The 138,838-nt window shown below is 37.8% G+C and overlaps 3 protein-coding genes across 3 annotated transcripts in view; 1 reads left to right on the top strand and 2 right to left on the bottom strand.

Annotated features, from left to right (window-relative positions):
- Positions 1 to 10,911: 10,911 nt before the first annotated feature.
- Il13 (interleukin 13) lies at positions 10,912 to 12,890 on the bottom strand. The gene is made up of 4 exons (XM_076857609.2): positions 12,744 to 12,890; positions 11,695 to 11,748; positions 11,343 to 11,447; positions 10,912 to 11,019 (listed from the first exon to the last, which is right to left on the bottom strand). Exons 1-4 carry the CDS (start codon positions 12,876 to 12,878, stop codon positions 10,912 to 10,914), a joined length of 402 nt encoding a protein of 133 aa, XP_076713724.1. The 5' UTR covers positions 12,879 to 12,890.
- Positions 12,891 to 24,253: 11,363 nt separating this feature from the next.
- On the bottom strand, positions 24,254 to 127,547 carry Rad50 (RAD50 double strand break repair protein). Its single transcript, XM_076856448.2, has 25 exons — positions 127,128 to 127,547; positions 125,709 to 125,792; positions 115,056 to 115,207; positions 111,244 to 111,429; positions 109,890 to 110,094; positions 106,790 to 106,918; positions 106,197 to 106,362; positions 105,363 to 105,556; positions 104,739 to 104,945; positions 102,875 to 103,057; positions 102,131 to 102,288; positions 100,076 to 100,251; positions 99,393 to 99,630; positions 87,228 to 87,417; positions 86,581 to 86,707; positions 85,946 to 86,139; positions 83,987 to 84,097; positions 83,412 to 83,504; positions 83,225 to 83,338; positions 74,499 to 74,626; positions 72,727 to 72,951; positions 31,396 to 31,481; positions 30,723 to 30,865; positions 28,055 to 28,188; positions 24,254 to 26,793 (listed from the first exon to the last, which is right to left on the bottom strand). The coding sequence occupies exons 1-25, from the start codon at positions 127,254 to 127,256 to the stop codon at positions 26,607 to 26,609; spliced, it is 3,939 nt and encodes a 1,312-aa protein (XP_076712563.2). The 5' UTR covers positions 127,257 to 127,547; the 3' UTR covers positions 24,254 to 26,606.
- A 10,512-nt stretch (positions 127,548 to 138,059) lies between these two features.
- Il5 (interleukin 5) overlaps positions 138,060 to 138,838 on the top strand; it is a 3,233-nt gene continuing 2,454 nt past the window's right edge. The window contains exons 1-2 of the mRNA XM_076856447.2: positions 138,060 to 138,203; positions 138,399 to 138,431. Coding sequence (XP_076712562.2) covers positions 138,060 to 138,203; positions 138,399 to 138,431 — 177 coding nt within the window. The remainder of the gene's footprint in view (positions 138,204 to 138,398; positions 138,432 to 138,838) is intronic.

Here is a 138,838-nt window from a genome sequence, read left to right as displayed (position 1 = left end):
GTCAAGATGGCGCCTGGCACTTTGCCAAGAGGAGTGGTAACGCCAGCAAGCCATTAAGATGATAGAGATTCCTTAATGACTGACTGCTGTGTCTAGATTATGTCAATTAAGTTAAGCTGTGTGTAATCATTAAGATGATGATTCCTTATTGGTTGACTGCTGTATCTAGTTTATGTTAATTAAGATAAGCTGTGTGTAATTAGTTAAGTATATATACCTCTGCTGTCCTGCAATAAAGCGGCTCCCGCTGTATCAACCTTCACAAGTTCCTTGTCACCCCCCCCCCTGCCATTTCTCCCAGCCAGACTGCGGCAGCATTGTTATTAAGTATATGTTTGTCTGTCAGTTTAACTTTTTAGATTCCACAAGTAAAGGAGATCATGTGGTATTTGCCTGGGCCTGGTTTATTTCCCTAAGCATGACATCCTCCCAGGTCATCCACTTTGTCACAGGTGTCCCAGTAGCCTTCTTTATTAAGGCTGAATAGTGTTCTGTTGTACACATGCAGCTTTGGAATTTATTGCAGTGTCTCAGGCTCTGTGAAGTTGAGACTCTGGAAAATGTGTCAGGAGGATCCTTAGACCTTGTTCAGGATCCTTCTCTTGGGACCATGCAATGACGTTGCTAAACTCCGTGCTATGACTTCTGACGTCAGCTTCCTGCAGTTGTGCCACAATTCACAGTTAAAGGCACAGCCTTCCACAAGACCACCCTCCTGCAGATACTGGTTGCATATTGGGAGACCTCATCCCACCCTTACTTATGATCATCTGGCTACAAATCTGGGGGTTCCCACTACGCTCAAAGGTTCAGTAATTTGCTAGAATGACTCAGGGAATCATGAAAGTGCTACATAAAGTCATAATGAATTTCTTTCTTTCTTTCTTTCTTTCTTTCTTTCTTTCTTTCTTTCTTTCTTTCTTTCTTTCTTTCTTTCTTTCTTTTCTTTCTTTCTTTCTTTCCTGGAGATTGAACTCAGGAGTGCTCAATCACTGAGCCACATCCCCAGCCCTTTGTTGTATTTTTTTTAGAGACAGGGTCTCACTGAGTTGTTTAGGTCCTAAGTTGCTGAGGCTGGCTTTGAACTTGCAATCCTCCTGCCTCACCCTCCAAGCTGCTGGGATTACAGGCATGGGCCACTGCACCTGGCACAATTTTTTTTTCTTTAGAACAAAAATGTAAATGAGAACAAGACCAAAGAGGAGAAGTGGAGAGTGAAGTCTAGGAGGGACCCAAACTCAGCTTCCATTATCTTCTCCCCCATGAAGTCCCAGAGCCTCACTTTCTCAGCTCCTCAGTGTGTGACAGAATTCAGAGTATTTCCGAATCAGGGAGACTCCCCTGAGTGTTGGTGTCCAGAGTTTTTCCTGGGGTTGTGCTGTGCAGGCATGGTTGATTGGACCACTGGACACTCAGTTGAACCCATTCTCTGGGCCCCCTCCACTGGCAGAGGCCAGGCCGAGACCATAGTCTCTCAGTGGTGTGGCCAACCTCATCCTGATTCGTCTCATAGGCAAAAAATATCTCGGGGTCCATCAGGAGTCTCTTGACTGGCGCAAATGATCAGGTCCCACCATGAATAACAAAGATAGGCCTATTGCTCAGGAAATCCCATGGATTTAGGATTTTTCAGGCACTAGTGACAAAGAACAACTGCATTCTTTATTCCAAGGGGTGTAGCCATTGGACCAAGAGCCAGACCTCTCTGGGTGAAGTCAGGGGAGAGTTTGTGAGAAGAACATGAGGTTTCTTGCAGGACAGGTGGGGACATCAGCTCAGATTAACCCTTGTGTGGAGTGAGGCAGGGTAGCGGCTCAGAGTGAGCAGAGGAAGTCTGTTCAGAGCACTGCCACGCTGGAGGAGTCCTGCTAAATAACTCTGACTCTCAAGGAAAGGCCAGGTGGCAGAGCCAGAGCTGGAGGCAGTCTGGGTTCTGGAGCATCTCAGAAGCAGTGGGAGGTGAGTCAGAAAAGGAATATAATATGGGAGCCTTTAGCTCAGAAGCAGAATACTGACTGTTCTGTTTGTTGAATGAGGCAAGAGAAAAAAGGATGAACTTTGGAAAGTGACCAGAAGTTTCCCGTCTCAAAGGGAAGAAAGTGGCTGTCCTGCCCTGCACTGACAGCACCATGGCACCTGTGAGTGTGGCCGGCCAGGCAGAGGTTGGGAAGATGGATGTCTGCACCATCACAGACAGAGAGGACAGCAGCGGCCATCACCACGAAGGAACCACCAAGCCCGCAGGAGTTGTGGGCAGTGACTGGTGGGCAGGTGGGCACCAAAGCTTAGGAGAGAAGCAGAAAGACGCTCCTGGGCTCTGGCAGTATCCATCTCAGACCCTTGTCCTTGCCCTTGCCCTTCAGGCAAGCTGAGAACCAGCACTAGCCCCTCCCTGGCCAAAGAACTTTCCACCCAGACCCTGAAACAGCAGTCACAAGCACTGGGTGGTGGAGTCCAGAAAACATGTCACTTATTGACTCTGTGACATGGGCGGATCACTAACCTTGGGCCTCAGTTTCCTCAGGAATGGTGTAGCTCTTCCTTTTGGATTCCTTTGAGGAGTAAAGGAGAGATTTAGCAGTTGGCACATGTCCCTCTTTAAAGGGTGGCTGTTCCCAGAGGCTGCCCGAGCTCACATGGCTAAGAGAGGGGGGGACTCAGCTCCACAGCCCATCAGGCCTGGTTGCACTGTGTCCTCCCAAGATGACCTTGAGCATGCCCTCAGCATCTTCTGTACAGTGTGGGGGAGAGGCAGCTGTACTTGGCTCTTGAGGTTGTTATGAGGAATAAATAAGTTAAAACTTAAAGTACTTAGAAAAGTGCCCACATATGTGAGCCCTCTGGGAGTGGCAAGATTGTGATCATTAGTCCTCTCTTGGTTGGCCAGATGTTAGCAAATCCAAGGCCAGACTGGGCAACGGAGCCTCATGGATGCTACCCACACTTGTCCCTCCCAGATGTCTCCTTGTTAGCCTGTGGATCCCTGTCCTTGTTTCTGGTGAGTTATGATTGTTACTCTGCAGCCCTCAGACTCTTGTTGCTGGATTCCAGACAGGAAATAGACACTGCCATGGATGCTTTAGTCAGAACAGGACTTAAGCAGGTGCTATAACTGTGTTGGGAGGGAGAGGAGCAGTCTCCAGCCTGGGCTCTGGATTCTAAAGAGCTGACCCACAGGGGGGCCCCTGCCTCTGAGGCTATGGTCATTGGCACCCCACCCTACAGGACTCCAATGTGGGGATGCTGCCCCAACAGCCTCCCATCACCTACAAAACTGCTCCAGGAGAAAATCTTATCTCCCCACAGCCCAAAGGAAAAGGAGGATGGTGATGACCTCTCCTCTCCCATCCACAGCTCGTTGGAGAAGCCAGTTTGCATCCAGACCCTCGCTTCAGGGAGTCTGAGAAATGTCACTGTGCTCATTCAAGTCTGCAGTATTGGAAGGCACCCTAGAAGGGGAGAAGAACTGAGGTTCAGCAAGGCACCTGGGCGGCTCAGGCTTGCCTAGGCAGCCATCCCCACAGCCTCTGCCCAACCTGTGCCCTGTGGCTCTCACCTTCCTTCCTCTTCCCTTACTTGGGTGGCAAGAACCTGTTCAGCTCCTAACAGGCTTACTGAAGAAATGATGATTCTGTGCATGAAATGATGTTTAAGTGGAGATTGGAATAATGTATTTCTGCTAGGAGTAGAGGACTGGCAGGGTGGGGACTGGAGCCATGGCAGGGAGTCATCCCTGGACAGAGAAGCTGGCATGGCCGGACTGGAAAAAGTGCTTTGGGAAAGAATACTGTGGATTGGTCAATCAGCAGTTGTACAGTGTCTAGAATTGAGGGCACCCAGCTAGTTCTGTCCTTGGAAAAGCTACCCTGTCCAAGCATCTCTATAAAACTGGGCTATAATCCCAGTGGTTCAGGAGGCTAAGGCAGGAGGATCACAAGTTCAGAACCAGCCCCAGCAATTTATCGAGGCCCGAAGCAACTCAGTGAGACCCTATCTCTAAGAAAAATACAAAATAGGGCTGGGGGTGTGGGTCAGTAGTTAAACACCCCTGGGTACCTAATCTCTGGTATTATTAAATAAATAAATAAATAACCTGGCCTAATTATTGGGGTATGGGGCGATTGTGTGAGGTCATACATAGAAACTATTTGCATGGTGCCTGGCAAATCAAAAAAGCCAGCTGTTGATATAAGCAGCAGTATTTGGAATCTGCTGAATCCAGATTCACCCAGGGTGAGGGAGAGTGGGGAATCATGGGGCCCCAGGTTCCTGGCTCAGGGAGCTGCCCTTCAAAAAGATGGTGGTTTAGGAGGGCAGGTGGTGGTTTGGAATGGTAAATTGAGGGGTGACCACAGCTCTGAGCATGGAGGAAATTCTTAGTCTATAGACTAAGCTACAGGGGGAAAATGTATCGTCAGGGGTCAAGGAAAGAGCAGGACAAGAAATGACGTAAGATACACCAGAATACTGGGAGGTAACGAGGCAGAAGAGGGGGCAGGTGGCCTGACAAGAGGCCCTGGGCAGGGCAGGCTAAGAACCCAGATATGAGAGTCTCAGAAAGGAGAAGCAAGTGGTCAGCACATCAGATGGTCCTCATAGGTGAGGCAAGATAAGGCACAAGACTGTCAGCTGGATTCAGCGATGAACTGATAAGTGGTGACATCTGTGAGATGGTTTCCGAGTGCAGTGGAACAGATGCAGGCTGGAAGGAGCCCATGGTGTGTGAAAGGCAGACTTTTCTGGGGTTCAGGCTGCAAGGGGGATGGAGGCCTGGTTGATAGTTGCATTTCGAGGGAATCTTCTGGAGCACAAGCCTCCCCAGCTCAGCAAATGGCAACTCCATCCTTCAAGTTGCTCCTAAAAATCTCACACACCCACATCCAACCTCCTCACAGCCTCTGCACTGTGTTCAGACTTAATGATATAATATTGTTGGAGGGATATGAAGGGTGTAGGGATTAGACGAAATTGGCCTTCAGTCACTGACTGATGAGGTAGGACAATGGACGCCAGGAAGTTACTTTTGTAAATGTTTTAACTTTTCTTTTTTTCTTTCTTTTTTTGGCACCAGGACTCAAACCCAGAGGAGCTTAACCACTAAGCCACATCCCCAACCCTTTTTAATTTTTGAGGCAGGGTCTCGCTAAGTCGCTGAGGCTGGCTTCACACTTGTGATCCTCCCGCCTCAGGCTCCCAAGTTCCTGGGATTATAGGCGTGCACCACCACGCCTGGCTTAAATCATTCAGCTTTTCTATAATAAGAGACTTTAAAGCCTTAATGGGGCTGGGAGCGTAGCTCAGTGATAGTGTGCTTGCTGAGCATGGGCCGGGCCCTGGGTTTAATCCTCAGCACACCAAAAAGCAAAACAACAATAACAACAAAAACTTCTATGGATAGCAAACTTAAATGTATTTAATATTTCTTTTCTTTTTAATTAATTTTTATTGTTGGTTGTTCAAAACATTACATAGTTCTTGATATATCATATTTCACACTTTGATTATTTAATATTTCTTAACGTCATGTACACCTCTGTATGTATTTATGTCCATAATCTCTTACATATTTATGTAAATATGTGTGTTGATATTTACATTGATCCATACACACTCTCACACACACATCTTCCACAATATTCCTACCTCTCACTCCCCCACCGCCATGTCTCCTCTCATTTCCTGCCTGGATTTCTTTGGGAGCCTCATGACCCACCTTCCTTACTTCTCACAGCAGCCAGAATGGTTCTGTCAAAACCTGAGTCAGAGGGATTCCTAGCAGGGGAGGCCTGGCGGGTCTCCTGGCCCTTGCCGGCCACCTTCCTGGGCTGCAGCCACGTGGAGGAAATGGGTGCCATTTGCAGAGCCCTCTCTGCTGGATGCTTTTCCTCCCATATGCAAATGGCTCTCTCCCAGCCTCCCTCCCTCTCCCTGGGCCTCTGTTCTCATCCTTCTCATGGGGGAGGATCTCCTGGACCGTCCTGGCCGCCTCTGGAGCACACTTGGGCCACCTGACACGCCCTGTGCTGCTGCTTCATGTATTCTGTCCCCCACTAGAAGTAACCTTGCTTTGTTCATCGTGGATCCCAGCACCTGGAACAGTGTCTTCCATCTAGCAAGGTCTCAGTCAGTTCTTGTTGAATGAGTGAGTGAATGGAGCTCCGATTCACAGAGGGGCAACTGAGATGTGGCCCAAGAGACAACAGCAGAAGTCAGGGTCACAGTGGGACTTCAAGTCAGGGCTGGTTTTACTGGGGAGTCCCTGCTGCAAGCCCCGGGCTGCATGTTCTGCCCACATCCCTAAGAAGGCAGGGGAAGGAACCCTGAGCACAGATGCAGGGAGGACCCTGCTCAGGGGCACAGGAGCTAAGGTGGGTACGGCTGGCCTCTGGCTTCGGTGAGCAGGGGGACACATAGCTGCGCAGGCTGCCGTCCTCTGTTCTTTGAGAAGCAGGTGGAAGTCTTTCTCCTGAGAGGGGACTCTGCTGAAGAGTCAGCAGAAATCTTCTATCTGTCCCAAGATCACTCTCAGAGCTGGACTGGCCACCGGCCCTTTCCCATCTCCCTTCCATTGGCTCCTCTGACCCAGCCTGGCAGGCCAGGGCCAGGAGAAGATCCCCAGGAATAGAGTACCCTCCTCTCTCTAGGTCATTGAAGGATATGACTGGCCCAAGAGGCCCAGCCCAGGTAGAAGCGGTGGGCCCCTGGCCAGGCTGTAGGTGCTGCCTCTCAGGCCCCTGCAGGTCCCCAGCCCCTCTCCTGGGAGAGCTAAGGGTCAGGAGAATCCTGCTGGGCCCTTCACCTGCCCCAGTCTTAATCAGCTTCTCCAGGGATCAGATGCCAATCTCAGGTTCTTGTCACTTTTTAAAATTTAAATTTCTTTGTTCCCCATTGGGAAATAAATGTATGCTTATTATAGAACTTGTGGGCAACAAAGAGTAGAAGAAAGAAGAGAAAATCAACGAGAAATTGCTTTTCCTGGTGTGATGTTCACTTTGGGTCCTCTGGTGTAGGCCTGGGGCTGGGCAAGGGCTCATAGATCTTCTGGTCTGGGCAGCCAATAGGTCATAGGGGCCACCATGGCTGACTTGGGTCTTCCTCCCCACGTGGGTTTCAGGAAAAGCCGAGCGGCCCCCGCAGTCTTGTCCATAGTGATGTAGAGGACGAGCTGACGAGAGTTGCTATATTTAATTTGGGTGTCTGCGTCACCTCTGACCACACAGCAGCCAAGGCAGTGCACTGGGCTGGAGGCGTTTCTGAGCGACACTGAGAGAGAACCACTTTCCACAAGAGAAGGCCCCGGGGCAGGGAAGGGAGAGAGCGCAACAGAAAGTGAGGTCGTAAGTAGAAAATTGCTTCTGGGATTTCAAATGGCTTCGTCATGGGGCCCTCCCTGGCTGCTGAGAAATCAGTTGATCTGGGAAAGTTCGTTGCAAACCATGTACCCTGTCGCTTTTGGGTGGAGCTGAGAAATGAATGAAGATAATGATGCCTCATGACTTTTATTTTTCAGGGTAGAGAGGGCATTGTGTGGGAGGCCGACTGTGGACATATGCCTTGTCCTGGCCAGCCTGGATCTCTGGGAGCTTGGCATGGCCATAGTGTCCAGGCTGGGCACACCTCCTGGAGCACCATCAGCCTCCACCGATGGCCATCCCAGAAGGGGGCCAGGCTGAGGGAGGAGCAGGGTTTGGGTTTCTTAGAACTGACCAGTTCACTGACAGAGAGACTGAGCCGAAGACACCTCCCCGTTGACCATAATGAAAACGTGATAAGCTGATAGACTGATAACCCCAGCCTTCAGGCTGCTCCTCTGCCACAGGACACAGATGCTGGCCTAGTCCCCTGGTCCTGCTCCTCCTCATCCTGAGCCTGCAGGGGCCGGCCTCAGAGAAACCCCTGAGGTGACTTGCAGTGTTTTCTGACACCTCATCTGAGCAGCAAACAGAGGTGTGTTTCACAGGAAACTCACGCTTGTGTCTCGCTTCTCACTTGAGCCCTGGCCCCTCTTCCAGTGAAACCTCCCCGGCCTAGGGTTCCAGGTGGCACCAAGGGGCTCCCCACCCTGGGCCCCCGGCTGCCATTTGCCTCCCACTCATAACTACTCTTATCTCTTCTCAACCCTTCTCTCCTGGTCCTATTAAGGATTTGCCTTGTCTATGGAGGAGGCCAGGCCTTATCCTGAAAACTCAGCAAATACCCAGAGGTCGGTCCCCAGGCCACGATGCTCCCAGCCACTGTGGCTGACACCTGCCTTTTCTTCTGTTTCTTTTCTTTCTCATTCCTGACCGGGCCACCTCACTATTGTCACCAGCAGCAGCTTGGTTCTGTGCCTCTGAAAGGCATCCCTCTTCCCTGGAAGGCCCTGTACCTACTCCAGCCCACTGCACACCACTGGGAACCCACAGGTTCCCCTGTTTGGGGGACAAGTCTCCTGAGACTGGCAGGAGCTTTGGCAGGGCTGAGGATGTGGCAAGCTGTGGACCCCTAGTGGCAGGGCCTGGCACAGCCCATCTGCTCTGTGCACCAGCCCCCAATACCGCCTGAATGGGTGGGTGGCTTGGAATGCATCCTGGGGAAAAAAATCCTCAGGGACCCAAATGCCAGGCTTAGTTCTTGAGGGATTCCCATGAAATTTCACTGGATGAGTCTCCATCTTTTTGAACAGACAGGCCAAATAATTGGTCATGGAGAGGGGCGGAAAAGATAAGTTTGAAATTCATGCTACTGGAGAATGGATCACTAAGTTCAGTTTAAGAGAGAAAAAACATTACTTTTTCATAAATATTCTTGGTCTGAAAGTCCCGGACTGTGGATGGAGAGGGACGCTAAGAGCCTGGCTTACCCACTCCACTGTGTGGTGCTTTCCAGCCTCCTCCACCTCCCAGGAAGCAGTGAAGCCTCACCTCCAGAGGGCCGGGGGGGGGGGGCCTCCCAAGGGAGAGCAGCCTCCCCATTTTTAAGTTCTTTGTGATGCCAAGCCTCGGGCCATGTGATGCCTTGTCCTCAGCAGCCCAGGTGGCTTATACCTGTGGAGCCACAGGTGGTCCTCAGCCAATGTAATGGGACTTAGGTCCTGTGACCTCCTTGGCACTCCAGAGAGCCAGTCCCAGCCCTGTCCACACAGTCGTGTGTTCCCTCCCCAGGCCTTCTCCCCCTGGCTGAGCATCCCCACACTCCCAGCCCAGTTCCACTCCTTCTTCCCTCTCCTTTCCCCGCAGCAGTGAGGTAAGGAATGGAAGGGCTGGTTCCTGAGTACTCAGCTGCAGCCATCCTTTTGCTGGGAGACACACCATCCTAGGGTGCCTGCCTGCCAGTGTGAGACTGCCCTGGTAACCCTCCACCCATGCTGCAAAGCATCTCATCCTCTGGAGCCACCCTCTGCTCTGGGCACCTCCCAGAGGGGCTGAGAGGCAAGGCTTCAGCTGTGGGCTGTTGCTTCCAGACTCCAGGGACGCTGGGCCCACAGGAGAGTAAAACAGGCCTGCTCTGCGGAGTGGGGCAGCTGGGGCCCTTGCACCCATTCTGGTCCATCCTGGTCCAGAGGCTGTGAGCGGATGCCTCTTTGTTCACAAAGGGGGTGGAGAGCACTTCCTCCTGAGTGGTGTCCAGACATGGAAGGGGCTGACCCAGGAAGCAGACAGTACACTCCCTGTCAATGGGGGTGCCCAGCAGGCTGATGACAGGGAAATACTGCCCTCAGACCGATGGCACTCAGCCAGGCGGAGCCATTGAGAGCATGGGCTTTGGACTTGGAGTGAACTTGGGTTCAAACTCTGGCTTTGATCCCTAGTGACCTTGGGTGAGCCACTTACTCTCCTGAGCCTCAGAGTCTTCCTCTGCCCTTTAGGGTGACGTGAGAGTGTGTGGGCCATGCCGGACACAGCTGGACACAGCTGGAGTCCTGGCAATGATTCATCTTGGAGGTCTTCCACCCATTCCACACCCTCCTTGAACCTTGACCTGCCAGCTCCAGCTTCCTCTCTGCACTGTGGGTAGCCCCCAACCCCAAGGCCATGTGCCTCCAATCCCAAGGGTTTGCTTACTCTTTCCAGCTCAGGTCTCGCACCTCACTCCCCTTCCTCCCACCAGCCTGCCTCTCACAGAGCTCCTCGAAGTTCTGTAACCAGACAGGTGTCCCCAGAGGCCAAAAAAAGGCAAACATCATCAGGCTTATCTGTCACCATCTTTATTTCTGGCTTCCAGTTTGGCACAATGAAAGAGCTTGTTCAGTGACCCCCCTCCCCCAGTCCACACACATGCGGCCTTCATTGTCGTAGGCCTCCTTTCCATATATTATTAACTCTTTGCTAACATATTTAATACTTAACTTTAAATATGAGGACAAAATAATAAATTACTCCTTGGCCCCAGAGCCCCAGTGAGGTAGCAGGATTGTGTGCACAGTACTTGTTACTAGGGACCCCACCAATGCCCACTGCTTTCCGCTAGAGACCCAAGTCATAGGCACTCAGGCAGCGAAAGCCTCCCCCACCCCAACACTAACAGACACTCACTTAAATAACACACAGTAATAAATAAGACTAAGAAGAAATGGGCCTGAGCTGTCTCTGCTTCAGTCAGTCACCCTATGTGAAGCAGGTCCCTGTCTGGCAAGAACAGCACCCACTGGAATGCTACAGTTTGCCCTAGGGAGGGGTTCAGGTGCAGGGAAGTGTCTTCACTCTGGGTCCCTTGAGCTCAGAGCCCTGGACAAAGGAGGCCACTAGGCTGAGCCCCAGGCACCCAGGCAAGTGTTGGTACAGCTGAAGGCAAGTGACACAGGCTGAGGTCTAAGCTAAGGCAATCTTTCCCTTCCCCCCTCCTCCCCATGTCCCCCACAGTTTCTGACATTGGTAAGAAAATGAATCTGCAACTTCAATAATCAGGGCCCATTTCTGCATATCTCATGCTTCAGGGGAGCTTTCCATGGCGAAGAAGACACCGTAAATGACTGAGCAGTTTCTTCACAAACTGGCCCACTTCAATTTTGGTGTCCGGGATGGGCATGGTGGAAGCCTGCTGCAGGACAGAGAAGCCAGCGCATTAGTGGATGCCATGGGCAAGGACAACCAGGGGCTTTCCAGGGATTGTCTTGTTTAATCCTCACAAAAGTCCCCCGAGGTAGTACTGCCATTATCTGTACTTTACAGAAGTGGAAACTGAGGCTCAAGCAGGAGACCTTGAGTCCAAGGCCTGTCAATCCCAAAGGCCATGTTCCTATTGCCACCGTGGACCCACTCCTGGGTGGACACACACTTCAGGTACTCAGCCTTGTTCCCTGGGAGCTCCCTGGGACCCAGGAGTGGGTGTGGGAGGGGCCTGGGGTGTGGGGGGAGCCTTACCCTAGCAGTGTTCTTTTGTGTGCAGAGGCCACTCAGCATTCTCTGGGTCTTCTGGATGGCACTGCAGTTGGAGACCTTGATCAGGGAGTCCAGGGCTGCACAGTACTGTGGGAGAAGACCACAGGTGTCAGGCCTGATGTGTTTATAGGAAGGCTGATGTGTTTACAGGAAGAGGGCCTGAGAGCCTGGCAGAGGTGGGTTTGGGTTGGGGGGAAGAGCCCCAGTGGTAAGGGAGAGAGGGTAGCTCTTGAAGCTCATTGGGAAAGCCCCAGAGTGTGAGTGAGGCTCAGAGAAGACGATCCCAAGGCCTACAGCTGCTGCCACTTCCCCACCAGTCGCCAAAGGACCTTACCTCGCCAGCTGTCAGGTTGACGCTCCACACCATGCTGCCATTGCAGAGGGGAGCCTGAGGGAGCAAAGTGACCGTGAGCAGATGGCCGGTAGGGCCCCAGCCAGCCCGGGGCCAGGTCCCCACCAGGATAGTCCCCACTAGTACCCCTGGTATGGCTCCATCAGGCCTGGCAACCCCTCAGCTCTCCTGAGCTTCATTTTCTGCTCTACATAAGGGGCTGGGGACTCATTATAGAGGGCCCTGGAGCTGAGGGAGAAAAACTGATAAGTGATAAGCTTTATTTAAAGCTCGCCACACCTAGGGTAGGGGACCTGCAGAGAAGGGCCCTGAGCCGGGTTGGGTGAGGGAGGTGGTGGCTCAGTCTGTGGTTGATCAGGACAATTCAGATGGGGGTCAGTGGCGTCTGAGGAATTAGGTACCTGTGCTCTGCAGTAGGGGTACTACAGTTAGGAACCTTCTGGGGTCCACCAGGCCTGGTTTGAACCTGGCCTCCTTCAATTAACCTCACTGAATTTTAGCAAAATGGGGTCATGGCGCCTTCCTCTGGAGGTGTGGGCAGCAATACAATGACATGTTAAGCAGCCAGCAGTGGGCCTGGTGTGAGCCAATGCCAGTGAGGAGAGGGGCCAACTCTGTGAGGACTCCTCCCACAGAGCGGGCTTCACCAACAGCTAACAATGATGCTTCAGGGGAGCTTTCCATGGCGAAGAAGACACCGTAAATGACTGAGCAGTTTCAAAACCCAGCTGGCAAATTCCAAATGGTTCTAGGAGGACTTTGACCCTTCTCTGCTCACAACTGGCTGAAAAGGAGCTGTCAGTGGTAAGGCCAGACCAGGGAGCAGCTGGTCCCTAGGAGCTCTGCTGGACTCCTTCAGAGGTCCATATTGCTGCACCCCCACACCACCCCTTATGGCCTGGCCTGGCCCTTTGTCCATGGGGCTTTTCTTCACCCACAGGTATATAGGTCCAGGCCCAATCTGCTCATGACCTCTTCCTAATAGTGCCCACCTGGCCCCTCAGTGCCTTGCCTGGCCAGTTCATACTCACCTTCTGGTCCTGCGTGATGTTGACCAGCTCCTCAATGAGTTCCCTGAAGGCTGGGGATGGAGGAGGCACTGGGCCTGGGGCAGCGAGGCCACCGAGGCAGGCAAGGGTGAGGACCACAGTCAACCAGAGCGCCATGAGACCCAAAGCCAGCACAGAACAGAGGAACAGACGTGTCATGTGCTGGACAAAGCTGAGTGGCTTGTGGCCTTTGCTTCTTGTGGCAGCTTTTTATAGGCCCAAATGGTGACGCTTCATACCCTGGCCTCCGCTTTGTCGGGCACTATCTAGAAACCACATCTTTACTCATCTTGATTTTACTTTGTGGAAAATCCAGCATCGTATAAAGGAAAGAGATTGATTTCTAGTGGATTTATCAAGAAGGATCTGGTACAGAGTTTCCAAGGTTGGAATGGCTGAATCCCAGGTGTTGGTGAGAGGGCCCTGAGGGTGGCCGGCATCAGCAGTGCAGCAGTTCCTCCTGGTGACCATCCTGAGCTCCTGGACAGCCAACCCAATTCTGAACTCCTGTCCTCAGACCCCTCTGGGTCACCAGAAGTGATGGGCAGTCCAAGTGGCACTGGGTCTGTGACAGGTCTATGAGCTATGGGAATTTGGGACTTGTAGTTTTTCTTAAATTACCAAAGTAATGCTTGATTTTCAACACAAAATTCAACCAGGACAAAAGGAGAGACTGAAGTTGGGTTTTTGTGTCCCACATGATTCCTCCTTGGCCCCACCACAGGAAGGATTCAAAAAGGTCAGACTCCCAGGTCTTCACTGAAAGAGCCAACCAGGTTCCTCTTGGGACTTTTAATTTTTTAAAGATGCTTTGGTGGTAACTCTGGGTATGAGCAGCCTGAACTCTGGGGCTCACCATGGCCTTCAGTCCCTTAGTGGCCTAGCCCCAGTCCAGGTCCCCGTGTGTAACTGTTCCCAGAGCCAAATGAGACTGGGTGGGGGCACCACCTCTGCCCACCAGTCTCTGTAGGAGCAGCCCCTGCCGTGGAGGGCCTCCCGTTTCCCTTTTGCAGAATAAGTGCTGTGGAGGGAGCTCTGGGCCTGTCCTCTGTAAGCAGCACCCCTGCAGGGACGCTGGCCTGTAGCCTTTTTCCTGCTCTTCCCTCATTTCCCTAGAATTCCTCCAGAAACCCCCACAGCACAGGCTTCAGTATCTGCTTATTGAGTGCTAATGTGGAGAGCACTCACTCCCTTACCCACTTCCTCTCCTAGGCCAGCACCTGCCACTCCAGGTCCCCTCTTGGTCTGCTCAGGCTCCCTTTGTCCCCTCCTCGGTGGGGCTCAACTTCACAAATGTCTTCCCGGGAATGCCAGACCCTTCACTCTTTTCGATGCCTCCCAGCCTTGCTTTGCTTCTCTTCCCGCTGGGAACACAATTCCCAGTCTTTGGCCTACACTCAAAGCTTTGCAGCCCAACTACAGGCCCTGACCTGGGAGCCCGCCCCTGCCCAGAGAGGCCTTGCAGTGCCTGGCGTCATTTTCCGCATCTGTAGCAAAGGGTCAATGTCATCTCCTTTGGGGTCTCCGTGGTGGGGGAATGATCGGGAAAACACCTTGGGCTGTGCAAGTCCCCAGAGCACCGCGCATGCATGAGTCAACGTGCCCCTACCCCTCCTGGCCAGCAGAAGGCATGCGGACGGCGGTGGGCAGGCGCCCCGGCGCGTGGGAGCAGGCGCGCTGGCGCGGCGATGGCCCGCGGAGATAGGGGAGCGGCCTTATGTAACGCGAGATGGGGCAGATAAGCGGGATCCGAGTGGCACCGCCCTCCCCCGCGGCCTCCGGAGGTGGCCGGTGCGGGAAGGAGGGCTGAGGCCGCAGAGCGGCCGGGAAGCGAGGGGGAGGCAAAGGTGGAAGTGAGCGGTGCAGCGCCTGTCGGACGCCCAGAGCGCGGTGCGCACAGGCCAGGGAGCGCTCCGGCTGCAGCTCCTGACTGTGCTGGGCCGGGGGCCGGGACCCGCCCTTCTCCCGCCCTTCTCCCGCCCTGGCCCCGGGGGCGTCGTGCGGAGGTGGCCTTCGGAGCCTAAGCCACGCTGAGAGGAGCACCCAGGCTCGGGGCGTCGAGTGGTCTTGTGTTGCATGTTTCTTAACTGTCAGCTGTGGTCCATTCACCTGTCACAGGGAAAAAACCCCATCTCTGAGTACTTGACAAACGTGGCGTGCTGAGAGCCGCAGCGTGGGCCGCCCACTTCTGCTTTTTTGCCTGGTTCTTGTTCTGGGTGCTGGGAGTGGGACAGTCTTTCCCTGGGATCAGATCGCCCTGCACAATCGGAAAAGCTGGGAGTGTCTTTATCAATTTTCCTGCTCTTTGGGGTCTCCATTGTAAAGAGAAAGATTCGCAGTTGGGAGAAGGGCTGGGCGAATTGTTTTAGTAAGTGAAACTACTGGTTAGACTTTTAGGACAGTTACACTTGCTAGTAATTTATACATTGAAATAATTCATAAAGGTTGATCATGAAAACCGCCAAGTTTGGGTAACAGTTCTCCATGGGTCTCTTGCATTTCTGCTTGTTTAGTGGAGTGAGGCACTGACTGCCCTACTTGGTCTTCTTCTTCTTCTTCTTCTTCTTTTTTCTCTATCTCTTCTTTTTGCGGTCCTGAGTACTGGGAATTGAATCCTGGGCCTCCATGCTAGGCAAGTGCTTTCCCACTGAGCTACATCCCCAGCCCTTTTGCTTCCTCCAGAACAAATGGCAGGCACACCTTCTGCTCATTATAGAAGGTTTAGGTTTCCTAAGCTAGGACTTCCTCTCCTGCCATGCAACCCACTGGGTGCACAGGTGCCCTCTGGTCCTCTCTGCACCACCCTGTGAGCATTGGGATTCTGGGAACAAAAGTGTTGATATTCTACTGCTTCTATGCGTAATAAATGTCTTTGTCTTTGAGCCAAGAACCCTGTGTCTACTGCCAGCATCTATGAAACTGTGACATGTTGACTTGAAAGCTTGTAAATAGGGAAAAATCTGAAATCCTTCCGATTTTGACAAGTTGTTTTGGTTTTTACATCCCTCCTGTTTCTAAGTTAAACATGCTGCTATTTCTTGATGTTCAGGTGTAGGCATTGTTGTCTAGGATAGATGTTTCTTCTTCCCTCCTTCCAAGATTTCTTTTCCTCTTGCTACCAATGTAGGATCATAATTTGGGTCAGTCAAAAACCTTGTTTCTGTTTAAACAATTATTCTAATATATTCACAGCACACAGGTGGGTAAGGGAGTGAGTGCTCTCCTGAAACCATTTCCCCACTGGAGTTGTCTTGTTTTCCCATTTGTTCAGTTTTCTATGTTCTCAGTGACTTAACCCTAAATTCTTGGTCACTTATATAAATTTCCTCTCAAGAGATTTGATTAAATCAGTTGTTCTTAAGAGTTTTATCTTCCAGAGACAATTTTGTTTCAACCCCACCACCACCCCTACTAGGGATTGAACCCAGAGTTTCCCACATGTTAGGCAAGCGATCTGAGCTATACCCCCCCAGTATCTTTTTTTTTTTTTTTCATTTTTAGTGAGATCCTATCCTATTAAGTTGCCCCTTGTCATTTGATCCTCCTGCTTTAGCCCTGGTAGAAGCTGGAATTACAGATGTGCTCCACAGCACCCAACTCATTCTGAATCTAAATCTTTTCTCACCTTTTCTCTGGAAATGTGTAGGAATGTTCTTGGTCCTTGTGCTCCAAATGTCACAGTGATGTACTTTGGAATGGTTCTGTCTTCATCTTGTGTGCCAGACACATGGAGGGCCTTTTCAAACAGAAAGCATGTCATTAAGTTTAGGTAACTTTTCTTTCTTACAAAACAAAAGCTTGGTTATTTTATGTTAGTTCTTATTTGTTGTATTCCATTCACATGATACAAAAAATCAAAACTATGTATATTTGAATGGAGCATCTCTACTTCCCCCCCTGCAAATGACTAATTTTACTGTGCTTTTGTGTAACTTATTGGGGCTTCTGGAAATATAAGCAACTTATTTTGTCTGCATATGTGAGATGACATTTTTGCACTTAGCTTTTTCTTACTTGTCTTTGTAAGAAATTATTTTTGTATCCACAGTGATAGAACTTGGGACAGTTTATAACTTTTTTCTTCTCTCTTATTAGAACCACCAGTTAAAATATTGTTATTATAATTCTAGTTTACATATTTCCTAGTTTTTATATTCTATATTCTAGTTTTTTTTCTTTTCTCTATTTTCCATTTAAAAATTCCTCTCCTCTTCTATATTTTCATAGCTTTATCTTTCATCCCAGGGGTATTTTATTCTTATCGGAACATTTGTATGTCCTCATAGCACCACATTCTTGTTTAACGGGGTATCTTCTCTTAGCAATATAAGAATTTTACTGGTAGTGTTTTTTTATTTAGTCTTTATTTTCTCCAAATTCTCCCTCCTGCCCCATGCTGGCCAAGTCACTAGCCCCTTTCTGCCTGTTTTTTTTTTTTTTTTTCTCTTTCATGTATGGACTTTCCTTGGATGTCAGGTGACCCTGCACTGTCTGTCCCCATGAGGGTGTGGATGTGGTTGAGTGTTCACTCTAGGGCCACAGGGGACCTGCCCTACCAGGATCTTAAGTCCTTTTTTCCTGCAGAGAAAGTAGCTTCCCCAGAAAAGATTCTCCCTGACTCTGCCTGCTGCCAGCAATCTGGAAGCCACAGGTGGGCAGAGGGTACGGCTGGGCTGAGGGTCTCCACGTCTATTAACTGTTGATTTGGTGCCCCAGTCTAAGCAGAGTCAGGCTGCCCGCAGGTGTGCATCGTGTTTCTTGGTCCAGGTACCAGGAAGGGCTTCTGTCTGCTGGAGGGGGCTCAGCTGACTTTGAGGAGTAGGAATGATCTGACTGCTGCTTAGAGTTTCAACTCCCTTTCCGTAGTCGCAGCCCTCCCCTTTCAGAGATACTTGGTTTTCTGCCCGTTCCTGAGCACTGGGGATTTTGCACAGCAGAGTAGGTCTCAGGTTCCCTGAGACTGGTTCACAGTTCTGTTGTCCTGGGTCAGTAAGTGCCTGCCCACTGGCCCTCTGCTCTCCACCTTATAAATTGCTAGTGTGGTTGTTCCCTCTCCCAGTCCGGTGTTACTAAAAACTGAAAAATTCAGTATTGTCATTTTCCTGGGTTATCCAGGCAGTAGTGTGTATTCATTCCATTGTTTCCACTTGGAATTTATGTTTTTAATGTAGAAAGCTTTAAAAAGAGACAAGCAGTAAGAAGCCAACACGAATCTTGCACCCTTTTAACTTGGACTCCATAGTTATTACCAGTCCTTCTGCTGCACACATTTGTATTTTGTTGCAAAATTGGAATAATTTATTGAATAACTTTTTTTGTCTCTTTTCTCTAATGTCAGTGTTCTGTATTTAAAAAAGATATTGCAAAATATGTTCTTGTGTAAAATGCAGAGACACAAGTGAATAAAAAGCCCCCATAATCCCAGTACCCACTGTAATATTTTAGTAGCAGTCACTCTAGTATTCTAGTAGATAGATGTGTGAAGAGAAAACGGAAACCTTTGCCTTTGTGAATATCTAGTTAGGGTGGAGCACACCTGTAATCCCAGCAATTTTGGAGGCTGAGGCAAGAAGATAGTAAATCCAAGACCAGTCTGGGCAATTTAGTAAGATCTTGTGTACCCCCTGTGGGGTGAAGATGGGGGATGCAGCTCAGTGGAACAATTCAGTCTGGTATGGAAGACATATTTGAAACAAATAATTACAAGAAATTCTTACAACAATTATAAGTTCATTTATTTTTTAAGTAAATGTTTATTGTATACTTCCTGTATGCTGGGCATCCAATAAAACAGCATAGTTCTTGCCCTCTTGGAGATGTATTGTAGTGGGTGGAGACAGAATAACTGTATGGCATGGCAGATGGTGAGAAGTGCAATGGTGGAAGTTGAGAAGTCCAAGACAAGACACCAGAAGATTTAATGTCTGGTGAGCACTTTCTGCTTCCAGGATGGTGTCTTCTTGCTTCTTTGGCCCATGGCAGAAGGGTAGTGGGAAGACGGGACAGGTAGGCTACAGAAAGTGTGCCTTTGTGTAGGGATGGTGAGGAAAAATCTTACTGGGAAGCTGCTGATTGAGTAGAGGGTCCTTAAGGATGAGAGGAAGCAACTATGCAGATATTTGGGGGAAGAAGTTTCCAAGTAGAATGTATGGGCAAGGACAAAGGCCCTGTGTTAATCCTTTTTTGCTGCTACAACACACTATCTGAGATTAGTGATTTATAAAAAGACATAAACTTAATTCTCACAGTTCTGGAAGTTGAGAAGTCCAAGGCAAGATACCAGAAGATCTAGTGTCTGGTGAGCAGTTTCTGCTTCCAAGATGGTGTCTTCTTGCTTCTTTTGCCCATGGCAGAAGGGTAAAGGGGTGAATTCTCTCCTTCAAGCCCATTTATAAGGGCACTAATCCCATCTGCACAGTAGAATCCTTATGGCCTGATCACCTTCCAAGGGCTCCACCTCTTAACATCATCACCCTGGGGGGTAACATTTTCACAGAGGAGTTCTGGAGGGACACCTACATTCAGACTATAGCAGGCCTGAGCAGGAGGATGTATACCATGTTGAGGATTTAGCAAGGAAGTTGGTGTAGGCAGAAGGAGTTAGTGGGGTGGTCAACGTGCCCAGAGCAGTCTTTTAAGCCACTGTTTGAACTGGGGCTTCTGTGACCAGTGATATGGGGATTCACAGGTTTTGAGGAGTGTAGTAGCATGATTCAATTTACTTTTTTTTTCTTTTATAATAAAGACCCTTGGGGCTGGAGTTGTGGCTCAGTGGCAGAGCGCTTGCCTACCATGTTCAAGGCCCTGGGTTCAATCCTCAGCACCACATAAAATAAATACATAAATAAAATAAAGGTATTATGTCCAACTACAACTAAAAAATAAATGTTAAAAAAATAAAAAATAAAAAAGACCCATATTCTGAATTAACTATAGGTTTATAGAAAAGTTGCAAAAAAAATTAGGGTTTCCGCATTTCCCCTTCCCCAGCTTCTCCTAATGGTGACACCTTCCAAATGCAGAAAGTGCTCACCAGACACTGAATCTTAGTGCAATAATCAAAAACAAAAAACACCCATTTACTGAATAAACTACACTCCTTATTTGAATCTCGCCAGTGTTTCCACTAATGTCCTTTATTGGTTTCAAGATCCAATCCAGAAGGAGCTGGGAATGTAGCTCAGTGGTAGAGTGCTTGCTTGGCATGCGTGGGGCCCTAGTTCAATCCCCACCCCCCCATCCAACCCAGATCTCACAATATTGTTAATTCTCCCTGGTTCCTGAAGTCTGGAATGGTCCCTCAGTGTTGTCATTCATAATTCTTGTATTTTCTAATAATATTGACCAGTTATGCTCTTCAGTTTGGATGTGTCTTATGAGAAAATTATGGCATTTTTTTGTAATTGGATTGAGGTTACACATTTTTGGCAAGAATATCACAGAAATGAAGTTGTGTCCTTCTCAGTGCATCATGTCATAGGAGTCATGTCATGCTTCACTGGGTGTTGACCTTGACTTGGTTAGGATGGTTTCTGCCAGATTTTTCCACTATAAAGTTAACACCTTTCTCTTGTTCTAGTTAATAAATATATTGAGGGAGATAGTTTGAGACTATATAAAATCATTTCTCCTTAAATATTAGCACCAATCAATGACTCTTTTACTGTAGTTATTTGCCTGATGGTGGTTTTTCAGTTTCCTTCTCCCCATTTTGGTTAAGTACTTGTTATATCAGTATGTGCTCACAGGTTTTTGTTTCTCTATGGGTTATACTGTCATACTGTCTTTGTTTCTCAAAGACATTACTTCAGGTGAGGTCCTGTGCTCTCTGAACAAACCCTTTTCTTTGGAAAACACACACACACACACACACACACACACACACACACACACACACACAATGGTATCACAAGGTGTTCCAGGCTCTTTTTGTATTTTTCCTTGCTACAGCCCTAGAATCAACCATTTCTCCAAGGAGCCTGATTTCCTTATATAAAAGTTAAATCAAGATCATAATTAGGGCAGTAGGTGTTCTCATTATTACTGAGGCACCCTCAGTGGACAGAAGAAGAATATGTGTGCAGACCAGCTTGTGCTGGTTATGTACTTAGTTCTGTCTCCTTTAAAGCTTTAAGTTGCGGTAGAACACCCATAGAACTTACCAATTAAACTATTTTCAAGTATATAGTTCAGGATTTTTAAGTACACTCACAGTGTCGTGTAACCAATCTCCCAGAACTTTCCATCTTACAAAACAGAAACTGTGCCCATTAAACAAACCCTCATCTTCCCCTCTCTCAGCCCCTGGTGAACACCCCTTTTATTTTGATCTCTATGAATTTACCTACTCTAGGTACCTCATATATGTGAAATAAAATGGCATTTTTCCTTGGCTGACTGGCTTATTTCACTTAGCATAATGTCCTCAAAGTTCATCAACATTGCAGCATACATTAGAATTTCCTTCCTTTTTAAGGCCAATATTCCATTACATGAATACCCAATATTCATCTGTCCATGAATATGTGAGCTGTTTCTATGCTGCTATCAACAAAAGTGTGCATATATCTTTTGAGACCCCCTACTTTTGATTCTTTGGGCTATATATTCAGGAGTGGAATTGATGGCTCCTATGGTGATTTTAACTTTTTATTCTAAAGGATTGATGGTATTCTTTAAATATGATAGAAACCATTAGTTTATCCATGAAGCCTGGGTTTTGATTATTTAAATTAGTTGATTACTAACTGAATATATGTTATACATGTATTCAGAACACTGGATTCTTATTATCTACAAAATATATATGTATTGTTTTAGCACATACAGATCCTGACTTAGGATGGTTTGACTTATGATTGTCTGATTTTATGGTGTGAAAGCAGTATGCATTTGATAGAAACCACACTTCACATTTTGAATTTTAAACTGAACTTTTCTGGGGCTAGCAATATGCTGTATGGTACTCTGTCACAGTGCTAGGCAGTGGCAATCAGCCCAATCAGCCTAGTGATCTCAAGGGGAAAAAACTAATACTATGCAACTACACTGGGTTGCTAAGCTAGGACGTTGGTAGGTTAGGGGTGATAAATGCATTTTTTTGGTACTGATAATTGAACCCAGGGGTGCTTAACCATTGAGCCACATCTCCAGTCCCTTTTTAATATTTTATTTAGAGATAGGATCTCGCTGAGTTGCTAAATGCCTTGACAAGTTGCTGAGGCTGGCTTTGAACTTGCAATCCTCCTGCCTCAGCCTCCTGAGCCACTGGGATTTTAAGTGTGTGCCGCGGTGCCCAGCAGATAAGTGCATTTTGGACTTACATTTTCAGCATACGATGGATTTAGAGGGATGTAACTCCATTGTACATGAAGAAGCATCTGAACATAATAGTTTCAGAATTGCTCCCCCATGGCCCTGTGAGAAACACATTTACTTGATTTACCATCTTAAAAGATCACTGGCTGCTGTGTTAAGCACAGACAGTGCAGAGAAGAAATAAGTTAGGGCAGTTAGATGGTTACTCAGACCACTTAGGTTAGAGATGGTATTGGCTTGGACTGGGGCAGTGGTGGCGAGGCACACTCTAATTCTGGATGCATTTTCAAAGTTGAATCCATAGTATTAAACTGATGCACTGGATGTGAAATGTGAGATAAACAGAAGAATCAAGGATGTTAATGGAGAGATTTTTGCTTGAGCAACTGTTAGAATGGAATTGCTATTAACTGAAAGCCTGTAGGGGGTGTGGGTTCTGGGGCAAGAATGGTTTGAGTCATTTTAAGTTTCAGATGTCTGTTAAATATTTAAGTGCATCTAGATGTCCAGTTGTCCACAGGCAGCTGGATAGGAGTTGGGTGTTTTAGGATTGGAGACAAACATTTATGAGTCATCAGCATATAGGTGGTTGCTACAAGGGCTGTTATGCCTTGCTCCAATCCTAGGACTACCAGTGTGTTCCGCCCCTGGCCAGTTGCTACTGTTGTCTGAAAATTTCTTCATCTGTGGAAAGTAGCTTTGCTGCTACCTAATATGTGCTAGAATAGTCCAATATAAATATGGGATATGTATATTGTAACTGGGAAGTGCAATATAAATATCCCATATTCTTGCCCCACAGGCAGATTAATGCCATGTCACATGTTTTTGCCAAATTGTCCAGAGTTCCCCTGTAGGATTAAACTCCTGTTGTTCGCTTGGTAGCAGGCGTGTCAATGGCTGCCTTCTCTTCTCTCTATATATAATTTTCCCAATCTCTTGCTGATTACTTTCACTTGAAAGCCTTGTTTCAGGTTCTGCTTCTGGGAGAAAATTGTTTGAAAGTTATGAGAATAGATGATATCACAAAATAAGTGGGTGTAGAGAAAAGAGGTGCAGATTCAGTCTCAGCACTGAAGTGTTGCAGCAGCAAGATATCAGGGAAACTGCAAAGAAAGCGGCATGTGCAGGGAAGGGGAGAGGGGGACCTACCCAGGGCTGGAGTGGTCAGGAAGGCCCAGGATGGAAGAGCAGGGTCATAATGATGAACAACAGCATTTAAATTGGGTAAGTGAAGGCATGAAGGAAATGAACTGTCAATAGGTGATAGGAATTCAACCTTGGTGGGATCAAAGAATTGCTGGGTTGACAACTCCAGAAATGACTTGTAGACATAGAAGGGTTATTGGAGAGTGAGGAGTTTAAACCCCAATGTGAAATTCTTCACTCTCCAATAGAGGGTTGCAGTTCTTGTTATTAAAAGAATCAGGCTCCAAAGTAAGACCATGGGGGTATCTTCTCAAGGGAGAGGAAAGAACAGGAGCTCTCGAGTCATTATTGCTATGTGAAATCATTATTTGGATATTGAAATCATCAGTGATTATGAAAGTAGTCTGAAAAGAGTGACACTGAAAAGGCAGCTAAAATCTTTACGGTTATGGATGACTAGCCCAGGTGCTAGGATACTGCAACAAGAACGAATAAACTGAAGATGTGAAGTTTTTCTTGAACACACTAAAATAGTGCTTACTATGTGTCAAGCAGGTCTAAGCAGTTTATAAATACTAAGTCATTTAATCTTTATAACAACCCTACAAGACAAGGTACCATTTACCCACTTTATAGGTATGGAAGAAGAGGCAAAAAGAGAATAACTAATTTGCTCAAAGTCCCTCAGTTGATTAGTGGTGGTGTTGGAATTTAAAGTCCAGGCAATCTAGATGGTTAACTTCCAAACTGCAATGCCCCTTCATTTGGGGGTGGGGGCATTTAATGGAGCATGATTTCCAAGCAGCAATGAGAAGGAAGAAGGTACCTATCTCATTTCCAAGCCCACTGAAAGGAGTGTTATAGGGTGAAAGGGCCACTCAAAAGGTCTGTGAGAGTGTGGCCTAGATTTTAGATGGAAAGTCTGTTTTAATTTGTAAAACATAATTCTGGTTTCACTATGTTTAACTTGTATTGCATTTTGCTCATTCTTTATTGCAAAGACCAGAGCTTTCAGAACACACTGATAGGAGGTAATTGGTTTTAATATTTAAGTGACAAATATTTCATCATTTGTTATTGTTTTTGACTTGACAAGTAATATTCAGAAAATATTTACAGAATTACAAATATGCTAATCCTGGGAGACGAATTTTATCAAATATTAGGCATGTGTAAGAATTATTCCCCTTTGGGTTTATTATCCTTGATATTTTGTAATTGGATTTATCATTTTCTCAAGATTTGTTATTATTTATTATTGTGTTTTGGGATAAACACACCTTGGTTACTATAGATGTTTGCTTTTATATATGAATGGAGTTGATTTGCTTTTATTGCATTCAGGAGTCACTGGGCCTGTGCTCAATGTGACAGTGATCTGCTCTTCTTTTTAGTGATTCTTTTGTCAGGATTATGTGAGTTTGGTTAAGAGGCAATTTTTAGTTTGTCAAAACTAAGTAGGATGGGGGCTGGGGTTGTGGCTCAGTGGTAGAATGCTTGCCTTGCATGCATGAGCCACTGTGTTCAATACCCGGCACCACAATAAAATGAAAACAAACAAAAATAAAGTGTTGTGTCATTAAAAAAAAAAAAAAAACTAAGTATGATGACTGAACCTTATCATAAGACGGGCCTTGGAATAGGCAGGAGCTGAATGGTTGGAGTGGCATACCCTGTTACCTGGCCCTCCCCAGCTTGGGTGAGATTCTGGACCTTCTTTTCTCAACCAGGCTTCTTATGTGAACCTCATAACATGATTTAAGCAATTCCTTTCTCAATTCTTTCAAGGATAGTACATAACTAGTATCATTTTAGATGCAGTGAAACTGATTTCTATATTAATTTCCTAGTGCTGAGTAGTAAATTACCCAAAATATACCATCTTGAAACAGCACAGATTTATTCTTTTAACAGTTCTGAAGGCTAGAACTCAAAATCAATTTCAATGAACTAAAGTCAAGGGCTGACTCCTCCTGTGGGCTCTGAGGGGAGAATGCTTCTTTACTTTTTCCAGCTTCTAGTGGTTGCCTCTATCTCTTTGATTACGGCCCTTCCTCCATCTTTAAAGTGCCATCTCTCTGGTCGGTTTCCACCAACACATCACCTTCTCCTGTAATTTGACTTCCTTCTGCCGCCCTCTTATTAGGTTACTTACAATTACATTTAGCACCACCCCAGGGATAATATATTTCCGAGATCCTTAGCTTCCATCACTTCAGCAAAGTCACCTTTGCCATATAAGGTAATATTCAAAGGTTCAGGGAATGAGGACCTGGATGTCTTTGGGGGCCACTATCTAGCCTGAGCACAGATAATATAGGACCTTAGGGCTCAATCTGCTTCTGGACCCTGGATGAGAAAGGCAGTCTACATAATATGCTTACCAGTTCTGCCCAAAGCTTGACTGAATCAAGATCTAACACAGTTCTGAATGACTCTGACAAAACTCCACAAAGTGGAATTCTAAAGTGTGACTGGGAAGTATTAGAATAACTGCAAATGGCTTCAAGATGTTAGCTGACAATTCCATGGAAAACTGTATTGGGCTTTATCAGAATTGTCATCAAGAGTGGAAATGAGAGGCTTGATCTTCCAGGTCTGGTTGGAGGCAGGACCTGAGTATGAGTGAGCCTGGCTTGCCTTCCACACTGGGACCTGCCCTTGAAGAGTAGTTGGGATTGACGGTAAGGCTGAGCTGATACACAGGAGATGCAGAGGAGAATGACTGCCTTCTGCATGGTGGACAGATCTGGCTTCAAGTGGGCAATTTCCTCTCTAGAGAGCCCTGAGTCTTGATGACTATCTGGCAGGTGTGTGGAGAGAGAAGATGGTGGGTACTCAATGAGATAACTACTTAAGGTTTCTGTTAAAACTTAAGACCCCATTCAACTACTTCAGATTTAGGAGAAACCAAGGCCCAGGCAGAGAGGTCACCTGCACAGATTTATAGTTAAGGGAGCCCATCCTTCTTAACAGCAAAGGGAGGGGGACATTTATTTATCCTATGGAGGGAAGCAGAGTGACTGAGTCCAACTGTAAAGCTGCTGAGCCCTGTAGGCTGTTAGAGGCTGCTGCAGGGGGACACAGTTTAGGAAATCAGTCCAAATTTCATGTGAAACAACTTTATGATCTCAGAACCTCTTAAACATTCAACATTCTAGACACAAGTTTTTTTTTTTTTAAAGAATGTTTCTTCATCTGGTTCAGTTGATATCAGAAGTGAGCAGCTGGTGGGGATTGTAGCTCAGTTGGTAGAGTACTTGGCTAGTATTGCAAGGCCCTGGGTTCAATCCTCTGCGTGCGCGCACGCGCGCGCACACACACACACACACACACACACACACAAAACCCAAAATCAAAAAAAAAAAAAACAAGCAGCTAATGAACATAAGATCCCAGGGAACTAACATTGCATTTCACGATCTCCGAGCACTGATCAATGTTCTTCTTAATCCTGTAGAATTTCTCCACATATTCAGAACGTCCTAAGAGCTCCACAAAATCTTCATCATGAGTGATTATCAGAAGTTGGAAGTTACGCTGCTGGGAGCGGCTCTTTATTATCCTGAAACAATATATTTAGAATATTTTATAATTTAAGAGCAAAAATTTGGAAAAGTCACTACAAACCTTGTCAGACACATGAACTGCTGCTACATGTGGCAACTAAGCTTTTCCTGTGCTGTGTATGTCAGGGCCTCTGGCTACCCTGCAGGAAGTTGAGGTGGTGGTGGTGGTCAGGGGCCTTCAGCCAGTAAGGCAGGAGTTCCATCTCCTGTCCAGGCAGTGGGGATGCATAGCTGATTCCACCTTAGGGACCCGTAAGAACCAGGCCAAGAATTTGGACTTACTCTTCTAGATCGCAAAGTTGTTCCTACTAAAGAAGGTGGAGGCATTTGAGGAATGCCTCAACTCCTCAACTTCTTCCCCTACATTTTCCTGACCTGTTGCTAGCTTTCTCTTTAAAAAAAAGATGACAGACAGGGGAATAACACTGCTTTCTTCAGAGCTGAGTCTACTTAGAATTCTGTCACCACTAGTCACTAGATGCATCCGTTCTATGACACACAGGAGACCTGAGTGGGTGCACTGGGAACACTTTTTTGCTCATCTATATGATGAGGTAACCAGCTTTGGGACTGAGACCTGAAAGACTAACCAGTTATTTATCTCTTGCCTGAAGCTGGATGCACTTGAGTTTCTAAAGCACTAGCCCTTCCTTGCTAGTCCTGCCTGACTACTGAGAGCAGACTGAGGATGGCACTGCTGCTTAGGGCCCCTGGCCCATGCTGTGCTGTCAGGCAGGAAATATCACCTCTGCCAGAAAGTCTTCCTGGAGTCGGGAGTGCCCCCAAACATCCCCTTCTACCTCAGGGTTGAGAGCCTTTGCAAAAGCTGCCCAACCTTGGAGCCTGCGCCCACACAGGTGAATGTGGTAAAAGGTGTGTGCAGTTTCGCCCTCGGCAGTCTACTTAATCACTAGTGTGCTTTTTGAATAAGAGTTTTGTTGTTCCTCAGAGCTGTTTGATGCACTGTGAAAAGCTTGGGAGACAGTCCTAAACCCACTACCACCATGATCAAACATCTCAGCAGGGCACACCAACTCCTGTTTGCGACGTGTGGGTTCACAGGAGGACATGTCTGGGGCTGCTGTTCACTATTTCATTTTCAAGGGAATCTGAAGAATTACTATCAAAAGGAAAAGTGTCTGTCAAAAGTGTCTGTCACCAACTGATTTCCACAAGGAGGACACATCTAGGTGGAGTTCACCCCACATAACTCTCTTGATCAAAACTATCACAATCTCCCAAATGTGAGACACTTACTCAACCAGAGCGTGTGCAAGAGATTCAATGTTTTCTCGGTCAAGATTTGTTGTTGGCTCATCCAACGCAAGGATGCCACAGTTCAGGCAGAAAGTTTCAGCCAGCGCCAAGCGAATGATGAGTGAGGCCAACACCTGGGAAAAAGCCCAGGAGTGAGATGCATACCACAGACTGGCACGATTGTTTCAGAAGGCAAAGGTGAGTAAATGTCACAAAGTCACTGACATTAGAGTAATTGCTGTTGTGTGGGAGAGCCCAGCCTGCAACCAGGTTCTTATGTCCCTCTGGAAGGTGAGCAATCAGCTGCATGCTCACGCCCATCATTTGCAATTAAATAAAATGCTAAATGCAACACTGATCCTCCCCCTGCCCTCCAATAAAAAACCATATCAGCTATAATCAAAACTTGAAATCACAGGCTCACAACAGAGATGCATTACCACTTGGCTATAACAAATAATTTTAATAAAGGTATAAGATTTATGATCTTAAAAAGTCTTCACCTGACCTTTATGGTTTTCTGATAAAGAGACTTGGTACCAGGTATTGTGTTCTGGTCCACACTGCAATGTTTGTGTGTATAATTTTGAGAAAGTAAGAGGGAAAAAACAATCATGGGTCACAGTATCAGGATGAGTATAGAAGTGTGGTTTTGTTTACGCTTACCTGCAGGAAATCCAAGTAACTAGAACTATTAGGCACTTTCATGACTAACAGAAACCTAATACTAAAACCCTCAGACTCAAATAAAGCCAACTGAGAGTACAAGGAACACAGAATTAATAGTGTAGGACTATTCCGTGAAATAAAAAGTACATTTATGTGAGTTATAAATTCTTTCTCCTACTGAATTTGTGAGTGAGTTGATTTTGTAGTAGTACACACATTCTCATAATGGCCAGGGAGGCCAGCAGCTTGCAGAAACGAGGGCCACTGCTTCTCCATTCGGGGACAGGTACTTCCTTCCTGCCTTTGAATCCCCTGCTGCCAACTTTACTACCACCCACTCACAATGGCCTCTAAAGCCTCAGCAAAAGCCAGTGTTAGGTACAGTTGAGGCCCACCTCCACCAAACCATTTGTTTTTCCTTCTCTCCCAATGCCAAGAAAGCAATTACTACCACAAAGCAATTACTACTATCTTCAGTAAATCTATTTTTTCTCAGAAAGTATTTTTGAGTTGGGTGCAGTAAGGCAACTGTGTAATCCCAGCTACTCAGGAGGCTGAAGTAGGAGGACTACAAATTTGAGGCCAGCCTTGGTAACTTAGGCTGTTTCTCAAAAAATAAAAAGGGATGGGGATACACAGTGGTAGAACATGCATGGGGACAATTCCCAGTATCATGCACATAAAAAGGAAGTAATTTTGAAAGCATTTTAAATCTAGAGGTATCTTGATTCAAATTCACTTATAATTAACAGTAAAAAATCACAAAAGCAAGTAGGGATACTGATTATAGATCATAAATTTGTCATTTTTGCAGACTACAATTTAGATAGTAATCTGCAGATGTCTTGAATTGCTATCAGCTCTCTGGGCTGATGATACACACATACATGATTTATTCTTTTTTATGTGTGGGGGACTAGGAATTGAACCCAGGGGCACTTAACCATTGAGCCACATCCCCAGTGCTTTCTATTTTGAGACAGGGTCTCACTAAGTTGCTTAGGGCCTTGCTAAATTGCTGAGGCTGGCTTTGAACTTGCGACCCTCCTGCCTCAGTCTCATGAGTCACTGGGATTATAGGTGTGTGCCACCATGCCTAGCTGCATGGTATATTCTTTAAGCAAAAAAACTATAGAAGTAATTAAGATAACATGGGCATACTTTTCTTTTTTGAAATTTTGTGAAAATCAGGGTCCAGAGGTATATCAAGTGTAATCTGTTTCTAATCTGAGAAGTGTTTGGTAGAAACCTGTGCACAGTGAAAGAACCTAGCTTCATACCCCAGGATGCAGACCCCATTATCCTGACTCTTTAAAATATCTTTCTTCTTTGTGATTTTGCTCTGTGCTCCATATCCAAGCAGGGCTGTCCTCCCAGAGACTTCATGTGGAGCCAGCTGGCCTGACCTGACAACTGTGTCTTGTGTATGTGGTGCTAGTGACAGAAACCCCTGTGGGCATCAAGACAACTGAATGACAAGAGCCCTCTTTTTGAGGTCTGTGGGTCCAGAAGCTAGGCTAGGGTGGTAGAAGGTTGGTTCTATATGGGGGCTACTTTCTCATTTACTGGAATGTCTCATCTGGCTCAGCCTAGAATCTGGCTTGTTAACACTACTATGATTAATAGTATAGTTACTATTACTAATATAATTAATATTAATTTTGAATTTTTACTTCTCCGAAATGAGAATATGTCTTACAGTTGTAAGTATCTTTTTCTTTCTTGGTAGCACATTAAAGAGTAGTAGATAAGGCAGTGAGTGACCTTACTCTGAGAAGGAATGCTGTGAAATGATAATGGGTTCAGCCTCTTTCTCTACACAAGCCTATCCTGAGACCCTTCAGGCCCTTCTCTTAAAAGCCACTATACAGAATGCTGCAGGAAATGTTGGTTGGCATTAGGAGAGGGTAACCACAGATGCTGAAAAGAGCTTCCTACCATCAAGGACAGCCCTGGGTGCTTTCTGGTACTCTTCCTGTCAGACTTCCGAGATACTTGCCTTTTGTCCGGCACTGCATCGTCCTCGCATGTCCAAGGCTGTGTCTCCCTTCAGCATCACCACTCGGTAGTTATAATTCCGTCTTTTATCAGAAGCTGATATATTTTCATCAGCATCAGATCGTATTTCTATGTATTCAATATCTGATGCAGAAAGAAAAATACTTTAGTGTAAAATACTTTACCCTCTGTAGCCTTTTGTCATTTTCTACATCAAGTAAGCCTAGGAGAAACACATGAAGCTGATTTCTGGGGAAAATACTGGCTGATTTTGAACTTATTTCTCTGGCTAGGAAGATTTAAGATCCTGGCAGTCTGGCTAGAAGCAATTTGGATAACTCAACCCCTCTGCTGCTTCTCTAAGAGTTTCCTTGGGCAGGTTTTCTTCTTATCGCATCAGGGTTTATCTCTATCTACACTTCAATAGAACCTATTATGTCATCAGCTAAATATCATGCCTACTGCAGCCAAGGATGTAAGTCCTATCAGGCTTTGGAATAGAAAACTTTGCATTTTCTTTTTGCTATGTTTCAAGATAAGATTTCTTAGAAAATCTCAAAGAGATGTTCAGAAAGGGGTCCAAGGAGGTAATACTTGCACAATGAGAGGTCATATGGGGAGAAATTATGAAGAAGGCTTTGTGAAGAGTGTTTGTGACACACCATGTTAATTACCTTGTCCACGATAGGTACTTCGCCAAAGATCACGAATAATTTTATTGATTTCTTCCATTTTCATACTGTGAAATTTCATTATTGCTCTGGAAAGAGAGGCCATTGGTACTTTAATGGAACAATAATATGTACTACTATATATAACAGATGTCTAATTATTTGTACTAATGTATGTCAAAATATATAATAATTATATATAATAATACAAATAACATAATATCATGAAATAATTCCTAAAACTCTGAGTTACAAAAACAGAATATGAAAAAGAAGCTGGGCACAAAACATGCCTATAATTCCAGCAGCATGGGAGGCTGAGGCAGAAGGATCACGAGTTTAAAGACAGGCTTAGCAATGGCTAGGTGTTGAGCAACTCGTGAGACCCTGACTCTAAATAAAATACAAAATAGGGCTGGGGATGTGGCTCAGTGGTTAAGCACCCCTGAGTTCAATCCCCGGTACCAAACCAACCAACCAACAACCAACAAACAAAAAACCCCAAAACAAAACAAAACAAAAGAACTAGAAAAAAATAAATAGGACCAAAACCTTGCTGTTCCACTAGTATTGAATCTAGGAAACTACTTCCTGGTTCCTCTTCTCTTATTATTAAGGTTTACCAAAAGCCAGGCCCCTTGTGCTGCTTCTATTCCTCAGGTCTGTGAATTTTTTTCCAACTAGAAGGAGGCTCTTCTAAATCACAGAGGGTGATTTAGAAGCTTAAATCAAAATTTTATTTTGCCTTCCTAATTACAGATTCAGAAATCCTAATTCTAAATGAGTGCATTAACTTCCATTTGGTTCTGGCATGTCCCTGCCCCCAAATTTCTTTTAAGATAGTAGTTCCTAAACACTAAAAAGAAGAATGTTTGCAAAAATAAAAGTAGCCTGTCAAAAACCTCTTATAGTCCTTTTATAGTCACCTTTCATCAAAAAGACCTTAGGTTCTTTGGAAGCAGGTTTATGAACTAATAAATGTCACTCTGATGATTAAAAGGCAAACATCACTGCCATCACCATACAAAGGATGTGAGGCGGACTTACTTCCATTTGCAGGCCTCTTATCTGATATATACAAAAAAAGAAACTGAACGTAATGCTACTGCCTCTGCAAAATCATTTCATGATCTCTTGGTTCACCAGCAAAAGAGAAAGAAATGACTCAACGTAAATACATTTTAAATATCAGATGAGGGATTATTGAAGTAGTGAACCCTGGAAAAAAAACATATTCTGCTTCTTGATGAGAATGCAACAAGTCTCCATTTTCTACTTTATGCTACTTTCAAAAAGACAGATAAGCTGGGGGTTGGTGGCACATGTCTGTAATCCAAGCTATGTGGGAGGCTGAAACAGGAGGATTACAAGTTCAAGGCCAGCCTTGGCAATTTAACAAGAATCTGTCTCAAAATAAAAATGGAGGCTGGAAATGTAGCTCAGGGGTAGAGCATTTGCCTAGATGCATGGGGCCCTGGGTTCAATCCCTAATATTGAAAAAAAGGAAAGAAAAGAAAAAAAAAAGAGAGATAAAACATCTAAGAATTTCCTAAAAAGTCAAAATAAAAAAATCACACACTATGCTTGGGCCAATTGTATAAAAAAGACTGTCTTTCCATAGCATTGTGCATTATGATCCTGATTTTTCAAAGAACTTTTTTTTTTTTTAAGATTTTTTTTTTTTAAGAGAGAGAGAGAGAATTTGTTTTTAATATTTATTTTGTAGTTTTCGGTGGGTACAACATCTTTATTTTATTTTTATGTGGTGCTGAGGATTGAACCCAGTGCCCCGCGCATGCCAGGTGAGTGCGCTACCGCTTGAGTCACATCCCAGCCCCTCAAAGAACTTTTTTTTAAAAAAAGTTATTTTTTCCATTCGAGTTAAAAATCTTCAATAATTAATGTAAGCAAGCATGCCCAATGTGGAAAACAAATTCCAGGTAGAGCAGGAGTGTCCAAGGCACACAGTCTATCCTGATCCTTTGTAGAGCAGAGGTGGTGCATTATTCCAGCCAGGTAGGTCTGCCAAGACACAAAATCTAGACCCACCAGGGGTGTGTCAGAGGGAGCTGAATGTCTGCCACTGTTGGCTGGATCATAAGTTAATCTTTATGTCCTCCATCTTTCTATGGAGGTTATACAACCATACTGTGCAACAGTTGGAGATGACTAAGATAAAATCAACCTAATGGAATAACAATAATAGTGGTTATTACTGATGGACATTTATCTGAGCCACAACAATGCTAAATGGCCACATCATCTCATTGGATCTTGACAACAATACCAGGAGTTAGATTTTTATCTCCACTTACCATTAATAAATGGAAAAATTAATAAGTTGTTTTAGATCAGAGAAAAGTGGGCATGATATTAACAGTCTTTGATTATGGTAGCAAAAATTGAACAGGTAGTGAATATTTCATCTTTTAAAGTTACCAGCCTCAGATTTATGAGTATTATCAAATCCTTAAGACAGACCTAGCTCCCAACCATCTATATAAAGTATTAAACAGCAAGGAAAAACATAAGTGAAGAGAGGTCAAAAGAAGTTCAGGCCTATTATGTGTATGAAAATAAAAAGAAACACTCTAAAATAAAACAAAATTTAGTGAGGGTAATATAAAGAACACATGACCATGTGGTATTTGTCCCAAGAAAGCAAGAATAGTACAACATAAAAAAATGATTTTAATAGATGTCAAAGAAGCTTTTGATATAATGCAACATCGAGTTTTGATTAAAAATCTTCAATAAGAGAAAAAATAGAAAATTTCCTTAACTTGATAAAATTCCTTTCTCAGGTACCTATGGCAAGCTACCAATTTAATTTAAAATATAAATTTTATATTTATATTCCTTGTACAGCTAAGAACTAGAGAAAAATGCTCACTATTATGGCCACTCTAAAATGATGTCCTGGGGATCTCTAACAGTTTATTTAAGTAAGACAATGAAAAGAAACGAGGCATAAATGACGGGGGTGGAGGGCTATCATTGTTTTTACAAGTGATACAATTGTATACTTAGGAAATCCAAGAAAGTCAACTAAAAAATTAAGACTAATAAATAAATACACAAAATTAATAGTTTTAGTATTCTAATAGCTAACAACATTATAAGTGACAATCAAAAAACAGGGATCCTATTCAAATAGCAATAGAAACTATAAAATACATAAAAATCCAGCAATAAAGTATATAATCTAGAAGAAAAAGCCATAAAATATTATAATAGGACAAAAACTTGATTTAAGAGACTTTTAGTAAAAGGTCCAAAATGGGAGACTCAATATTGCAAAGGTATGTATTCTCCCCAAGTAATACATAAATAAAAGGCAATCCAAACAGAAATCCCAAAAGTAAAAAAAAAAAAAAAAAATTAATAGAACCCACAGTATGATTCTAAAATTCTAAGAAACAATGCAAAAGAATAAAATTTTGGTAATAAGAATAAAACAGTTGGTAGAGCCAGGCCTGTAATCCCAGCAGCTGGGGAGACAGAGGCAGAAGGATCACAAATTCAAAGTCAGCTTCAGCAACTTAAGCAGCTTATCAAAGTCAGCCTCAGCAAGGCTCTAAGCAGCTTATCAAGACCCTGTCTCAAATATAAAAAGAATAGAAAACTGACTGGAGATGTGGTTCAGTGGTTAAGTACCCCTGGGTTAAATCCCCGATACCAAAAAAACAACAATTGGTAGACAAGAAGAAAATCCAGAAATAAGTCTAATACATATAAAACTTTTGTAATGACATTTCAAACCAACTAAAAAACTTTCAACATGGCTGGAAAAAAGAAAAAAAATAAAATGCTATAACTACTCTTCATCAAAACCCAAAATAAAACTCAAAAAAGAAAATGATTAAATGTTAAAGTAAGCTGGATGTAGTGGCACAGGTCTGTAAAAGCTGTATTATTCAAGAGGCTCTCTTGAGCCCAGGAATTTGGGCCCAGCCTGGACAACAAGTTAGAACCCATCTTAAAGAAAAAGAAGGAAAGAAAAAAAGTAAAACTACCAGAAGAAAACATTTCTATAATTTTAGATTGGGAAGACTTTTCTAATTAAGGCACAGAATTAAGAAGCCATAAATAAGAAGACTAAAGATTTGACTATGTAAAAATTAAAAGTCACAAATGACACCATAAAGAAAGTTAAAAGAAATTTAACCTCACTAAAAAGGAGGAAAATGTAAATTACAGTGAAAGCATTTTTTTGTGTGCAAAAGACTAGCAAAAACCAAAATGGCCAATAATAATAGGCAGACTTGGAAACGATCACTTTCATATATTACTGGTGGAAAAATAAATTTAATAAATGTTTTTGGAAGGCAATTAGGCATTAACAAGTTAAAAATGTACATACTCCCTGACCCAGTAACTTCAGCTATCTTTCTGGTATATCTGCATAAGTGTGCAAAGATACACACTGCAGCAAAATTGGTAGTAGCCAACTTTTAAAAGCTTCCTCGTATGTCCATCAATAGTTAAATAAGGTAGGTAATATCCATTTAGATTATGAAACCATTAAAAGTGATGAGGTATTGGGCTGGGGATGTGGCTCAAGTGGTAACGCGCTCGCCTGACATGCGCCGGATGCCGGGTTCGATCCTCAGCACCACATAAAAATAAAATAAAGATGTTGTGTCCACCGAAAACTGAACAATAAATATTTAAAAAATTCTCTCTGTCTCTCTTTCTTCTCTCTCTCTTAAAAAAAAGTGATGAGGTACTAAAATATATGAATATAAATGAATTGTGTTAAATGAAAAAGGATAACAGAAAAACGTGATACCATTCACCTAAAAACAAAACAGATATATTTGAATACTACAAGTAAAGACACTGTGAGGGAAATGAAAATACGTCACTGATGTAATACTGAAGTGATGAATAAACAGCAGACACTGTCATGGAAATAAAGCTAAGTCTAGTCTGAAGTGTGTCCTATGATTTGCATAGTCATGAAGTATGGGGAGGCAGAAATTATCTGTAATACAAAGCTGAATGTGTTTAGTGGTACAAAGTGTTGTGGAGTACAAAGGAAGGAAAAAATATCTGTTTGGAAAGGGTTTCATCAAGGCAGTATTTTGAAGAGGAGAAGTGGCATAGGAAAATGTGGTGTGCCTTAACGGAACAAAACTATTCAGAGTTTGCTTAGGAACACAGTGAACAATGAGAGCTAAAAATGGGAAGAGCCAGGTATGGAATTGTTTCCTAAAATGAAAGGAATAGGGACTGCCACCTTTTGGAAGCTTAACCTGGTAGAAACAGAAGAGAGTGTATGTAGGGGTGTAAGGAGTGGTAAGAGATCAGAGGTAGAGGAGGCTACCAGTGATAGGGAAGAGTTAGGCTGAGGCCTTGGAAAGAGCAGCTGTGAAACAGTACCATGTCAAGAACCCTATGGGACCTGACTGCTGACTGACAGTGGACCAATTAACTTCACACACATTGAACACGTGATTTTTTTTTTTTTTTTTTTGGCTGGGGATTGAACCCAGGGCCTCACAGATGGTAAGCAAATGCTGTCCCACTGAATTACATCCTGGCTTCTGTAGGTATTTAGTATTCAATACCTTAAAGATTAACCATAAAAGTCTATGACCTTCTCCTGAAGCAAAGATTTGAATTTCCTGGGCTAGATACTGTTGGAGGCAAGTAGTTACCTCACATATATCAGCCCCCACACGGCAGTGTGCACATCTCTCAGTTAATTACACATACTACTCATGTGAAGTGCTATGCTTTTTTGTGTGTGTGTGTGAAACCTGGTTCCCAAAAGAAAGCAAGAAGCTCTATTATCTATGAAAATAATGGTTTATAAATTACTTTAGTCTTATATTTAAATACTCATTAAGAGTCTAAAAAAGATTTCATTAAGAATTCTGCAAAAATATATTGCATTTGCTGAGGACACATATTGGTTTTAGTGGCATTTATAATTCTGGTGATCTATGAAAGTCTTAGGATGTGATCCCCACAAATGACAAAGGTCTAATATGTTTCCTGTTTAAAAGGAGGCATCAAGAGGCCAGAAAGACAAAAAGACACATGCCAGTGAAACTATTCTATGTGATCTATACTGGTAGATAAACGCCATTGGATATTTATCAAAACTCACAGAACATATACTATCAAGAGTGAACTAATGCAAACAATGGATTTGGATTATGGTATGTCAACATAGGTTCACAGAGCATAACAAATGTATCACTGATGTAGGATACTACTAATGTGTGAGGTCAGGGAGCACATGGGAAATCTCTACTTTTTTGTCGGCTCAATTCAATTTTGCTGTTAATCTAAAATTGCTCTAATAAAGTCTATTAAAACAACAACAGGCTGGGGATGAAGCTTAGTGGTAGAGCACTTGCCTATGTATATGAGGCCACAGGTTTGAATCTCAGAACTGTAAAACAAAGCACAACACAGACATGTGCCAGTGGTGGAGCTATTTCCATCTATGTCCCTTTACCTTCTGTATGCAGACATGCCCTTTACCTTTAAATGCCTAGATGACTCTATTATTCTTTACATCTCTTTCAACCAGAGCTTCTGCCCCAGCATCAAGAAAATTTTCCCTTTGGTTCTAAACTTTGGTATCCAATGCTTCCCATACTTAGCCTTTAAGGGAAAGCTTTTCAGAGCCTCTGAGTTACCTTCTTCCTAAGCATACATGGCTTCCAGCCTCATGTCACAATTGAAGCAGCATAGTAAGCCTACCCAGGAAAGCAGTTAGAGTAATAGAAATCAAACCTCAGCTCACTTATGCTAGGCAAGTGCTCTACCACTGAGCTGCCCTTTTAAATTTTTTTTTTTTTTTGAGACAGGATCTTGGTAGGTTGTCCAGGCTGGCCTTGAACTTGCGATCCTTCTGCCTCAGTCTCCCAACTGGCTGGGATTACAGAAGTGCAGGCTCACACCCACCTAGGGTTCTTGTTCCTGCTGTGAAGACCACTTTTCTGGCCATCTCAGAACTTAGCCTTTAGTATGGAACTGAATGCCTAAGACACACCATGAGAGAGCAAGTTTCTAAGGGGTTAGAACAGCATCACCCAAACAGACCAAGACCTCACCTTTTAGAAGACCTGTCCAGCTCTTACTTCTTTCCATACTTAAACCATCTTCAAGGCTCAAGGTACTGAGAAGATTGGCTAAACTGTGCAAAATGTGACCTGATGCTCAAAATCAGAAGTGCGTAAGAAAAGTGAATCTTGACTGGATTTCCCTGTAGTCTCAAAGCTATCTCACAGACTAGAACATTATCTGAAAAGGCCAAACACCTATGAACTTTTTTCCTAATAAACATTAATTCTGAAGTATGATTAAAAAATACATAATGAAAAATTAAACAAGTTGGAAAAAAGCAGTAAATATTATATTTACAAAAGTCATTTTCCAACAATATATTATCTTTATCCTTGTATTTAAAATTGTTTCAAACTCTGAGATATGCAGGTTGCTGAAAAACTGGCTATGATTATTATTCCTTATTACGGTTGCTATGCTTCCCTGCTGCCCTAGAACTTAGCACTGGGGGACTGTCTTGCTTCCCTACATCTGGGTCAGTGAAAGCCCTCTTGTATAAGGAAAATGGTATCATAACAATTTTGTTCCAACTTACTAGTGACTTTTCTTATTTAGCAAAATTCAAAATCCCTAATTTGCCAATTTTAAATTGTACATTTAAAAGGAAAGTGACTCTTTCAAGATAAAACCCTGCAAAGTACTAATTTCCTGTGGCTAGACTCTTAAACATAAGTTTTTCAAATTTAGACAATGTTACAACCTTTATTGCAAAATAAAGGTTTGGTTAAAATAACATTCAGAAGATATGAATTCCCAATGGCTATCTTTTCATTTTGTAATCTACCCTCTGTAGGATACTACTAATGTGAAATCTTACTGTACCCATAGTCTGGACAAGAATGATGGCCACAAAATGACCTCTGAATAAAGACCTCAATTCAAAGCTCTCCCTGAATGCAGGGACCCATGCTCCAGCCTTATAGAAAGATGGCTGCCTCAGACACAAAACTGTCAAAGTTGCATGTTTCTCTGAGTCTCAGAAGTAGTATGACCTAATATGCAATGTTCCATATCTAGGAAAAAATGTGTAGAATATTTTGGGCATAGGGTAGAACATTATATCCTTTATTGATAATATTGATAACATTCCAAAATCATTTAAGTGGATGCATTCTATGAGGTAATACATTCTAAATGATGCATGTTTTCCTCTTTTCGTCTGCTGTGTCTCTGACCATTGCCAATGCTTCTACTTAGTGATGTTTTTAGATGATTACTAATAACAGATGGTAATCAGCTTTTCTTGAAAATGCACTGCTAATTTCCTGTGTTACCTTAAATAGACAACTGAATGCAACAATTACACTGACAGTATGCCTTATTCTAAGATGTGAAACAATAAGGGAAATTTTAGACCTTACTTTCTTCTGGGGAAGAAGGCAAATTTAGGCTCATAGTATAAACCTTGAGAAGTCCACTGTTTGCAAGTATAAGCCCACAAAGACACTGTTTTGGGGAAATTTGTACTACTTCTTTTCTTTTCATTTAGAAGAATCCATCTGATTACCAGATAACAGATTTCAGCAAACAGCCCAGCTTTGTTCCTTAAGCTGGCCAAAATTGCTGGAAAGCATAGTAAAAGGAAACTGATTTTGCTGCAGAATACAATACTTATAACTGAATTTAAAACAAAACCAACTTTGCCTACCCAACTCAGTTCACTATTGCTTAAAGTCATTAACAATCTCCATTTTGTCAAATTCAAGGGTCAAGTCTTAGTCTTTATCTTATTCAACCTCTCAATAGCAATTTTTTTTTTTTTTTTTTTTTTTTTTTTGCAGTGCTGGGAATTGAACACAGAGACTGGCATGCTAGGCAAGTGCTTCACTAATGAGTGACACCCCCAGCCCCTAATTAGATTCTTGAAATATTTTCTTTCCACTTGGTTTTCAATATCCTGCACCTTTAAAAGTATTTTACCATCTCATTAGCAATAATTTACTATATTTACTGATTTATCTGTAAATATAGTGAACCTTTACTTCCCTTATCTGTCTACTCATTTGTAATCTCATTCCATGATTTTAAATGCCACATTTATGCCAATGATTCCCAAGTTTCTCTCCCCTGAACTCTAGACTGAATTATATATCCAACTGCTTGTTGACTTCTCTACTTAGAAGAAGTCTATAGACACCTCAAACTTAAGTGTCTGACATACAATTCTTCATTCCCTCCCAAATTCTTTCCGTTTCAAGAATGGCAACTTGTTTCCCTAATGCTTTGCTGCTCAAGTAAAAATATGGTACACGTAATCTTTGATTTTCCTTTCCTTCTCTACATTCAATTCAGAAGCAAGGCCTGTCTACTCTATCCCCAGAACAAATCCTGAGTCCATCACTTCTCTCCATTTCTATTACTACAACCCAAGTCCCTGCCATCTCCTAGGGTGCCATAGCAGTCTTCCTCACGCTCCTTAGAATGTGTTTTTTACATAGCAGCCAGTACCATTTCTTCAAATTATCAACTGGATTATATTACTTTCCTGCCTTAACCCCTCTAGTGACTTCCAAGTCTATTTACAATGAAACCAGACTGTTTTCCAAGGCTACACAAGCTATGACATACTCCATCAGTAATCCACCTCTGATTCTCTTCGACTACACTTCCCTTCTTCCTGTTCCTTGAACATGTCCTGTTCATACTGGTCTTGGGACCACTATATTACATACTTTACCCCTGGAGCACATGCTCCCTGAATTTTGTTATCTTGCTCTCTCACATCAGTTAGGTCCCAACTTAGATGTCACATTCTCAGAGAGTGTCTTACCTTAGAAAAACCTTCAAATAGCTCCTCAGTTATTCTCATAAACACCTACCATCATTGTTATTTTCTTAATTTTCTGTTTCTTCATTCCTATTTGCTTACTTATATCCAGAATAGTATCAAGCAATGATATAAGCACTCAAAATCCTAATATAATGAAATATATATTTATATATGGATATGCCTCACTGAACTGTTATAAAACATGTGAAAATTAGTTGATTCTGTGGCTATAAATCAGGAAGTATGAATTAAGTATGAATTAAATAATAAGTATGAAAAAAGTATGAATTTACTTATTTCATACTTTTTTATTATATAAAAATTACTTTTTAAGAGGTTATAAAATGGGCTACCATGGTAGCATCTTGGCAGGGGAGGAGGCACAACTCTTAGGTCTGAGACCTAATTTTATGTCTGCCATTTGGTTGTGCAATCTTGGGCAGTCTACTTAATCTCGCCAATAAATACTTATTTTTTACAGGGTAGACATAGCAATTAAATTAGATTATGGCAAGCACACAGTAAATATTCAATTAATATTAGTGTCTCCTTTGCATAGCCAACTTTGGGACAATTAAACTTTAAGAAAATTCAAATAGGAACAAAAGAAATCTATATTTACTTCCAGTGGAGTTCATTAGTGCTATTAAAGAATACAGTTTAAGAACTTACATTAAAGAATGTGAAAGCAAGAGAAGAAAAAGTAAAGGAAAGGTGTGGGGAAGAGCAGGGCTCTCATGAAAATCAAAGGAAGGTCAGTAGACCAAAGGAAAGGGAGCAGGGGGAAGAAGGGAGGAAGGAAGTGCTGAGGAGTGATATTGGACAAATTATATTGTTATATCATGGCATATATGAATATGTAACAACAAATCCCATCATTATGGTCAACTATAATGCATCAACAAAATAATGTGGAAAAAAGAGAACAGCTTTAAAAAGAAAATGGATTAAATACTGAACACAATATTTCCGATAAAATCAATAATCTTTAAGTTTTATAAAAAAGCAGCAGAATCAGAAACTAAGAGGTCATAATCAATATGAAAAAAACCCCTCATATTAAAGAATAGAATATGACAAAGAAAGATGGACTAAACTCAAAACTACCCCTGAATTTTCCTTTTAACTTTCTCCATTCTGAATGCTATTAAGGATTTAAAACCTTCTTTTCCATTTTAAAATAAGGAAATGGAAACTTGGGGTATATAAATAATTTGCTTAATATAACAGAATTCAAATTCAGTTTTAAGGGATAGTACTTTTAACCATGTATTATGGAATTTTGAGGCTTCATGAAGGCAAAAATTTATCAACTTTCACACAAAGTCCACTTCTGCTTTGTAATTCCCTGTTTTGTTTTTCTATCACAACCAATTTAAATTATCTTACCCCATTCAGTAGGTTCTTACTGAGAGAAAACTGTTTTGAATTGTGTTTCTTCAAGTAAACTTAAAAATGTCCTTGTCAGCAGGACCTGGGTCTACCCTTTCTTAGTGTTCAAGTAATGTTTGGTGTGAGTCTTTTGGATTCCTAACAACTATTGCTAAAGAACTAAAGTAAAATGTCTCCTGCAGGCATAGGAGAAGTCTAAAGAAAATTACTGAAGAAAAAATAAAAAAGGAAAAATATGAATATGTGTAGTTTACTGGGCAAGAATTCTTTAATAAGTCTTGCTTATTTCTTGTTCTAAAACCTTAATTTTTACCAATGTTGCAGGATACAAAATCAACACACAAAAATAAGTAATGTTTCTATATACCAATAGCAAATTATGTGAAGAAGAAATCAAGAAAGCGATATTATTTACAACAGCTATGAAAACAAAATCCTAGCAATATATTTCATGAAAGAGGAGAAAAAATCTTTACAAAGAAAACCATAAAACATTTATGAAAGGACACAAGAAAAGTGGGACTATATCCTATGTTAAGAGAATGGAAGAATCAATATTGTTAAAATGTCTGTGCTACCTCAAGAGATCTATAGATTCAATACAATCCCTATCAAAATATTTTAGAACCAGTACAAATTTTCTAAAAATTCATATGGGACCACAAAAATTCCCCAAACAGGCAAAGTAAACTTGAGCAAAAACAACAAAGCTGAAGGCATTTTACCAACTAACTGCAAAATATATTACAAATCTATAATAATTAAAACACCATACAAATGGACCAATGCAACAGAACAGAGAGCTCAGAAGTAAACCCATGCATCTCTAGTCAACTGATCAATAAAGGTGGTAAAAATATGCACTGAGGAGAGGGCAGTCTCTTCGACAGATAGTGCTATCTACCTAGCAAAAAAGGGATATCTATTCATGTTCAGAAGAATGAATCTAGACCTATTCTTATCCTCTACAATAATCAACTCAAAATAGATAAAATAATTAAATGTTAAAGCCTGAAACTATGAAACTACTGATGTTGTAGGGACAGAAGAGGCAAGGCACCGAAGACAGCAGTAAATAATAATAAGATAAATGTAAATAATACATCTATTATGGAAAACTAGTAAGGGGGTGTCTAGCATCTGGAGCGCTGGTATCTTCTTGGCCAGTGGCCAAGTAAAATATGGCAACACGAAAATAGGAAGTTTATCTACATTGAACTCTTTTGCAGAGACTCTTTTGCTGACAGTCCTAAAATCAGTCATGGTGAAGATTTCTGGAGAAGCCCAGTTAAGACTTTCCTTGTGGAGAAAGGGGGTGCCACTTCACTGAAAGAAAACACAGGGGTGTTTTAGGACTCTGAAACAGGCAAGAGATCTACAGATTTTTTAGAATAGATCCCAAAAGCACAGGATACAAAAGCAAAAATAGACAAATGGGAGTACATCAAACTAAAAAGCTTCTGTGCAACAAGGAAGCAAACCACAGAGTGGAGAGACTATCTATGGTATGGAAGAAAATACGTAAAAACTACACAACTGGTTAATACTCAGAAATAGGTACCTAACTCATAGCAAAAACAAAACAAAACAACAACCCCCCCCTAAATCCCCTTAAAAACAAGACAAAAATTTAAAAAATGGTAATGGACCTAAATAGATATTTCTCATAAGACATACAAATGGTCAATGGTGTGCATGAAAAAATGCTCAATACCATTAACATCAGGAAAATGTAAATTAAAAGCATACTCAGACATTACCTCACTCTAGTTAGAATGGCTATTATCAAAAAGACAAAAGATTAGTAAGAATATGGAGAAAAGAAAATCCTTAATAGTGTTGGTGGAAATGTTGATGGAAATTCCATCTATTATGGAAAACAGTATAGAGGTTCCTCAAAAAGTTAAAAACAGAGCTACCATATGATCCAGCAATCCTATTACTGAGTATATTTCCAAAGGAAATGAAATCAATATGTCAAAAGGACATTATGCGCATGTTTATTGCAGTACTACTCATAATAGCTAAGAAATGGAATCAACCTAAGTGTCCATCAACTGATTAAAGAAAATGTGGTGAATACACACAATGGTATACTATTCAGTCATAACAGGATGAGATCCTGTCACTTTCAACAACACAGGTGGAAATGCAGATCGTTATGTTTAGTTAAATAAACCAGACACAGAAAAATGCCATATGATCTCATTCACATGAAAGATAAGAAAGTTGATCTCAAAGAAGCTGAGAATAAAATAGTAGTTACCAAAGACTGGAGAGACAGGGGAGATGGAGGAATGGGGAAAAGTTGGTTAATGGGTACTAAGCTAGAATTAAAAGAAATAAATTCTGGTGTTCTATTGCACAGTATGGTGTCTATAATGATAATATACTGTATGTTTCAAAAAAGCTGAAAGAATGGATTTTGAATGTTTCACCACAAAGAAATGATAACTGTAAGAAGAGTAGGTATGTTTACCCTAATTTGACCATTACACAATATAGGCATGTATCAAACATCACATGAAGTAATCTTTTCATATTCAATAAATATGTACAATTTGTATGTGTCAAAAAATGACAAAACTGGGGCCCACCCGCCAAGTCCAAGAAGTAGGAGCAGAGCAACCCTGACCTGCCTGCCACCTGGCAGGAACAGTGCCACATCTACCAACGCTTGGGCTGGGTCCTCCCACTGGGTACCCCTCCTGCCCCACCTCCCAGCTTCCATCTAGTGACAATAGCCAAGACCTACAAGACCATCATCCAGGTTCCTGCAGGCAAGTTATTGGAAACCTACATGGACACTACAGGATTATAAGGTAGAAACTATAATACTGTGAATCCACACTGCTGGAGAAGAAGACACATGGACAATATGAAGAAACAAGGAAAGAAAAGTGCCCCAAACAAACCAAGCTGCTGCAATAATAGATTCCATTGACAGTACAGTAGATGAAATGTCAGAGAAGGAGTTCAAAATGCACATAATTAAAATGATATGTGAAGCACAGAATGAATTAAGATATCAAATACAGGTAACAACTGACTGCTCCAACAAAGAGATAAGAGAGGAAATACAGGTAGCAAAAGATTACTTCAAGAAAGAGAGACTCTGAAAAAAACAAAACAGAAATCCTTGAAAAGAAGGAAACAATAACCAAATAAAAAAATTCAATAGAAAGCATCAACAACAGACTAGATCACATGGAAGACAGAACCTCAGGCAACAAAGACAAAATATATAATCTTGAAAATAAAGTTGACCACACAGTGAAGATGGTGAGAAACCATGAATAGAACCTTCAAGTTTTATGAGACAACATGAAAAGACCAAATCTAAGACTTATCAGGATAGAGGAAGGCACAGGGATGTAAACCAAAGGAATGCACAATCTCTTCAATGACATAATATCAGAAAACTTCCCAAACACAAAGAATGAATTGGAAAATCAAATATAAGAGGCTTCCAGAACACCAAATGCACAAAATTACAAAAGATTCACACCAAGGCATGTTATAATGAAAATGCCAAGCACAGAATAAGTATAGAATTTTAAAAGCTGCAAGAGAAAAGTTTCAGATTATACATAAGGGGAACCCAATTCGGATCTCAGTAGATTTCTCAACCCAGATCATCAAAGCTAGGAGATCCTGGAACAATATATACCAAGCTCTGAAAGAAAATGCCAACCAAGAATCTTATATCCAACAAAATTAAGTTCAGATTTGAGGATAAAATAAAAACCTTCCATGATACACAAAAATTAAAGGAATATACAGCAAGAAAGCCTGCACTACAGATATTCTCAGAAAAATATTCCATGAGGAGGAAATGAAAAACAACAATAAAAATCAGCAAAGGGAGGAACTACACTAAAGGAAAATCCTATCAAAGAAGACACCAACTCAAATTAAAAACCAAAATAAACCAAAATGACAGGGAATGCAAACCATATCTAAGTTATAACCCTGAATGTCAATGGCCTAAACTCATCAGAAATGCACAGACTGGCAGATTGGATTAAAAAAAAAGAAGAAGATCTGGGCTGGGGTTGTGGTTCAGCAGTAGAGCATTTGCTTAGCGCTCTGGGTTTGATACTCAGCACCACATAAAAAAAGAAGACAGGAAATAATTAAAATCAGAGCTGAAATCAATGAAATTGAAACAAAAGAAACAATTCAAAAAAATTGACAAAATTAAAAGTTGGTTCTTTGAAAAAATAAATAAAATTGATAAACCCTTAGCCATGTTAATGAAGAGAAGCAGACAGAAAACCCAAATTACTAAAATTTGCGATAAGAAACAAAATATCATGATGGACACTACTGAAATACAGAAGATAATTAGAGGGGCTGGGGATGTGGCTCAAGCGGTAGCACGCTCGTCTGGCATGCGTGTGGCCCGGGTTCGATCCTCAGCACCACATACAAACAAAGATGTTGTGCCCGCCGATAACTAAAAAATAAATATTAAAAATTCTCTCTACCTCTCTCTCTCTAAAAAAGAAAAAAAAAGAAGATAATTAGAAACTATTTTGAAAACTTATACTCCAATAAAATAGAAAATCTCAATGACACTGACAAATTTCTAGAGACATATAATATACCCCAAACAAAATAACAATTTAAACAGATAAATTTCAAGCAAGGAAATAGAAGACACCATCAAAAGCCTACAAACCAAGAAAAGCCCAGGACCAGACAGATTCACAGCCAAGTTCTGTAAAATCTTCAAAGAAAAACCAATACCAATACTCTTCAAATTATTCTATGAAATAGAAAAGGAGAGAACCCTTCCAAACTCATTGTATGAGGCTAGCATTACCCTGATACCAAAACCAGACAAAGACATATCAAGGAAAGAAAACTTCAGACCAATATCCTTGATGAACATAGACACAAAAATTCTCAATAAAATCCTGGCCAATCACATACAAAAACGTATTAAAAAGACAGTGCACCATGATCAAGTTGGGGTTCATCCCAGGGATGCAAGGTTGGTTCAATATACAGAAATCAATAAATGTAATACCACATTAATAGACTTAAAGACAAGAATCATGATTATCTCAATAGATGCTGAAAAAGTATTCAATAAAATATAGCACCTCTTTATGTTCAAAACACTAGAAAAACTAGAAATAGCAGGATCAGTGTAACACTGTAAAAGTTACCTATGCTAAGCCCAAGGTCAACATCATTCTAAATAGAGAAAAATTGGAAGCATTCCCTCTAAAAACTGGAACTAGACAGGAATTCCCTCTTTCACCACTTCTATTCAACACAGTCCTTGAAATTCTAGCCAGAGCAACCAGACAGACAAAAGAAATTAAAGGGCTATGCACAGAAAAAGAAGAACTATTACTATTTGCTAATGACCTGATTCTATATTTACAAGTTCCAAAATATTCCACCAGAGAACTTCTAGAATAAATGAATTCAGCATAATAGCAGGATAGAAAATCAATACCCATAAATCAAATGCATTTCTATACATAAATGATGAATCCACTGAAAGAGAAATTAGTAAAACTACCCTATAGCCTCAAAAGAAATAAAATACTTGGGAATGAATCTAACAAAAAAGGTGAAAGACCTCTACAATGACCACTACAGAACACTAAAGAAGGAAACTGAAGAAAACCTTAGAAGATGGAAAGATCTCCCATGCTCTTGGATAGGCAGAGTTAATATTGTCAAAATGGCCATATTACCAAAAGCATTATACAGATTTAATGCAATGCCTATTAAAATCCCAATGACATTCTTCATAGAACTTGAAAAAGCAATCATGAATTTCATTTGGAAATTAAAAGACCTAGAATAGTTAAAGCAATCTTCAGCAAGAAAAGTGAGGCAGGAGGCATCACAATACCAGATCTTAAACTATATTAAAGAGCAATAGTAACAAAAACAGCATGATATTGGCACTAAAATAGACACGTAGGTCTCTGGTACAGAATAGAAGACAGAAATAAACATCACATGAATACAGTTACCTCACACCAAACAAAGGCACCAAAACATACATTGAAGAAAGGAAGGATAGTCTCTTTAATAAATGGTGCTAGGAAAACTGGAAATCCATCTATAGCAAAATGAAATTAAACCTCTCACTCTCACCATGCACAAAGCTCAACTCCAAGTGGATCAAGGACCTGGGAGTTAGACCAGGGACTATGCCTAATAGAAGAAACAGTAGGCCCAAATCTTCATCATGTTGGATTAGGCCCTGACTTCCTTAACAAGACTCCTAAAGCACAAGAAATAAAATCAAGAATCGATAAATGGGATATATTCAGACCAAGAAGCTTCTTCTCAGCAAAAGAAACAATCACTGAGGTGAAAAGAGAGCCTACTGTATGGGAGCAAATTTTTACCACATGCACATTAGACAGAGCACTTATCTCTGGAATATATAAAGAACTCAAAAAGGCTTAATCCCCCCAAAACAAACAACCCAATCAATAAATGGGCTAAGAACTGAACAGATACTTCTCAGGAAAAGATATACAGGCAATCAACAAATACATGAAAAAGTGCTCAACATCTTTAGTAATTAGAGAAATGCAAATCAAAACTACTCTAAGGGCTGGGGATGTGGCTCAAGTGGTAGCACGCTCGCCTGGCATGCATGCGGCCAGGGTTCGATCCTCAGCACCACAAAGATGTTGTGTCCGCCGAAAACAAAAAAAATAAATATTAAAAAATTCTCTCTATCTCTTAAAAAAAAACTACTCTAAGATCTTATCTCACTGTAATCAGAATGGTAGTTATTAAGAATACAAGCAATAATAAGTGTTGGAGAGAATGTGTGGGAAAAGATATGCTCATACATTGTTGGTGGGACTGCAAATTGGTGCAACCACTTTGGAAGCAGTGTGGAGATTCCTCAGAAAAGCTGGAATGGAACCACCATTTGTCCCAGCTATCCCACTCCTCATTCTATACCCGAAAAACTTAAAATCAGCATACCAAAGTGACATAGCCACACCAATAGCTAAATTGAAGAACCAACCTAGATGCCCATCAATAGATGGATGGATTAAGAAACTGTGGTATATATACATAATGAAATATTACTCAGCATTAAAAGAGAATAAAATTATGGCATTTGCAGGTAAATGGATGGAGTTGGAGAGTATTATGCTAAGTGAAGTAAGCAATCTCAAGAAACTAAAGGCTGAATGTTTTCTCTGATTAGTGGATGCTGATCTATGATGGAGGAAGGGCATGAGAAGAATGGAGGAACTTTGGATTGGGCAAAGGGGAGGAGGGAAAGGGGTTATAGAGGTAGGAAAGATGGTGGAATGAGATGGACATCATTACCCTAGGTACATGTATGACTGCATGAATGGTGCATCTCAACACTGTGTACAACCAGAGAACTGAAATATTGTGCTCCATTTGTGTACAATGAATTGAAATGTATTCTGTTATGTACAGCTAAATAGAAAAAATAAAAATAATTTTATTTTATTTTTTTAAACTATATTTATTTATTTATATGTGGTGCTGAGGATAGAACCCAGGGCCTCACACATGCTGCGAGCACTCTACCACTGAGCCACAACCCCAGCCCCCCAAAAATAATTTTTTAAAAATTACAAAACTAGGTGGGCATGGTAGTATACACCTATAATGCCAGTGGCTAAGGAGGCAGGAGGATTACAAGTTCAAAGCCAGCCTCAGCCTCAACATAAAACATAAAAAAGGGCTGAGATGAGGCTCAGTGGTTAAGCCCTCCTAGGTTCAATCCTCAGTACAAAAGAAAAAAAAATTTTTTTTTTTTTGTATTGGATATTCAACCCAGGGGCCTTAACCACTGAGCCACATCCCTAGCTTTTTCAAATTTTTTATTTAAAGACAGGGTCTTGCTAAATTGCTGAGCTGGCTTTGAATTTGCAATCCTCCTATCTCAGATCCCCACCACATCTAAAGAGTCTGAGTTGGAGGCTGAGTTCCAAGTTGATGAGGACAATGTTGTTCCAGGGCCACTCTGAAAGTTAATGTGTTTGACCTGAAGTCAAATAAGTATGTTAAAATATTTAAAGATAAGTACCCAAATCACTGAAGTATAATAAATCATTTACAATCCAAAGAAAGGAAAAAGAAGGAATACAGAATAAATTAATCCTATAAAAAGTAGAAAAGGATTAAAAAAGGGGGCAGAAATAAATCCAGCTCTATTAAGTAATTACAATGAATATGAAAGGAATAAGTTTAGTAAAAGATAAAGATTGGGGGCTGGGGTTGTGGCTCAGTGGTAGAGTGCTTGCCTAGCTTCGGGAGGCCCTGGGTTCATTCCTCAGCACCACATAAAAATAAGTAAATGTGCCTAACTACAACTAAAAAATAAATATTAAAAAAAAAGACTGTCAGACTCAACTAAAAAGTTCTGCCACATACTGGAAATATTAAAAAAGTTGCAGTAATTAAGACCATGTTGGTAATGACACACAGATAGACAAAGTGACTGATGAAAGGAGAACCTAGAACCAAACAATGCACATATGGTATTCTAATATATTACAGAAATAATGTAGCCTATCAATGACAAAAAAATAATGACTTACTATATATATAGAACCAGGACAACTGGTAATTCATAAGAGAAGAAATGAAATCAAATTCCTACCTCATAGCTTACATCTGTACATAAAATTAAATTTAAGGGACTGGGCTGTAGCTCAGTGGCAGAGTGCTTGCCGAGCATGCATGAGGCACTGGGTTCGATCCTTAGCACCACATAAAAATAAACAAAATAGGGGCTGGAGGTGTGGCTCAGTGGTAGAGCACTTGCCTCGCATGCGTGAGGCACTGGGTTCGATCCTTAGCACCACATAAAAATAAATAAAAACAATAAAGTTAAAAAAATAAACAAAATAAAGGCATGCTATCCATCTACAACTTAAAAATATAAAAAAAATAAATTTAAAATTAAATAATTAAATGTACTTAGATATGAAAAGATAAAACTTTAAACTTTTTAGAAGAAAATGAAGGAATAGGGAGATTTCTGAACAAGATATACAAAGAGCTAATAGATAAATTCAATTAGCTTAAAATCAAGTGTCATCAAAAGACAAGTAAAAAGTAAAAGTACAAAGCTTGAATAGATATTTGTAATATATATAATTGTTTATTATTTATTTATTTGGTACCAGGAATTGATTCTGCTGTTGCCAGCCTGAAGTCACCTGGAGATCTTTTTTCTGGGGGCTGCTGCCACGGAAGACACTGCTGCCCTGGATGCAATTGAAGCCGACACTGCTGTTGATCCCTGGAGCTGATCCCTGGAGATCGCCTGGTGACGCTGCCCCCATAGCTGCAATTGTAGCAGCTGCTACAGCCACTGATGTTGCTAACCCAATGCCTGCTGCCAACAACCACCACCACTACTGTTAACACCACGGCCAGGAAGAGTGGAAGAGGACCAGAGAGAGAATGGCTGTGGGATGGAGAAAAGTTGGGTGCCAGCAGGTTTATCACCATTAAAGCCTCTCTCTGGGGACTCTACCCGGGAACTGCAGGTCCAGTGTGGGGGTGCCTATGGGTTTGGAGAAGCCTGGGGTCTTCCTGCTGAGGGTGCTGGTGGCCCTTGTCTTGCTGTTGCATCTTGGGGTTGCTCCTTTGCATGAGTATATCCCTAGAGATCTGTCTGCAAGTAAGAGCAGCATTGAGATCTTGGGACTACAGCGTGGCTGAGGCTGAGGTATCTAAAGCCCAGATCGGTGGGACAGAGACTGGGTTTGTGAGGGCTGATCTGGGTTTGTTGATCCCAAGAGACGACAGAGTCAGGGCTGAGAAACTGATGAACACTGATAGAGATAGTTCGACTTTCCAGCAAGATTTATTTTATTTTTTGATTCACTAATCTCTCTATCATATTTGGAATAGAATGTTTTTTTATGCCTCAGTGTGTGGAGGACAATGATATATGAATGGTGTTTGCATTTCTGTTGTATTCTTATGTCTTTATTTTTTTCTCTTTGTTCATATTCTTCCTTTCTTGTCTATTTTCTTGGATTTTCTTTCCAACTTTTCTCCAACCCACAGCCATTCTCTTTCTGCTCCTCTTCCACTCTTTCTGTGAATTTTTACTTCTAGCTTCTCTTTCTTCCTTGCAAATATTGCATACTATACCACGTCTGTTCTCTCATCCACCATTTGAAATTGTATACTGTTTTAACAAATTTTCTGTTTGTACTATAGATAGTTGTTGAAATCATCATTCTGATTTAATGAGAGAAAGCAGTAGACACCTTAGTGGGAGCTGTTAAGTTTAAGGCTATATATTGTATACACTGGGTGCTGTTGATATTCGTCTCACCATTAAAGGAAAAGTGCTAGAAACCTTCAGGGTAAAATTTATGCTCCCTTACATCCATACATCTAGATGGGAAAACACACTAACATGAAAAAACAAGGGAATAAAGCGCCCCAAACAAACCAAGATGCCTCAACAACAGAAGCCACTGATAACACAGTAGAAGAAACATCTAAGGAGTTCAGATTGTACATAGTTAAATTGGTATGTGAAGTAAAGGATATATAAGGAGTAAAATCGAAGAAATACAGGAAATGAAAAACCACTTCAATAAAGAGTCAGAGATCATGAAAAAAAAAGGCAGAAATCCTCAAAATGAAGGAATCAGTAAACCAAATTATAAATTCAATAGAAAGCATCACCAACAGACTAGACCACTTGGAAGACAGACTTCAGACAATGAAGACAAAACATATAATCTTGAAAGAGAGTTGATCATGCAGAGAAGATGGTAAGAAATCATGAACAGAACATCTAAGAATTATGGGATAACATGAAAAGATCAAATTTAAGAATTATCAGAATATATGAAGGATTAGAGATACAAAACAAAGGAATGCACAGTTTTTTCAATAACATAGCAGAAAATTTCCCAAACCTAAAGAATGGAATATCAAATACAAGAGGCTTATAGGATCCCAAGTGTACAAAAATTATAGCAAACCCACACCAAGACACATTATAATGAGAATGACTTACACACAGAATAAAATCTTAAAGGCTGTGAGAGAAAAGAAAAATCAAATTATGTATAGGGGGAAACCAATTCAGATCTCAACCCAGACCATCAAAGCTAGGAGGTTCTGGAATAATATATTTCAAGCTCTGAAAGAAAATGGATGCCAACCAAGAATTTTATATCCAGCAAAATTAAGTTTCAGATTTGACAATGAAATTAAAACCTTTTACAATAAACAAAAATTAAAAGAATTCACAACTACAAAACCTACATTACAGAGCATTCTGAACAAAATATTCCATAAAGATGAAGTAGGGGAAAAAGTGAAAACTAGGAAAGGGAGGAGCTACATTAAAGGGACATTCAACCAAATGAGAAATTAAGACAAATCAAAAACCAGAAATAAATCAAAACAACAGGGAATACAAATCATATCTCAATAATAACCTTTAATGTTAACCGCCTAAACTCATCAATCCAAAGACAGATTGGCAGACTGGATTAAAAAGCAAGATCCAACAATATACTGTCTATAAGAGACTCACCTCATGGGCAAAAACATCCACAGGCTAAAGGTGAAAGGATGGGAAAAAACTTACCACTCATACGGATTGTATAAACAAGTAGGATTTCCATTCTCATTTCAGATAATGTAGGCTTCAAACCAAAGTTAATCAGAAGAGACAAAAAGGGACATTTTATACTTCTTAAGGGAAGTATATATAAGCAGGATATAATGATTATAAATACTTATGCCCCAAACAATGGACCATCTATGTACATCAGGCAAACCCTTCTCAATTTCAAGAGTCAAATAGACCACAATACAATAATACTGGGTGACTTTAACACACTTCTCTCAGCACTGGACAGATCTTCCAAACAAAAACTAAATAAGAAAATTATAGAACTAAATAATACAATCAATAATTTAGACTTAACAGACACATTTAGAACTTTTCATCCATCATTGAGCAAATATACTTTCTTCCCAGCAGCACATGGCACCTTCTCTAAAATAGACCATATCTTATCCCACAAAGCAACTCTTAGTAAGTACAAAAAAAAAAAAAAAAAAAACCAGAGATAATACCCTGCATTCTATCAGACCACAATGGAATGAAATTAGAAATCAATGATAAGATAAAAAAAATACAAGCTACTATAACAAATGGAGACTAAATAAATGATAAATGGATAATAGAAGAAATCAAGGATGAAATAAAAAAATTCTTAGAGGTAAATAAGAACACTGATAATGACATATCAAAAGCTCCTGGACACTATGAAGGCAGTACTAAAAGGAAAGTTTATTGCATTGAGTACATTCATTAAAAGAATAAACAGTCAAAAATAAATGACCTAACACTGCATCTCAAAGCCCCAGAAAAAGAAGAACAAAGCTATACCAAAAGCAGTAGAAGACAGTAAATAATTAAAATCAGAGCTGAAATCAACAAAATCAAAAAAAAAAAGAAACAATTTAAAAAACTGACAAAACAAAAAGTTGGTTTTTTGAAAAAATAAATAAAATAGATAAATCCTTGACCATGCTAATGAAGAGAAAAAGAGAGAAAACCCAAATTACTAAAATACAAGATGAAGAAGGAAATATTACAACAGACATGTCTGAAATACAGAAGATAATTAGAAACTATTTTGAAAATTTATATTCCAATAAAATAGAAAATACTGAAGACATTGACAAATTTCTAGAGACATATGACCTACCCAAACTGAATGAGAAGGTAATACATAATTTAAACAGATTAATTTCAAGTAAAGAAATAGAAAATGCCATCAAAACCCTACCAACCAAGAAAAGCCCAGGACCAGATGGATTCTCAGCCAAATTCTACAAGACTTTCAAAGAATTAACATCAATACTCCTCAAAGTATTCCATGAAATTTTCATGAAACAGAAAAGGAGAGAACCCTTCCAAACTCATTCTATGAGGCTAATATCACCCTGACACCAAACCAGACAAAGATACATCAAGGAAAGAAAACTTCAGACCAATATGCCTGATAAACATAGATGCAAAAATTCTCAATAAGATTATGGCAAATCGCACACAAAATCATACTAAAAAGATAGTGCACCATGACCAAGTGGGGTTCATCCCAGGGATGTAGGGTTGGTTCAACATATGGGTTTCACTGAGTTGCTTAGCACTTTGCTTTTGCTGAGGCTGGCTTTGAACTCTCGATCCTCCTTTCTTAACGCCCCCTGCATCTAAGATTACAGGCATGGGCCACCACACCCAGCTTGAATTTTTTTCTTTATGGAAACTTAGGATCTTCTATCTGTACTGATTATTCTTAAATTTCACACAAATGTGACTTGGTAAGTCTGTTTTTATTGTGTATGGCTTTGTGGGCTCTTCTAATAAGGTACTTTGGAAATCAAGAATTGTAATTCATATTAATGGACTTAAAAACAAAAATCATATGTCCATCTCAATAGATGCAGAAAAAGCATTTGATAAAATACAGCACACCTCATGTTCAAAATACTAGAAAAACTAGGGATAGAAGGAACATACCTAAATATTATAAAAGCTATATATGCTAAACCCAAGGCCAGTATCATTTTAAATGGAGAAATATTTAAAGCATTCCCTCTAAAAACTGGAACAAGACAAGGATGTCCTCTTTCACTACTTCTATTCAACATAGTCCTTGAAACTCTAGCCAGAGCAATTTAGACAAAAGAAAGAAATCAAAGGGATACAAATGGGTAAAGAAGAACTCAAACTATCACTATTTGCTGACAACATGATTCTATATCTAGAAGTTCCAAAAAATTCCACCAGAGAACTTCTAGAATAAATGAATTCAGCCAAGTAGCAGGACAGAAAATCAATACCCATAAATCAAATGCATTCTTATACATTTTCAGCATTAAATTCACTGAAAGAGAAATAAGGAAAACTACTCCATTCACAATAGTCTCAAAAAAAAAAAAAAAAACCCAACTGGGAATCCCCTCCAACAAAAGAGGTGAAAGACCTCTACAATGAAAACTACTGAACACTAAAGAAAGAAACTGAAAAAAAAAAAAAAAAAAAAAAAAACCTCAGAAAATGGAAATATCTCCCATGTTTCTGGATAGGCAGAATTAATATTGTCAAAATGGCCATACTACCAAAAGTGTTACACAGATTTAATGCAATTCCTATTAAAATTCCAATGACATTATTCATAGAACTCAAAAAAGCAATCATGAAATTCATTTGGAAAAATAAGAGACCCAGAATAGTTAAAGCAATCCTTAGCAAGAAAAGTGAAGCAGGAGGCATCACAATATCAGACCTTAAACTATAGAGCTACAGTAACAAAAACAGAATGGTATTGGCACCAAAATACACTTGTAGACCAATAGTATAAAATAGAGGACACAGAGACAAACCCACATAAATACAGTTATGTCACAGGTGCTAAAAACATTCCCTGGAGAAAAGATAGCCTATTCAACAAATCATGCTGGCAGATCTGGAAATGTATATGTAGCAAAATGAAATTAAACCTCTCTCTCTCACCCTGTACAAAATCAACTCAAAGTGGATCGAAGACTTAGGCACTAGAACAGAGACCCTGAACCTAATAGAAGAAAAAAATAGGCCCAAATCTTCATCATGTCAGCATAGGATCTGACTTCCTTAACAAGACTCTTAAAGTACAAGAAGTAAAATCAAGAATCAATAAATGGGATGGATTCCAATTAAAAAGCTTCTTCTCGGTAAAGGAAATAATCAGTAATATAAAGAGAGAGCCTACAGATTGGGAGAAAATCTTTACCATATGTACCTCCAATAAAGCATTAATCTCTAGAATATGAAAAGAACTAAAAAACACTTTACACACAAAAAAACCAAATAACCCAATCAATAAATGGGCTAAGGAACTGAACAGACATTTCACAGAAGAAATTCAATCAATCAAAAAATATATGAAAAAGTGTTCAACATCTCTAGTAACTAGAGAAATGCAAATCAAAACTACTCTAAGATTTCATCTCACACGAGTCAGAATAGCAATCATCAAGAATACAGAAAAAAATAAATATTGGCGAGGATGTGGGGAAAAAGGTACACTCATACATTGCTGGTGGGACTGCAAATTGGTGCAACCACTATGGAAAGCAGTATGGAGATTCCTCAGAAAACTGGGAATGGAAACACCATTTGACCTAGCTATCCCACTCCTCAGTTTATACCCAAAGACTTACAATCAGCATATTTCAGTAATTCAGCCAAGCCAATGTTTATAGCAGCTCAATTCACAATAGCTAAACTGTGGAACCAACCTAGGTGTCCTTCAGTAGATAAATGATAAAAAAAAAATGTGATTTATACTCAATTAAATGTTATTCAGCCTTAAAGAAGAGTAAAATTATGGCATTTGCCAGTAAATGGATAGAGTTAGAGAATATTCATGCTAAGCAAAATAAGCCAATTCCCCAAAATCCAAAGGCCTAGTGTTTTCTCTAGTATGAGGATGAGGATGCTAATTCATAATAAGGTATGGGGCACTAGAGAAGAATAGCGTTACCTTAGATTAGGTGGAAAGATGTGAAGGAAGGGAGGGGATATGGGGATAGGAAAGATAGTAGAATGAACAGACATTATTACTTTATGTATATATGTGACGACACGACCAATATGATTCTGCAACATGTACACTCAGAAAAATGAGAAATTATATCCCATCTATGTATGATATATCAAAGTACATAAATGCATTCTTCTGTCATGTGTAACTAATTAAAACAAATAAAAAATTAATTAACAAAACCATATTAATAAATATATTCATGTCTTAAAAAAAAAAGCCAACACTGTATAACAAACCCATACCCCAAGACATATCTTCAGGAGAAAACTGCTACTAAGAATAATAAAAATAATTTGTGTTCTTTTGGAGGCTTCACATGACCTTATTTTTCCATACTTCTTGTGCTCCTACACTAAGATTTGTACATCTGGTGGATTGTTAACTCTACCACTTTTAATAGCGTATCCTTTTTAGTAGCAACTTTCAAAGAAACAGATTCCCCCAAAGTAGAAATAAATAAAATTCCTACAAATTAAGTTACAATTATAAGCTAAAAGGGACCCATGAGAATATAGACAAATAAATACAATTAGGAAGACAATGTAAGATATATGTGAAAAATTCAGCAAAGAAAGATTCTGAAAAAAGAATCAAACAGAAATCCTGGAAATGAAGAGTTCAACAGGTTGAAAACAAACAAAATACCTGCCAAAGTCTCAACAACAAACTATACCAAGTAGAAAAAAAAAATGTTTGAACTTGAATCTTGAAGACAGGTCATTAGAAGTATCTTGAGTCAAACAAACAAACAAACAAACAAAAAAAAAAAGAAAGAAAGAAAGAAAAGAAAAATGAAGAAATGGAGGGAATATTATTCAAGATCTATGACATACTTTATTTTTGTTTATTGGTTCTTTTTAGTTATACATGACAGCAGAATCCATTTTCATATAATTATACAAGCACGGAATACATCTTATTCTAGTTAGAGTCCCATTCTTATGGATGTAATGGTGGGATTCACTGTGGTGTTTTCATATAGTACACAGGAAAATTATGCCACATTCATTCCTATGAGACACATAAACACCTGTATTTATTTTTGGAATAAGCAAAGGCAAGGAGAAAAAAGTTAAAGGTATAGAAAACTTCCCTAATCTTGGGGGAAAAAACATAGATATCCATGTAAGCTTATGGGGCTGCCAAAAGACACGGTCAGAAAAGATATTCACAGCATATAGTCAAACTGTCAGAAGTGTAAGTTAAAGAAAGAATTAAAAAATCTTCAAGGGAAAAGCACCAAATCACATTTACAGGATCCCCATTAGACCAAAAGATTTCTCAACAGAAACATTATAGATAAGGAGGGAATGGAATGATATATTCCAAGTCGTGAATCAAAATAATTCTCAACCTAACTTACTATACTCAGCAAGGCTAACCTTCAGAAATAAAAATGTTCTAAGACAATTGAAAACTGAGGGAATTCATGTCTACCACAAAAAAGATGTGTAAGGGAGTCCTACACTCAGAAAGGAAAGATAAAGAAATCATTCTGAAAGCAAGTGAAATTGTAAAACCCACTAGAAGAATATATACAAAAAGGAGAAATAGAAAAGAATGAAACATTGGCAATACAGTAAACCACCAAACCAAAAAGAAGGGCAGAGAGGAAGAACAAAAAAATATTCAAAACAATTAGAAGAAAATCAATAAAATGATGAAAATAAATTTTTACATATCCATAATATTCTTAAATGTAAACAGACTAAATTCTCCAATTGAACAATATTGGAAAAATTAAGTGTTGCTAATTGGATGAATGGATAAAAAATAAGACCCAACAATATGCTGCCTATAAGTCACTTGCTTTACCAGCAAGGAAATACATAGACTAAAAATAAAAGTATGGAAAATGATGTTCCAAGCAAATGGAAACCTAAAGCAAGCAGGATAGCTATACTTATATCTGACAAAATAGATTTTAAGTCAAAAACTCAAAGAAACAAAGGTCACTATAAAATGATGAAGGGATAAATTCAACAAGAAAAACGTTTATAAGTCTATGTGCAGCTAATGTTGGAGCATCCGATTTTTAAAAGTTTATTTTTATTTCCTTTTTTAATTGGTACATTGGTACATTGTAATCATACATAATAATGGGATTCATTATTTCATATTCATACATGCACACAATAGAACAATATAATATTTTGTCAATTTCATTCCCCAAGCACCCAATTTTATAAATAAAGTATTAGACCTAAGGGGAGCGACAGGCTCCAACAAAAGTGGGGGATTTCAACATCCCACTATCATCAATGAACTGATCACCCTAACCAAAAACAACAACAAAATCAACAAAGAAACAGAGAATCTATACTATTATAGATCAAATGGACTGAACAGACATTTACAAACATTCTACCCAACAAGTACAGAACACAAATTATTTTACGAGCACATGAAACATTCTCTACAACATGTATTGGTTCAAAAACAAGTTTTAATAAATTTTAAAAAAGTGAACATATACTGTGTATTTTGTGGTCAGAAACCAAAAGTCAACAACAAAAGAAAATTTAGAAATTACACAAATGTATGGAAATTAACAACACTTAATTTTTCCAGTGCTGGAGATTGAACACTTGACCTCACGCACGCAAAGCATCCACTTGCTGAACAATGGATTTTGAACTGAGGAAGTCAAAAGGGAAATTTTAAAATTTCTTGAAAAAAAATGAAAATAAAAAGTCAACATTCCAAAAATGTAGAATGTAGCAAAAGCAGGATAAGTATTACAAGGGAAGTCTACACATTGAATGCCTATATTAAAAAATACATATTTCAATCAACTTAATGATGCACCTCAAGGATTGTGAACAGCAAGAATAAACCAAATTGCAGGGCTGGGGATGTGGCTCAAGTGGTAGCGCGCTCGCCTGGCATGCGTGCGGCCCGGGTTCGATCCTCAACACCACATACAAACAAAGATGTTGTGTCCGCCGAAAACTAAAAAATAAATATTGGAAATTCTCTCTCTCTCTCTCTCTCTCCCCCTCTCCCTCTCTCACTCTCTCTTTAAAAAAAAAAAAAAAAAAACCAAATTGCAAATTTTAGAAGGAAAGAAATTAACAAAGATCAGAGCAGAAATAAGTAAAATAGAGAAAAAATTTAAAAACAAAAAGATTCATGAAACAAAGAGTAGGTTCTTTGAAAAAGATGAATAAAACTGACAAACTACACTATCCAAGAAAAAGAGAGAAGACTCAAAACTAAAGATTAAGAAATGGACATATATCTGGACACTTATGTCCTACCAAAATTTAATCATGAGGACCGGAAAAAAACATGACTAGACCAATAATAAGCAATGAGACTGAATTAGTAATAAAGTTTCCCAACAAAGAAAAGCCCAGGACCAGATAACTTTATTGCTGAATTTTATCAATCATTTATTTGTGTGTGGGAGGGTGCTAGTAGTGTGGAGAGGTCTTGTTATGTTGCCAAGGCTGGCCATAAACTTGTGATCCTCTTGCTTCAGCCTGCTGAATAGCTGGGATTATACTTTATCAAACTTTTAAAAGAACTAATGCCAATTCTTTTCTAAGTATTTCACAGAACTGAAAGGGAGGGAACTCTTCCAAACTCATCTTAGGAGACAGCATTACCTTGTTATTCAAACCATAAAAGGATGCCAAAAAAACAACCACCACAACAACAACAAAAAACTATCAGCTAATACCTCTCATGTATATAGATACAAAAATTTTCAACAATATAGTAGCAGATAGGGGTTAGGGATGTAGCTCAGTGTCAAAGAGTGTTTGCCTAGCACGTGTAAGGCACTGGGTTTGATCCTTAGCACCACATAAAAATAAACAAATAAGGGGCTGGGGTTGTGGCTCAGTGGTAGAATGTATGCTTAGCATTTTTGAGGCACTGGGTTTGATTCTTAGCACTGCATATAAATAAATAATATAAAGGTCCATCAATAACTAAAAAAAAAAAAAAAAAAAGGGCCTGCTGTCCACCTACAACTACAAAAAATTTAAAAAATACTAGCAAATCAATTTGGAAGACTGGAACTACATTGCTGATGAGAATGTAAAATGCTTCAACTAATTTGAAAAATACTTCAATAGTTTATTAATATTTTAAATTAATGCCTATCACATTAGCTACTCTATTTCTCAATATTTACCCCAAAGAAAAGGAAATACATATGTTCATACAAATGTTTATGGCTGATTTATTTGTAATGAGCTCAACTAGAAACAATAAAGATGTACAACAGGCAAGTGTAAAAAAAAAAATACTAGCAAATCAAGTTCAGCAGCATAATAAAAAAAAAAGGTCAATCACCATAATCAAATTAGATATGATCCAAGGATGATTCAACATATGCAAATGAATAAACATAGTATATAACATCAAAAAGAATAAAAATCATATGGTCATCTCAATAGATGCAGAAAAAGTATTTGATAAAATTCAGCATGACTTCATGATAAAAGCTCTACATAAAATAGGTACAGGATTGTACCTTAACATAATACAGGCTGTATATGACAAACCCACAGCTAACATTATACTGAATGAGGCAAAGCTGAAAGCAGTACCTCTGAGATCAGGAACAAGAACACAGGCTGTCCACTATCACTGCTTACTAGAAGTTTTAGCCAGAAAATTAGGCAAGAGAAAGAAAGAAAAGAGATATAATTAGGAAGGGAGGAAGTCAAATTATCTATTTGCAGACAATTATATATGCAGAAAAACTAAAAGCTCCACCAAAAGACTATAAAAACTGATGTACAAATTCAGTAAAGTAGGAGGATAAACACCACACACACATCAGTAACTTTAAAATACCAATAATGGAGATCCAACATGGTGGCGGGCGCAGAGAGATCAAGTCTCTGACCTCTCCAGCTGCGCGGGCATAGGGAGTCGTAAACTGTCTAAATGATGTTTGCTCAGGATCACTAGGCAATGCTGAGCTGACGTAAATCTGGGGCAAACAGTTTGGGACTCTCAGAACACACACCGAGCCCGGATCGGCTGCATTCAAGCTCCCGTTCGCCTGCTTCCCGTGACTCAGCACCAACGATCCCGCTGAAATAACTGGTCAGCCCCTCTGAATTTACAGAAGTAAAAGTCAACCAAGCCTTCATAGGCAGTGGCCACAGGACTGAAATGGGGCTTGGGAGAGACAATCAGGACCCACCCATTGCATTGGTCACCATTTGCATGGGATACCACCATGGCAGAGAAGTCACTCGGAGGAGGAGATAACTTCATTGAAATCAGCGGCCACAGGTGTGTAATCCCCTAGCCATCACTCTCCACACAGCAGGGAAACCTTAAGGGCCCCTCCCAGCTCTCCCCATAAGGGCTCTTCCCAGCTCTCTCGTGAGCGCGATAGCCAGACCCAGGGAATCAGGAGTGGCGCGGGACTTGCGGCAGGGGACTTGTGGCGGCGCGGAACTCCCAGCTACTGCTCCCACCAGTGCTGACAACTGAGGTCTCTTGCACCAGCTACCGGGGGCGTGGCTACCGGAGTGCAAGCAAATTCGCTGGGGGTTCTCAGCCCCAAGCTCTACAAACTTAGGGTCTGAGGGAGGCAAACAGGGAGAGTGTGCCCAGGCATTCATGAAAACAGGGCTCCCAGGAGCAGCAGACCTGACGTGTAGCCAGTATTGTGGTGAGTGTCACAGGTGAGCGGGGCCTGGCTTGAGGAAACAAAAGAGAAGGCCCTAGGCACACAGGATTGGAGACCCGCTCAGTCTGGGAGGAAGAGCTGCTGCACAGTGATTGGTTCCCACCTACTGAGAGGAGAAGCTTGGCCCAGTGGGCACAGCTCCACCTACTGGAAGAGAAGTTAATCGAACTCTCTGACTGCATTTATTATTATTATTATTTTTTTTTAATTTGGGTTTTTCTTCTCTTTCATTTTCATTTTTTGTTGTTGTTGTTCTTTAACTTTTTTATAATGTTATTAATTTTTAAAAAAATTTTTAAAATTTTATTATTATTATTTTAAATTTCAATTTTCTTTTTTTATTATCATTATTATTTTTTTAAAAAATTTTTTTCTTTCTTTCTTTCCTATTTTTTTCTTTTGTCTTTTCATTTCTTTTCAATTTTCTTATTCCCCCTTCCTTGAATTCTACCTGCCTACTCTCATTCTCTTTAGTGACTTCTTCCCTTCCCTTCTAATATCTTTCCTCCCAAGCATCAAATAAATTTATAAGAGTAAACAGTAACTCAGCAGTCACACAGAACAAGAAGTAACATGAGCAGCATGAAAAAGCAAGGAAGAAAAGGAGAACAAACAATGAAGGACAACCTAAATATTCAGGAGGAACTAGAGTCATCAGAAAAATGGTCATATAAAGAACTCAAGGAATACCTTAGACAAATGGAATGGAACCTTAAAGAGGATACGAGACAGCAAATCCAAACAGTGAAAGAACACATTGAAAATGAATTACATAAACAGATAAAAGAAGAAGTTAAGCATCTTTATCAGGAGATAGAGATTATAAAAAACAAACAAACAATAATTCTAGAAATGAAGGAAACGATAAACCAAATTAAAAACTCAAATGAGAGTATCACTAACAGAGTGGAGCAAGTAGAAGCCAGAACGTCAGACAATGAAGACAAAATATATCATCTTGAAAAGAGTCTAGCCAACACAGAAAGGCTGGTAAAAAATCACGAGAAAAACATCCAAGAGATATGGGATAACATAAAAAAACCAAACTTACGAGTCATTGGGATAGAGGAAGGTACACAGATTCAAACCAAGGGAATGAGTAACCTACTGAAGGAAATAATTACAGAAAACTTTCCAGAAATAAAAAAGGAAACGGATATACAAATTGTAGATGCATACAGGACACCGAGCACACAAAATCACAGTAGACCAACGCCAAGACACATTGTTATGAAGATATCCAATATACAGAACAAAGAGAAAATATTAAAAGCTACAAGAGAAAGGAGGCAGATTACATTCAGGGGTAAACCAATAAGGTTAACAACGGATTTTTCATCACAGATGCTGAAAGCGAGAAGATCCTGGAACAACGTATTTCAAACACTGAAAGACAATGGATGCCAACCAAGAATTCTGTATCCAGCAAAATTAAGCTTCAGGTACGACAACGAAATAAAAATCTTTCATGATAAACAAAAGTTAAAAGAATTTGCAGCCAGAAAACCAGCACTGCAAAGCATCTTGAGCAAAACACTACACGAGGAAGAAATGAAAAATAATAACCAAAACTATCAGTGGGAAGTGCCTCGGTAAAGACAGAGGGCGGGGGGAAAGCTAATCATGGAGAAACAAACTAAGTTAAAAAAAAAAAAGATAAATAATCAAACATGGCTGGAAGTACAAAACATATATCAATAGTAACTCTAAACGTTAATGGCTTAAACTCTCCAATAAAGCGACATAGGCTGGTAACATGGATTAAAAAAACAAATCAAACATTATGCTGCCTCCAGGAGACACATCTGATTGGAAAAGACATTCACAGGCTGAAGGTGAAAGGTTGGGGAAAAAATATACCACGCACACGGTCCTCGTAAGCAAGCAGGGGTGGCCATTCTCATATCGAATAAAATCAACTTCAAGACTAAGTTAAACAAAAGGGATAAGGAAGGACATTATATACTGTTAAAAGGAACTATTCACCAACAAGACATAACAATATTTATGCACCAAATAATGGTGCTGCGACGTTCATAAAACAAATTCTCCTCAAGTTCAAGAATCAAATAGACCACAACACAATAATTATGGGTGACTTCAATACACCTCTCTCACCACTGGATAGATCCTCCAAACAAAAGTTGAATAAAGAAACTATAGAACTCAATATCACAATCAATAACCTAGACTTAACTGACATATATAGAATACATCAACCATCATCAAGTGGATATACTTTTTTCTCAGTAGCACATGGATCCTTCTCAAAAAAAGACCATATATTATGCTATAGGGCAACCCTCAGTAAATATAAAGGGGTGGAGATAATACCATGCATTATATCTGACCATAATGGAATGAAACTGGAAATCAATGATAAAAGAAGGAAGGAAAAATCCTACATCACATGGAAAATGAACAATATGTTACTGAATGATCAATGGGTTACAGAAGACATAAAGGAGGAAATCAAAAAATTCTTAGAGATAAATGAAAATACAGACACAACATATTGGAATCTATGGGACACAATGAAAGCAGTTTTAAGAGGGAAATTCATCGCCTGGAGGTCATTCCTCAAAAAAAGGAAAAACCAACAAATAAATGAGCTCACACTTCATCTCAAAGCCCTAGAAAAGGAAGAGCAAAACAACAGCAAATGTAGCAGAAGGCAAGAAATAATTAAAATCAGAGCAGAAATCAACGAAATTGAAACAAAAGAAACTATTGAAAAAATTAACAAAACTAAAAGTTGGTTTTTCGAAAAAATAAATAAGATTGACAGACCCTTAGCCATGCTAATGAAGAGAAGAAGAGAGAGAACTCAAATTACTAACATACGGGATGAAAAAGGCAATATCACAACAGATGCTTCAGAAATACAGAAGACAATTAGACATTATTTTGAAAACCTATATTCCAATAAAATAGAAGATAGTGAAGACATCGATAAATTCCTTAAGTCATATGATTTGCCCAGACTGAGTCAGGAGGATACACACAATTTGAATAGACCAATATCAGAGGATGAAATAGAAGAAGCAATCAAAAGACTACCAACCAAGAAAAGCCCAGGACCGGATAGGTATACAACAGTTTTACAAAACCTTTAAAGAAGAATTAATACCAATACTTTTCAAGTTATTTCAGGAAATAGAAAAAGAGGAAGCGCTGCCAAATTCAATCTATGAGGCCAACATCACCCTGATTCCGAAACCAGACAAAGACACCTCAAAGAAAGAAAACTACAGACCAATATCTCTGATGAACCTAGATGCAAAAATCCTCAATAAAATTCTGGTGAATTGGATACAAAGGCACATCAAAAAAATTGTGCACCATGATCAAGTAGGATTCATCCCTGGGATGCAAGGATGGTTCAATATACGGAAATCAATAAATGTTATTCACCACATCAATAGACTTAATTAAAGATAAGAACCATATGATCATCTCGATAGACGCAGAAAAAGCATTCGACAAAGTACAGCATCCCTTTATGTTCAAAACATTAGAAAAACTAGGGATAACAGGAACTTACCTCGACATTATAAAAGCTATCTATGCTAGCATCATTCTGAATGGAGAAAAATTGAAGGCATTCCCTCTAAAATCTGGAACAAGACAGGGATGCCCTCTATCACCACTTCTATTCAATATAGTTCTCGAAACACTGGCCATAGCAATTAGACAGACAAAAGAAATTAAAGGCATAAAAATAGGAAAAGAAGAACTTAAACTATCACTATTTGCAGATGACATGATTCTATACCTAGAAGACCCAAAAGGGTCTACAAAAAAATTACTAGAACTAATAAATGAATTCAGCAAAGTGGCAGGATATAAAATCAACATGCATAAATCAAAGGCATTTCTGTATATCAGCGACAAAATTTCTGAAATGGAAATGAAGAAAAACACTCCATTCACAATATCCTCAAAAAAAAAAAAAATACTTGGGATTCAATCTAACAAAAGAGGTGAAAGATTTATACAATGAAAACTACAAAACCCTAAAAAGAGAAGTAGAAGAAGATCTTAGAAGATGGAAAAATATACCCTGTTCATGGATAGGCAGAACTAACATCATCAAAATGGCGATATTACCAAAAGTTCTCTATAGGTTTAATATAATGCCAATCAAAATCCCAACGGCATTTCTTGTAGAAATAGATAAAGCAATCATGAAATTCATATGGAAAAATAAAAGACCCAGAATAGCAAAAGCAATTCTAAGCAGGAAGTGTGAATCAGGCTGTATAGTGATACCAGATTTCAAACTATATTACAGAGCAATAGTAACAAAAACAGCATGGTACTGGTACCAAAACAGGCAGGTGGACCAATGGTACAGAATAGAGGACACAGAGACTAATCCACAAAGCTACAACTATCTTATATTTGATAAAGGAGCTAAAAGCATGCAATGGAGGAAGGATAGCATCTTCAACAAGTGGTGTTGGGAAAACTGGAAATCCATATGCAACAAAATGAAACTGAATCCCCTCCTCTCACCATGCACAAAAGTTAACTCAAAGTGGATCAAGGAGCTAGATATCAAATCAGAGACTCTGCGTCTGATAGAAGAAAAAGTTGGCTCTGATCTACATATTGTGGGCTCGGACTCCAAATTCCTTAATAGGACGCCCATAGCACAAGAGTTAATGACAAGAATCAACAAATGGGAGTTACTTAAACTGAAAAGTTTTTTCTCAGCATTAGAAACAATAAGAGAGGTAAATAGGGAACCTACATCATGGAAACAAATTTTTACTCCCCACACTTCAGATAGAGCCCTAATATCCAGAGTATACAAAGAACTCAAAAAACTAGACAGTAAGATAACAAATAACCCAATCAACAAATGGGCCAAGGACCTGAACAGACACTTCTCAGAGGAGGACATACAATCAATCAACAAGTACATGAAAAAATGCTCACCATCTCTAGCAGTCAGAGAAATGCAAATCAAAACCACCTTAAGATATCATCTCACTCCAGTAAGATTGGCAGCCATTATGAAGTCAAACAACAACAAGTGCTGGCGAGGATGTGGGGAAAAGGGTACTCTTGTACATTGCTGGTGGGACTGAAAATTGGTGCGGCCAATTTGGAAAGCAATATGGAGATTGCTGGGAAAGCTGGGAATGGAACCACCATTTGACCCAGCCATTGCCCTTCTCGGACTATTCCCTGAAGACCTTAAAAGAGCGTACTACAGGGATACTGCCACATCGATGTTCATAGCAGTGCAATTCACAATTGCTAGACTGTGGAACCAACCCAGATGCCCTTCAATAGATGAATGGATAAAAAAAATGTGGCATTTATACACCATGGAGTATTACGCAGCACTAAAAAATGACAAAATCATGGAATTTGCAGGGAAATGGATGGCACTAGAGCAGATTATGCTTAGTGAAGCTAGCCAATCCCTAAAAATCAAATACCAAATGTCTTCTTTGATATAATGAGAGCAACTAAGAACAGAGCAGGGAGAAAGAGCAGGAAGAAAAGATTAACATTAAACAGAGACATGAGGTGGGAGGGAAAGGGAGAGAAAAGGGAAATTGCATGGAAATGGAGGGAGACCCTCATTGTTATACAATATTACATATAAGAGGTTGTGAGGGGAATGGAAAATAAACAAGGAGATAAATGAACTACAGTAGATGGGGTAGAGAGAGAAGATGGGAGGGGAGGGGAGGGGGGATAGTAGAGGATAGGAAAGGTAGCAGAATACAACAGTAACTTATAGGGCATTATGTAAAAATGTGGATGTGTAACTGATGTGATTCTGCAATCTGTATTTGGGATAAAAATGGGAGTGCATAACCCACTTAAATCTAATGTATGAAATATGATATGTCAAGAGCTTTGTAATGTTTTGAACAACCAATAAAAAAAATTAAAAAAATAAAATAAAATAAAATACCAATAATAAATTTGCTGAGAAAGAAATCATGAAAATACTCTCATTCACAATAACTATGAAATAACAAACAACAACAACAAAACTCCCTAGGAATAAAACGTATCCAAGGAACTAAAAACCTCTACAATAAAAAAACAAACAAACAAACAAAAAAAAAAAAAAACCAATAACGTCAGGCAGGCAGACACACACACACACACACACACACACACACACACAGGAGACCTCTTACATTCATGGATTAGAAGACTTGATATTGTTAAAACAACCACACTACCCAAAGGGATATACAGATGCAAAACAATCCCAATCAAAATATCCCAGACATCCTAACAGGACTAGAAAAAACAATTTCAAAATTAACATGGAAGCGCAAAAATTGTGAATAGCTGAAGTAATCACAGGCAGAAAGATCTAAGCTGGCAACACCGTAATAAATGATTTCAAAAATACTACACATAAGATAATCAAAATAGCATCACATTGGCATATATATGGACCAAAGAACAGCAGACATACAGAAATACCCATCCCCCCATATCTAATGCCTCCTATTCTCAAGAAAAGTGCCAGAAACACACCTTGAAGAAAGGAAAGCCTCTTCAATAAAGGGCAGTAGGAAAACTGTATATCTACCTGCAAAGGAAAGAAACTTGACCTTCTCTCTCACCAAGTTAAAGGATCAACTCAAAATAGATCAAAGAATAAAATGTTAGACTTGAAATTCTGAAACTATTAGAAGAAAACATGGGGGGAAAACTTCAAAACATTAGTTCAGGTTATGGTTTTCAGGAAAGGACCCCAAAAGCACAGGAAACAAAAGCAAAAACTGATTAAAATTATCACATCAAACTAAAAGGCTTCTTTGTCAGGCACAGTAGTACATGCCTACAATCCTAGAGACTTGGGAAACTACAGCAGGAGAATTGCAAGTTTGAGGCCAGCCTCAGCAATTTAGCAAAATAAAAATAAATAAATAAAAAAGACTGAATATGTAGCTCAGCGGTAGAGTATTACAGGGTTCCATCCGTAGTACCCCGCCACACACAAATAAAAATAAAAGTAAAAATCTTTCTGTTTTCTACATAGCAAAGTAATAATCAATGGAGTGAAGAGACAACCCTCAGAATGGAAAAAATATCTGACTGACAGAGGATCAATATCCAGAATACATAAAGAACTCAAAACACAAAAAACAGGCAATCCATTTTAAAAATGGGCAAATGATCTGAAGAGATACTTCTCAAAAGAAACACAAATAACCAATAAATATATGAAAAAATGCTTAATTGCATTAGCTATAAGATAAATACAAATCAGAACTATAATAAGATACCATTGAGTGGCTATTATAATACCATACAATGGCTATTATTAAAAAAATGCTGGCAAGGATAAGGAGAAAAAGGAGTTTGTATACTCTTGGAGGGAATGAAAATTAGTATAGCCATTATGAAGAACAGTACAAAGATTCTTCAAAAAATTAAAAATAGATTTATCAAATGACCCAGTTATTCCACTTCTAGGTATATATCCAGAGGAAATGAAACCAGCATATTCACTAAATACCTACATGCCCAAGTTTATTGTGACACTATTTATAAGAGCTAAGAATTAGTCTATGTGCCCATCAACAGATAAATGGATTAAAAAAAAATATGTGGATGTATACACAGGGGAATATAACTAGTCACAAGAATGGAATCCTGTCATTGCAGCAAAATGAATTGAACTGGAGGACTTTATGTTAAGTGAAAAAAGCCAGATACAAAAAGACAAGTACCATATGTCTTTCATATGTGGAAGCATAAAAACATTGACCTTAAAAGAATAGTGATTACTTGAGATGGGAAAGATATGTATTGGGGGGAGTGGTTGGAAAAGGGGGGATGGATTTGATCACTACACGCTATATATGCATAGATGGAAATATCACACTAACCCCATGAACATGTATGATTTGATTAGTGCACACTCTATGCATATACAGAAATATCATACTAACCCTAATAATATGCACAATTACTACATATTAATAAATAAGGGGATTGCAAATGAAGACCACGGTGATTTATTAGCCATCAGATTGGCAAATATTAAGAAATTTACAAAACTAACGAAAGAGAATGCATTAATGAAAAGCATTATATACTGCTAGTGGTGTAAATTAGCAAAACCATTTTGGGAAACAATTTGAGACTATAAAAGTGAGCAAACCCTACAACCCACTGCCACATTTATACCTTTACTATGCCTCTGTTCCAAAAGATATGACAAGAATGTTCTAAGCAGAAAAGTTTGTATTAGTAAAGAACTGGAAAAACCCTATAGGAGAATGGATATACAGTGGTATATTTTCATAGTAAAATTCTGAACATCAGTGCAAATGAATGAGCTACAGCTATAAGCAACATGGATAAATAAAAGCAGAACAAAATAATAAAACAAATCCCCAGTGAGTACTGAGAATATAATGCCATTTTTACAAAGCTTAAAAATTAACACACCTATGATAAACCTAGCTTTTAAAAAGCAGAGAAAGCAAAAATCTTTGTCACTGGTTACAGGAAGTGGAGATGATTGAAGGTTATGATAAGAGAAGTGCATCTAAGTGGAGGCCAGTTGGTGATAATGATAGAGTTGTTGGACTGGTTGGGAGAGGTAGAAAATTCCATCTTAATACTAATATGCTTTATAATCTAACTTCATAATTTAGGTAAAAATGTGTATACATACATGCATATATTCTTCTATTCTATGACATATATAAAATAAATTTTAAAAAGAAGAAAGATGACTAAAATATGCTAGCTGATATTCATGGCAATGGAAACAAAATCTCCAGCCTAATACTTACTGGTCAAGAGTCTTATAATAAATGTCCAGATCTTTGTTTACCAGCTCTGTTGTTCTCATAACAATCATCATTTCTCTATACTTTTCCTCAGCATCTCGAAACTGAGGTTCTCGGAGTTCTTTCTTAAAATGAATAATTTCTTCCTCATAACCTTTCTGTCGCCCCAATGCCAAACTGTGATTTCTTTTTATATTGTCTATGTGCTCTTCCAACTTCTGATGTTCACTGTAAAAGGGAAAATTTTTTTTGTTCACAATATGTCCAAGACAGCCTAGTTTTATCTGAAATAAACAATTTTCTTACAGTAATTTTTATGAAAAAGCTAGACTTCTCTATTAAAAAAAAAATTACTCTTGCACCCAAGTATAAAAACTGCAACACTGACCAATAAGAAGTAAAATAATCAAAATCTTATGATAATCTAGCAGGTTATACAGGCTTCAATGTATACTTTAAAATTTTTTTATTTGTTTAACAATTGTTTATTTATTAAACATCCTCTTAGGAGCTAGATATTGCTCTCAAGTTTACAGACATCTGAAAGCTGGCCTGATTGTACATTCTGTTGACATTTCTGTTGTATCCTAGTTGAAGAAAGGTTTGAAAAAGAACAGATGAATTTGAACAGATGAATTTGAAATCTGAGTGAATGTAAAAGGCATTATTAAGTACTAATTACAGAAATTTTTAAAATATCTGGTTTGGGTCTTTAGTAGTAAAGAATAAATTATTTCATTTAAAGTTCCTTCTAAAAGCTTTCCTTTTCCAACTTGCCAGAGAAAGCACTAATATCACTGTGTTAGAGCTGAGGTTTGAGAGCTAAAGGGATGTTGGGGTCATATTCTTGGTTTTCATCATAATTTTTTCCTGTGACTTTTCTGAGTCTTGGTGTCCAAATCCATAAAAAATGAAGAAGCCGAAGATAATAAGCTCTTCCAGTTATGGTCTTCGCTAACTCAAAGAAATTTTGAATAGATAAACCAAGTACTTAAGCACTTGTTAGATTGTATAAATTAAAATAAAACTTCACTTTTACTATATCCTTTAGAAAATCCTAAGCATTCTTTGATTCAGATTTCTGAAAATGAACAAGGAAGAACTGAATAAATAAATGAGACCTCAATTAAAGCTGTTGAGGAGGTTAAAAATGGCAAGTACAATCTTTTATACCTGCCTAGTATTTTAGAATCAAACAGCTTCTTTGAGAATTCTTAAGTTAACTTTAATGCAGGGAAGGAAGGAACAAAATCTTTTCTGTTGTACCAGGAAGGAAGCACCCACAATAAATACCAATAATACCAAATGAAGGAAGAGTCTGGCTAATCTCTCTCTCTCTCTCTCTCTCATACACTCAAAATGTTCTAGTGGGCACAAAATTATAACCAGGACATAAGTCTCCATTGGCAAACTGCTCTGGAAATAACTCCACTGGCAATATCATGGACTGTACAAGTTATAAGCCAGGTAGGGCCCATAGTTGTATATTCTGTGTGCTCAGTACCAATAGTCTGTGCAGTAGGTCAGCAGAAGTCTGGGGACCTGGGATAATACTAATTACTGTCCCTTCCCGCAGTATGATTATCAATTTTATATTACTTTTCAATAATTCAATTTTTAAGGCTATGAGATATAAAAACCGTGTCCACCTTCCTTTAAGTCTCCAAGAATATTAGGCTGAGGCTTAAATTCTTCCACAAAATAGTTATTTAATTTCCTTACATTACAATAATAAAGACCTCTATTTAAACTAAGAACTATTTTAAAAAACCCACTTTTTCATTTGTAAAACCTGCATTTGACCCATTTCCTTCAAATGTTGTTTTCTTTCTTCTTCGACTTCTTTTAGTTCCTCATTTCTTTTTCTTAAAGTGAGGTTGTCCTGTAGCCATCTTTCTTGTATCTAAATATAAATATTAAGTCAGTTAATGAAAATAATCAAGTTATGAACAGGAGATACATAACAGAAACATGCCAACAGGTAGTGCTAATTCGACCTTACTTAGAATCATGTTAAATTGGACAAAGGGAGAACTAACCAGTGTGAAGTTATCTCTAGGCCTGTACTAATCTAGATGGCTAACAGTCACAGGAGGGACATCTGTAATGTAGCTTTTACTGCCCTTTCCTGGCCATGATGTAAAAAGTTATTTTCCTATTTGACTGGGTGGTCCCATAACAAATGATATGAGCATATATCTTTGTGTCCTTGTTTACTTATGAAGTATTTGGTTAAAAATGCTATTGAATATGTTCATCAAAACATATACAAAACAGGAATTTAATATGATGAAACAAAAAATTACACAGTTAATATCTACATTCCAGTGAATCACATCATGTCCAGAAACTCTATGATGAAACCTGTTGATCTAAAAGATAGTAAGACTCATCAATATGTACAATTTTAGTGTCTTTATGGTATCAGTTAAAAATAAGTCTAATTTTAAAAAATCACAAGAGATCACTACTACTGCTGAAATCTCCCTATACTTATCATGTGCCAAGACTATTAGATTCTATAAGTATATGTCAGATACAACCTCTGCTTTCAAGTTTACAAAAACAGTGTAAGCATCTACCATGAATTTGGAGCATTTCAGATTTTTTGGATTAGGGCTGCTCAACAAATAAGTCTATGCAAACATCGCAAATCCAAAAGACTGAGATCTGAAAGACTTCTGGTCTCATGTGCTTTAAATGAGACTCTCAGTTTATAATGGTCATACAAGCAGTAAGAGGTGCCATAAAAATAGTGTTTGTCTACAAACTTCTTGATATATTCCTGGCTATTGAATTGAATTTGTAAAAACTACCTGCTACTACTCCTTAAAAAGGATAATCCCTTAGTAATGGCAGCAAAAAAAAATTTTTCCCAGTAGCTTTCCTGGTGTGTATATAATGAATTATATTGTCAAGAGATAAACACTAGGAAGCAATTTATAACTTGACTCTTTGGAATTAAAAAAAAAAAAATCTTGCAGAAACAATGGTGGTCTGGCCCCCATAATCCACATGTGTAAAATTTAACCTGAGTTTGCAGTCAGGACTTCTCAAATATTAAAGTGGGATATCTAATAATAGCCCTTGCAGCTGAGTAAAACTCAGTGATGCAGAAAGCCAAGGAGGGAAGGTCAGATTTTTGGTAATACCTTACTGCCAACAATGAAGGTCAGGGAGAAAGGCAGGTAGGAACAAGAAGGGAAGTTAAGGATTTCTCTCACATGCTCAATGTTCATGTCCAGCCTTGACTATCTAGAAATCACCATTTTTATGTCTTTTAAAAACTTTCAAAAATTTAAGGCTACTTTCAACTTTCCTGAAAATATTATAAATAGACACAATTTTGCTCATGGCAATATTGTAAGCAAAGGTAGCTAGAATGACATGGTTTTAAAAGTTCTCTGAGGCTGAGACAACCACCATATGTAGCTACCATAGGTAGCTGCTATAGCACTGTAATTAGCTGCTACACCTCCTCAAAGCTCTTCCATGGGAAACTATACTATATTTCCTCATTAGGAAAAAGAAAATGTCCCAATGCCTGTTTTCATCTGATACTATGAAATACCTGAATCTGCTTTCATAACTACATGAAAGGACTCTTGGGGTTAAAGTGCTATCACATGTTAGGTAAGACTGATTTTTGGCAAAAAATGATGTTTGTGGTCTATTTTCCTGCATGATCACCAGGAAAGCAGGCATTTCTTTCTTTTAGGTCAGCTTCTATTACTATTTAGCTTTTGAAAGATGGTATATAGTGCAGTAGTTAAAAAGCAGAGGCTTTGCTGGGCATGGTGGTACAGGCCTGTAATCCCAGCTCAGGAGGCTGAGACAGGAGGATCCCCAGCACAAAGCCAGCCTCAGCAAGGGCGAGGCGCTAAGCACCTTAGTGAGACTGTCTCTAAATAAAATACAAAATAGGGCTGGGGATATGGGTAGTTGCTGAGTGATCCTAAGTTCAATCCCCAGTGCCCACGGCTCCCACTCCCCAAAAAGCATAGGCTTTGAAGTCAGGTATACTTAGGCTCCAATTTTGGTACTATAACTTTTAAACACAATAATTTTGGACAGATTAGTTTAACTTTTCTGAACCTCAGTTTGCTTGTAACATGTAATGAGCTATTGTGAAGGTTTCTTAAGTTAGTGTCTGTAATCAGTACAGTGCTTGGCTCAATAATTGAGAGTAAAAGCCTTCTGGGTCAAATTTATCCTTTTAACTCTAAGCTGTGAAAATTCCAATTATATCTTATAAAATATCAGAGAAAGGGAGGAAAGAAAACCAGATACAGTGATAGTATACCAGTACTGTTTTTCACTACACTAGAAATTTGACAATGTACAGTCAAGTTCTAAATCTGTTACTACTTGTGTACCCTTGGTCAAGTCAGATCACCTTCATGCCCTTTGATATTGCCCTTCATTTGAAAAATAAGGGAGGCAGTTTTCAATTTTTTTTAAATAGTTTTCAAATTATTTTATTCTTAGGATTAAATTTAGTAGGGCTTAAATAAGCATGTAAACAAATATTATTAGTTTTCCCAGTTCTTAAACAGCAACTCTACTGTAGTTATAGTTCAGTGGTAGAACACTTGCCTCACATGCGTGAGGTACAGGGTTTGATCCTCAGTACCACATAAAAATAAATAAATAAAATAAAGGTATAAAAAATAAAATAACATTTAAAAAATAGCAACCCTAATCAGTTAGCTCAGATGATACATTATGCAGGCAGTTTGCTGTATTAGGTCTTTCCAAAGACAGCACTAATAGGATATAAAGGTATAGATTCATGAGAAGAGATTTATTAGGGCAATTGGCTTGTGTAGTCATGAAGGGTGAGGAATCTCATGATAGCAAGCTGGAGACCCAGGGATGCCGGAAGATGGCATAGTTGAAGAGTAAAGCCTCAGAACCAGGGAGCTCAATGGAATAGCCAATGGTATAATTCTCAGTGGGAGGCCAAAGGTCTGAAAACCCAGGGGGCCATTGGTCTACAACCAGAGTCCTAAGGCCAGAGAGCCCAGAGTTCATATTCAATGGCAGAAGAAGAGTAGCCTAGCTCCAGAGAAAGAAAAAGGATTTTTTTTTTTTGTTGCTGTTGTTCTCCTCAGGTCTCTAGCTAATTGGATTGTGTCCATCCACACTAAGAGCAGATCTTCCATACTCAGTCCACTGACTCACAGACCAATCAACTCTGGACACACCTTCAAACATACTCAGGGGTAACATTTTGCCAGTTCTCTAGGTATTCCTTAATTCAGTCATACTGACACCTAAAATTAACCATCAGAACCCCACCCCTTCTCAACTTGGCATCCAAACATATCTCCTTAAACTATACTTTCATATCTCCAAATAAAGACAACAAGATTATAGTTCTGCCTAACAAGGCACAACTATCCTATATTCCGTTGAAAACTCATTAAATCTCTTTCCCAGAGACTTTACAAGGAGGTAGAGTCTTTGGGTAATATTATTCCTGTCCTGATATCCCATAACTTGAATAATATGATGTAAATGTTTTTTATTATTTTTTAGTTTTAGGTGGACACAATATCTTTATTATATTTTTATGTGGTGTTGAGGATCGAACCCAGTGTCTGTGCATGCCAGGCAAGTGCGCTACCACTTAAGCCACGTCCCCAGCCCTATGTTGTAAAATTAATAGTATATTCTCACATTAAATAACAGCCTTTTGATCAATGATAGACCACATATGATATGATGGTGGTCTCATAAGATTGTATTGCCTTGTAATGATGTAGCTATCTCAGTTCATGCAAATATGTTCTATGATATATGTACAAAAATGAAATTGCCTAATGACCCATTTCTCAGAATTTATCCCCATCATTCAGTGACGCTTGACTGTGTGTGTGTGTGTGTATATATATATACACACACACACAAACATATTATTAACAAAATAGGAAGAAAATGTTTATGACAATTAGAGTTCTTGGTTCTGTAACTGGTCACATGGTAATAGTTGGCATTCAAAACTTCCTTCTCTTATTCTTTTTACCATTATTTATTCTTTTTGCTCAGAGTTGACCATGGTTCTCTACCTGGTATGGTGACCAAAATCTTCACATTCCTGAAAGTCTGAGCCATTCATAGTCCTGAGTGAACCGGGTTGTGGCAATTTTCTATTTGACCTTAATCATAGGGCATGGTAAAATTAAGAGATACCCTAAAAGGATTTCCTGTGTTCCAGACATCCTATTCCTTACCCTCACTATGGAAAAGTAGTCCAATTTCCCCTTGTTAGTTAGGATCAGTCACCACAGCCAGTACTGTAACTTTCTTCTGTATATGTTGACTCAGAGAAATAAAGAGCCCAAAGTGACAGGGTGGCCATCTTAACTTCCTGTGCAGTGAAATGACTGTTCTGTCTCCTGGTAGCAGGATACCTCTCTCTGGCAGAACGTTAAGTCAGGAGAATAGGAAGCAAAAATTTTGCTAGCGGTCACTAGGGATAAGGGTCAGCTACTTCCATTTCTACCCCTGATTCCTGGACCTATGAATCCTGGCTACAGAAAAAAAAAAATGGAACCATAAATGGTTCCCTTTTTAAGAGCACAGACAGCCTTCTGGAGAACCATGCCCCAATCCTGCAAAGTCACCTAGCTGGCACTATAAATGCATCTTCCAAAGATTATTTCAAAGTTCTATCAAGTCAGCTGCTTCAGGATGATGAGGATAATGTTAAAAACCACTGAATTCCATAAGCAGGAGCCCACTGCTATAATTCTTTAGTTGTAAGAGGAGTATCTTGGTCAGAGGCAGTACTGTTCAGAATACCATGATGGTAGATAAAGAATTCTCTAAGCCCGTAGATGGTAATCTTGACAGAAGCATTACTTGCAGGGAAAGCAAATCCACATTCAGAATGTCTACTTTAGTAAGGACAAAGCACTGTCCCTTCCATGCTAGAAGTGGTCTAATATAATCAAACTGCCAATAGGTAGCTGGCTGACCACCGCAGGGAATGTTGCCGTATTTGGGGCATTTCATATATAAATACATTTATACAATATGTAGTCTTTTAAGACTAGCTTCTTTTGCTTAGCATAATGTTTTAAAGGTTCATGTCATGGAAGATGCTAATACATCATTCCTTTTTATGACTGAAAAATATCCCTCTACAGTCATATACTACATTATGTTTATCCACTCATCAGCTGATAGTCATTTGGGTCGCTTCCACATTTATGAATAATGCTGCTAAGAACATTTCTTGTACCAGTTTCATGGGAACATATGTTTTCAATTTCTTGATTCAATGCCTAAGAGTGGAAGAACCCAGATGATTTTGATGGGTGGCCCTAGCTAAGAATCACTGCTTTCAAAACACTGTAACATGTTATTTTAAGTTTCAATCACATCACTTTCTCTAGAACCTCCTCCTCAAGAGCTGATGCTGACACATGTTTAAAATAAAAGCCCAATTTGTTAAAAGACACAGTTCTTATTAGTCTACACAGAGTCCTCTTTTCAGAGGAACAGAGACATTTTTCTCTGATCTTAGTGGAGGGAACTTGTTTCTCTTAGTTTTGATAAAAGGTGAAATCTTAACTAATTGTGACTTTCTCTCTTAACTGGACTACTAGAATCTTTAGCAAGCATATTAGACTTTTTCTTTTTCTTTTTTTGGTACCAGAACTTGAACCCAGGGGCACTTAACCACTGAGCCACATCCCAACCCACCCCCCTTCCCCAAGTGTGTTTTATTTAGAGACAGAGTCTCGATGAGTTGTTTAGGGCCTTGCTAAGTTGTTGAGGCTGGCTTTGAACTCACAATCCTCCTGTCTCGACCTCCTGAGCTGCTGAGATACAGGTGTGTGCCACCATGTCTGGCCAGACTTCATTTATATATATAAATACACACAGACACTTTATACACACTTATACACTTCTCTCCTGGTTTCATTACCTTCTTGTCCTTATATCACTTTGTTTTCACCTTAACTGAATATGTATTTGACAATGCTCTACTATTTCTAAGTTTGTAAATAATTTCTGTTAATAAGGCAGGTTACAAAGAAAACTGATGCCATCAGATTCACTAAGCTCAGACCACCAATTTGAAAAAGATCACAAATTGGTAAATATTAAGTTTTTTAATATGTCTGTATATAAGTATATACATACAGAGAGGCAAGGAGCTGTATAGATTGTGATTTTATATAGTCAACCCATATATAAACTAGTGATAATTAAGTTCTTTGTAATACACAATTCATAAATATATAACGTATTTGGCATTTATGAGGTCACCAATTTACCTTTGACTGGTATTTGAAATTCCTGTTATAGTCAGAGATTCAGAAGAAAGCTGATCTGGATAATCTTCAAAGATTTTTAATCATTTATAACCAAGTGATTATAACAGTCAAATGGAAAATTTTGTTTAAAATATGGGAACAGAAAAATTATGCAGTTTTCCATGACATTAACAACCATGGCTGCCTAAGACATGTTGAAGATAGTATCTGTATGTGGTTTTAATTACATTGTAGAAATTGATTTCCTTAATAGAGAAATAAGTGAAAAAGGAAATCAATTGTGAAATGACTTAATATTATAAATATTTTCCCTCACAGGTAACTTTTTTTTGGTCCTCACAAAACTTATCTTTTATTTTTCATTCTCCTTGTATGAACGAGTGAATGATGGAAGTCTATGGGGGCAGAAACCAAAAGGCATAGAGGGTTTTGAGAAAAACAGATATTTAAATTGCCAGAGATATGTGCCAGCCCTTGAGTTAGCCCAAGTAAATCCAATAAATCTTACACACAGGCAAAATCCCTCTATGTTAATTCTGTTCATATCAATCAAAACTGGATAGGGATGTGTAACCCTTGGTAATATAGTTTTCATTTTTTTAAATTATTTTTTATCATTCTCCCTTAGTATTTTTTTTTTTTAAATGGTGGCTTATTTCAGCTGTGCTTAAGGAGAACAAAAGTAAAAAATATTAGGCCATGCATAGACCAGAATGTTAAGGCCAGAGTTTTCTAAGGACTCTTAAGGGTAAAAATTACCCCAGGTTAAACCATAAATTCAATATTTTTCTTAGGACCGCAATAGTTCAAGATGGTACACAAACATCTTCCCTTACCTGTATAAGTAATTCAATATAGTAACTAAGTCAAAATATTGTCAATGTAGTGAAATAGCACCCTCAGAGCATAAAATTTAAAAAGCCAATTCAAAATATGGTATCAATCATGTGACTATATTGCATGATCCACAGTTAATGCATGATAGAAGTCTTATGTTACCACATATAACAATGAATCCTTCAGAAAGAATACATTAATGATCTTAAGTTTTTTGACTCAAGAAATGAAACAAGGAAATTATTAGTGAATTTCCTGTGAAATAAAAGGGAAAAAAAGACACCACATAGAAACACAGAATGAACAGAGCAGAGTAATATAAAATTGGACACTGACCTTAAGCTATATTTAATATCATTGGATATGACTGTTATGGATGATTCTGACTACGGGATTTTCACCTCACAGCTACATGGAGCTCAACACACTAACTCCATAACAAAGCAGGGATTGTCCAACTAAGGTTCTTAGCTATACTGACTTCTATATTACCCCAAAAAAGGCAGGTCCTAATCCCCCTTACAAATAACTTTAAAGAATACACTGAAGCCAGGTATCTTGGTGCACACCTATAATCCCAGTGACGCAGGAGGACTGCAAGTTTGAGGTCAGCCTCCCCAACTTAGACCCTCAGCAACTTAATGAGACCCTGTCTCAACATAAAAAAGGACTCAGAATATAGTTCAGTGGTAAAGTACTCCTGGGTTCAATCCTCAGTACCCTGCCCCCAAAAGGAATATATTAGACTTTAATCCCTCTTTTCTGAATTTATCCTACCCAAAGATATGTTAGAATAATAACAACATACAGATGCATGTAGAAGAATATTCACTGCTATACAGTTTAAAATAAGGAAAAAAGTAATCAAGTTACAGTACATACACAAAATGTGTATGTACATACAAAATGTGTAGGGACATTTTTTAATCATTAAAAAGAAAGTGATATATCTGTAAGTTCACATGGAAGATCAAATTCTGTGAGTTAAAAAAAGGTACAGAATAAATAAATGGTATAATCCCATCTGTCAAAGTAAATTTAAATATACATATAAATAAATCTAAACTTATCTATCCTTCTATCTCTGGTATATGAATAAAAAACTTAAGAGCAAATAAGAAATTGCAACAATAAAGACATCTAGAAATGAAACTGGGAATTAGGAGGAGAAGGACACTTAATCTTCTGTCTTCATGTTTAAAAATTTACCAAATGGGCCTTTTATTGAAAATAAAAATGAAAAATAAAGAACAACAAAAAGAACATGTAATTACAATTGCCTTCTGTTTGCATTTATACTCAATGGGATCTTCTATTATAATAAAACTAGAGAAAAGAATGTTTATGTGATACCATCAGCAAAAAAGACCTACCTTCTGTGTATCAATATCTTGTCTCATGATTCCCATTTCTTTATTTATCTTTTCTTTGTTTTTGTCACATTCACTTAGTTGAGCTATTACTTTATTAAGTTCAATTTCTTTTTGCTACAAAAAAAGAAAAACTTTTAAGTGCATGAAACAAAAATAGCTAAATAAATAATTTTAAGTTTTAAATTACCTTCTTATAGTCATCTTTTCCATCTTGAATATAATTCTCAATGTCTTTCATGTAACCATGAATATTTTTAATCTTCTCTTTGATATCATTCAGCTGTGGAAAAGTATTTATTAAATTTATACTAGTTGGGACCAGGACACTTAATAAGTAGCACAGTGAAACAGTGGCTTGGAAGTAGGAATCTTCAGTTCCAACTTCCACTACTATAAAATTTTATGACCTTAAGTAAGTCCTTTTATTACCAATGGGAATGGATTAAATAGTCTCAATTTTTAACTTCTATTTTAGATCAAGAGGCAAAATATTTTAAATTTTAATTCTTATTCTAACAAGTATATCTAATATCAATGTTATTTGTGGATTTAACTCAATAGTACAGACCTGCCTAACATGTACAAAGCCCTAGGTTCAATCCCTAGTATCTCTCCTCCTCTTAAAAATAATATACATATATATAATGAATCTGAAAATACTATTAATCTTATCAAGCTATTTAATTTCACATGAAATGATAGTGCTGTAAATCTAAGTTTAATAAAGATATTTTCTAAATAAATACATAAATGAAATCTTACTTTATCCTGTGCTATTTTGTTGCTTGTATGTTTTTTGTTGATTAATTCTTCTTTTTCCTGCTGGAACTTTTCCAGTGTTGTTTCCAAAGGATTTATCTGCTCTTTAGCATCCTAAAAAAACAAAAAATAGAAATCTTAATAAATGCCCTTTTTATGTGCCAGGCTTTAAAGTCAACTCATTTGCTCTTTTTGACAACCCTATGAGAAAGTTACCACTATTTTCATCCCTTTACTTCAGGGACGGAGAAAAATGTGACCAGGGTTAAAACAGTAAATGATATAGCCAAGATTCTAACCCAATCTAGCTACAGAGTTTATTCTCTTAACCACTATGAAACACTGCCTCAGTCACTGACTTGATTCTTGGTCGAGGCTGTGTGCTCCCTATTCTATTATTATGTGGCTTCAGGCATGCATTCTCATGAGTTTAATAGGGGCTGATGTCAGCTCTGTGTGATCAGAGAACAGGAAAAAAAAAAAAAGCTCATTTGGTTCACGATTCTCTTATACATGGGACTACCACGGCAAAACTACTTTTGTCCTTACACTTAAGCCTGCTAAGTGGTTATTATATGGTAATAAAAGTATACTCATGTTGGTATGTGAAAGGAAGGGAGTTTTCAAGTAATAAACTATTTTACTGATCAGAAGTCCCCATTATTTATCCTTGGAACATCTGTACAACATATTTATATAATAACCACTATTCAAAAAATGACTCTCAACCACTTTATGATCCTGAAATATCTACTAAACCTATAAAGACAGATATAATTATTTAGGATTACTTCACTGTAGGTGTATTTTCTCATAGTGAAAAGTAGTATGGTGTAGTGGGAGGTCAAATGTCTTCAGTATAAGAAGACATATCTGAAAATCAATGCTGCCTCCTATTAGGTGCGTAAACTTGGGCAACTCATGGAACATTTGAAAATATCCATTTCTTTTACTACAAAAAGAAGCTTTAATCATCTGTTTCAATAGTGTGGCTAAAACACTGAATGTTTTAATATCAAAGTGATTTATAAGGAATAAAAAAATAATAAATGCAAAGTAATACTATTTTTACATTATATTCTAAGCCTCTGATAATCTGTATTCAAAATTGTTTAAGAACTAAAAAAAATTTATAGTGATTAGTGATAAATGGATTCAGTAATTTATTCAGTATTTACTGAATGATCATGTATAATTATGAAAACTGCTGGGTGCAGTGGCGCACACCTGTAACCCTAGCAACTCAGGAGGCTAAGGCAGGAGGATTACAAGTTCAAGTCCAGTCTCAGCAACTAAGCAAGGCCCTAAGCAATCTACCAAGACCCTATCTCAAAATAAAAAACAAAAAGGACTGGGGATGTAGATCTGTGGTTAAATGCCCCTGGATTAAATTCCAGTACCAAAAAAAGAAAATAATAATAATATTAATATTTAAAAAATAAAAATAAAAAAACCTAGGTTAACGTTTCTAGACTGTTCATAATTTAGTAGGTTAAGTCTTAGATATGAATAATCTATATTAGGCATGGCAAATGCATTCCAGTACATGTGGTAACTCAGTGCCTGTTACACTGTATTGGTAAGGAGTCTGAGACCACATCTAGAATCAAATGGAAACAATGCTCTGATGGTACGTGTCTACAATGGACATAGCATCCACAGATAACACAAATACCTCACACAGGAAGGAACCTTTATATAGATTAATCTAGCCACAACCTGACTACTTCCAATAACATGAAGTTCACTGTTTAACCAAGCAGCTGGTACTTCTTACCATAGCCAAACTCCTCTTTCCAGAAATCTTTACTTATTAGGACAAATTCTGTCACTCAGGAAGCACAAAATTGTAACATTTTCATTTGATCCTCACAGCAACTACAGTTCTGGTCATTATGTCAATAAATATGATTTCATATATTTGAACTAATTTTAAAAACAAACATGTAAGAACTATTATACCTTTATCTCTCTATATAAAGACTGAACTTCAGTGGATAATTCTACAGTCTGCTCCTCTAGTTGCTGACGACGCTGCAAGTTAGTGGATATCTGAAGTTTCTCTGATTTAAGATCATTTGTTGTACTTTTTAGGTGTTGAATTTGTTCCTGCTGGTCCTGTATAAGTTTACGATTCAATTCGATCTTGCTGGAAACTACACAAAAACATATTGATATGATGATTAGTGAAAGGGCACACAAAATACTATTGGCATCATCCTTTCAGTTTTTATAGTACTGTGGAATCCACCAAGGCTGAATTTCTGTGGGCTCCACTGACTGCATCAAAAGTATAAAAAGAACCCCTGCAGTTCCCAAAACTGCTTGCTGTCCTCTCCTGACTATTCACAGGTAAAACTTCCAGGGTAGATGTTATTGAGAAAGAGTACAGTTCATTCAACACTCCCCTACCATCCCCGAATCTGTTGTTCAAAAGCAAGGGAACAAACAAGTGATGCTTTCAAAAAACGAGAATGGACATACTTTGGACTAAAAGGAAGAGAGTTCTTTGTCCATGTATCAGGTATAAAATTCACCATAAAAGCATGTGTTGGCAATGTTGAAATCTTTATGGTTGAGGAAATAGACTATATTACCTGTGTCTAATTTGTGTTGTTTTTCTTGTTTCTCCTGGTTTACTTGTTGAACAGTTCGATCCAAGTCTATTCCTTGTAGTTTAGCTGCTTGCTGTGCAATTTTTCTTTCAACATCTTTAAGTTCCATCTTAAGAACAAAATAGTTATTTCCTTAAAGAAATTTATTGCATTGTATTTCAAAAGCTTTTAAGCAGAGTTTAATAGTATAAAAGCGAAATTAATTTTTAGCAACTCAAATGAGGTAAAAAAAGGAAGTTGACTAAAAATGAGAAACAGAATTACGTCTTAATTTTTATAATCTATGAATACAAAATTTAAACTCAAGAATATAAAGGATGGGAGAGGAGAGGAGGGGTATGGAGGATAGGAAGGGCAGCAGAATAGAATAGACAATATGATTGATGTATGTACATTCTATGTATGTATTATATATCAAAATGCATTCTACTGTCATGTATGACTAAAAAAAAATAAATAAAATTAAAAAAAAAAGAATATAAATCAATCAAATGTTCCCTGAGGCTACCTGGAATTCTAAACATGATATATATACCTGAAAACTAGATTCTATTTTTAACACTCTTACATTTCACATTTGTGTCACTAAGAAATGAGTTTTATTCTGCCTTATACTACAATAAACTTACCTGGAACCTCTCCATAATTGTAACATCTGTCAGACATACTTTAGCACTTTCTTCTTCAGGTATTATTGTACCTAAAAGTGTTTCCTGTTCTTCTATGTCACTCTTTAGGCGCTGTATGTCTCTATTGACATTCTGTAGTTTGTTTCTTAATTCTGGTATTTCCTTCTCCTTCAAATCAATTATGCTTTGCCTTAACAGAAAACAAACAATTAAAAACAATCTATCTGAAGTTTTCTCGTAGTTAGACTGAGGCTATGCATTTTTGGCAAGAATACCATACAAATGTTGTTGTTCCTTTTCTAAGCATTATATCAATGGCTACTTGATGTCACTAAGTCTTATTACTGGTGATGTTAATCTTATTCACTTGGCTAAGGTGGTTCTCAGCCCGGTTTCTCCACTGTAAAGTTACTATTTTTCTCTTTGTAAATAAAAAATCTTAGAATAGTCATAAAGAGAATATGTAACTATCCTGCTTCTCAAACTTCTGTGCACTGATTTTAGTATCCATTACTACCAATACCAATCTTACTTGCAATAATTATTACTAGGGTTGCCTGCCAAACTGAGAAAGAACCTACAAATAAACTGACCATGCTCATCAAAATATCAAAGTCAGCTCGTTGCAGTGGCGCACACCTATAATCCCAGAGACTCAGGAGGCAGAGGCACGAGGATCACAAATTCAAAGCCAGCTTCAGCAACTAAGTATGGCCCTAAGCAGCTTAGTGAGACTCTTGTCTCAAAATGAAAAATAAAAAGGGCTGGGATGTGGTTCAGTGGTCAAGCATCCCTGGGTTCAATACCTGGTACCAAAAAAAAAAAAAAAAAGTGTCAAGGTCATAAAAGACAAAGAAAGATTGATGAACTATTATAGACTGCTGAAGCCTTAGAAGAAATAACAACTAAATACAATGTAGGATCCTGGGTTGTATCCTGAATCAGAAAAAGAAGAGTACTAGAAAAATTGTTGCAATTCAAATATGACTTGTTATTTAGTAAAATTAAAGTCCTGATTTTGAAACTGTGTTATGATTACGTAAATTTTTAATATCAGGAGAAGCTGGGCGAGGGGTCTATGTGAATTCTCCATACCATTTTTACAAGTTTTCCATTAAGTAGAAAATTATTTCAAAATTTAAATTTTTAAAAAAATTACAGAGAGGAAGGAAAGAAGCCAGCCACTCAGCCAAATACTACAAAGGTTAAAGATATAAAAACTGTCAACCCTTTTTATTGTCACTAATGAACTGCTGCCTCTAAGACAGGTACTGGCTCCATACATATTTTTTGTGAACACCTCTGAAGCAATAGAACTTGTATTACATCTTTTTAAAAAATAAAGTTTATTTCAGAAAAATTCCAAATTATTATTTAAAACTAGTACAGTAAGTTAAAGTGATATAATAAAGTAATCGCTAACTGGAATCTTAATAAAGGAAAAGAAAACCCAGAAACTCAAGGGCTGGCTCTTACATACTGTAATCATACAATGGTTAAAAAATAATGTGTACTATGATATGACCAAGAAATGTGAACCTGAATTGATATGTGGTAACAGATCTTTTTTTTTACTATCGCAGAAATATTAAGTATTCTTATTTTATATGTCAGTAAGTATGAAGGTATGCAGGTGATGAGCAATTAATTCCACACTTATATTACTTACAGAATATTGTTATCAGACCAATTGGTCCTACATTATGTTCTCAGTACCTGAAAACTGATACAACTAGAGAGCCTAATGAAGGTCAAGCATTCACAAAACTGGGGTGTCTTTGTGAAAAACTATAGGCATACATTTTTTATATTTACACACACACACACACACACACACACAAAGCCCTTTATCAATGAGGTGCAGATTCTGGTGTCCCAATTCTTCCCTGCTGGTACTGGTGACAGAACCCAGGGGTGCTCTACTGCTGAGCTACAATATATCCTTATTCCTCTTAGTTTTAAAATTTTGAGACAGGGTCTTGCCAAGTTCCCCAGGCTAGCCTTGAACTTGTGATCCTCCTGTCTCAGCTTCCTGAGTCACTGGGATTACAATTGTATCCCCCCACACTCTGCTTGGTCTGTTCTTTTTTGATAATAGATATAAGATGCTAAAATAACTGTTCTAAGAAAAAGTAAAGAAACTTCCCTGGAGAATGGGCTACTGATATCTGTTAGGGTTCTCTTGAGTTATTTTCATTTTTATGATATTTTTATTTTTTATTTCCGCTATTCATTTTTCTCTTGGTTCACAATTTTTATTAATATTATTTCAACAAATAATTAATACACATAGTTATGAGGTATGCAATGTTTTCATATAGGCATACAAGGTAGAATGATTAAATCAATTTATCATATCTATCTCCTTGCCTATTATTTTTTATGGTAAGACATTTAAAACTTATTTTGGGTTTTCTTTTTCTTTTTCCCCAGAAACTCAATTCACCTATTTATTTTTTTTTTTAATATTTATTTTTTAGTTATCGGTGGACACAACATCTTTGTTTGTATGTGGTGCTGAGGTTCGAACCCGGGCCGCATGCATGCCAGGCGAGCGCCTGAGCCACATCCCCAGCCCCAATTCACCTATTTTTGACAGTTCTAAAGGCATTGTACATAAAAGGGCCCACAAAAGTATGATAATAAAGCGGGGGAAAAAACTTTGGGAGCAATGGAAAATGTTAGATGAGTTTTTATTTAAAGGAGGTTCTATAATAAATGAACCTGAGTCACTACTAGATAAAATGATAAACAGATGTATTTTCGGCTAAGATTTCATTCACAATGGCAGTCTCAAATTAAGTGTAGGGCTTTAAATGAAAATATTATTTTCCCCAAAGAAGAGAAGCATAATTTGGTCTCCTACTACTCCTTCTAAGCTCATCTTTCACTACTTTTTCTTTGGCCGTCAGGTCAAGCATGCTGCAGAGATTTTATGCTGCTTGAAATGTTCTTGCTCTGGGCAAATGTGTACCTGGCTCCCTCAGTTCTCTGAAGTATCCACTCGAATGCTACCTTCATCAGCAACTTCCTTCCCATCACCCTTTAGCCACTTGGTATTCCCTTATCCTACTGTTCTTTTCTCCATGGCACTGATCATCACCAGTACACTGTATATTTACTTATTTGTTTACTGTCTTTTCCCTCCTAGCATATAAACTCCATGAGGGCAGGGACTTTGTCTACTTTGTCTACTGCTGCATTACCAGTGTCCCAGAAGAGTATCTATTAAGTATGTACTGATTGACAAATGGTATCTGATAAATATAACCTTTCTTGTTATTTCATTACTTCAACATCAATAATCATCCTCACTTTATATGCTATTTCACCAATAAATAACTCTCTAAGTGACAATGACAAATCAATCTCAAAAATGATGCTGACCCAGGAGGCATATAATAGTAGTATCCTATACAACCAGAGCTGGAAAAAAAACTTAATGGTCATCTAAGTCAACCCCCTCACTTTATATGGGGAAAATTAAGGCCCAGATCTTTCATAATGTTATTTCCTTGGAGAGAGAAAGCCCTCTCTCATAGATAATCTCATTATTCTCCAGGATGGCATCCCACTGGAGAAAAACAATCTAGGATTAATCATTAGCTTGCTCTTTTGGCTTTCATGTTTTAGTACTTTTAATAAAAATGGTTTCACCATGTTTTCACTTTAGAAGCCCTGTAACACCTTGGTCTCTTTTTAGTGTTTCTTCTGGAACTTTTCTTACTTCAGGTTCTTTTTTTTTACGCTCTCAACGAACATTTATTTATTTATATAGGTGGTGAGAAGTGAACTCAGTGCCTCACACATGCTACTCAAGTGCTCTACCACTGAGCTACAATCCCAGCTTCAGCTTCTTCTCTTAATGTGTGGTGACCAGAATGGCACAAGGTGCTGCTATAGATCTAAGGTTACTAGGTAGATTAAAGTCAGTCACAAATTCTTTGACTCTCTTCCCATTGAGAGGAAGAGTATCTCCTATGATTTAATCTTGCCAGGCTCTTTGGTTACCCTGACCAACAGAAAATGGCAGCAGTTGTCATTGTGTTGGTTTTGGGCCCAGACCTTGAGACTTGCAGCTTTTATTTCCTGTCTCTTGGAATACCTGCACTTGGAAAACTTCCTTTGGTAGCCCAGCCACTGTGCTGCCAAAGTTCAATGACACAATGTGGAGGCCACGTGAAGGCATCCTGTTTGACAGCTCCAGCTGAGCTCATAGCCATCAGCCAGGACTCAGCATCACTGCTGCCAGGAATGAACTGTCTTGAATGTCCAGCCTTGTTGAGCCTTGAGATGAGTATAGCCAGTCTCTGACTGCAGCCACCTGAAAGACCCCAAGTGAGAACCACTCAGCTGAGCCTGGGCACTTCACAAAAATCATGAAAAATCATTAAAAAAATAATTGCTGTGAGGCTCTAAGTTTTGAGGATGTTTGTTATGCAGCAATAAATAAGTGGAGCAGATCCTACAGTTCTTCACTTATCAGTTATCAAAGTTATAACATATGAGGAATTGTGCAGACAAAACAATGAATAAGACAGGTACCTTACTCTGAGAAGGGTCTTGAACTATTGCTCTACCTCCTTATCAAATTTTTTCTGTGGCATCACTGAACTGATGCTTATACTAGTTACCTATTATTGCATAATAAAATAACCCCAAACTTAGCAGCATAAAACAAAAACACTTATTATTTCTCACAGCTATGGGATAAGGAAATATGCTTCTGACACAGGATCTTTCATAAAGTATAGTCAAGCTGTCTGCCAAGGATGCAGTCGTCTAAGGACTAAATGCTACAAAAATCTGCTTCCAAACTTACTTGTTCAAAGGCTGTAGGTTCTTGCCATATGGGCCTCTCCTCTCAACATGGTCACTACCTTCTCCCAGAAAAGGGTGGGGTAACAGGAGCCATAACACCTTAGGTAACTTAATCTTGGAAGGGATATGCTATTACTTCTGTCTCATTTTACTGGTTACACAGATTAAACCTGCAACATCATGAGAGGAGAGGACACATGAAAACCAGAAAGCAGAGTCCATTGGGGACCACCTTTAACAGCTGGCTGCCACAAAACACATCTTCTTAGACCTCTCCTCCTCTTTTTTCCTGAAATTCTCCTTGATTTTCCTAGACAGTATAGTCTCCTAGCTTTCTGCTTCCAGACATTTTTTTATCCCGAGCCACTCAACTTCCCTAAAATATATGTTTTATTAAATCCCTGAAGATAATTCTTTATAACTTATGAAACAATGTTATAACTAGGCCTGAATATAATGTAGCCCTATCTTCCCAACTTATGAGAATCAATTGCTACAAATAATTTCCCAAACATCAAATAACATTTCAGTTGCAGCGTAGGTCCTACTGCTCTTCCTATGCATACATGGTTATGATTTCCCTTTTCTCCTTTTAACTAAGTCATACCAAATTCTCTACTCTTCATATTCTCCTTCCTATCTCATTCTCAAAATAATTTTTCTCATTCTGTATCCACTGACTTCTCTCTTTTAAACTTGTTCATTTTTATTTTATTTTATTTTTTATTGGTTGTTCAAAACATTACAAAGCTCTTGACATATCATATTTCATACATTAGATTCAAGTGGGTTATGAACTCCCATTTTTACCCCAAATACAGATTGCAGAATCACATCGGTTACACATCCACATTTTTACATAATGCCTTATTAGTTACTGTTGTATTCTGCTGCCTTTCCTATCCTCTACTATCCCCCGTCCCCTCCCCTCCCATCTTCTCTCTCTACCCCATCTACTGTAATTCATTTCTCTCCTTGTTTATTTTCCCATTCCCCTCACAACCTCATATATGTAATTTTGTATAACAATGAGGGTCTCCCTCCATTTCCATGCAATTTCCCTTTTCTCTCCCTTTCCCTTCCACCTCATGTCTCTGTTTAATGTTAATCTTTTCTTCCTGCTCTTCCTCCCTGCTCTGTTCTTAGTTGCTCTCATTATATCAAAGAAGAGATTTGGTATTTGTTTTTTAGGGTTTGGCTAGCTTCACTAAGCATAATCTGCTCTAGTGCATTCATTTCCCTGCAAATTCCATGATTTTGTCATTTTTTAGTGCTGCGTAATACTCCATGGTGTATAAATGCCACATTTTTTTTATCCATTCATCTATTGAAGGGCATCTGGGTTGGTTCCACAGTCTAGCAATTGTGAATTGCGCTGCTATGAACATTGATGTGGCAGTATCCCTGTAGTACGCTCTTTTAAGGTCTTCAGGGAATAGTCCGAGAAGGGCAATAACTGGGTCAAATGGTGGTTCCATTCCCAGCTTTCCCAGGAATCTCCATACTGCTTTCCAGATTGGCCGTACCAGTTTGCAGTCCCACCAGCAATGTACAAGAGTACCCTTTTCCCCACATCCTCGCCAGCACTTGTTGTTGTTTGACTTCATAATGGCTGCCAATCTTACTGGAGTGAGATGATATCTTAAGGTGGTTTTGATTTGCATTTCTCTGACTGCTAGAGATGGTGAGCATTTTTTCATGTACTTGTTGATTGATTGTATGTCCTCCTCTGAGAAGTGTCTGTTCAGGTCCTTGGCCCATTTGTTGATTGGGTTATTTGTTATCTTACTGTCTAGTTTTTTGAGTTCTTTGTATACTCTGGATATTAGGGCTCTATCTGAAGTGTGGGGAGTAAAAATTTGTTTCCATGATGTAGGTTCCCTATTTACCTCTCTTATTGTTTCTAATGCTGAGAAAAAACTTTTCAGTTTAAGTAACTCCCATTTGTTGATTCTTGTCATTAACTCTTGTGCTATGGGCGTCCTATTAAGGAATTTGGAGTCCGAGCCCACAATATGTAGATCAGAGCCAACTTTTTCTTCTATCAGACGCAGAGTCTCTGATTTGATATCAAACTCCTTGATCCACTTTGAGTTAACTTTTGTGCATGGTGAGAGGAGGGGATTCAGTTTCATTTTGTTGCATATGGATTTCCAGTTTTCCCAACACCATTTGTTGAAGATGCTATCCTTCCTCCATTGCATGCTTTTAGCCCCTTTATCAAATATAAGATAGTTGTAACTTTGTGGATTAGTCTCTGTGTCCTCTATTCTGAACCATTGATCCACCCGCCTGTTTTGGTATCAGTACCATGCTGTTTTTGTTACTATTGCTCTGTAATATAGTTTGAAATCTGGTATCGCTATACCGCCTGATTCACACTTCCTGCTTAGAATTGCTTTTGCTATTCTGGGTCTTTTATTTTTCCATATGAATTTCATGATTGCTTTATCTATTTCTACAAGAAATGCCGTTGGGATTTTGATTAGCATTGCACTAAACCTATAGAGAACTTTTGGTGATATCACCATTTTGATGATGTTAGTTCTGCCTATCCATGAACAGGGTATATTTTTCCATCTTCTAAGATCTTCTTCTACTTCTCTTTTTAGGGTTCTGTAGTTTTTATCGTATAAATCTTTCACCTCTTTTGTTAGGTTGATTCCCAAGTATTTTGTTTTTGTTGAGGATATTGTGAATGGAGTGTTTTTCCTCATTCCCCTTTCAGAAGTATTGTCCCTGATGTACAGAAATGCCTTTGATTTATGCGTGTCCTGCCTCTTTGCCGAATTCATTTATTAGTTCCAGTAGTTTATTTGTAGACCCTTTTGGGTCTTCTAGGTATAGAATCATGTCATCCGCAAATAGTGATAATTTAAGTTCTTCTTTTCCTATTTTTATTCCTTTAATTTCTTTTGTCTGTCTAATTGCTATGGCCAGTGTTTCGAGAACTATATTGAAGAGAAGTGGTGATAGAGGGCATCCCTGTCTTGTTCCAGATTTTAGAGGGAATGCCTTCAATTTTTCTCCATTCAGAATGATGCTAACCTGAGGCTTAGCATAGATAGCTTTTATAATGTCGAGGTAAGTTCCTGTTATCCCTAGTTTTTCTAATGTTTTTAACATAAAGCGCTGCTATACTTTGTCGAATGCTTTTTCTGCGTCTATCGAGATGATCATATGGTTCTTATCTTTAAGTCTATTGATGTGGTGAATAACATTTATTAATTTCCGTATATTGAACCATCCTTGCATCCCAGGGATGAATCCTACTTGATCATGGTGCACAATTTTTTTTATGTGTATCCGATTTGCCAGAATTTTATTGAGGATTTTTGCATTTAGGTTTATCAGAGATATTGGTCTGTAGTTTTCTTTCTTTGAGGTGTCTTTGTCTGGTTTCGGAATCAGGGTGATGTTGGCCTCATAGAATGAATTTGGAAGAGCTCCCTCTTTTTCTATTTCCTGAAATAACTTGAAAAATATTGGTATTAATTCTTCTTTAAAGGTTTTGTAAAACTCCGCTGTATACCCATCCGGTCCTGGGCTTTTCTTGGTTGGTAGTCTTTTGATTGCTTCTTCTATTTCTATTGATTGTGATATTGAGTTCTATAGTTTCTTTATTCAACTTTTGTTTGGAGGATCTGTCCAATGGTGAGAGAGGTGTGTTGAAGTCACCCATAATTATTGTGTTGTGGTCTATTTGATTCTTGAACTTGAGGAGAATTTGTTTTATAAACGTCACAGCACCATTATTTGGTGCATAATTATTGATAATTGTTATGTCTTGTTGGTGAATGGTTCCTTTTAACAGTATATAATGTTCTTCCTTATCCCTTTTGATTAACTTAGTCTTAAATTCAATTTTATTCCATATGAGGATGGCCACCCCTGCCTGCTTATGAGGACCGTGTGCGTGGTATATTTTTTCCCAACCTTTCACCTTCAGCCTGTGAATGTCTTTTCCAATCAGATGTGTCTCCTGGAGGCAGCATAATGTTTGATTTGTTTTTTTAATTCATGTTACCAGCCTATGTCGCTTTATTGGAGAGTTTAAGCCATTAACGTTTAGAGTTACTATTGATATATGTTTTGTACTTCCAGCCATGTTTGATTATTTATCTTTTTTTTTTTTAACTTAGTTTGTTTCTCCATGATTAGCTTTCCCCCCGCCCTCTGTCTTTACCGAGGCACTTCCCACTGATGGTTTTGGTTATTGTTTTTCATTTCTTCCTCGTGTAGTGTTTTGCTCAAGATGCTTTGCAATGCTGGTTTTCTGGCTGCAAATTCTTTTAGCTTTTGTTTACCATGAAAGATTTTTATTTCGTTGTCGTACCTGAAGCTTAATTTTGCTGGATACAGAATTCTTGGTTGGCATCCATTGTCTTTCAGTGTTTGAAATACGTTGTTCCAGGATCTTCTCGCTTTCAGCATCTGTGATGAAAAATCCGTTGTTAACCTTATTGGTTTACCCCTGAATGTAATCTGCCTCCTTTCTCTTGTAGCTTTTAATATTTTCTCTTTATTCTGTATATTGGATATCTTCATAACAATGTGTCTTGGTGTTGGTCTACTGTGATTTTGTGTGCTCGGTGTCCTGTATGCATCTACAATTTGTATATCCGTTTCCTTTTTTATTTCTGGAAAGTTTTCTGTAATTATTTCATTCAGTAGGTTACTCATTCCCTTGGTTTGAATCTCTATACCTTCCTCTATCCTAATGACTCGTAAGTTTGGTTTTTTTATGTTATCCCATATTTCTTGGATGCTTTTCTCATGATTTTTTACCAGCCTTTCTGAGTTGGCTAGACTCTTTTCAAGATGATATATTTTGTCTTCATTATCTGATGTTCTGGCTTCTACTTGCTCCACTCTGTTAGTGATACTCTCATTTGAGTTTTTAATTTCGTTTATAGTTTCCTACATTTCTAGAATTATTGTTTGAGTTTTTTTTATAATCTCTGTCTCCTGATAAAGATGCTTAACTTCTTCTTTTATCTGTTTATGTAATTCATTTTCAGTGAGTTCTTTCACTGTTTGAATTTGCTGTCTTGTATCCTCTTTAAGGTTCCATTCCATCTGTCTAAGGTATTCTTTGAGTTCTTTATATGACCATTTTTCTGATGACTCTAGGTCTTCCTGAATATTTAGGCTGTCCTACATTGTTTGTACTCCTTTTCTTCTGTGCTTTTTCATGCTGCTCATGTTACTTCTTGTTCTGTTTGACTGCTGAGTTACTGTTTATTTAATGCTGTCGCCGCTGGTTTCAATGAAGTTATCTCCTCGCCTCGTTTTGGTGACGTCAGTTCTCTGCCATGGTGGTATCCCATGGAAATGGTGACAGTTCGTTCCTTTTGCCGGGTGACCAATGCAACGGGTGAGTCCTGACTGTCTCTCTCCCAAGCCCCGTTTCAATCCTATGGCCACTGCCTATGAAGGCTCGGTTGGCTTTTACCTCCGCAGTTCAGAAGGGACGAGCAGTTGTTTCAGCGGGATCGTTAGTGCTGAGTCACAGCAGTATGGCTGCGAGAAGCAGGCGAATCGGAGCTTGAATGCATCAGATCCAGGCTTGGTGTGTGTTCTGAGAGGCCCAGACTGTTCGCCCCAGATCCGCGTCAGCTCAGCATTGCCTAGTGATCCTGAGCAAACAGCATTTAGACAGTTTACGACTCCCTAAGCCCGCGCAGCTGAAGAAGTCAGAGACTTGAGCTCTCCGCGGCCGCCGCCATGTTGGATCATCTAAACTTGTTCATTTTTAAGCACATTATTAAGCCCAGCTTTTTATCTAATATTGAGAGCTTGCCTCTTTTTAATTAGACCATTAGTTCCTTGTGGGTCATGTCTTACTAGTCTCTGTGATCAGGCTTATACTCTATGATCTGGGAGATATCAGGGCAATCATTATATATTATCTGATTTGATTTATAAAAAGACAATATCATTTAGCCAGGTGTGGTGGTACATCCCTGTTATCCCAAGATTTAGGAGGCTAAAGCAGGAGGATCGAAATTTCAAGGCCAGTCCTAGAAACTTAGTGAATCCCTGTTTCAAAAAATGAAAAATAAATTTAAAGGGCCAAGGATGTAGAGCAGTGGTAGAACACCCAGATGTCAATCCTTAATATCAAACCAAACCAAACAAAATAACAACAACAAAAACCATCATCTATGGGCTGGGGTTGTGGCTCAGCGGTAGAGCACTCGCCTTGCAAGAGGGATCCTGGGTTCGATCCTCAGCACCACATAAAGATGGATGGGTGAAATAAATATAAATTGTATTGTGTCCAACTACAACTAAAAAATAAATATTAAAAAAAAAAACATCATCTAAATTTCTTGTGCAACTGTTGGTAGGATTGTAAATTAGCAATATGAAGATTCCTCAAAAGTCTAGGCATGGAATCACCATATAACCCAGCTATACCACGCCTTAATATTTATACTAAAGAATTAAATTCATCATACTACAGTGATACATGCTTACAGCAGCTTAATTAACAACAGCCAAACTATGGAACCAGCCTAGGTGCTCTTCAACAGATGAATGAATAAATAAAACGTGGTATATATACATAATGGAGCTTCACTGAGCCATAAAAAAAAAAATTGACATTACGCCATTTGCAGGAAAATGAATGGAACTTGAGTCCATTATGTTAAGCAAAATAAGCCAAACTCAGAAGGTCAAGGGTCATATGTTTTCTCTCAAATGTGGAAGTTAGAGAGGAAAAAGAAAAAGAAAGGTGGCAGGAGCATCTCATGAAAATCAAAAGTAGATCAGCAGAGGAAAGGGACCAGAGCAGGTAGAAGGAGGAAAGGGAGGGGGAAGTACTGAAGAGTGACAATGGCCAAATTATATTGTGTGTATGTAACAACAACAACAAAAAAATCCATCATATGTACAACTACAACGTACCAATAAATAAAATGTGGAAAGAGAAAAATTAATTAATTAATTTCTTGTGCAAGTATAGGAAAACAATAACAGAAACATTCTATGATTCATCCTTTTTTAAAACATTGTTTAAAATTTGATTTTTGGGAGAATTTTTCAGAACTTCAAATCATGTCTCAGGAATTAACACATACCACCCACACCCACACACCCCCCACACACAAATGTAAAGACTACATCTATTCTCTTGACTAGTTTTAAAAACAAGCTTAACTTTAAACAAAATCATTGGTTCTTCTATCATATGAAAAACACAAGGTAAGGTATGACTGGCTCAGAATCCTGACTTTGATTTCTAATTTTTCAACACATCCTTACCAAGCACCTACCATATGCCAGGCCTTACAGAGCAGATGCTACACATACAATAAGGATTAACCCTATTCTCACCTCATGGGCACAAGCCCCAGCATTTCATCACGCCGCCTTTCTTTTTTCTTCAGCTCTGATTCCGTTGACTTGAGTTTATCTGGAGCAAGCCTCAGCTTAGACTGCAAATCACTGATAACTTCTTGTAATTCAGCCTCTGTATGAAAAACTCTCTGACAGACGGGGCAACATGACTGGTTTTCATCTGTTAGCTGAGTAATGAATTGGGAGTAAACTGCTGTGGCTCCAGCCAGCATGGCTATTTTAAGAAAATAAATACATTTCTAGTGAGAAAAATATCCACCTTCTTCTATAAATGTATGATTGTTCCTCTTACTCTATAACACATTACACACGTACAAGCTTTTTTTGAAATATACAAAAAGAATAACATTTATTGAGCGATAGCTATAGTGCCAGGCACTATTCTCAGGGTTTTACATTTATAATATCACTTATTTCTCTTTAATACTCTAGATGGTAGGTAGTTGTGTCTTTATTTTATAGATGATCAATCTGAAACTCAGGAAGGTAACTTGACCAAAGTCAGACAGTAAGCTATAGAGCCTTACTTAAGTTGAAGCCATTTGACTCCATAACAAGATTTTAAAATTTCCCATTCTTAATAGTTAAATATGAATAAAAATTCATATAAAATTAAAGAAGTGTCAAAATGCCTTAATAATATAAAATAGATAACTTACCTCTCTGTTTTGAGGATTTTTCAATTTCCTCTTTAAGCTTGTCTAAATCACTTTCAAAATCCTGGCTACCACAAATATCAAACAGCTTGTCTTCATAACTGGACAACTGTTCCTCCTTTCTTCTCAGCTCATTATTTATATGATTTTTGTTTTGCTCTGCTGAAGCTAGCTCCTTGCTAAAATAAAAATAAATGTGGATTATAAACATGAGAAAAATTTCATAAGGCAGAAGACAAATTCTGCCAATAAATCATTATAAGGGTTTGGTATAATCAAATACTTTTCCAAAATATCTTCCTTCCTTTTATTTATTTATCTATGTACCTACCTACCTACCAACCAATCTATCTAATTTATTAGGTGCTAGGGACTAAAGCACATGTAAGCACATGCTCTACACTGTGTTCCATCCCTATCCCAAATACTAGTCATGGCAACAATTCATTTCTGTTTTAATGCTCCCCCTAGTACACAGACTCATTTGCCAATCCTGGTCATTATCTGCTCCCATAAAAATGTACATAGGCATAATTCTGCCTGATTTGGGGAAGTAGGGGTCATGGTCTTAGATCCCAGGTTAAGAGCCTCAGCAGGCTGAAGATACTTTGCCTACTGGAAGGAATAAGGAAAAGAAAGCATCTCCTGGTTCCCTTGGGTCTCTTTAAAATATTACTTTTCTAATCTCCTATGAAAGCCTTTCCTTTGTCTCTTCTTTGTTGTGATCATCTACCTATTCTCAATTGCTTATTACCTTTCATTCATCGAAGATTTGCTCACTAGGACTGGAATTGTAGCTCAGTGGTAGAGCACTTACCTAGCATGTGTGAGGCACTGGGTTCGATTCTCAGTACCACATATAAATAAATGAATAAAATAAAAGTCCATCAACAACTAAAAAAGTTTTTAAAAAGACATTTTGCTTACTAGTATAATTTACTTCTACATCAATTCTTAAATCATGGCCAATCAAGGCTCACACATATTGTTTTTTTCAACTTACAGGTTATAATGTACCAGCAGTCATATAATCAATTTAATGCACTGTAGTCAGCATATTCTTAAAAATGAAACAGAAAAGAACGTAATAAATAGTATGTAGAAGTATTATTTTGAGAATTTGCTTTAGATAAACGTGTGTACACACACTTCATCATAACATCCTTGTGAGTCATAGTAAAAATGTGGAAAAAATAATATAGATGATACTTTCACCATCTTAGGCTCCACTAAGCACTTCCCATCAAAGCCACCGATGATCTAAGTGCCAAGTGCATTCTTCATCTATTTATAAGAAGCATCAAACACTGTTGCCCTCTCCTTGGAGGATTATCTCCCCATGGCACACCAGATACCATTCCTGCTTGGCTCCCACCCTGGATCTCTGGGCATAGCCCTATTTTCTTCCCTTGCTCCTCTTCCTCTACTGACCAAGTTTTAAATGCTGGTGTTTCCCAGGAAACGTAATTGTAACCCAACAAAAATTTATGTGAAATGTTTCACCTTCTTATCCAACCACCAGCTAAGATAAGATCCAAGAAAAACTATCACTTTTATAATGGCTTATTTACAGAAATGAACAGAGAATTCAAAACAATTTTTTTAATTAGTAACTTTATTAAATCTTGGTTCTTGTGCTCTTGCCTTTAAAATATATATATATATATATATATATATATATATATATATATATATATATATATATATATATATGTTTTAGTTGTAGATGGATACAATACCTTTATTTATTTATCTTTATGTGATACTGAGGATCAAACCCAGGGCCTCACACATGCTAGGCAAGCGCTCTACCACTGAGACACAACCCCATCCCAAGAGAATTTTAGAATTTTAATCTAAAATTTGTAGTTAGACCTACAAATTTTCAAGAGACCAGAGGCCCAAACCACCACCCACTGCTATTTTACTTAACTTACAAAAATAAGGTCAATTAATATGACATAATACCATTTCATAACAATAAATTATTTTTCAAACAATTAAAAATAAAAGCATGAAAAGACATTTCTTTATAATGGTAATGTTCCAAAAACTTACTTCAATTTGGCAAGTCTGTCCCTAGTCTGATTAATTTCTTTTGATTTACTATGAAGCCAGTCTTCGAGCTGCTTTTTGTTGGGAAAATATCCCAACAATGAAGTTAGTTCTTCACTGTGCCTAGATTTTATTTTTCTGATTTGTTCATCTTTGTCAGCCTATAGGTAAAAAACAAAAACTTTTAAAAATCAAGTCTATATTTCCACTTAATATCAAGAACAAAATAAGACTGACTTAAAAAAAATAAAACTACAATAATGCAAAAAGGAAATATAAAATTTCTTGAAGTCTTAGATTGGGTATGGTCTTGCTAAGCCATAAGAGAAGAGTAACAAGTCTAAAATAAAAATTAAAAACTTTAGTGTGTTAAAAGTTAATAATATATATATGTTTAGTTATGTACTTCTGTATTATTAACTTTTTGTAATTAAAAATAAAATTTTGCTGGGCATAGTGATGCATGCCTATATTCCTAGCTGCTCATGAAGCCATGGCAAGAAGAATCACTTGAGCCTAGGAGTTTGCAGCCCACCTAGGTAACATAGCAAGAGCCTGTTTAAAAATAAATAAATAAAAACAACTTTTAAGCTTAAAAGTTCACTTTACAGAGTATTAAGTTCACTTATCCTCTAAATAGAATGCCAACACCAAATCAACACTTTATAGTCTATCAATTATGAATGCAAAATAAGCCATTTTAAATACCAGACAGTATAGTGAGAACAGAAAAAAAAAAAATCATACTTTGTCCTTGGTCAGCATCTCCATCTGGGTGCGGGTTGTTGTATGATGATTTAACTGCTCCATCTCCTGGTCCAGTTTACGCAAGGTCCTGTCTAGGTCTACTTTCTCATTTTGAAGGTTTATTACTTCTGTTTTTAGGGTCTCTACATTGCAATTTTTCTCAGCCTTGCTTAGTTCACGTTCCTAAGCAATAATTCAAACAAATGCTCAAGTTTATACATTTTGTATAGAATTAATATAATGACAAAGTGTATAGAAAATTACTCCTCAGAATAGGCCGGGTGCTGTGGCGCACACCTGTAATTCCAGCAGCTTGGGAGGCTGATGCAGAAGGATCACAAGTTCAAAGCTAGCCTCAGCAAAAGCGAGGCACTAAATAACTCAGTGAGACCCTGTCTCTAAATAAAATACAAAATAGGGCTGGGAATGTGGCTAAGTGGTCAAATATCCCTGAGTTCAATCCCCAGTACAAAAAAAAAAAAAAAAAAAAAAAAGAACAGCCAAAGTATTACTGTTTGCTAGTATCCAACAAGAGGAAAAAAAAAAAATCTGGCTATATATGCCTTAGGGAAAATCTTATTAGAATTACCTTATTAGGTTATGAATGGTAAAGAATTAGTAAATAAACCTAGAAGAGTCAAAGATAAAGGGAAAATGAGAATTAGAGCAAAATTAGGAGAAATATGTCTAAATATTTAGATTAATAACTCTTCAGTCAACAATTAAGTCCCATGTAAATATCATTTGGCATGTAGAAACTACAAAAATAGTGTGATGTAGACCCTGACTGGTCATTCCTTACCCCAAGAAGAGAATGCTGTGATATGTGCCAAAATAATAAAAATATATGCTATGATGGTGAGTTAAGAAGAAAAATAATGTTTAAATTATCAAAAAAGAATTTGGAATCTTTAGGATGCTGACTTTGGTGATAAATATAAAAGAAGGGGGTAGGTTAGAAGCAAGGAAGAATACTTGGAAATTCTTAGAATGGCTCTTAGAAAGTTTTCATCACAGAAAAAAAAAGTGAAAAAAAAGGTAAAGGTCATATAAAATTGCAATGGAAACTAGAAGAAAAATATTTTACTTGCTTTTTTACTTAGATACGTGGTTTTTGACCAAGATGTTCATAACAATCAGTCCTGTTGTTTGGAACATGCATTTCCATGCTTCACTCTCAAAATTACATTGATTTGGAAGGTTTTAAGCTTTAAGAACACAGATATCAGCCTTAAAGAAGAATGCAATTATGACATCTGCAGATAAATAGATGAAGCTGGAGAATATCATGCTAAGCAAATAAGCCAAACCCAAAAAACCAAAGGACAAATGTTCTTTCTGATAAGCAAAGACTTATTCATAATGGGGGGAGGGATGGAGAATGAAGGAACTTTGAATTGTGCAGAAGGGAGTGAGGGGAGGGGAGCGGGTGTGAGGACAGGAAGGATGGTGGAATAAGACAGACATTACCCTAAATACATATATGATTACACTACCCTTATGACTTGCACCAAGTACAGCCAGAGGAAGGAGGAGTTGTGCTCCATTTGTATACAATGTGTCAAAATGCATTCTACTATCATGTATAACTAATTCAAATTTTAAAAAATAATAAAAAAAATTAAAAAAAAATAACTCAGGTATCTTTAACAAACTCCCTAGGTGATTCTAATTTTCAACCTACCTGGTTCCAGAACCAAACAGCTGAGTGATGAAAATATTCAGATAAGTTTTACATGTCAGCAAAGGCTGACATTTTCATTAACGTGCCATAATCTTAAACAAAGATTAGATAAAATGCCTCAGAAAACAAGATTCTAAATGTCTTGTACATTGAGATTATTAGATTACTTAAATATCTTACAGCTTTTTTGAGCTCCTGGTCCAGTTCAAGAATCCTGTCTGATGATCCTTCCAACTGCTGTAATTCGTACTTCACATTTTTCAGCTCATTTTGCTTCTTACTTAGGATTTCTGATTTTAGCTCAATTATTCTTCCCAGTCCAATCTTCTTATCCCTTATCTCATCTATCTGTCTCTGTTTCAGAGTTTCTTTTTCTGCAAAGTCATTCTAAATACATACATGAAGAATGTGCATTAATTTTTTTTCATAAAAAACTTTCAGTTTCTTTTATGCAAAATAACATATGTACACTGAAGAAAATACAGAAAAGTGTTTTAAAAATGTAAAAAGCATCACCCAGAAATAATCATCATTAATTATGAAAAACATTTTTTAGCAATTAACCTTAAGAGATTTTACTTAACAGCAAATACAAAAATGTGGGCCTATATTTTATTCATAGTTTTATCCTTATAAATTTTTAAAAATTTGCATCCATAAAGGTTTTTTTCTACTTTATAGCAGATTCTAATTTAACACTAATCTAAAAATATTCCAAAATAGGGTTCATCCAAAAATTAAACAATTCAATTAATAAATCTGATACAAAAGAAAACAGCAAACACTATATTTCAAAATATTTACCATCAGTTGGTTGGCAGTTTCTGTTTCCCTTTCTTGTCTCTCTCTCACTAGTTTGTGAAAATTTTTAATCTGTCTTTCACTGAATGGTCCACGCTCAAAGCCATCCAATTCTAGCTGTGTTGCCAAAGACTGAATTAATGAGTCTCTAGCTCGGATATGTTCTTGATGACGATCTGCTTGTAGCTGTAGACGACCTTAAAAAAAAAGAACAAAAAAACTCAATAATTATTTTCTTCCGCTGATTTTTAAAATAACACAACATGAACCAGGCACGGTGGAACACACCTATAATTCTAGCTTCTTGGGAGACTGAGGTAAGATAATCACAAGTTTGAGGCCAACATGGGCAACTTAGCAGAACTGTATCTCAAAATAAAAATAAAAAGGGGAGGGGATGTAGTTCAGTTATACAGTGCTTGCCTAACATGTGAGTTCCTGGATTCAATCCCCAGTAGCACAAAAATATTTTTTATTTTTAAAAAAATATTTTTTTGGCACCGGGGATTGAACTCAGTGGTGCTTAACCAGGGAGCCACATCCCTAGTCCTTTTTAACATTTTATTTGCAGACAGGGTGTTGCTGAGTTGCTTTAGGACCTCACTAAATTGCTGCAGCTGGCTTTGAACTTGAAATCTTCCTGCCTCAGCCTCCCAAATGTCCACTATTTCTTAATTTTGACATTTCAAAAATGTTGTATAAATTAAACCATACAATATATAACTTGAGAATGGCTTTTTTCACTCAGTATAATTCCTTGGGGTTTCTTCATTCATGCAAAAAATGTACAATGTTATAAGTAGTAGGCAGAAAGGACAGGTAAACACTATATCCTACCCTGTTCAACAAGAAGTTCTGATTTTTCTTGATTGAGAAGCCTAGATTCTTTGTTTAGTTTTTCCAATTCACGCTGACAGTCTACTAATCTCCTTTCTTTCTCTCTTACTGTTCTCTGATGATTATGATATAAATCATTTAGTTGTTCATCAGTCCCTTGAAAAACCTGTGTAGAACCAAAAACGGGCTGTAATGTATAAATATAAGAAGGCACAATAATTCTGAGATATCAAATATAAATCAAATCTCATTCAATATCCTTCATTTAACATATACATAGAAGTAACTAACATCAAGATTTGTTATTGGGCTGGGGATGTGGCTCAAGCGGTAGCACGCTCGCCTGGCATGCGTGCGGCCCTCAGTTTGATCCTCAGCACCACATACAAATAAAGATGTTGTGCCCCCCACCCAAAAAAAAAACACTATAAAATAAAATAAATATTAAAAAAAAATTCTCTCTTTAAAAAAAAACAAAAAACATTTGTTATAAATAAAAAATTCCAAAATGTGGGTGGCAAAACCAGTACAAATGAGGTTCATTAAAATAATCCCCAAGTTTTCAAGCAGAACAAAATTCTACCACCACAAACCTTTTCCATTTTCTGTTCCAGTTCACTATTATCTTTTTCCATTTGTTTCTTTCGACTATCCAAGGCTTTAATTTCGTTGTCAAGTCTCATTATTTTAGAGAGATTGTGTTCAATTTCTTTTAGGCGATTCTGAAAACAAAGGAATATTTTACAGAAATAAAATTCACTCTAGTTTACACTGCTGGTGGATGAAAATAAACACAAGATGCAAGGACCAGGCTCTTAGTAAAAATGATCTCATTTAATACCAACAACTACACTGTAATGGAAGCAGAAAAAGCAAGTGTAATGATCTGGATCCTCCAGAAATATCTCTGGAAAAGCTCATGTTTTTCATATACAATCACCAATACAGTAAGATTCAGAGGTGGGGCTTTTAGGCAATGATGAGATTATGACAGCTGTGACTTCATTGGTGGATTAATTCATTTGATGGATTAACAATCAGAATAGACTACTGGATGATAACTATAGGGAGGTGGGGTGTGGCTGGAGGAATTAGGTCACTGGGGGCATCACCATGGGAATTATATCTTGTCCCTGGCTCATTGCATGCATATACACGGGCACACCCTTTTCTCTCTCTGCTTCCCAGCTGCCATGAGCTGAGCAGCTTTCTTCCACCATGATGTTCTGCCTCACCTCAGGCCCATAATAATGGAGTTGGCCAACCATGGACTGAGACCTCTGATACATGAGCCTAAAATAAACTTTTCTTCCTCTAAGTTGTTCTTACTAGGTTTTTTGGTCACAGTGATGAAAAGCTAACACATTGTGGATCAGAGATGTTAGTAATTTATCTGACTCTTCACAGCTAGTTGATAAAAGCAGAAATTAAATTCCACTTAAAACTCCAAAGCCCATGCCCTACCCTCAATTCCACCCACAAAAGTCATTCATTCATAGGGTATTATGAGCTACAGTATTGGAAGTACCACATGTAAGAAATGATCCTTAAAAGATGAATTTATTTATTACTATTATTATTTATTATTTGTAGTGCTGAATATTGAACCTAAGGCCCCACCAATGGTATACAAGCATTCTACAAATGGAACTATATCCCCAGCTTTAATTTATCTTTTAAAATATCAAAATCACTGACAGGGCAGTGAGTTAGCAATTTTGAGTCTGCAAGTGTACTCAAGCACAGAGGACTCTGAGGAAGTAAGGTAGGGCACAGCTAGATGGGCATGACAAATTATTTCAGTGGCCTGTTTCCAAGGCCTACCTTCAGGGGCAGTTGGTTGCCTCCTCTCCTGAAATATGTATTACCTGCTTTAGAGCATTCTCTCCATGAACAATGCTCAGGATACTCTCCCCAGGTCTGATTCTACAATTCCAAAGCTGACCAACTCTAACTAGACCTTTTTTAGAATAGTCCTTGGGAAACCGCAAATAAAAACCATTGAGAAAAACAACCTCTCATGAGATAATACCACAAACCTACTATAATGGCTAAGATGAAAAAGAATAACAGTACTAAGTGCAGAGCTGGATGCAGAATAACTACATTCTTACATATCTGTTAGTAGAAATACAAAACGGCAGTCACTTTGGAAAATAGTTTGCCAACTTATAAGGTGAAAACCACTTACCATACAATCTAGAAAGTTAGTCAAGAGGAAGGAAAACATGTACGCAAAAGTTTTTTTGGGGGGGTTACGGGGGATCAAACTCAGGGGCACAACCGTTGAGCCACACCTCGAGCCCTACTTTGTATTTTATTTAAAGACAGGGTCTTACTGAGTTGTTTAGAACCTCACTTTTGCTGAGGCTAGCTTTGAACCCACAATCTTCCTGCCTCGGCCTCCCGAGCCATTGGGATTACAGGCGTGTGCCACTGTGCCCAGCTAAGTTTAGAGCACTTTTATCTGTAATAGCCACCAGCTGGAAACAATATAATGTCCATCAACCAGGAATTTTTTTTTTTGGATAAAAAAAATTACAAAAAAGAGACAAAGGAGTAATCCCATACAATGGGGATTACTCCTTTGCTATAGAAAAGAATGAATTTCTTATACATGCAGCAACACAGATAAATTTAAAAGCATTATGTTAAGGAAAGAAGCTAGACACAAAGTCTACATACTGTATGATTCCATTTATGTGCCACTCTGGAAAAGGCAAAACAGAAATATAATGACAGAAAACACATTAGTGGTTGCCAGAGGCTGGGAACAGAGAAAGGGGATTGACTAAATGGGCTTTTGAGAGACATCTGGGGGGAGATAAATATTCTATTATTTCGATTGTGACAGTGGTGATGTCACTGTATACATTTGTCCAAACCCACAGAATTAAACACTTTAAAAAGGGTGGATTTTACAATATATAAATTATACTTCAATAAATTTGACTTAAAAAGGAAAAAATGTATGTGCATAAGAATCAAGAGGCCTGGATTCAAATCCTGGTTTCACTTCCTCCTTCCATCATGAACAGCTATGGCTCAGTTTCTAGCCTTAGAAACCTCATGGGGTCACTGTGGAGCTTACATAATACATTTTAAAGCACTCTGGTCAGTATCTGGTGATTAGCATTTAATGATGGGACCACTCATACCACTTGTGAAGAAAACTCTATACTAAGTATCTTTTGAGTGATGTCTAACAAATAGAATTATATTAATACTGAAGAACACTAAATATTAAAATCTTGGCTTCAGAAGTCCACAAACTTCTCAGTGTATCTCCATCAGTATTTTCAGTGCCTCCTGGTGACACAAGAAACATGAGAATCATATAGGATTGGATCTTTAGTGACATCTTTAGCTGCTTCATTTGTTAAATCCAACCAGTCATCAGATCCTGTGGAGTTCTTCTTTGACATCTGTATTTTAGCTTTATCTCCAGAGTTCAGAACACAGGTTGTGTACATATTGATGACTACAATTGATAACAATATATTGTGTACTAAAAAATTGCTAAGAGAATAGATTTTAAGCATTTCTCCCCCCAAAAATAATACATGAAGTAATGTGCATGCTAGTTACTTTGACTTAGCCATTTCATGATGTATACTTACATTAAAACATCATATTTTATATCACAAATATACATAATTTTTATCTGTCAATTAAAAAAAGAAATCAAATTACCTTCAGTGGGTCAAGTTCATTCTCATAGGATTTGACAATTTCCTTTGAAGATGTTAACTGGGCTTCTTTACTAGTAATCTGATCACGAATTTCACAAGCTTTTTCCTTATTTTGTTTCAGATATTTCAGCTCTGTCTGACATTCTTTTACTTTCTGACCTTGTGTCTGACGTACCTGACGAAGCGTCTCTAAAGCTTTAATGTACCTTTGAAGATAGCAAATAAAAATAAAATTTCTGGCTAAGTAAATTATGGTATATTCACACAGTAGAATATTATGCAGTCATTAAGATTACATTTACAATTAAATTAAAATTTTTGTGCCATCTCAAGAACATCCTTCAAATTATAACATTCTACAGAAATATTTCTCAATTTAAAAAAATCTTAGGAACACAGAATTGTAAGACTGAGTAATTACACAGCTATTTGACAGTTCGTACTAGTTTAATTTAGTGTCATGCTATAAATTTGTTTACATTCAAATCCAAACTCAGCAATTTCCAAATCCAATTTCAGTAACTTGGAAAATGCTTTGACATAATGGTAAGTGAAAAAAATTGCATTTACACTGTCAGTCTAGTAAATAAACATATGTACAGAAAGAAAACTGAAAGGAAACATGGTTGCCAGTAGGTAAAAAGTAGTAAATAACTACCTTTCGCTTTTTAAGTTTTTCTTTAAGAAAAGAAGCATCCAAGCTGGGGTTAGCTCAGTGGTGGAGCACTTGCCTAGTATGCGTGAGGTACTGGGTTTGTTTCTGAGCACAAATGTAGATACCAATATAAATACATAAAATAAAGGTCTACTATCAACTAAAAAAAAAATTTCTTTTTTTTTTTTTTTTTTTTTTTAAGAAAAGAAGCATCTAGCCAGGCTTGGTGGTGCATGCCCATAATCCAAGCTACCTGGAAGGCTGAGGCAGAAGAATAAAAAGGTTGAGGCCCACATGGACAACTTAGTGAAACCCTATCTCTAAATAAAACAAAACAAAAACACAAAACAAAACAAAAAGATCTGGAGATATAGCTTAGAGGTAGAATGCACCAGGGTTCAATTTCTACTATAACTGAAAAAAAATCCAAGCTGAAGTGGAGTGTGCCTATGGCCCCAGCTGCTCAGAAGGTGGAAGTAGGAAAACTGCTTGAGGCCAAGAGTTTAAGTCCAACCTGAATAACACAGTAAGACTATCTCAAAATACAAGGAGAGAAAAAAAAAAAAAGGGCTCAGGGAACTCAGTGGCAGAGTATATGAGGTCCTGGGTTCAATCCTTAATAACACAAAAAATGGAAAGAGGAAAAAAAAAATGGTTCAACAACTTAATGGGCTACAAAGCACACTCAAGAGTTACAAACCTTGTTGCTGAAAAAATTTCATCAAACTTTTGCTTCAGAGCCTTTCCTTCACTTAATGGCCAATTAGAGTCTTCTTGGTGACAGAAAATGACATTATTTAGCACAGATTTAGAAACCCCAAGAGAACTTATCATTTCTCTGTCAATTTCTGCACATTTAGAACTGAGACTGACCTTTTCACCATGCCTGTAGAAAATAAAAATAAAGAATATGAGTTAAATAACCTTTGGTCATACATATTCTATTGCTTAGTCAATCCATACTGTACTTCTTTTAAAAAATAGTCCCTTTATCTATCTTGTTAGCTTCCTCATGCTAAAAAGTACTATTCTTAAATGATTTAGCAGGTAACTGATTAAAAAGTTAGGTAAAATAGAGAATTTTTTTTTTTACCTATTTGGACTTTAAGATAACTTAAAATATCTATACCTAATACATAGAGCAAAAATACTCTCTTTCATTCCTGAATAAAAAATAAGAGACCTAAATTAATAAAACAGAACACAATGATCAATAGCAGACAGGCAAAGATAACTTAAAAACACCTAAGAACATGTACATTAGAAATTGGGTTGTTCAATAATGGACTAATTAGGCAGACAGACACAGAATCTGTCTTTTTTTTTTTTTTAAAGAGAGAGTGAGAGAGGGAGAGAGAGAGAGAATTTTTTTTTAATATTTATTTATTTTTAGTGATCGGCGGACACAACATCTTTGCTTTGTATGTGGTGCTGAGGATTGAACCCGGGCCGCACGCATGCCAGGTGAGCGCGCTACCACTTGAGCCACATCCCCAGCCCCACAGAATCTGTCTTTATTGCTTTTTTTTTTAACATTCCAATTTTGAAAATACTACACTGAGTATACCGAGAATGTCCTGTAGGGGACTAGTATAGACACATAAGACAATAGGTTATCACATTAGACCATGGAAAGATGATGGTAGTTTGGATTAGAATGGTCAATGTAAGATAAGAAACAAATTCAAGAAACATTTAAGTTAAACTAAATCCATGGTATTTGGTAATAAACTGGATAGAGAGGACAAGAAAGATATCAAAGTTTAGATTCTTGGCTTGTGTTATTGCATGGGCAGTGCAATGAAAAGTAATGCAAGAGATCAAGTTACAGGAAGATTATTAGGAGGGGTCAAAGATAGTGAATCACGTGCATGGTTTGGGGCATGTTGAATCTAATGTATATTTGAAACAGGTAGGAAATGAGACAGGTAAGGGGGCATGGGGTTAGAAATGATGGTTGAATGTTATGATCATTATTATCCAAAGTACATGTATGGTGTGAACATACTTTGTATACAACCAGAAATACAAAAAATTATGTTCTATATGTGTAATAAGAATTGTAATGCATTCCGCTGTCATATATAAACTTTAAAAAACTATAAATTATATATATATGTATATGTGTGTGTATATATATACATATATACACACATATACACATACACACACACACACATATATAAAGAGAGGTAATTGGATAAACGGGTCTAGAAGAAGAGGTCTGATTTGTGAGTTCCTCAAAGTCACATAGTAATCTGAGCAATGGATATGAATGAGATTTTCTAGGAAGAAAATATAGAACACAACAGAAGATATAGTACTGAGCCTGTCTGACTTTAACCTTTACTGGCTGGGTAAATGAAGTAGGATGAGGCTGCAATAAGAAAGAACAGCATTATATGATGGGGGTCTAAAAAGGAATTTTCAAGTAAGGACTAATTAACAATTGTCATTTACTAATCTGTGGTAAATGGAACAATGGTCCTACAAGAGACTTGAGAGTACTTAAATCAGAAAAGCCATAAAATTTCCTGAATTCAGGGACTGGGGTTGTGGCTCAGTGGTAACGTGCTTGCCTAGCATGCGTGAGGCACTAGGTTCGATTCTCAGCACCACATACAAATAAATAAAGATCCATCAACAACTAAAAAATATTTTTAAAAAATTCCTGAATTCAGACTTCTACACTATGGAACTGTAAGATAACAAATTTATGGTTTTTGAAGTCACCAAGTTTGTGGTTATGGCAGTTATAGAAAACTAATCCATGAGCTCTTACTACATAGTAAGCATTCTATATGATTAGTTCAATCCTTATATTTTTTCAAAGACAAATTCAGGCATAATGAATCCCTATTTTACAAATGAAGGAAACAGAGGCTTTTAGGTCTATTCTGTATAGCAACAACATTAGTTTAATTAATAAAGATGTTATTAGTGACCTTAGTTGGAGCTATTTCATTGGAAGAATGGAACTGGAAAAGGAAAAGATAGCAAGTATGAACAACTCTTGAGAAAAATGGCTGTAAAGGGGAAAAGGGAAATAGCTTAACTGGAATGGAATAATATGAAAAGATATAAGAGAGACTTAAGAGAGTGTACTTATGTCAGAAAAGCCAGGCACAATGGCGCAAACCTGTAATCCCAGTGGCTCAGGAGGCTAAGGCAGGAGGACTGCAAATTCAAAACCAGACTCAGCAACTTAGCAAGACCCTTTCTCAAAATTAAAAAATATAAAGGGCTGGAGATGTGGTTCAGTGGTTAAGCATCCCTGGGTTCAATCCCCAGTACCAGAAAATAAATAAGTAAATGAATAAATGAATGAATAAATGTCAGAAAAAAAAAAAACCTACTTGAGAAACTGGTAGCTAGTACAGTGCCTCTAGCTGGTTGCTAAACTTCACTGACTAAATACTTACTCGGTTTAATAAGAAAAAAATGAGGGAGGAGGGTGAATAGTTAAGTAATTCAATGAACAAGAATAAAAGCTTACACCGAGGGCTGGGATTGTGGCTCAGTGGTAGAGTGCTTGCCTGGCATGTGTGAGGCACTGGGTTCGATTCTCAGCACCACATAAAAATAAAGGTCCTTCGACAACTAATAAATATATTTTATATAAATATATATTTTTTTTTAAAAAAAAAAGCTTGCACAGAGCATACAAACTCCAAAAATCCATATCCATTAGAAGACATTATTTGACTCTAACACAATGATAATTGTTAAGAGCAACAAATTACTACTCTTCCCTACTTGTCTGCTCCTCATCCCTATATGTAACTCTAACACTTTAAAAAAAAAAAATCTATATTTGATGATTATATACTTTTGACTCTGAAATTGTTCATAAATTACTCAATGAAATGAAACATTATCACTAAATCTTTAATGTGATCACTTTATTTAGTAAATAAGTATCAAAAATTAGGGCTGGGGTTGTGGCTCAGTGGTAGAGCGCTCCCCTAGCATGTGCGAGGCCTTAGGTTCAATCCTCAGCCCCACATAAAAATAAATAATAAAATAAAGGTATTAAAAAAATCATCTTAATTAAAAAACAAAATTAAATGTTGCCAGGTACAGTGGCACACACCTGTAATCCCAGCAACTCCAGAGGCTGAGACAAGAGAATACCAAGTTCAAGGCCAGCCTCAGCAACTTAGTGAGGCACTAAACAATTTAGCAAGACCCTGTCTCAAAATAAAAAATAACAGGGACTGGAGGTGTAGCTCCGTGGTAAAGCACCCCTAGGTTCAATTCCCAATTTTGAGAAAATAAAACAAAACATTTACATGTTAATAGTGGGGTAGGCTATGAGAGGTATAGGGGTGAGGACCATAAGGTAACATTTCTACCCAATTTTACTATGAATTTAAAACTACTCTAAAAACAGTTCGTTAAAAGAAAACCAATATGCTCCCAAAAATAAATAGAAAAAAAAAAAAAGTCCATGGTCTTATACACCTAAAAGACTAAAAATGAACAATATTAAACTATAACATAAACACCTACTTTGTTCTTGTAATGACTCCTTCCAGGGTTTTAAATTCTGTCTTTTTGCTTTTCTGACTACACACCATAGATCTCTGCACAGCTATAAGTTCTCCATTGACATCACGAAACTGCAAACGAATCTGGGCTCTCACATCTGTTTCTTGAGCAACCTTTGAAGATAAACAGAGAAAAATTATGCTACAGTAATAAGCACAATCTGAAAGAAAAAGCATAAGCAATCTTACTTATTCAAAATAAGAGAACAAAAAAAGGCATAATACATTCAAAATAAATGACATTTTTACAAGCTATTCAAAATATGGGAGGAAAAAATACTGTTTAATTGATTTACTAAAATGATAAAGTATCATTTACTTTCTTTAATCAACAACATTAGGAGACTAGGTATATGGACTTTCCAAATAAGTAAATTTTATCTTTCTAAGTACCAAAAATGTTTTTTAACTTAAAAAATCATAACAAAGTTGGAAATAAAAAGAATATATACCTCCCACATCCTTGAATCATTTGAAAGTATAGTGCTGATCTGATGTCCCATCACCAATTTCTTACAAAGCAAGAACTTTTCAACCACAAAAATTTCCTAAAACTGATACTGATACTTTATTACTATGCAGTTCACAGATCCTATTCTAGTTCTACCAACTGTCACTGGAAACAGTTTCACCAATTGTTGTCCTTTACAACAAAAAGATCCAGTTCAGAATTATACATTTGGTGTAACTCATTTGGCAGTCATCTCTCTATGGTTTCTTTCAGTCCAGAACAGTTGCTCAAATTTTCCTTTACCTTTATGACTGATAATTTTGAAAATTAAAGATCATTATATTGTAGGATGTTTTTAAAATGTACATTTGTCTGGTGTTTCCTCATGACTGGAATCAGGTTACCCATCTTTGGCATCATATTATAGAAGTAATGATGACATACTCTGCCTTTCATCAGGTAGGACATGATTTCAATTTACCATATTACTAGGAGCATTAACTTCAATCTCCTGATAAGGTTGCATCTGCCAGCTCTCTACCAAACTTCCTCTACCAGTCTTAGCATCTATTATTTTAACTTAAATTATTATGAGAGGTAGCAAACAAATTTTCTAGTTTTATTATAAGAAAGATTCTACTATAAAAGCTTTTGTTCTTTCCCTATTTTTTCCTTTATTTTTGGCATAAGTGTGAACTCATGGATTTTTTACTTGGGCTCCAATCCCCCATAGGTTACTACACTAACTTTTGTGGATGCATTCCCAACTCAGTCCGCCTAATGGCTTTTGGAATGAATTATTCAGGAATGAAGGAAAGTGCCCAAGAGTTTTTAATGTGATTTAGATTTAAATTTAAATGCATTTGTCATTTTCTTTATTGTATGGCAAATTACACTGATTTTTTTTATCTCTGTTTTATTTATTTATTTTATGTGGTGCCAAGGATAGAACCCAATGCCTCATGCATGCGAGGCAAGCGCTCAACCACTAAGCTACAACCCCAACCCCAACTTTTTTTTTTTATTTTTTTTTTTAGTTGTAGTTGGACACAATACCTTTATTTTATTTATTTATTTTTAAGTGGTGTTGAGGATCGAACCCAGTGTCTCACATGTGCTAGGTGAGCACTCTTACAACGCCAGCCTGATTGGTTTTTTAATATTAAACAAATCTGGCATTCCTGAAGTAAATACCACTTGGCCATGGTGTATTATCTTTATTTGTACATTGCTGAATTTGACTTGCTAATATTTTGTTAAGGATGTTTGCATCTACATCATGAAAGGAATGACTGCAGCTGTCGCATAATATCTTTGTCTGGTTTTGATATCAGGGTAATGCCAGACTCATAAAAACGAGTTGGAAAGCACTCCTTTTGCCTCTTTTCTGAAAGTTTGTATAGAATTGGCATTGTTTCTTTATAAAATGTTTGGTAGAATTCACCAGTGAAACCACCTAGGCCTGGCATTTTCATTGAGAGGTTTCAAACTCAAATCAATTGCTTTCATAGGATATTTCTTTGAGTGAATTTTAGTACCATGTGTCTTCAAAAGAATTGTCCATTTTACTTTTCTACATTTTTTCGCATAAAGTTGCTCACAACACTCCCTGTAAGATCTGTAGCTCTTTCTTCTCTTTCATTCCTAATCTTGGCAATTTGTCTGCCTTTTTTATCACTTCGCTTGGAAGTTTATTAATTTTATTAAGCTTTTCAAAGAACCAGCTTCTGGTATCAAAGATTTTCTCTATTGTCTGTGTTGTATTTCACTGACTTACCCTCATCTTGATTATTTCCCTCCTTTTGCATATTTGAATTTCATTAGCTTTTCTTTTTTTTTTTTGGTGTGTGGTGGGGAGTACTGGGTATTGGATCCAGGAATGCTTAACCACTAAGCCTTTTTATATTTTATTTTGAGTTAAGGTCTTGCTAAATTGCTCAAACTGGCTTTGAACTTGCAATCCTCCTGCCTCAGCCTCCCAAGCCACTGGGATTAAAGGTGTGTACCACTGTGCCCAGCTATAGTCTATGCTTTTAATTCCAAATATTTTCTAATTTTCCTTGTGACTCTTTTTTTATCCATAAATTATTTATAAATGTCAGAGTATTTTCAAATATTCCAGGATACATTTTTGTTACTGATTTAGAGTTTAAGTCTGGTGTGGTCAAAGAACACACTCTATATGACTTCAATCCTTGTAAATTTACTGACAGTTCAGTATTATTTTCCTTCAGTTTCAAAAACTTCCTCTATAATAATAGTGTAATTGTGATAAATTACCTTTTTAATTTTTTAATTAAGTCATTTTTTTTATATTGGGGATAGAATGCAGAGATACTACCACTGAACTACATCTTCAGCCCTTTAATATTTTATTTTGAGCCAGGATTGGTGGCATATGCCTGTAAATCTAGTAGAACTGCAAGTTCAAGGCCATCCTGAGCAACTTAGTGAGGCTTGAAGCAACTTATGAGACCCTGTCTCGAAATAAAAACAGCTGGGGATGTGAATCAGTGGTAGAGATGTGCCCTGGGTTCATTCCCCAGTATCAAAAAAGAAAAAAATAATATTTTGAGACAGTCTCATTAAATTGCAGAGGTTGCCAAGACTGGCCTCCAACTTGCTATACTCCTGCCTCAGCCTCCTGAGTAGCTAGGATTATACACATGTGCCAACACACCTGGCTGGTTCCACTAAATGTTTACTATATTCTAGACATTGTGGATGTTACATTGAGTAACCTTTAAAAAGGGTTCTGTTCTAGCAGTTAATTTATTGATAGGTTAGCTTGAGTCTGTCAAAGCTTGGTTGGAGGTTCTGTTATGGTGGCCTTTCTGAGGTCTCAATTATAATACTGGAGAGTTCCATAAGGTCTTTCCACTCTGGCATGTCAAGAATCATATGTCTTCCAGCATGTGTGATCTCTTTAATCCACTCAACATGTGGTACCAGCACTCACCCTATTCAGTACTTTTTCTCTGCTAGCCATCATTGAATCTCATTCTGGACATGATTAGCTTGTATTTTCCCCAAAACTCAAAGGATCCTTATGTACTTTTCCAGTGCCCTCTCTGCAAAAATCCTACTCCAGTACCCTGCTCCATAAATTCCTCAGCAAATATAAACTTTTCAGTTTTATTTGCTTAAATATGTCTCTGTTCTCTGTTGAATTATAATTCCATGTCCTGAAGTTTACAAAATGTCCCTAAGTAAAAAGTTAGAATATAGTCACCTCATATGCTCTTCTTTTTTCAGTGAACATGATCTGTTGTTCAATGCCTGCAAACAGTTCCTTCAAATATTTTTTTCCAGTTTCATAGTTGTTTATCTTGAGAGTATAATTGTAATACTCACAATTCTGACCAAATTAGAAATCCTAGGTTCTGCTTTTTTAAGTTAGAAAATATTCTTGTTTTAATTATTTGACATTAGTTCCTCAAAACACTCAACAAGCATTTATAAAGTATTTTGTAGCTTTCATGTGTTGTTTTTGTTTAAAATGACAATTTTTTTTCTTTAGCACATGGAAGACTAATAGATTGAACAAGAGTAGAAAAGATATGCTTAACACCATCATAATTGAAGTACAGGGTGCTCAGGAATCACAAAGGAGAGCGCAGGGAAAAGATATTGTAAAAGAAATGAATGTTTAAACTGAGACCTGATAGATGAGAAAGAATTGGCCAGATGAAAAGATTTGAGTCACTGAGTGGCTAAAATACAGTTGACCCTCAGTAACAGAGGGTTTCACCATCTGCAAATTTAACCAAGTTTGAGTAGAAAATATTTTGGGAAACAAATGCATCTGAACTGAATATGTAGACTTATTTCTGTATCATTGTTTTAACAATAGAATATAAGAACTTTTTCCATAGCATTTGCATTGTATTAGGCATTATAAGTAACCTAGAGATAATTTAAAGTATATGAGAGGATGGGAGTAGATTATATGTAAATATGACATCACATGTCTCTATGTTTTCTATGAGACTGAAACATTGTTGGATTTTTGGTATTCTGTGAGGGAAGGGATTTCTGGAACTAATCCCTATTGGATTCTAAGAGACAACTGTAATTTCAGAAAGTAGGGAAAAGTAAAGAGAAAAAAGTGAATCCAGCAATTAAGAACTTTCTGAAACATAGTTTTTTTAGACTTAAAGTGAGAGAAGAAAGCACTAAAAGATTTGAACCAAAGGAATTACATGTAGTAAACATTTTAGAAGAATCATTTCTCTTTAGGGTGAAGAGATTGGACTGAAGTAAGTCAGGAAAACAGCGTGGACAAGGTTTTAGCTCTGAAGATGTAGGTAAAGAGGAAGAGAGTTCTGGACTGAACTCTTAGGATAGAGAAAAGGTGGCCAGAGTTTAATAAAAAGCTATGAAAGGGCTGGGTATGTGGCTCAGTAGTAGAGTGCTTGCCTAGCACATAAGGCACTGGGTTGAATTCTCAGCACCAAATATAAATAAATAAAATAAAAGTCCACCGACAACTAAAAAAAAAATATATATATTTATTCAAAAAAAAAAAAAGCCTTGGAGGACATTCAGTCATTTCATCCTAAAGAGAGGAGTTCTAAGGGTTTAATTCTCAGTAGTTCAACTAAGGAGCTATGCATCTAAGAACCAGAAAATTAATTTGTTTATAATGTCCCCACTATCAGGCCAAATGCATGTATTCATTTTCCATGGCATTTACCTTTCTAGAAAGGTAAATCTACCTGGTAAATATCAAATTAGTAAATGGAGTTCAAGCTAAGGGTATCCTTCTATCAAAATATTGTTGTTGATGTTCTTACTGAGAAAGAGGCACTTTGAGTTATTTAGATTGTGTTAATCTAATATACTTAAGGACAATTTCTATCCAAAAGAATAAAATAAATAATAAGCCCTTCCCTTTCCAAACAATTTATACCTAAACTATTAGACAGGTCAAAAGAAAGTACATGGCCATGCTGGCTGAAGACCTGGAGAGAGATTCACACAGGAGCTCAGCATGGAGTAGGATAAATGAGTTTATGTAGACTAAGAAGGGTATTCACATGAGGAGAGATCTTGGCACAGGGTTTCAAGAGTCTTAGGGTATCAGAGGTCAAGCAGGATGAAAAAGACATTCATAATCAGAATAATACAGTTCAGGAGAGGAGTGTCCACACTGGGAGAAGGGATGATATGAGAATTCAGAGTCTAACAATGCTGCACAGGGGGTCCACATGAGGGAGAAGACTATTGGCAGATCTAGATCAGAGTAGTGTAAACATCTCTTCAAGAGCTTAGCTGGTACAATGTATCAAATTGAGAAAGGTGTCCAAGGGAGGGGAATGAGGAGGTCATCCAGTTCAGGAAGATAGAGCTGAAGCAGAATGGGACAGCATCATGTGAAGGAGCTAGCTGAGGAGTCAAGAGCCCAAACAAGGTAAAGAGGCATCAAATATGGGAATGCAGTCTGCCCAACGTGGGGTGTTGGAGCCCTGGTGCAGTGATGACAGATTCATGATATATAGGGAAACTGATCAAACTAGTAAATACAATAAGAATGTAGTCAGTTTTCTTGAGTCTCATTCTCTTCATTGTATTTAGCAGGCAAATACCCAACCTTGGCTAAATTCAACTGTCCAACTTATTGCTTGCCACTGAATAATTGAACAAGAGTGAAAAAACACAGTCATAACAACTGTTCTCTCTTTATATTTTCACACATAAACTTCAAGACTCCTGACACTGTCATGCAACCCTATAACATTTTCCTAGTCAATTTATTTGATGAGGTAAAAACTATTTCACACATTTTTGAGCCTAAATCAACCCTTCCTCCCACTCTAGGCCAATAACTTCATGTCTTTTTTCCTTTGTGACTACAGAAGCAACCAAAAGAGAACTTACTATTCTTTCACTGCTTACTTTTCCAATCATGTATTGTTACATTAGCTAAACAGTGCACCCTCCTATTAATCCTTCCAGCTGGGCAATGAATCCTATCTCTTCTTGTATACTCAAGGATTTTGCTCTGCAAATATCCCCTCTCTTGTATCAATTTTTCCCTTTATCCACAGTCATTCTTATTAGTCTACAAATGTTCTAGAATGTCCGATTTTTAAAAACATAATAAAATAAGAATAAGCAACTAACCACCTCTTTATCTTTTACACCTCTTTAGCTATTGCCCTATTTCTGAGTTAGTTTAGCAAAACTCATAAAATTATTCTAAGTTTCACTTCCTTGCCTCCTCCTTTCTCTGAAACTAGTTTTATCAAAAGCACCTATGGGTTCCATATACCCAAACATTCTTCTTAAGTACTAGCATAGGTAGAGTTGATAGCTCCCACCTTGTAACACTTTATTTGCTTGTCTTCCAAGATATAATTCTCCCAATTTTCCTCTTTATTAATTGTACTTTAGTATCCTCTGCTGGTTCCTCCTCTTTGTGATCTCTAAATCCATTAGCTCTAGTGTTCCAGGTTCAAGTCTTGGATTCTTTTCTATTTACTCTCCCCATTTGAATTAACCAAACCTTTTAAATTAATATGTAGAATTAAGTGTATATATCAGTGGTTTCTAATTTTTTCTCTAGGTCTAACTACTCGCTTGGATAAACTTCTATTTGCCAAATGGACAGCTCTTCTGGATATCTAACAGGCATCCCAAATTTACATGTTTAAACCAGATCCACCCAAATCTCTTTTTCTAGAGTTCCCCTATTACAATAAATGGTCAAACGTTTTTTTTTTTTTAATATTTATTTTTTTAGTTCCAGGTGGACACAATATCTTTATTTTGTTTCCATGTGGTGCTGAGAATCGAACCCAGTGCCTCACCCATGCCAGGCGAGCGCGCTACCACTTGAGCCACATCCCCAGCCCAATGGTCAAACTCTTTTAACCACCTGTTCAAGCAAAAGAAAACCTTGAAATCATGCTTGGTGCTTTTACATCTCTCATACACTATTATCCAAACTATTACCTCATCTGTTGGTTCTACCTTCAAAACATCCCAAATCCAGCATTTCTCACCACTTCCACCACTAACTTCAGCAGGTCACCAATATTTCTCATCTAGATTATCACAAACACCTAAATTAGTCTCTGTTCTCCAATCTTTGCTAACTACAGAAAGCAGATAGCTTTCTCTCAGCTGTCAAACTGGTTGTTATTATTATTATTATTATTATTGGTACCAGAGATTGAACCCAAGGGTGCTTAAACACTGAGTCACACCTCCAGATCTTTTCATTTTGAGACAGAGTATCGCTAGGTTGCTTCCAGCCTCACTAAATTGCTGAGGCTGGCTTCAAACCTGCAATCCTCCTGCCTCAGCTGCTGGGATTACAGGTGTGCACCACTGCACCTGGCTTAGAATCTCCTGTTTTAGGAAAACTTAGTCCCTTTTAACATAAATAAGACCATGTTCTTTCCCTACTCAATATCTTCCAATAGATTTCTACTTAAGAATAGAATCCAAGATCTCATAGAATTCAGTCCTTTCTATTGTTGTGACTGAATTTTCTACCATTTTCCCCTGCACTTTGCTCTTCTTGGTAAGAAAACCAAATATGTTCATACCTCAGGGACTTTGCCCTTAAATATTAAGATCAAATGTATGTTCTTACTCCATATTCTTAACAATTCACTCTTCTTGAATGAATATTTAAAAGACAACTGCTTGCTGTGTGAAAAGGAGAGAACTTCAAGAATTAGAGCAGAAAAACAACTTAGAAGACTAGTATTTAACAGTTCAAGGGGAAAATAATGGTGGCTTGTACCTGGAAAGTATTGGCAATGGAATGAAGAGGACAAATTCTGGGCACAATTTAAAAGGGTAGCTAAGAATGGCTGATGAATTGGAAACAAGGTGAGATACAACAATCAATCAAAGACAGCCCATAGAGTTTGACATGAGCAAATGTATGGATGATGATATAATTTACTAAATTGGTATATTTAAGTAGTAGCAGACTTAACAATGTGGGAGGAATGGGGATACAAGGAATCAAGAGTTCTATTTGAACATACTAAGTTTGAGATGCCTAGTAAATACCCAAACAGCTAGACATATACCTAAAGCTTAAGAATGAGGTCAACGTTAAATACATAAATTTGGGACTCATCAGTACTTAAATTCATGAAACGGAATGAGATCACCCAAGAGAGAAGACAGAAAAAAGGCTGAGTGTTAGGGCACAACAGCATATAGAAATCAGACAAAGGTAGATCCAGCAAAGACTAAGAAATGGCAAATAAAAAGGGAGAAAACCATAAGATTATGATGTCATAGAAAGCAAAAGGGAATTTTTTTTCTTTTAAGAATAACTGAATCAAGGGCTGGGGCTGTAGCTTAGTGGTAGAGTTCTTGCCTTGCATGTGTGAAACACTGGGTTTGATCCTCAGCACCACATAAAAATATATTTAAAAAAAGAAAATTGAATCAAATCTGCTGAGAAGTTAATGAGAATTTGAAACTGACCATTCTATCTGGCAACACAGAGATTCCTGGTGACCTTACAAAAGCAATTTTAGTAAAAGAAGAAGAAAAAAACCTGAGTGGAATAGACAGAGGGGGAACTGGGAGGCAATGAAGTATACATACAACCCTTGTGAATTCTCCTACAAACTGAAAGAAAACAAAGATAATAGCTAGAGGTTGTTTTGGAGTACAGGGAGAATTTTTTATCTGAACACTGGAGCATATTTACAAGCTAATGTGAATGATCCTATAAGGAGAAACTACTAATACAGAAAGAGAAGGAACTAAAGAGCAAAATTTTTTAGTTGATAAGAGGGATGGATGGGCTCCAGCCTCCAAAAAGAATTGGTTCATTTTTAGAAAAAATGAAAATCAATTTACCCTCACTACAGGAGAGGAAACTATATAGGAATGTGTACATGGTAGTTTCATAAATTTCATGATTGGAAAAATGAGAGAATGTATCTGGTTCCTCCTGTTTCTCAATAAAATACAAGGCAAGATCATTAGTTGAGGAGAGTACATTGTGGATTTAACAAGAGAGGTGGAAATAGTTATTTCAGAAAAATAGTTATTTGCTACTCAGTAAAGGTACCAAATAATAATATAATATATGAAAATTCATAAATACCTTCAAAATTATAGCTATCTTCAGTTACATAGCAGTGGACACAACTTAAATGACCAGTAGGGGGTTGGTTAAACTACAGGATATAAACTCAATGGAAAATTACTTAGTAACTTAAAACAATGAAACAGAAACATGTGTGGGTGTGTGTGTGTGTGTGTGTGTGTGTGTGTGTATTAACAGATCCACAGTATGTCACTAAGTAACTTTTACACTATAAAATAAAATTCTACTGATATGTTTAAAGATAAATATACCAAGTGTACTTATAAAATCACACAGGCATGGTTTTATAAAGACAGAAAAAGGCCTGAAAGAAAATACAATGAACTCTTAACCTAGTGGGACTCAGGGCAGGGATCAGTGAGAGAAGCACACAACTCCACAAAACATGTATGTATGTATGTGTGTGTGTGTGTGTATATATATATATATATATTTGTTTCATAGATAGGCCAAATCCTATGTCCTTTCCACATACTAATAGTATAAACACCAAAATTCAAACAAGGATTCATATGCAAATGGTCATCTTGGAATATTTTAATGAAAAAACTAAATGTAGTCTAAATGTAAAAAAAATGCAACTACTAAAAATGTTCATAAATCAAAGACTAAAAAGAAGCAATCATATAACATAAGCCCATATTAAGAATTTTAAAAATATTTATTTTTTTAGTTGTAGTTGAACACAATACCTTTTTTAAATTTATTTGTTTTTATGTGATGCTGAGGATCACACCAGGGCCTTGCACATGCTAGGCAAGCACTCTATCACTGAGCCACAACTCCAGTCCATGACATAGGACTTTTATGAATAAAGTGTAGTGGGGAAAAAAATTTAAAACGCTGAATACAAAATTAGATACAATATGACCTCAGTTATGTAAAACAATATGTAAAGTAAGAGAAAAACAGATAAAAATATCAACAATGGTTATAACTGGGTGCAAAGACTGTGTGTGTAGGTGACTTTCATTTCTATACTTTACCACTGCCAATTTCTCTACAATAAGCCATTATCATTTTCATAATTACAAAAATTTTATTTTAAAATGAAGTTTTACTAGCACCATTACCTTGGGATCATGAACAAATGTATTTCCTTTGGTTCCAGGAGGGAAATCTCCAGTACAAATATACTTTAGACATTCAATGATGGTCTAAAGAAATAGAAAATTATACTAGTTATAAGAGAACTGCTTAAGTTTACCATAAATATTAATTCATTACTAAAATATTTCTCATGGAGATTATAAGAATATGATTAGGAAAAATTTGACAATATAAACTCATAATAAAGATAACATTAAGAGTTTAAGAATAATTGCTGTAAGCTCATAGAAAAAGCTATATAATTTAAAAGGCATCCTAAAATAAAGAATTCGTGATTTAGAAGAAAAATATTTCCAAAACAACTGTTAACAATTACACACAGATTCCTATATGCAAGTAGTGAATTCTCCCATTAACCCTAGGCCATAGAAACTATTTTTACACCATATTATGAATCAAAAAACTAAGGCAAAACTAAGACTTAAAACTAGACCTACAGTGAAGTTAGGTCACTTGCCAGCAGTCACACAAGTAATAAATGATGAGGCAAAAAAATCTGTATTCAGGTGGTCAGTGCTCAAAAACACTTTATTAGTCTTCCCTCCTTCCCTTCAAAAACACTTTATTAGTGCACTTAGTACAATGCTGAGAAAATAATAGATATACAACATATAACATTTTTACATAAATAAAAGTAGACAACAGTCTAGCATTCAACTCTCAACCTTCCCTTTCTACATGCTTTTCACAAATTCTTCCCTTAGACTCTGCTTATTCTTATACTGATAATGTTTTGCTTTTCTCAAGCTATTATTTCTGGACCAGAACACCTCTTGGTGCTCACTCAAATTTTTACTCAAATTTCTAATATTACCTGGGCTTTTAACAATAGCAGTAATCAAGCTCTGCTCCAACTTTAATTGGGCAAAAGTAAAAAAAAACTAAGTAACAACAAAATACAGTTCTCCAATTGAACCTAAATCCTCACTACATCGGTTTCATTTTAAAGTCATTTCGTTTTCCATTTATTAGGCTTAACAGTGGGCATCTTTACCATGTGTTTATTTATCATACTTCATAACTTTTTAAGGAATTCCTGTATGGGCCAACTACTGGAAAATGAATATTATGCTTCAAAAGCAAGGGGGCAGGGGTAAATAACAGCAGCATGAGCCAAAGGTCTTCAGGTAGGACCGTGAGCGAGTTCAGGTCTCTGGGATTCTCAACGACACCGGTCCACAGGGCTGTCCCAGACACCCAAACTGCTTGGGACTGGGATGACGCAAAAGGCCACGCCCCGATTCACTTTCTAGGCCTCCAGAAGCACAGTAATAAGTACGCCTCTCCTTTCCCTAATCAGAGGTCATAACTCCCCCAGGGATTTTATTTTCTGGATTCGTAACATGGGGCGAGTAAACGGAAGGCGGCTACTCAGGACTTACCGTCTTCCCTGCCCCATTGGGTCCAACCAAAATTGTGAGGGGGCTGAAGAAAGTGATAATTTGCTTATCTTTGTCCTCTATTCCAAAACTCCGCACGCCCAGAATGCTCATCTTTTCGATCCGGGACATTTTTGCAAACGTCTCGTGTCTCGACACCAAAGGACCTGGAGCCCACCGAGGTTTAACAGTGAGGCTGCAGCAGGGCGAGCGTGGGACGAGAAAGGCACAGGAAGGCCAAAAGTTCCGAGGGCGAGCAGCGAGAGGGGGCAGGGGCTCAGGCTGGAGCCCTTCCTTCCACACTGGCTTCCTTTCCGGCTGGAGGGCGAGAGGGAAGGAGACTGGCTCGAGAATACCGCCCGAAGACAAAAGCAAAGGCCGAGCAACCCCGCAACCGCGCGAACTCACAGATTCCCGCTACAGCGGCCCCACAGGTCACGTGGGCCCGAGCGCGTCTACGTCACACGGCGCACGCCCGGTGCTCGCCGGGAAGCGAGGCGTGCGGCGCGCAGTAGTGCCTTCTTCCAGGTACCGTCCGCGTTTTGACCAGGTGCTGTTGCGGGTTGATGCGGATTATAATTTCTTGCTGGTGCGCGGCAGCACGAAAGGAAGACCGTGGCTTGTGATGGGTCGCGCTGCGTTTCTCAGTGCGTTATCCCCGGGACTCTTGGAATGGGGTGGAATCAATTGTGTTCCAGAAACGTCAAAACTCACTCTCATTCCTTGATGTCCAGGGGTTTCCGTGGATCACAAGAGTGTGAATACGTCATCGCAATGGAATGTGTGCCTGTATATTCTTATGGTTAAAAGAAACTCAATTTCCAATTGATTGTGAATATTGCTAGTTATAACTCACATAAATGCCCTTTGAGTTCTACAGTAATTTTTATGAGTGTAAAGGGGCTTTTAAGACAAATCCTGAGAACTACTGTAGTAGGACTCTAAGCGTTCTGCAAATATGTAGAATGTAAAGGAAATAGAGTCCTAACGCACTTCCACAGGAAAGAGATACCTTTTCCCCCCATTGGTACCAAAGGTTGGTAGTTAGGGCCTCGCTAAATTGCTGAGGCTGGCTTTGAACTTGGGATCCTCCTCTGAACTTGGATCCTCCCAAGCCAGTGGGGTTACAGGCATGCACCACTGCACCTAACAGGGATAGACAACTTTAAAATAAGGGAAGGAGAAATCACCTTCCGAAATGGAGAATATTGCTTTCTTGGAAACAAACTTAATGGAAGGATACAACATGTAATCACCTATAGGTAAATCTTCGAAAATAAATTTCTGGAAGATATTAAAATTAAAAACTTTAATGCGATGGTATAATTTGCTCCTGAGATGGAAAAATGTAGGAAATGCTGTCCAATCACACAATCCAAAGAAAATAATATACAGAACCTAATACGTAAACCAAAAAATTTCATGTGTTTAGGAAAGCAGATGGGGAAAGCCAATGAGAAGTAGTCTCTTGCACTACCAAGTAAGAGAACATGAACACATCATTTATTACAAGAGATTTAAAATTATCAATGCAACAAAATGGACTAAAATTATATATTTATGTCTTAGTTGACAGACCAGTGTAATAAAACAATGGGAAAGGTTAAAGACCCTTTATCCCCAGTTTTTAAAGATGTGGTAAAATACATAAAAAAAAAAATTTAAATCTTGACCATTTTAAGAATACAGCTCAGTGACATTAAATATGTTCACATCATAGTGCCAACATCATCACCTTCTGTCTTTCCATTTTGCAGAACTGAAACTCTATAGCCATTGAACAGTAACACCATTTACCAACTCCTGGAAACCACCATTCTATTATCTGCCTCTATGATTTTTGATTATTTTTAATAATCTTGTTGAAGTTGAATTACAATATTTGTCTTTTTGTGACTGGCTGATTTCACTGAGCATAATGACCTCAAAATTCATCTATGGTGTAGCAATTGTTAGAATTTAAATCCCTTTTTTAAGGCTAAGATTCCATTTTGTGTATACATCACATTTTGTTTATCCATTCATCTGTCTATGGCATTTGGGTTGCTTCCATGTTTCCGAGTATTGTAAATAATGCTGTTGTGAATATGGGTGTATGTATATCTCTTTGAGACCATGCTTTCATTTCTTTTAGGTGTATACTCAAAAAATGGATTTCTAGGTTATATGGCAATTCTTTTTTTAAATTTTTTGAGGGACTGCCATGTTTTTTCTCACCGCAGCTGTACCTTTTTACATTCCAGTGTACAAAGGTTTCAATTTATCAACATCCTCATCAACACTTGTTATTTCTGTAGTCATCCTAGTGAGTGTGAAGTGGTATCTCATTTATATTTTTAATATGCATTTCAATAAAGTAAATGATGCTTATTGTCCATTCGTATATCTTCTTTTGGAGAAAAAGCTATTCAAGTAAATTTGAAAGTCAAGTTTATTGAACCATAATTTCATACCATAAATTCACCATTTTCCAGAATACAGTTCCATGAGTTTTGACAAATATAAAGATTCATTCCCCACTAAGACCACTGAGAAAAAATTTTGTGGATTTCAGAATATCAATAGGAACAAAAAAAAGCAAGTCTATACCTTATTTTACTTATTACTGTAAGTTCCAGATAGATGAAGATCTAGATACTCTAAAGGAATAAAAGGTCAGAAATGTAATTACTTCTACTTTAAAGGAGAATTTTGTGACTCAAAGTAACAAGAAATTAGTAATGACTTAATTGCATGTCTCTAGTCTCAATATGAAGTCCCCAGCATTACTCCTTATGCTGTTTTGCTTTTAAAAAAAAAAAAAAAAAAAAAGTTGGGAGGGGGATTAAGAGAGAGAAACTTAACTTAACTTGAATCAAATTCAACCAGACCTTTAGATTTAGCTTCCAGTTAACAGGAATTATAAGGATTAAATTAACAACATTGTAAAGAAAAGGTAATTCCAGAAGATGGAACGTGTTATAAGACATTGGCTCAGGCTCTCATGAGATTAGTGTCATTAAAGCAAGGACTGTTGTGGACTTTAAAGAATTGTTTGAAATTAAAGATATTTGAGGTACACATCACCTAGATGTATCACATGCTCTTGGTTTGCACATAGACATGAGGAATATTTGGGGGACACATTAGGAAATTTGAATGTAGACTGGAAACTAGATGATAAAAAGAAGCATCATTAATTTTATTATATTAGATATATTTTATTATATATCATTAATATTTATAATATTATTTCTGATATTTAAGAAAACTTTCTTGGGCTGGGGTTCTAGCTCTGGTAGAGCGCTTGCCTGGCATGTGTAAAGCACTGGGTTTGATTCTTGGCACCACATATAAATAAATAAAATAAAGGCCCATCACCAACTTTAAATAAAAACTCTCTTGCCGTATAAGAAAACTATATTTTTGAGATACATATGGATGTATTAGTGATGGTGTCATACTGTCCATTGGAGACTTTAAAATACTTCAGAATAAATTAGTAAGTTGAAAGGGGAAAAAATGGAAATGACAAGGTAGCCAGATTCCATTACCAAAAAAAAAAAAAAGAAATCAACTTTGTAACAATAGGAAACTATAAAACCAAGGCAAAGCTCTGGGATTGGTGTAGAAAATCTTTTTCAGTGAGCATAACTAGATCCTAAAATAAAAAGAGCTAAAAGGTAAATCAGTCAAGTCCCCACTTTTCAGTAAACTACTTACATACATTTGAAAAATGTTTTGTTTTTGCTTGTAGCAAAATTAGTGTAATGAAAAATAAACTACTTTATCTTATACCTACTATGGAACTTCTTCATCCTTATAATACTTTCCAACATAATTTTTTCCAGTATTGATATGAACCTTCTTTTGATTAGTATTTGTTTGGTATATCTTTCTATAGAATCCTTGATTTTCAAACTTTTGACATCATTTTCCATTAGGTATCTCTTGAAAATAGCTGATAGATGATTTTAAATACAGTTTTAGAGTATATATATAGATGAACTTGTTTCAGTTACTGATTCCTGATAAATTTGGATTTTAAAGATTTTCTCTTTGCTTCTTTTTCTCTTAACCAGTTTTCTAGATTAATTCAGCTTCTTTTTTTAAGATAAACTTTTAAAAATAATTATTTTATTTTTCTTATTCTTTTTTTTTTATGTGGTGCTGAGGATCAAACATGTAAGGCCACTAAGCCTTAATGCCAGCCCCTTAATTGAGCTGCTTTATTCTCTTGTTTCACTCCACTGGTTTAAGGATATACATTTTATTTCTATGACTTTAATTATTACTCTTAACGTTTTCAATGCCTGTTTTGAAATATAAAGTTAATATCTTTAGCATTCTTCTGAACATTACAGACTATAAAATGTGTCAACTCTGATCACCCACTCCACCTCCCATATTATAATTGTTTGCAATTTTTGTTCCTTGTTGTCTTGAAATAAGGACAATATAAGTTAAATAAGTTATTTTTTAAACCAGCATTACTTATTTAGCTTTACCAACACGGTTATCAAACTCCAAATACCACTTCTTTTTTCTGAAATCATTCACTCATTAAATTCTCCAGACTGTGAAAGCCTGGTGCTAATGGACCTTCAAGTAAAGAAATCTATCTCACAGTGCTGATGTCAGAATTAAAGTTCTTTTTGTGAAAGTACTTTATAAGTTGTAAACCAATAATGTAAAAGGGATTTCTTCTTCGTGTATTGAAAGTTTTTAGAGAATGATATGGTGAAATGTAACCAAAACCATAAAAATGATCATATAAATTCCCTAGCAAAAAGAAACATTTTTTTATTCCACAAAGGAGTTTCTAGATGCATTATTTAATTTTATAATGCTAGAGAGAACCCCAAAGCCTAAAAGTTAGGGAGCTGTGAAAAAAACTGGTACATCAATTTCATCTTATATCATGTAACCATTAAAACAATAAGTAGGAAACTACCTATATACAAAACTATATAGAAATTCAATTGAGAAATATTAATAAGCAAAAAAGATAAGTGCAAATTGTACATACTCATTGATTACAACACTGTAAAACTGTCTATGCATCAGTAAAAATTGGAAGAAGTCATCAAAAAACACATTTATTATGCCAAGGGGAAATTTAAGTGTGTATTTTTCCTATAACTTTTTTTATTCAAAAATTCTAATGAAGATATGCTTGAGGATTGAATGGATGGAGATTAAAATAAAGTCAAAAAGAAAAGAAGATGTTATCAATTAACATTTAGTCACCACAAAACTTTTGGGGATCATGCTCAGTTGATTGATTAGGATCAATTCATGGAAAAGTCATTTGACCTTAAATGACTACACACAGTTAAAAACCACAGTTACCAGCTTAAAATTTTAAAAAAAGCCCATGTTACCAATATGCAAAACCACTAATAAAGATAAAAATTTTATGACAAAAGACTGGATGTTACCCACTAACATACCTTTTTGAACATTGTTTTTAAACACAAATTTTACTTTATTATTATATATAATTTTATATATTATACATTTATATATTATACACTTAAATATATTTTATATACTATTTTATATATTATATATTTAAAGTACATTTAAATTATGTATTATACATTTAAATTATATACTTTATATATTATACATTTAAATAACATTATCTTATGTATTATTTCAATATGTAACATTATAATTAACAACGTTATTCAAAGTCCTTTTTCTAAATTACATAATTACCAATCATTTTTTAAAATTCAGAGTACTGGGCTAGGGTTGTGGCTCAATGGTACAGCACTCACCTGGCACATGTGAGACACTGGGTTCAAACCTCAGCACCACATAAAAATAAATACATAAAGTTATTGTATTAAATTATTTTTTAATTTAGAGTACTGACTGCCAATTTCTTTCTATTCCCCTAAAATAATGTGGATTTTTAAAAATGTCACAGTTGTTTACATTGGTTTGGTGTCTGTAACTAAACCTTGGGGCTTTGTTCTATTTTCCTAGAGTCCTGCCAAAGTTGTTTCTGTTACTTCAATTTCCCAGCACAGGGAACAAACTCCTTGAATTTCCAGAGTATTCACATTAATTTGTTCGGCTAATACAACAAACAGCCTGCTTATTAATATAAGTAACACTAATTGTCTACAATATGGTAGAACTCAAGGAGAAATAATAAATAAAAACCTTATTCCCAAGAAACACAGGTGGAGAGGTGAAATGGTTCCATGCATGGTATTCATGGGATACAAAGTCTTTTTAAATAATAATAGTAAAAATAATCTTGAAATTTTTTTCAACTTGCAGGGCTACCCCCTCCACACACAAACACACCTTTGTGCTAGGGATTGAACCTAAGTCTCAGCACATTCTAGGCAAGTTCTCTACCTACTGTACTACATCCCTGGCCCACACTGTTCTTTTAAAATAAACTTTTTGAGTAATTTCAGATGCACAGGAAAGTTTCAAGAGTATTAGAGAGAGTTCCAGCGTATCCTGCACTCAGTTTTCCCCTGTGTGAATATTACAATGGTGCATTTTTGTAACTAAGAAACCAACATTGATTGGTACTTTACTAGATTCCACAGATTTAAAAAAAAATTCTTTTTGGTTTTTGATGGACCTTCTTTTTATTTTTTTATATGTGGTGCTGAGAATTAAACTCAGTATCTCACATATGCTAGTAAGCACTCTATCACTGAGCTACAATTCCAGCCCCAGATTTTTTTTTTTTTAATCTCCTTAGTTTTACCTACTGTCCTCCATCTGTTCCTGAATCTCATCCAGGATATGTCCCTTAGATGCCTCTGGACTGTGACTGTCTCTGAGAGTGCTATTTTTTGTTTGTTTGTTTAATGACCTTAATAGTTATAAGGTCATCAAGTATTTTGTCCTTTTCTTTGGGTATGGGTAGTATTTTTCTCATGGTCAGACACAGGTTATAGGTTGGAGGGGGCCACAGAGATAAAATGCTATTCTTATGACATCACATCAAAAGTATATACTATTAACACGAGTTACCATTGCTGGTGTTGACCTCCATCACCTAGCTTAGGTCAAAAGTTTATCAAGTTACTCTGTGTAAAGTTACTCCCTTATCCTCCTGTTTGATTTTTAAAAAACAAAGCCATCATGTGAATCCCACTCTTAAGGAAATGGGGATCACACTACATCTCCTTGAGGGGGGAATATCCACATAAGTTATTTGGAATTCTTCTGCAAAGGAGATTTCAATCATCAACATTTATTTCGAATTTTATATTAATGAAGCTCTTTCAAATACATCATTTGAGGGCTGGGGTTGTGGTTCAGTGCTTGCCTAGCATGTATGAGGCACTGGGTTCTATTTTTAGCACAACATATAAATAAATGAATAAAATAAAGATCATCAACATCTAAAATTTTTTTTAAAAAAAAATACATCATTTTACAGTCCCTACTTGAGAAAATTTGTAGTCAGGTTAAGGAGGTCTCATAGAGGAAAAACTAATGACACAACAACTTTATAGGAATTTTAGCCAGGTGCAGTGATGTATGCTTGTAGCCTTAGCTATTCAGGGAACTGAGGCAGGAGAATCCCTGGAGCCCAGCAGTTGGAGACCAGCATGGGCAACATATAGTGAAACAAAGAAAGAGACAGAGACAGAGGCAGAGAAAAGGAATATAATTTTGTACACTCATCTTCCAGGCAGCAGTATTCACAATAGGAAAAAGTTGAAAGCAACCAAAGTGTCTATCAACCTACAAAGGGCTAGGGCTGGGAAGGCAGCTAAGTGGTTGAGTGCATGCTTGGAATAGTAGAGGACATGGATTCTATCCCCAGTGCCACCCAAACCCTAAACAAACAAAGGGATAAACAAAATATGGTCTATACATGCAATAGAAATTATTCAGCTTTAAAAAGGAAGGAAATTCTCTCACATGCTACAACACAGACAGACACAATGCCAAGTGAAATAAGCCAGTCACAAAAAAACAAACACTTTATGATTTTTTTTTTTTTTAAGGCTCTGGAGTAGTTGAATTCATAGAGACAGAAAGTAGAAGAGAAGTTGCCAGGTGCAGCAGGAGGAGGAACTGGGAGTTACTGTCCAATGTTAGCAGAGTTTTAGTTTTCCAAGATGGAAATAGTTTGGAGATTTGTTGCACACATTCTAAATGTTCTTAATATTTCTGAGTTGTACATTTAAAAAATGGATAAGAAGTTAGATTTTGTTATATGCGTTTTATAATTTTTTTAAATTTTAAAGAAATACAATTTTTATATTACACAATACCTTTATTTAATTAATTAATTTATTTTTATGTGGTGCTGAGAATCAAACCCAAGGCCTTGCACAAGCTAGGTGAGTGCTCTACTGCTTTACAACCCCAGCCCAGAAATACAATTTTAAATAGGAAGTATTTTTTGTAATCAGCCTTCCAATAGGAACCCACAGTTATATTGCAAATCAGACTGCAAAATGGTACCCTGGAGCTGTTGATATTTGAAAATGAGATTATACAAAATAATCAAAATTTCAGACTTCTTTGACAAACTGGATAATCTCACAATGTAAGCCCAAGGGTATCACACCTGAGTGCTGAGAAAGCAGCACCTGCCCATATCACTCACTATTCTCCTAAAAATAGTGGTTGGTTGGTTGGTGAGTTTTCTCCTTCCCAGCGAAGTCTAGAACATTGGCATCTCAATCTGCTACCTCCTCTAGTTGTGTAGCCCTATGATATAATTTAACTCTCAAATCTTCAAGATACTGGAATTATAAGCTATTTGATGATTTCCGTGAAAGCTTTATCTAAGCCCACATTTCCTCAGTGTAGCCCAAAGGTCTCAGAGGAGAAGCAGAAAGAATCCTCTCATACCCTTTGGCAAGGAAGGCTGAACTAGAACTTGACTTGTGTTCTAAGAGCACCATTTTAAAATACCCTTGAACCAAGACTACTACGATTTATAACACACTAATAAGAGATTCCCTGTAGTGAGCCAACATTTCTCAGATTTTCAAATCAGGCATGCCTAAGAGCCCCAGACTTCAGCAGGTATGCATGTATACACACTCCCCCCCCCCCACACACACACACATACACATACATACACAAAAGCAGACATGGTGTGAGCAGATGCCACTGCAATACTGGGGGGTTTTGTTGCTGTTGTTTTTGGTACTAGGGATTGAACTTGGGGCACTTAATCACTGAACCATATTCCCCGCCCCCACCCCCTGCTTTTTTTTTTTTTGAGACAGGGTCTCACTAAGTTGCTGAAGCTGACTTTGAATTTTTGATCCTCTTTGCTCAGCCTCTTGAACCACTGGGATTACAGGTGTGCACCACCACTCCCAGAATGCTGTGTTTTTATATAGACAATGCAGATCTGGGATCACTTACATGTTAGAAGTGTATCTATCCCCTCGCTGCCTGTTTCTAATGGAGAACAGCATCCAGCTTTGGAGAATGGTTCTGGGTCACATTTTGTATTTGTTACCACCTGTGTTAGATGCTCAAGATAGTCCTAAAGTCAGGCTTCCAGGCCATCAACACAACTACTTTAGGATGCAAATTGAAACCCTCCATACCATCATGTGTGTTGAGCCAAGAAAGAAAGACTGAGGCCTAGAAGGGAATTTCATTTGCTCTTTTCTTGAAAATATAGGTCTGAGCCTAAGGAGCAAAGGCTGATTCCCTTGAGTACACATGTTCATACATAGCCCATCCAAGGTTTAAAGGAACCCCTCACCCAACCTTGTGGGACACACAGGAAAGGCCATGCCCACGTGTTATATGTCTGTGACAGGTATTTATTAGTTATCATCTCAGCATCCCTGGCCCTCTTACAACTACCTAGGACCCCACATTCCTCAGCTGTGTGGTTTGGGGAAATGAAGTCTACCTCTAGTTCAGAGAGAACCCATGAGTATAGTCATGCCCCTAGCCATAGTTCAAGGGTGAACACATCGACCCTTTCACAAAGCATCTGAATTGTTCTGATTGAATGATCAGAAAAGAAAAACTGTTTTTTTTTTCCTGCTGCTCATGACAGGATACATATAGATCCAGGAGTTCTGGCCTCATTTTGGGGCCACAGTGGGACAGCTGTCTAAGAATGGAGTCAAGGAAGATCTGTCAAAGCAAGTAGAACAGACAGGAACCTCCACCAGATATATGACCCAAATTCTCTGCTTATCTCTACCCTGTTTGGGTTAGGCTTGGGGTCACTGAGAACAGAAAGGATCCTAATCAAGATCCCATCGAACACAACTTGTTCTTACCAAGTCTTAGTGGTCTCTGCTTTAATCACTGTCTTTTTGCCCACCAGTATTTTCAAGACAGCCACAACCACAGTAGAAGTTAGTTCCTCTGAAAAAATATTCTCATTTAGTATAAAATTCTGTTGAGCGGTTTCTATTCCTTTGTGTGTAACTCTTTTAAAAGAAATTCAATCTTCTGATTTTAATTAATGCAAACATGAGATATTGATGTATATCAACCTACAAATTTTCATTTGTCATGGAAAATGTTTTTAAAAAGGAAGAAGTAGGGATTTTTCAAAAGATAAACCAGGCAAGGTGGCACACACCAGTAATCCCAGCTATGTGGGAGGCTGAGGCAGGTAATCACAAGTTCAAAGATAGCCCAGGCAACTTAGCAATACTCTGTCTCAAAATAAATTAAAAATTTAGAAAAGGTTGGGCATGTACTTCAGTGATAGAGCACTTTCCCTAGAATACAGAAGCCCTATGTTTCATCCTTAGAACTGAAAAAAATAAAATAAAATAAAAAGTAAATTTATTTAAGAAACAAGGCATTGGAAACATTTAGTTTCACCATTTGCCATCATTAGACATTCTCTATCTGATTGTTAGAAATTATTCATTTCCTCAAAGAGAGAGAATAAATTGGTTGGGGATGCAATCTCATGCTAAGCACTTTCTTAGCTTTCTTTGCAAACTGTGAGCATTTCAAGCCATGGGGATGCTGCTGCGCTTGAGTTTGGTAGCTCTTGGAGCTGCCTACACTTGTGCCTTGGCCTTGGAAATTCCCATGAGTACATTGGTGAAAGAGACTTTGACCCTGCTTTCCACTCATCAAACGGTACTAATAGGCAATGAGGTAAGTCTTTTTCATTCCTACATTTCTTTAAAATGCATAATTATATGTGGTATTTCATTTACTGTGTATAAAGATCCATTATAAATAACAAAATTATGAGCATAGGTGAAAACCACATCACTAGCAAGCATAATAATGAAAGTTATGAATGACAGAAGGCTTTAAAAAATAATTATTTGACCTTTCCTTTTCCAGACCCTGAGGATTCCTGTTCCTGCACACAAAAATGTAAGTTAAATTATGATTCAACAAAACGATCCCATGAAAAAGCAACTTTCAGATTTTACACTATAAATCATTAGTTGTCTTTGGAACTACGAAATTTTCACTTTTGTTTTCACATGGGGTGGATGTGAATGTATGTACTTAGAGATCTTAGGAATGAGTTTTAAAATTAGAATCTTAGGAATGACTTTTAAAATTAGAATAAGCAAGTGGATCAGGCTTTGGTGATATTTTCAGTTCTCTACCCCAAAGAACCTCATGTTAGAGTTTGTTTTTTTTTTTTCCAGAAGAATCCCACAAGGGCTGAGAGGTGCCTGCTAGTCTCTTCTCAGTTCTGACCGTCTATGGCCATTCTCTATCTAATATCATTCTTTTAAAAAAAATCAGATATAACATTACCTTTATTTTAT

Source organism: Callospermophilus lateralis, chromosome 5, assembly GCF_048772815.1.
Source record: "Callospermophilus lateralis isolate mCalLat2 chromosome 5, mCalLat2.hap1, whole genome shotgun sequence".
In the NCBI taxonomy this organism is placed as follows: Eukaryota; Metazoa; Chordata; class Mammalia; order Rodentia; family Sciuridae; genus Callospermophilus; species Callospermophilus lateralis.
Note: the sequence above shows the minus strand (reverse complement) of the source record. Positions and strands in the feature narration are given on the sequence as shown.

Bases quoted from the DNA above. Each gene is read 5' to 3' on its own strand.
- Il13 (XM_076857609.2), bottom strand. From the start codon at position 12,878: ATGGCGCTCTGGTTGACTGTGGTCCTCACCCTTGCCTGCCTCGGTGGC. The intron at 11,448-11,694 runs GTAAGGTCCTTT...CTTCTCCCACAG, and splicing joins TCAACCTGACAGCTGGCGAG to TACTGTGCAGCCCTGGACTC. The intron at 11,020-11,342 runs GTAAGGCTCCCC...TCTGTCCTGCAG, and splicing joins CACAAAAGAACACTGCTAGG to CAGGCTTCCACCATGCCCAT.
- Rad50 (XM_076856448.2), bottom strand. From the start codon at position 127,256: ATGTCCCGGATCGAAAAGATGAGCATTCTGGGCGTGCGGAGTTTTGGA. The intron at 86,140-86,580 runs GTAATATAGTCT...GTTTTTGTGTAG, and splicing joins ACAACACAAATTAGACACAG to TTTCCAGCAAGATCGAATTG. The intron at 83,339-83,411 runs GTAATTTAAAAC...CTTTTTTTGTAG, and splicing joins GAAAAGATGACTATAAGAAG to CAAAAAGAAATTGAACTTAA.